Source organism: Macaca mulatta, chromosome 6 (assembly GCF_049350105.2).
Source record: "Macaca mulatta isolate MMU2019108-1 chromosome 6, T2T-MMU8v2.0, whole genome shotgun sequence".
Classification (NCBI taxonomy): domain Eukaryota; kingdom Metazoa; phylum Chordata; class Mammalia; order Primates; family Cercopithecidae; genus Macaca; species Macaca mulatta.
In genome coordinates this window covers 120477538-120621716 of record NC_133411.1, presented here as the reverse complement: position 1 = coordinate 120621716, position 144179 = coordinate 120477538, and the positions used below count along the sequence as shown (strand labels likewise).

Sequence of the window (144179 nt, the reverse complement as noted above, 5' to 3'; positions counted from 1 at the left end):
TTTTTTTTTTGACAGAGTCTTGCTCTTTCACCCAGTGGCATGATCCTGGCTCACTGCAAACTCCACCTCCCGGGTTCAGACCAGTCTCCTGCCTCAACCTCCCAAGTAGCTGGGACTACAGGTGCCCGCCACCACGCCTGGCTAATTTTTTGTATTTTTAGTAGAGACGGGGTTTCACCGTGTTAGCCAGGATCATCTCGATTTCCTGACCTCGTGATCTGCCCGCCTTGGCCTCCCAAAGTGCTGAGATTACAGGCGTGAGCCACTGCGCCCGGCCTCTAATATTTTTTAAAGGAAGAAGAGTTAAAAATCAATTATCTAAAAAATTTAAAGTTAAAAAGCAGTTAGAAATCAATTATCTAAAAAATTTAGAAAACAGCCAAATCATAATAGAAAGGATGTTCTTTAATCTGATTGACAAAATCTTCAGAAATCCTGTAGCGTGCATCAAAATTAATGGTAAAAATTTAAGCTTTCCCACTGGCACTAAGAATGAGAAAAGGAAGCCTATCATCACTACTTCTATTCCAGGATGTGCTGAGGTTCCATTCAGTGTCATAAGACAATAAAATTAATAAAAGATAAAGAGTTGTGAAGGAATAAGTAAAACTGTCATAATTTGTAGGTAACATAATTCTGACTGTAGAAAACAAAAAATGTACAGACAAACTGTTAAAGTAAATTTAGCAAGATAGCTAGATTCTAGGTCAATATACAGAAATCAATTGTGTTTCTAATTAGAGATAAGCACTAATAAAAGGAAAATTTAAATAGTATAATTAAAATATTAAAAAGCACATCAACTAGCTATAGGAATAAATCATTTGGTTCAATATATTCCAAATTTCTATTATAATTTTGTCATAAAGGCTACATTTTTTTCTTATTAGTATAGTTACTTCAACTTTATTTCAGCTAGTGTTTTTACAATTTATCTTTTTCCATCCTTTTACTTTCAAATTTTTGGTTGTTATAGTGAATATTTTATTTTTATACAGTCTGCAGTGTTAGAATATTAATTGGAAATGTTTACACTATTTACATATTATGGAATTGTGATATGTTCAATTTAAATCTATCATCTTACTATTTTTTGTTTGATCAGTTTTTTTCTCTTTTCTTTTGGATGAATTATTTTTATCATTTTATCATTCCATTTCCTTTTCTTATTGATTGTTCATGTTCTATTATGCCCTTAGTATTAGGTATTATGTATATCCTTAGTATACCCTAGGTATTATGTATCCCCTTAGTATACCCTAGGTACTATGAAAAACAAGTAGATTTATTAGAGTCTAAGATAAGTTAGTAATTTTAGTACTTCTCAGACAATACAAGGATTTGATAATACTTTAAATCCTTTTACCAGACTCTCATCTTTCCACAATTGTTGCTATGTACTTTTTGTTTGTATATGTTTTAAACCTCACAAGACATTATTAAGCATTGATTTAAACATCCATATTCATTTATATTTACCTTCTTATTTACTCTTTCTGGAGCTATATATTTTTTCACGCAATATTGTGCCTCTATGTAGGATCATTTTACTGTCAGTAGATAGACCTCTTTGGTATTTCTTTCTATGCGGGCCTCTTGGCAAAGCATTCACTCTGTGTATGTTTGTTAGAAAAGTCTCTATCTCTTATTCAAAAACGTTTGTTGGAAATGTATTTTTAAACCATCAGAAATAGCATTTTTGATTAACATTTTGACTGATTACAGAATTCTTCATTGACATTTAGTTTTCAGCGCCTTAAAGGTGCCATTCGATTACCTTCTGGCTTTCATTAATTTTTTTGAGAAATCAGCTGTTTGTATTACCACTGCTCCCTTTGAAAGCCATATATATCTTTTTTCTTCTGGGTGGTTTTAGATTATTTTCTTTATATTTAATTTTCAGCAGTTTCACTTTGACGTGACTAGATATGGTTTTCTTGGACCTTATCTTACGTGTGGTTTCTCGGATCTGTGAATGGACATGTATTTTCTGGAACTTTTCTTACATGGCGTTTCTTGGACTTGTGCCTTGATTTGTATTTTCTTGGACCTATATCTTACATGGCATTTTTTGGATCTGTGGGTTGATATGTATTTTCCATTCCTTTTCCTTTCTGTGCTTCAGTTTGAATATTTTTTGCTGATCCATCTTCTATGTCCCTAATCATACCTTCAGTTTTGCCGAGTCTTATGCCGAGTCTTATTTTAATTCTTTATATCAGTGATTGTATTTTTCAGTTTTATAGTTTTCATTTGATTTTTTATAGATACTCTCACTGGTGAAAAATTCTTTTTATCCATTTTCTTCAACATATTTATAATAACTAAAAAAAACACAAAAACTTTCTTTGATAATTCAGTCCTTACATGCCTGGTAATTTTTCTTGAATTACAAAGTTTTTAGTAAAATTACATAAGCTATAGATAGTTTTATACCTCATCAGAGAAAATTTACTTTTCTTCTGGAGAGAAATTAGAGTAAAAGAGGATCATTTCAATCCAATCAGTTATGGGGATGGCTCAATACCAAGTTTCAGGCTTGCCAATTTCCAGTTTTCTCTTATTCCTAAGGAATAGTCCTACTGGGTTCTGAACTATCAACTGAAAGCCTGAATATTTATCAGGCATATCCTTTTTGGTGGATCCAGGGCAGAAATTCCTCTTTTAGCCTATGAGACTGTGAAAGTCTATAGTCTAGCAGGTTTCTGTTAGGTTTCCTCCTAACTTTTCCCCACACAGTTGGGGATTTGGCATATGCTTTAAGGGAAAATGTCGGCTCATTGTTGGATTCACTTCTCTAATATTCCTTGCTAGGTTAAAATCCCTTTTTATTTTATCAGTTCCTTTGGTATTCCTTTTTTTTCCCTCTTGGTAACTTATCCCATTATTTTTATTTCTCTTAATATTCTCCATATCCTCTCTTCTGACTTCAATGCCTCCTTATTACTCCTTTCAAACCAAATATTCCTCAGTTCCTACTAACTATTCAACAGCATCGCAATACTACCAGACCAACCAATTTCTTCTCATTACCTCCTAGAGCAATAAGTTTGCATACACTCCCATTCTTTTAGCCTACCCAAGTCTCTGCTTATTTCTTTAAATCTCAGTCTCTCCCAGTTAATAGTGAGGGATTTTTTTTTTTTTAAGCAGCAATACCCCCTAAAAGTCTTCAGCAATAGTCAGTACTCTACCTGGTACATAGTAGTTGCTCAATAAAGATCTGTTCATTGGACAAGTCAATTAATAGTAGACAGTATAAATTTCTAGACCTTGGGAGTACTTTAATCCTACTATTTCTCAAAAAAGGGGCAGATATCAAACAAAAAGAAAGATATGGAGGCAGTGGATGGGAAAATGTTATTTTTCTGCCTTTGCCCTTTCTTTAAGGTTAAGCTCTTTGAATGGCATATAATTATTTTCACTTTATTTTGGCCCACAACATATCCTACTACAAAGATGAATAAGAAATCTCATTTGGATGTTTGCCTGTTCCTTGTATCTTGATTAAACATTTGAAAATTTGTATAAATAAATAGATAAGTCAGAGACTTAACTCTCTTTGCATATTTTTAACTGATCATATCTGCAGGTGTTCAGTGTCCTAAGTAAATATATCAAATAATCTAAGGACATTATATTTGCATAACTGAAACTAGTGCCTTTTGATTTTTGCATAACTACCTGCCCTCAGCAGAATCCTAACCAGACAAATACTTCTGCAACAAAGAAAACTGGCTGAAGGTTAAAACTGTCTTCTTCCTCCAACACTTGTATAGTATAGTTCTATAGCTATAGGACTAAACTATACAAATGTTGGAGAAAGAAGAAAATAATTTTCATAAGAAAATTATGAAATAATAATTTTTCAGAGGTCAGAGCACTTATGTAAATTATTTAAGGGTATGCACACAAAAGGATAGCAGATGCCACTTCTATGAAATCTGCAATATACTAGATATCAAAATAATTAAGAAATAGTGCTTTCCATGCTTATGTATATTAGTTCTTTTTTGCTGAGAGGATGGTAAAATAAGTCAGCTGGGAAATTGTGAATGTAATCGCTCAAAACAAAACTCTACAGCACTTTAAAAGTGAATCTTCTTTCCCCTTCTCTGTTTTCTGTGGTAACCATAACAACCAGTTCCTTTCAGAGAGGTCAGTTACTAAAAATAGTATGATCCATATATTACTTAATATGATCATCTGTAAAGTACACTTTGGACAATATTTTTTAATAAAATTTTTGAAGACTGAAATATCCTCAAATTACTGATTAAAAGAAGAAAAAATCTATCGGAGTATCTGGAAAATCAAATGGAAAGGACGTGTTAGAATATAAGCATGAATGAATATAAGCAGGTTAGAATATAAGACAGGTTAGAATATAAGTCATCACTTTATATGCATGATTACTAACTCACAGGGTTTGGTAAACAATTTATCCTCAAAAGCATGAAGATAGCTAATTTTGGGAAAATGTAAGTGTTATTAAGATTATTTATTGAAACTGTAACAACAAAAGAGAGACTTTTTTGTAGCTCTAACCATATATGCCATATGCCTTGAGGTCATCTGTTAGAAAAGTCGATAGATGAAATCACCATCAAGAAGCCAGCTCTGCCGTGGACCAGCTAAATAACTTTGAGGAAGTCACTAAATATACCTGGACTTCAGAATTTTAATTTATAAAATGGGCATGATAAGGTCTTCTTTATATACTGATACTCAAAGTCAAATGATATACTTACTGCATGGGAACACACTTTAAGGTACCTCTAAGATAAAATCCAGTATAGTTATTAAAAGGTGGCATTTGGGTTAAGGTGGTGTGGATTAAAACCTGACTCAACAACATACTATCTATTGACTATGGCCAAGCTACTTAATTATGGAAATCTTTAGTTTCTGACCTACAAAATGAGAATAAATCATACCCACCTCTTAGGAAATCATGACATGTATGAAGTTCTAGCTAAGATTAATATTATTGTTATTCTAAATTGATGTTTATTCAGTAAGTAGAATACATCATAACTAATGATAACAGTATAGTGACTATAATTACTATATTAGGACTACCACTGAGTTACATAGAAATGGCATCTTTGAGTTGTACAATCTGAGAATGAAGGTGTAGAGAATATTAAGTGTTCCAAATACTTAACATTGGTGTGACTTTTTAGAGGAAGGAGGTAAAAAGCAAAGATGTTTTTGGTAAAATTTAAAAATCTGTTACTTCTAAGTCATTGCTTAAACTGTTGAATACTGTATTGACTATAATGTAGAACTGAATCTTGTTTGTGTTAATAATAATTCCAAAGCAATTTTCCTTCATCCTCTCTTTTTTTAGCTATTAATACATTCCATGAAGTAATTACTGGATACCTACAATCTTAAAATATTTAGTTTTCAAAGATAATACTTCATGATCTTTGCTTAGGTCAAAGTAAATATTAAAATGTCTAAGCCACAGTATCTTACTTTCTTAAAAATTAAAGTTTGATTTTTTGTTTGTTTGAGACAGGTCTCACTCGGCCACACAGGCTGGAGTGCAGTGGCAAGATCTCCCCTCACTGCAACCTCCACCTCCTGGACCCAAGCAATCTTCCCACCTCAGCCTCCCAAGTAGCTGGGACTACAGGTGTGAGCCACCAGGCCCAGCTAATTTTTGTGTTTTTTAGAGATGGGATTTCACCATGTTGCCCAGGCTTGTCTCAAACTCCTGCACTCAGGTGATCCACCTGCCTTGGCTTCCCAAAGTGCTGGGATTACAGGCGTAAAACACTATGCCCAGTCAAGTTTGATATTTTTTGCAGCAAATTTTCAGGGACCAAACTGAGATGAAACAAGTCAAGTCCAATTTCATCCAGTCAGAGAAACATTAGTTTTTAATTTCTTTAAGTTATATTTTCCTTTTGGAAACTGATCTTTGCTTCTCTGGGACTCGGTATCATTGAGGATAAGGCTGAGAAAGGATCAGATCATTTCCACTTATTTATCACTGTAGAAAAAAGCCCTTCGTGATCATTCCAATAATTTGAAACTAAAAAAACTGCAACCACATCTGAGCTTCAGTTTAACAAGAGAAGAATAAATATACCAGAAAAATATTTGTCCTACTCAGAATACTCCCAAAAGCCTTGTGTGAGCAGCATTCCCTTCAGGACTTTATGAGTTTGTGCTTTGATATGTCCCAGCCTCAGAGACTGAACAGAAGGTCAGAGATAGGTTCAAACTTAGGTACCTTGCAGGAGGTGTTATATTTTGAGTGTGTATGTGTGTGTGAAAGGTATAGCAAAGTCTTCGTTGAAAAAGGTGGGACCCGAGTTAGGGGACTCAAAAAGAACAGCTTAATCTTGGTTTCTCTTCTATAGGAATAAGAGTGACAGCTGACCAAGCACATAAAAATGTTTAGCAAGCCAAGGCTGAAGACTGTATGTCTGATACACATATGTTAATACTTGTTTTATTTTCTCAGTGGTATTCAATATTCCAGTAATAGAAGGGGCAAATAGAAGGATTCGTCAGAGGCTGGGTCTTGCAGAACAGTAGAAAGGACAGAGGAACAAAGAAAGTAAGGCTGATGACAAGAGTAGGCCTAAAGGGGGTCATAGGCATAAGAGAGAAGTGATGTTCAGCTCAGGAAAGAAAGGGTAGCCAAGGTTCAGGAGCACAAGCTAAGTGTTTGTTCCACACTATTGTACTGTTTTTCTCAACAATATGTGGTTTTATGCTCTATAATTATTTCATGTAAAGCTCCTCGGTTTTTCTATTCCCAGTGAGCACCAGGAATCAATTGCCTCAATTAATTTGCAGAATATTGACCAGATAAGTCAAGTAATTTTCAATAAGTATGTAGTACTTGTAATGCACTTGAAAGAATTACTTTACTTAACATTCAATCTTACCTGTCAATGTTGAAATGTAATTACAGAGCTCACACAATTCAGTAGCTATTTTGTACCCCCCCCAAAAAAAGACTCAATATGTATGAAACTTAATAGGGAAACCATTTTTTAGCAAGGCAAGATGCTCATTCACTCTTTGCAGTAATGGAACAGCTTATAAAATTTGGGTTCCAGAAACTACATGACACAAGAGGCTATATTGTGGTTCTATAGGTTGAAAGTTGAATGTTATTTCCATTTCATGAGATTACTCCAAAATAAATTGTATTGTACTGCTTTACAAAGGTAAAATGAATCTATGTGAAGATTTTCAGGGTGACAGTAACAGAGATTGACTCAGGATACTTCAAATTGGATATGTGATTATTATGATAGTACAAGTGGAAATAAGGGCGGTTCCAATCTGGGCCATACACTGGGCATTATGGAAACAGAACAAATAGTACAGTTGATTTTGTGGAGACTGGCTCATGGCCCAGGAACTGGAAGGTTATTCATTGTCTCGCTGGCACTGGTGAGCCGGTTACCTCACTGCTCCACAGCAGCAGAGGGTCATTCATTCCTGAGTTTTCTACTGCTGTCAACCATCTCATACTCTATTCTGTATATTTTTCTGCTTCTTCCTCACAGTTTCTGTTGCCTCATGGGCTCTGTACACACAGCTCATTGTCTACTTTTCTCATATGTATCTGCTGTTTCCTCTCTACTCCAACTTATTTTTTACTCCTTGTCTCCCTCCCCCCAACCCCTCTTTCAGTCTAGCTATAACTCTCTCATTATTTATCTGGCTAACTAATATCCCATTTAGTCTTTTTTTATGAGATTAGTCTGATTGGTTCCTGGATCACTACTCTCTATACTTGGCGGAACTTGCATCGCAGGCTACTTCACAGAATCTAGCTAGTCTAGAGATTTGCTGTTATTGTATCAATAACTCCACCATGAATACACACACACACATACACACACATACACACACACACACACACACACACACACAGGCCCAGTCAATGAGGTGGTAAAATTTATGTGTATCAGCATAGTAGCTTTAGTGAAAAATATTCTATCTTTGTCCATTTTGTATTGTTATAACAGAATATCAGAAACGGGGTAATTTATTTAAAAAAAAAAAAAAGTTTATTTAGCTCATGGTTCTGCAGGCAAGGAAGTTCAAGGGCATGGCCTTGGCTTCTGGTGAGGGCTTACTGTGTTGTGTCATAACATGGTGGAGAAGGTCAAAGGGGAAGTGGACACATGCGAAGAGGCAAAACCCAAGGAATATCCTGACTTTATAACAATCTACTTTCACAGAAACTGATCCATTCTCACAAGAACTAATCCAGTCTCACCTGAGACAGAACTCTCTCACTACTGGGAATGGCACTGAGCCATTCATGAGGAATCTGTCCCCATGACCTAATTACCTGCCACTAGCTCCTACCTCTCAATGCTGCCACATTAGGGATTAAATTTCAACATGAATTTTGGAGGAGACACACTCAAACCATAGCTGACTTCTTGAAAGGGAGATTATGGTCAAAACTTTAGAGAAGGGAACTATGGATGGAGTGGGCATTTTTAGCGTTGGACTTAAAGAATCATAGACTCACAAATGAATATATAATTTGGTTCAGAGTCATATAAATCTACAATAAGGTAGTTGGCCTATCTTGAGTGGAAGATACAATGAGAAGTAGAAGGACCAAAGGTGAGACTAGTAGAGGCAAATTTTTAAAAATGCCTTAACATCTAGATACAGAAGTTTATTATGTGGTCATTAAAGTGACATTAAAAAATTTTGAGCAATAAGTTGATGAAGGCAAAATTTAAGAAAGGTCAACCTGGAAGATGTACAAATGATGGAGAGGAGAGCGATAACTTGAAAAGAAGAAGGTCATTTGTAATTATACATAATTATAATAGTGTAATACTAGTCACTCAACAAATATTTCTTAAGTACATACTACATACCAGCATGTACCACATGCTAGAAACACAAAGGTTAGCAATGTGGCATGGTCCCTGCTATGATGGAGCTTACATTCTGGTAGAAGACACAGAAAAGGAATGACAATACTGAACAATAAAAGTTATCATAGGAAAAGTGTAGAGTACTGGAGTGGCACATCAGAGGGATACTCAAACATGGCTGGAAGCATAAGGAAGGCTTCCTTAAATGGAATATTATCGAAACTGAGATCTATGAGCTAAGTAGAAATGATTCCGGCAGAGGATGAGATTGAGGGGGAAAGGGTGAGGGGCTCAGTTCCAGGACAAGGAATAGTTTGCTAAACAAAAAAGAACAATATTATTGCTTATTAGTTATTAAGAAATATTTGAAGGAAAGGATAGGATTGTTATTCTGTAATGATGGAATAACCTGATGGGACTAGATAAAGTTAGCTATTTTTTCCATCTTATAAAAGAGACTACACTAAGCAGTTTTGCCTGATTAACCAGCATAACAGAGAAGACAGGTTTTGGTTTGATTTTAAACATCAAATGTTCAGCATTCTGCTGGAAGCAGGAGATACAGTTCTGCCTGAGATACACACCTCCTCCCCAGCAGAGACTTCCAACACGGTGGGGAAGGCAGACAAGCAATTAGAGTAAGTGTGAGAAATTTCTGAACACCAGAAGGACCTGAGATGGTAACCCATTGGAGGAGAAGCCTACACATTCTTGGGTATAAATTTTTGTGCATTCTTAAAGATAAGCAAAAGTTAGCCAGTTAAAGAAATGAAAGAAGATTATTGCACCAGGCAGAATGAAAACTATGTGTATGTGATCAGATGCAAGAGAATACAGAACTATTGAGAGATTGTAAAGCAGGAGAAAAAGTCATTTCTGTGCTTCTCCCACAGAAAGGAAAACCTCATTTATGCCTTATTTAACTGAATAGAGAGCATTTTGTTGTTGTTGTTGTTGTTGTTGTTGTTGTTGTTGTGATAAAGAAGAGCCTTTTCCTCTTTGAAACACCGTCTTCACATGATTCAGAGCTGGTGGGTTAACGTTCATGAAACTGTTGAGACATTTTCAGTGGAAATTTTATAAATTTATAAATTCTGATATTCAGAGTTGGTGGCTTAATTTCATTCATGGAACTGCTGAGACATTTTCTGTGGAAATTTTATAAATGTATAAAATGTGCATAATAAGGCATATTACAAATGTTTGCAAATTGTCCCTGAAATCTGTTTTTTTTCTAAGTTTCTTTAAAGTTTCTAAGCAAGCAGCTAACTTTCACTCTAGTATCTCAATCCTATCTTATAAAATTGATTTTTATCTTCTACTGTTATTCTAAAAATTATCTTTTAAATCTGCTATCTTAAAAATAGAAATTTTCTTGTTTAAAATGAAAACTTTAAAAATAGAATATATTTCCATAAAGTTTAACAATCATAACATGATGAAATAGGTTGAATTGTCTTAATCAATATCATTTACATAATATTTGGTAACTTCCCAGCAAGATTCCTTAGTGCTTATTAGATTCTTAAGAAACATCTGAAAGAAAGGTTAGGATTGTTATTCTCCAATGATGGAATAACCTGATGGGACATGATAAAGTTAGTTATTTTTTCCATTTTATAAAAGAGACTGCACTAAAATTGGGCTTGAAATAAAGAATCTCTGGCGTTCCAGTTTAACAATGAGTCAACAACTAAGAGGTGTAAGGTTTTATTTGGGGGTTAGTTTTAAGCTGAAGTCAATAGAAACATGAAGTTTTTTTGGGTTGTTTTTTTGTTTTTAAGATAAATTAGGTTTAATTATCTTACATGCAGCCTTGTAAAGACATCAAAATTTGCCAGCCCACATTTTTTTTTTTTAAATAGACTTTCCAAGTTGCAAATTCCCCAGCACAGTCTGTTCCCTTTCCTATAGCCAAGAGCCACATCAAGTCTGGCTCTCCCTGGAGGTCTAGGCAGGATCAAGACAAGTCGCAGGGTTCTGCTCCCAGAAAATGATCTCTGGGAGTCTTATGCCCATACCAGGAACCTGTTAGTAAAGTATACTCACCTACCCCACTCATACACATAAGTTGAGATCAGGCCTGTGACCTAATCCACACTTTAGTTCATTTCCAAGACAAGGCCAGAGGGACCCATTCAAACTCCTAACAGAACTGCATCCTTCCTTTAAAACGAACAAAAGGAAACTTAGACTGGCACCAGAATACCAGAATCTAAACAGTCAGGGCTAGAAAGGACTGAATTCGATGCTTAGTGTCTTTCTAATGTTGGATCAAGAAATCTAGGCTAAATTGCAATCAGATCAGTTTCCAAGGCTGATGGCTGTAACAAATTCACTGAGTAATTCACCTCTCCCCCAGAATACTGGTGAGAAATCATTTTTCTCTTCCATATTCTTCTCCAAAGGCTGCTGATTTACTGTGACAGAATATGAACACACGATTGTAAATCCATTACCCTTTTCTGCAGTAGGCAGAGATGAAAGGATGAAGAGTAAACCCGGGAGGCGGAGCTTGCAGTGAGCCGAGATAGCGCCACTGCACTCCAGCCTGGGCGACAGAGCGAGACTCCGTCTCAAAACAAACAAACAAACAAACAAACAAACAAACAAACCACACCAATCTCCAGTTTTCTGCTTGTGTAGAGATACTCAGGGACAGGGCAGGATGTAGCTAAATTGTTACCAAGGCTGTGCCATCAGAGGCAGCAGTACACATTCACAGGGATAGTTGGGTGTATGTGTTCTTTGACACAAGGGGGCAAGAGGTGGGACGGGGTAGAGATACAGCTATTTCTGTCCCTGATTTATAAGTCTATGCATGTTCTTCTACCCCTAACCCCCAGCTTTTTGTTTTGAAAAATTTCAAACCTACAGAGAGAGGCAAGACTAACACAGTAACACTCATATACCTTTCATCTAGATTTACCAATTATTTTTCTTAATTGACAAATACAAATTATATTTTTAGTGTGCAATACGATGCTCTGACATACATGTACATTGTGGAATGATTACATCAAGCTAATTAACATACCCATTATTTTGTCTACATTTTTGTGATGAGAGCATTTAAAGTATACTCTCAACAGTTTTCAACCATGCCATACATTATTATTGATAACCGCCATGCAGTACAATTGATCTCCTGAATTTATTTATCCTGCTTACTGAAATCTAGATTCACCAATTGTTAACATTTTGCCATACTTGATTAATTTTTCTCTTCTCTATCTCTGTGTAATAAACATATATAATACATATTGATTGATTCATTCATTCAGTCAGTCATGCACTTATTTGCTGAAATATTTGAGAGCTAGTTGCAGGCCTTGTATCTGTTTACCCCCAATTACTTCAGCATAGGATGTATATATATGCACATATATATATATACACATACATGTGCACACATCACGTATACTATTTTGTATCTTGCTTTATTCAATTAACAATGTATTCTGATAATAACTCCATATCAGTTTATACAGGTCTTCCTCAATATTTTTAGCCACTACAAAATACTCCATTATGTGGCTGTATCCTAGTTTATCCAATCTGTCTCCAGTATACGGGCATTTAGGTTGTTTTCAATATTTAGCTACCACAAATATGCAATGAATAACCTTGTACATATTTTTTCTGGGTTGTGGTAGTCTTAACTTTAGGGTGAAATTCTAGATGTGGAATTACTGGTTTGAAGAATGGATGTCTGTGAAGCATTTTTCCCCTTCAGAGCAGTTGTGTAATTTTATGTTCCCACTGGTGATAAATGAGAGAGCCCATAGCCTGTGTGTTGCCACACTTCTGAAGTTTTACCAACTTGACAGGTGAAAAATTATACCTCAATTGAAGCTCTATTTACCTTATCATCAGTGAAGCTGAACATTTTTTTAGGTTTGAGAGCTTTTTGTAGATGTCTTTATGGCTGTTCGTGTCATATGCCTATTTTTCTAATAGTTTTTTTTTGTTTGTTTGTTTTGCTCTTGTTCTCCTCTACTCTAATTAAGAATTTTATTACATAGTAGGGATAGCAGCACATTCCCTGAACTATATATTGCAAACGTGTCTCCCGATTTACATGTGTCCTTGATTTTGGGACAAATGATTTTCTGCATGGAAAATTTTACTGTTGTTTAATGTAGTCCAAATTGTCAATCTTTTCTTTTGTACATATACATACACGCATCTGGATTTTGAATTATAGTTAGAAAGTTTTACCTATGCTTAAGTTATAATGAATTTATCTGTGTTTTCTTCTAGTCCTTTTTTTTTATGGTTTCATTTTATGTTAAGATTTAGATCACTGATGTATTTGCAGCTTATTCTTTTGTAGGATCTGAACTATGGCATCTTTTTCTAATTGGCTTTTCAGTTATTCCAAATCATTTATTTAAAAGTCTGTCTATTCCTCCTGTGTTTTGAGGTGTGACCTTTATCATGTGCTAAATTTTCATATATATATATTCTCTTTCTGAATTTTCTATTTTATTATGGTTCTAACATTCATGTGCTAGTACCACACTATTTTAATTCTGAAGCCTTTTTTACATTTCTAATGGGGCAATCCCTCTTTCATTTCTCTTACCTTTCTCATCTCATCTCACATTCCTCTTTAAACTTTCCCTGACCACTCCAGAAAGAGTTCCATAGCAACCTTGGAATCAACTTGTTAGGTCCAGGGAAAAAAGGGATTACTAGCTTTATTGGGGTTGCATTATAGTTATAAATTAATCTATGGAGAACTGATATGTTCATGATTGTATTCTTCTAATCTGAGAACAAGGAATATCTTTCTATATTTTCAAGTCCATTTTTGTGTCACTGAGGAGGACTTGTACATATCTTGTTTATTGTTATTTCATCTTTTGTACCTACATAATTTTTATCTCCCACCTTCAAAATTTTTGAACTACTCTCTGTAAGGGATATACAACATAAAATGACAATGAAAAGCTTCTATCAGGAAATATAACTGAGAATATTTTAGGTGATAGGACTATCAATTATGCTAAATATTCTTGCTTTGTGACAATAATAAACATTAAGAGACTTTTAAAATGCAACTTTGTCTTTCCTACTTACATTAACACAAATGCTTTGAACAATAAAAGATAAGCTTTTATTGTTCTGCTACAAAGGGAAACCCCCAAATGTTGAAATATCAAAATAAGTGTGTAATTAAAAAGAACCCAATGAAAGGATAAGAAAAAATAATTATTGGAAAGATGTGTACAGAATTCAGACACAGCAATTTGCTGTCTAGTGAATGTGCATTTTAGACAAAAAATTTAGTTGATTCCTGCAACTCTGTATCAAACTAGATTTATTGAAATCTCTATGAATTTTGTCTCCTCTGCCTTTGATAATCACCTCTATTCGTTTTTGCCAAGATCTTCTCTATTTAAAGTTTCTCTTTTGAAGGGTTTACCTACTCTCATAACTTCAAGCATCTTTTATTCAAATTTTATTTTATAAAATAAAATCCCCATTAGCAGACCTTACCTGAGTGATAACTTCTTTCTATGAACTCTGTGTGGCTGCTATCAATGGCACTTGTGAATTTCCATTGACCTGCTCCAACATTATATTAAAATCACCTTATCTAAAACTAAATTTATTCTCTTTTCGGAAATCCCAAGTTTTGTCTTTGGCAACACCATTCTCGCAGTTTTTTTCTTTCATCACTCCTTAGTTATTTGCAGTCAATCAGCCAACAAATTCTATGATTATCTTTTCATATCCTTTCTTGCTTCTGCTCTTTCAACTTCATTCTTTGGGTCATTGCCATAATCCAGTCCAGTTTTGCTCAGTCATCTAAGGAGCTCATAATCCCTTGCAACCCACTAAATATTCTGCAGGCTGTTTTGCATTTTCAGATTTAAAAAAAGTTGTGAAATGATTATTTCCACATACATTTTGTAAAGTTGAACTGTAAAATTATAATTTTCAAAAGAATACATTATGTTTTAAATAATCTTTATCCCTTAACATGTGCTGAAGGACATGTTGATCTGCTTTGGCTAACATTCAGATAATGGGATGCACTTCAGGTGACATTTTTCATGCCATCAGTTTGTTATTTTCACATTTGTTAAATTGCATTTTAAAAAATACAGTGCTGATCTAGGCCTTATTCATCTCCTGCCTGGAGCTCTGCAGCATGTACACTGTGTTGTTCCTGCTTCCTATCTTTCATTTCAACAGTTTCTCCTGCATTAGGTACTAAGTCCATTTCTTAGAAATATTCTGTGCTCCCAAGTGTTTTCAAGACTAGCCTTCCCCCTAAAAGTCTTTAACAATTTGGGGGTCATCTGCCTAATCATTCACCTACTTGTTTTGCCCGAAACAGTCTCCTTGCTATACTTTTTTAACACTGTATTTGACACCTCCTTAACTTTTTTCTTCATTGTGTGCTTAGCTTTAATACCATCACACTTAAACTTTCAACTAAATCTTATTTTTCCTTCATGGCTCTATTAAAATTCTTCGTTAACCCTTTTCTGATCACTTTCAACAGCACAGTCTTCTCCTAACCGTCTGTGGTAGTGGTTCTTAAATAGAGGTATTCAGCTGAAACCTCTATTTTAATTTAAATTTTAAAAGTATAGATGGCTGGGCCCTCTGTCTGGAGGCTGTTATTCTATGGTCCTGAGGTATAGAATCTAGAAGCCTCAGTTTTTTTGTTTTGTTTTGTTTTGTTTTTTTTTTTTTGAGACGGAGTCTCGCTGTGTGGCCCAGGCTGGAGTGCCGAGGCCAGATCTCAGCTCACTGCAAGCTCCGCCTCCCGGGTTGACGCCATTCTCCTGCCTCGAAGCCTCAGTTTTTAAAGCTCCACCAGGGATCAGAGCTGCCTATGTAATTTGCAGAGTCCCATGCACAGCAAAAATGTGTGGCCCCTTGTTCAAAAAGCAGGAGAAAATGCGCCGATAAAAATACAAGAACAGAAAGCTTTTCTTCCTTTCCCATGATCTCTCTTTCTCAACTTGTCATGGTATATTTCACTTGCTATTTAATGCCATTATTATAAGAAGTATATAACTTAAGTTAGAATAAATTTTATTGTTCATCTTTGTATTGTACAATGACAGTTTTCAATGTACCTATAAGCATATTTAACCCATAAGTGGAATTACTGAAATTACATAATTGCTACTTTGTAGCTCAAACTTGTATATATCTATTTTTTCCTTATCAGGACAGTGAAAAACTGCAAAACTAGCTCAACTGTTTTTATTTCATTTCTGGATGTGCACACATTCTGCCAACACTCTGTACCTTCTGCTTTGATGAAAAAGGAGGACTGAAAAGAAAAGGAGCTATGAAAGGCCTCTCTTTTTTCTATGTCACCGTTTTTAACATAAGTGATTGGTGAATACAGATAATGAACACAAGGAAGGAAGGGATAATATGATTCCTTGGTTGTCATTGCCCTCTTTTCGAATTTAAAGCAGGTGTTGGTTTGAATGTAAAGTGTGGACTCTCTGAGCTGTCAGCACCCCCACATACTCAATCGCATTGTAAGGGTAAACACAACTTACTAAGAGGCTTAATTCTCCCTGTTGAAAATAAGAAGTCTCCCCCTTCCCTTTTCTTCCAGCATTTACTTTAAAAATTTGTAATTGTAAATTGTTTCTCTTTCTCTTTGATATGTACGTAAATCTTTTAAAAACTAAATACGTTTTTTTGACAGCTTTATGACCCAGGAATGTCTTTCTCAAAGACAAACCCCTATCTCCAAGTTTCTGTGGGAGTGGAGGAGTCAAACTTCTTCAGGGCATTGCTCCAAAACTACCTCCTGTCATAAATATATGGAAGCTTTTTTTTTTTTTTCCTTTGGCTAAAGCCAATTAGCTAACACAGATGCTCATTCCAGTTACCAAGTGAATTTAGGATGAACTATATGTGACAAATGGTGCTGTCAAGTCCTCTTACTTGAGGACTAATTATTGTTTACCTTGAGAACTTGCATGTAACGGGTTGTATTCACCTGGTTATATAAAAAAAAGAGATTTCTGTTTTTGTAATTTCTCGAGCAGATTGGCTAATAACATATATCACATTCTGATTGAGTGCTTATTCAGTAAGAAAACTTTTTTTCCTCTTCTACCTTTGTGGAGAGATTTTCTGGATAGGGAGGAAATTTCATTTTTAAATCTATCTCCCCAACAATGTGCACGTTGAATCTTGCTGAACTCCCATGAACTCCACTGGAATTCTGGGCTATTGGAGCTTCACGCATGTTCCATACAAATTGGAAAGGCAAGAAATGACTGGACCAGTATGCTACACATGCACTATCATTCCATAGGACTCCACTATAAAACAAATTCAAAGACAAAATGATGAAGAATTTCAAGAAAGCAACAGCAGAGCATTAAACCAAGCACAGGACCCTTCTGTGCAATGGCACAAGTTGCATGCCCATGAAACTGGCCCTGTCAGTGACTCTAACATGAAACCCTGTTAATAATCACTGACGTACAGCAAGTGTTGTCTGAACCTTTGGTCCTGAACCCTAATGAAATTCTTTAAATAATGAAAATTCCAATAAGTTTTCTGCTAGTTTATTCCTTTTAAAATTACATTTCAGGCCAGGTGTGGTGGCTCACACCTATAATCTGAGCACTTTGGGAAGCCAAGGCGGGCAAATTATGAGGGCAGGAGTTTGAGATCAGCCTGGCCAACATGGTGAAACCCCGTCTCTACTAAAAAATACCAAAAAAAAAAAGGAGCCGGCATGGTGGCAGGCGCCTATAGTCCCAGCTACTCGGGAGGCTGAAGCAGGAGAATTGCTTGAACCTGTGTGGTAGAGGTTGCAGTGAGCTGAGATCACACCGCTGCACTCCAGCCTGGGTGACAGAGTAAGACTCTGCCTCAAAAAAAAAAAAAAAAAAAAAAAAAAAATAAACTATATAAGAGATAAATTCGTGTTACTATTCTTTTTTTTTTTTAAATTTATTTATTATTATTATACTTTAAGTTGTAGGGTACATGTGCATAACGTGCAGGTTTGTTACATATGTATACTTGTGCCATGTTGCTGTGCTGCACCCATCAACTCGTCATTTACATCAGGTATAACTCCCAATGCAATCCCTCCCCCCTCCCCCCTCCCCATGATAGGCCCCGGTGTGTCATGTTCCCCTACCTGAGTCCGAGTGATCTCATTGTTCAGTTCCCACCTATGAGTGAGAACATGCGGTGTTTGGTTTTCTGTTCTTGTGATAGTTTGCTAAGAATGATGGATTCCAGCTGCATCCAAGTCCCTACAAAGGACTCAAACTCATCCTTTTTTATGGCTGCATAGTATTCCATGGTGTATATGTGCCACATTTTCTTAATCCAGTCTGTCACTGATGGACATTTGGGTTGATTCCAAGTCTTTGCTATTGTGAATAGTGCTGCAATAAACATACGTGTGCATGTGTCTTTATAGCAGCATAATTTATAATCCTTTGGGTATATACCCAGTAATGGGATGGCTGGGTCATATGGTACATCTAGTTCTAGATCCTTGAGGAATCGCCATACTGTTTTCCACAATGGTTGAACTAGTTTACAATCCCACCAACAGTGTAAAAGTGTTCCTATTTCTCCACATCCTCTCCAGCACCTGTTGTTTCCTGACTTTTTAATGATTGCCATTCTAACTGGTGTGAGATGGTATCTCATTGTGGTTTTGATTTGCATTTCTCTGATGGCCAGTGATGATGAGCATTTTTTCATGTGTCTGTTGGCTGTATGAATGTCTTCTTTTGAGAAATGTCTGTTCATATCCTTTGCCCACTTTTTGATGGGGTTGTTTGTTTTTTTCTTGTAAATTTGTTTGAGTTCTTTGTAGGTTCTGGATATTAGCCCTTTGTCAGATGAGTAGATTGCAAAAATTTTCTCCCATTCTGTAGGTTGCCTGTTCACTCTGATGGTAGTTTCTTTTGCTGTGCAGAAGCTCTTTAGTTTGATGAGATCCCATTTGTCAATTTTGGCTTTTGCTGCTGTTGCTTTTGGTGTTTTAGACATGAAGTCTTTGCCCATGCCTATGTCCTGAATGGTACTACCTAGGTTTTCCTCTAGGATTTTTATGGTATTAGGTCTAACATTTAAGTCTCTAATCCATCTTGAATTAATTTTCGTATAAGGAGTAAGGAAAGGATCCAGTTTCAGCTTTCTACTTATGGCTAGCCAATTTTCTCAGCACCATTTATTAAATAGGGAATCCTTTCCCCATTTCTTGTTTCTCTCAGGTTTGTCAAAGATCAAATGGCTGTAGATGTGTGGTATTATTTCTGAGGACTCTGTTCTGTTCCATTGGTCTATATCTCTGTTTTGGTACCAGTACCATGCTGTTTTGGTTACTGTAGCCTTGTAGTATAGTTTGAAGTCAGGTAGCGTGATGCCTCCAGCTTTGTTCTTTTGACTTAGGATTGTCTTGGAGATGCGGGCTCTTTTTTGGTTCCATATGAACTTTAAAGCAGTTTTTTCCAATTCTGTGAAGAAACTCATTGGTAGCTTGATGGGGATGGCATTGAATCTATAAATTACCTTGGGCAGTATGGCCATTTTCACGATATTGATTCTTCCTATCCATGAGCATGGTATGTTCTTCCATTTGTTTGTGTCCTCTTTTATTTCACTGAGCAGTGGTTTGTAGTTCTCCTTGAAGAGGTCCTTTACATCCCTTGTAAGTTGGATTCCTAGGTATTTTATTCTCTTTGAAGCAATTGTGAATGGAAGTTCATTCCTGATTTGGCTCTCTGTTTGTCTGTTACTGGTGTATAAGAATGCTTGTGATTTTTGCACATTAATTTTGTATCCTGAGACTTTGCTGAAGTTGCTTATCAGCTTAAGGAGATTTTGGGCTGAGACAATGGGGTTTTCTAAATATACAATCATGTCATCTGCAAACAGGGACAATTTGACTTCTTCTTTTCCTAACTGAATACCCTTGATTTCTTTCTCTTGCCTGATTGCCCTAGCCAGAACTTCCAACACTATGTTGAATAGGAGTGGTGAGAGAGGGCATCCCTGTCTTGTGCCAGTTTTCAAAGGGAATTTTTCCAGTTTTTGCCCATTCAGTATGATATTGGCTGTGGGTTTGTCATAAATAGCTCTTATTATTTTGAGGTACGTTCCATCAATACCGAATTTATTGAGTGTTTTTAGCATGAAGGGCTGTTGAATTTTGTCAAAAGCCTTTTCTGCATCAATTGAGATAATCATGTGGTTCTTGTCTTTGGTTCTGTTTATATGCTGGATTATGTTTATTGATTTGCGAATGTTGAACCAGCCTTGCATCCCAGGGATGAAGCCCACTTGATCATGGTGGATAAGCTTTTTGATGTGTTGCTGAATCCGGTTTGCCAGTATTTTATTGAGGATTTTTGCATCGATGTTCATCAGGGATATTGGTCTAAAATTCTCTTTTTTTGTTGTGTCTCTGCCAGGCTTTGGTGTCAGGATGATGTTGGCCTCATAAAATGAGTTAGGGAGGATTCCCTCGTTACTATTCTTATTAATATTCAAATCAAATAAATTACATCTTTAATTCTGAAATCCAGTCATTTTGTCTTTTTGTTTAAGAACCTATTTATGTATAATTACTTTGAAGTAAATTGTTTTGCTAAAAGTTAGCTAATCCTTCTAGGGTTAAATAGGTCAAAAGTAATTAAATAGGTCAAAAGTATATAAAAGACACATATAGCCTATGTTTAAAAACCAATTGAAAACAAAATACAAAGCACAAATACATATTTATTAATATTCAAGCATAGCTAAGTAACCATTTTATGAGGTATGTGCTTTCATTATTCCCATTGTGCAGATAGAAGCACTGATGCAAAGCCAGGTCTTTGAACAGCAAAGCCTGAATTCTTAGCCACTGTATTAGTTTCATATCACTGGTCTAACAAATGATCACAAACTCAAAACCATACAAATCTGTACCTTACAATTCTAGAGGTCAGAAGTCTGAAATGGTTTTTATTGGGCTAAAATCAAGGTGTCAGCAGCTTGCATGCCTTCTGGAGGCTCTGTGTATGGAAGAGCCTTTTTTAGCTTCTAGAAGTCAACTGCATTACTTGGCTGGTGACTCCTTCCTCCCGAGCAGTACAGTAGCTTCAAATTTCTCAGTCTCTTTCCTTTTGTCTCCTGCCTCTCACCTCTAGCTCCTGTCCTCACATGTCCTGCTCTGACTGTTTTGCCTCCTTCTTTCATCTTTTAAGGACCCTCATGGTCATATTGAGCCCAGCCATGATAATCTATGTCAAATTTCTTAGCTTTACCATATGTACAAAGTCTCTTTGCCACGTAAGATAACATCCTCACAGGTTCTGGTGATTAGAATGTGAATATCTTTAGGGGATAATTATCCTACCTATCACAATCACTATATTAATTGGCATCCCAAAGTCTCTAAGCCGAGAAGGCAGAGTTAAGGCAAGTCTAATGTCATCTGCTTATTCGTGCAGTTCTTATTTGCATCATATTGTGAGACAGAGATTACAAGGTTAGTCACAGCAAAAGAAAAATATCTTGAAAAAATGCCTGCTCGAAGCCTACAACAGTATCATAGTCTAGCTCAGTGAATATTTGGCAGTGAATGAGTAACTGCTAATAGATAACTCATTTGACTTAGTCAATCAAACATTCATAATATAATGACCACTATAATTGCCTAATATTTTGGTCAGACCCATAGGTAATACAAAAGGGTCTGTAGCATTTTCACTGTTCTCAAGAAGCTTAAAATCACTTTGGAGAGACAATGTTACTTTGCATGAAACCATTAAGCAAATAAACAAATGCAAACTGGTAAATAAGAACCAAATTGTATTTAACGTTTTGCTGTCCCTGATTTTAAATTTGATAATAAAAGGAAAATCTGAAGAACCAATGGGATCTATACTGCTAAGAAGGAATAGTGGAGTCTTGGGAATGACAAGGTTCACTAAAGAGACAAGAAAACGCAAGTGTCTACTAAGATAAATAGATAGATAGATAGATAGATAGATAGATAGATAGATAGATAGATAGATAGATAGATAGATGGAGATTTCAAACAACATCACTGGTAGCAAATACACATAGACTGTGGTACAGATTAGAGATGAAAATTGAGATTCATCAATTTATCCATTCAACAAATATTTATTTATTTATTTAGTGCCCACTAAGTACTAGGCACTATGCAAGTGTCAAAAAAATTTAAAAGCTTACAGCTTATCCTCATAGTGTGGCATTTTACTTTCTTGCATTTGCATTTTTTGCTTACACTCCAAAATTATGATGGAGGAATACTAGTGCAATTGTTATCTTGTAAGAAGTATTAATACATTTAGGTTTATAGTATATTTAGATACTAGAATCTAGAGAAGAAAAATTTAGAGCAAGTGCACAGACCTTACAAGTACAATGTTCTGCATGATTTGTCTTCCCTTGATTTTATAGAGTTCATCACTTAAATATATACTTTCTTTTACTAAATATAAAGCTGATAATATTGCTGGATCTCTTAGAGTCTCTGCAGCTAAACTGGGAAGGCCAGGAGGGCAGAGCTGCTAGGCTGCAGAGTCTCAGATGTCAAATGAGTACAAAATGGTGCCAGTTTCATCTTCAAATGAAATGAGCCCACTAAACAAGATGATTGAAATGAGAGAGCTGCCAGCCTCAATGAGTCAGAAGAGCCTTCCAACCTCTAAGGCCCCGAAAAGGATGGGATTTTTAGTCTCCTTAGAAAAGTTGGTTTTCTCAGAAAAAGGAAAGTAATAGCATGAGGTAGATTTTAGGCAATTCAATAGAACACATTTATGGAAGAAGGAAAGTAGAGTTTAGGTAAGGGGAGAACAAAGAAATGTATAAAAGTGCAGTAAGTGAAAACTGATAGAAAAACCTCCGAATCTGTAAGAAACAGAGAACTTATTCATTTTGTAGCTCTCAGACATAGTTATTACTGGGGACTTTGCACTAAGCACAGATTACTGGGAATTAATTATTCAGTTTTTTCCCTAAATTTAATGACTTAATTTGGATATTTTGACCTAACTATTATAATGATAGTTGTTATTTGAACAACTTATTATCTTTTTTTTTTTTTTTTTAACAAAGCTGAATTTTGAAAGGCAGGTCAAATTTAATTCTAACAAATAAGATTAAAGTAAATTTCTATTCATATAAGATCATAGAGAAATGGAAAATAAAATCATTTAAGTCCCATTCTAAAAATTAAGTACAAAAATATTTGGAAATTGATTTTTTATAATTTCATAACTTTGAAAATTGATTTTTTATAATTTCATAACTTTGAAAATTGATTTTTTATAATTTCATACCTTTGTCAATAGAGTACACTGTACATATCTTAACATTTCCTGGAACTTTTTTTTAATTAGTTATTTATTTTTTTATTTCAATAGGCGTTTAGGGAACAGGTGGTGTTTGGTTACATGAGTAAGTTCTTTAGTGGTGATTTCTGAGACTTTAGTGCACCCATCACCCGAGCAGTGTACACTGTATTCAAGGTGTAGTCTTTTATTCCTTGTCACCCCCAACTCTTTCCCTCGAGTCCCGCAAATCCAATGTATCATTCTTATGCCTTTGCGTCCTCAGTCCTCATAGTTTAGGACCCACATATGAATGAGAACATACAATGTTTGATTTTCCATTCCTGAGTTACTTCATTTAGAATAATAGTCTTCAATTCCATCCAGGTTGCTGCAAATGACATTATTTCGTTCCTTTTTATGGCTGAGTAGCATTCCATGTTGCGTGTGTGTGTGTGTGTGTGTGTGTCTGTGTGTGTGTGTATGTATGTGTGTATGTGTGTGTGTGTATATATATATCACAGTTTATCCACTCATTGATAAGCATTTGGTCTGGTTCCATATTTTGCAATTGCAAATTGTGCTGCTATACACATGTGTGTGCAAGTATCTTTTTCGTGTAATGACTTCTTTCCTCTAGGTGGATATCTAGTAGTGGGATTGCTGGATCAAATGGTAGGTCTACTTTTAGTTCTTTAAGAAATTGCCATATTATTTTCCATTGTTGTACTAGTTTGCATTCCCACCAACAGTGTAAAAGTGTTTCCTTTTCACTAATACTTGGTTGTATTTGTCTTTATTTCTGGGTTCTCTATTCTGTTCCGTTGGTCTATGTGCCAATTTTTATACCAGTACCATGCTGTTTTGGTGACCATGGCCTTATAGCATAGTTTGAGGCTAGGTAATGTGATGCCTCCAGATTTGTTCTTTTTGCTTTGTCTTGCTTTGACTATGCAGGCTCTTTTTTGGTTCAATACTACTTTTAAGATTTTTTTTCTAGTTCTGTGAAGAATGATGGTGGTATTTTGATGGGAATTGCATTGAATTTGTAGACTGCTTTTAGCAGTATGGTCATTTTCACAATATTGATTCTACCCACCCATGAGCATGGGATGTGTTTGTTTCCTGGAAAAGTTGACATTATCATTGTTAAATCCCATGTGGGGTTGACACATGTTGAAGAAGACTAATTGCCTTAGGATAATTAATCCCAGAATACAATTCCTTCAAATTCTTTCTCTTTTGTTTTCTCCCTTTTTTGCATTCCTATTTCTACTGCCAAAATTTCCTATATGCTTTTAATCTGCTGTTGTATTGCATAAGCAAATGTTTGCATGAAAGTCTGAGATTGGCTTCATATTCCCACTAAGAAATAAAACCTTAGGCTTAATACCAGTTATTTCTGATTTAAGGCTGCCTAGAGGACACAGTTACTTACGGGTACATAAATTCTGAATCAGGCAAAGAGTGTTATTTACTCCAGAAATTATTTGTAGGTAAGACATTTCTAAGGCTTAGCTAATAGTCCACTTGTCTGGAGTAAAGGTAGATATGAAACACAGTGAAAGAGTGTTGTCTTTTCAGAATTTATTGGTAGCAATTTATTTGATAATGAAATTACGTTTCATTAAATATAAAATCACCTAATAGTCTAGGACTTTTTTTAGAGAAAGATACTTAATTTGTCTAAACTATGTAAGAGTTTGCCAAATGAAGGCCAAGTTTCCACTACATTCTGCTTTGCAGTCCTTCCTCGTAAAGCAGAGTCAGCAAAATCATCTTGAAGTTTCCTACAGGAATCACAGTCTGGAGTAGAATATACACCTGAGGCCGGCAGTCCACTTCCTAGCCACTGACATTTTCATTTTATTTATTCTTATGTTTGCATCTAGTAATGATCCATCTATGCTTCCCCATTTATTTGTATGAAGCAGAAAGATTAAAAGAAAACAAAATAGAAACACAGTATGGAAGAATATCAATGTCCCTTTGTATAAGTCATTTTAATGTTACCTGAATCAAAGATACTTAAACTGGTTAACTGTTTTAAGACCAAGGCAATTTATTCACATCACATTTTTCAGGCTTTTTTTTTTTTTTTTTTTTTTTTTTTTTTAGAGCAGCTTTAAATTCACAGCAAAATTAAGAGGCAGTTACAGGGATTTTGTCATATATCCCTGACCCCCATATATGCAAAAGGGCTTCTGTGACCAAAAACAACCAGCAGAGTGATACATTTGTTACAATTGATGAACCTACACTGACACATCATTATCACCAAAAGCCATTGTTTACATTAGGGTTCACTGCTGGTGCTGCACATTCTACGGATATGGACAAATGTGTAATGGCATATATCCTTCATGATAGCTTAATACAGAGTATTTTCACAGCCCTAAATATCCTCTGTACTCACCTATTCATCCCTCTCACCTCTTAGCAAAGCCCTGGCAACCACTGATTTTTTTTTTTATTGTTTCCACAGTTTTGCCTTCTCCAGAATGGCATGTAGTTGAAATCATATTGTATGTACTTGTTTCTAATTGGCTTCTTTCACTTAATAATATTCATGCAAGTTTCCTCCGTGTCTTTTCATGGTTGAAGAACTAATTTCTTATTAGCACTGAATAATATTCCATTGTCTGGATATACCATAGTTTATTTATCTGTGTACATATTGATGGAAGTCTTGGTTGTTTCCAAGTTTTGGCTATTATGAGTAAAGCTGCTGTTAATTGAACATCCTTGTGCAGGTTTTTATGGAGACATAAGTTTTTAACTCCTTTGGGTAAATACCAAGAAGCCCATTTGCTGGACTGTATGGTAAAAGTATGTTTAGTTTTGTAAGAAACTGTCAAACTGTCTTCCCAAGTGACTGCACCATTTGCGTTCTGAACAGCAAAATGAATGAGAGTTCCTGTTGTTCCACATCCTTGCCAGCATTTATGTTGTGAGTGTTTTAGATTTTGGCAATCTGACAGAAGTTTAGTTGTATCTCATTGTTTTAAATTCAATTGAACTTTCATATCGAATTCTGAATGAAAACACTGCATTAACTTTATTTCTTCTCATAGGGTCTCGCTGTGTTACCCAGGCTAAGCATGGTGATAGCTCACTGCAGCCTTGACCTCCTGGCTCCAGGGGTACTCCTACCTCAGCCTCTCAAGTAGCTGGGGACTACAGGCTTATGCCACCACACCTGGCTATAATTTTTTTTTTTTTTTTTTTTAAATAGAGATAGGGTCTTGCTTTGTCACTCATGCTGGTCTTGAACCCCTGACTTCAAGATGTCTTCCTGCCTTGGCCTCCCAAAGTGCTGGAATTACAGACATGAGCCACTGTGCCCAGTCAGAAATTTTTTACAGTAGATATGTGCCATCAACTTTCCTTAGCATTCATTGAGTGTAAAGCATTATGCTAGGGAGTGAGGAGGGCTCCTGTGATGGTTAATTTTATATGTCAACTTAACTGGGCTAAAGTCGGCCCAGTTAGCTGGTAAAGCATTATCTCTGAGTGTGTTTGTGACTGTGTCTCCAGAATAGATTAGCGTTTGAATCAGTAGACTGAGTAAAGAAGGCCCACCCTCACCAATGTGGGTGTACATGATCCAATCTGTTGAGATCCTGAATAGAAGAAAAAGGCAGAGGAAGGGTAAATTCTCTCTCTTCTTGAACTGAGACAATTATCTTCTCCTGCCTTTGCATATTGGAACTCCTGGATCCCAGGCCTTTGGACTCCAGGACTTACACCTTATCGCTCCTCCCCTACCCCTTCAGACTCAGACTGAATTACACTGATGCTTTCCTGGTTCTCCAGCTTGCAGATGGCACGTTGTGGGACTTCTCAGCCTCCATAATCGCATAAGCCAATTTGCATAATAAGTCTCCTCTTATATATCTATATATATCTTATTGGTTCTGTTTCTCTTAAGTAGCCTGACTTACACAGTTCCTAAAACCTAACACTTCTCAAAATGTAAAAAAGACAATACAGTTGGGAAATGCCCGTGTTTCATTTGAGAGTTTACAGCACCTAGTTTACTGGGTGACTTGTGGAGAGTTCTGTCATTTGTCATGCCTGGTTATAATTTTTAATTAGTACGACATGTCCCCTATTCCTTCCAAAGGCCCATCTGTATCCTTTGCATAGTGATGTTCAACTTCCAAGAGCCAGAAAAACTAGAAATAACAAAGAACCACCAAATAAAAAGAAACGTCATCAGAAAAAAATTTTCCCATCCTGATGTGGCTTTAATATGTGCCAATTTAACCAAGTGCCAGCCACATTTGAAATGACACATATAAAGCTAAGTCATGGTTGAATCACCAGCAGAAATAAATTTTGTTTGTTCATTTAATTCAACCAATTTCTTTCTATTTTCTCATCACTCTGTCTTTTCTTCTCTCTTCTTTCTGTTATTTTTGGATGCTCAAAGATTGCCAAAATGATTTTTTTCTACGGATTCTGTCACATCTAGCCATTTTTCTTTTTCGAAGTATGATAGATACTATTTATAAAAGCAAAGTGTCTTGAGAAAACTTCTTCACTCTTTTTGCACATAGGTCCTGCAAAAGGAAAATTCTAGTTGTTATTTGGCTTGTTAAAACCATGTCCTTTTGTAAGAAGTCAAACCATATATTTTTGATTGTGCATCCAAGTTTAAACTACACAATCTTTACAATTATTTTCTTTTAATATGTTGATAACAAAACATATATTAAACCTCTTCCAATCACTTTGTTAGGTGGGTTAATTTGTTCTTAACTATGGCCTGTGTCATTCTATACAGGCTATTTAAGGCAGTGTATCAGAATCTAAATAAGACAACACAAATTTGAAAATAAAAAAAATGTGACTAGTAGAATGAGACTGTCAGGATGTATGCATTCATGCAGGCTACAAGAGCTTATATGATTATAAAACCTGGGCTATAGAATGGGCTCTAAGCTATCAATTATATGTGAATTTCTTATTGTCAGCCGGTCAAAATATACATATTCTAATATAGTTGTTCTTCCAGAGAAACAAATAGTTTCTTCACACCTAGGTCTAAAGCAAATTATTTATGTGATAATAACAACATTGATGATAGTTTATAACTATATACTGTTTCCTTTTTACCAGGTAATTCTAGGGACTTTTTTCATTTAATGCCTATAACAATCCTTTGAAGTGGGAACTATTTTATCCCCATTTTAAAAATCAAATAACAGAGTCTGAGACCTGGCAAACTCAATAAAACAGGCAGTTCGAAACATAGCCCAATTAGACAGATTTTTAAATGGTTAATACAGAGATAATGGTAGTATATCTAAAAGAATGAATAAACAGCACATTTAATTTAAATCACAGGGTGCCATGGCTCATGCCTGTAATCCCAACACTTTGGGAGGTGGAGGCAGGAAGATTGCTTGAGCCCAGGAGTTTGAGACTAGCCTGGGCAATACAGTGAAACCCTGTCTCTACAAAAATTAGCCAGGTGGGCATGGTGGTACACACCTATAGTCCCAGCTACTTGGGAGCCTGAGAAGGAAAGATCGTTGGGCCTAGGAGGTTGAGGCCGCAGTGAATTGACATGTCACACTGCACTCCAGCCTGGGTGACACAGTGAGACCCTGTCTCAAAAAACAAACAAACAAACAAAGTTTGTGTCAAAATGAGGTCATGTTTCTCACAAATGTTGTCAAAATCAAAAAAAAAAAAAAAAAAAAAAAATCAGACTTACAGAAGCAGAGAGTTTATTGATGGTTACCAGGGGAGAAGATGGCGGTGAGGACTGGGGAGGTGTTGGTCAAAGGATATAAAATTCCAGTTAGGAGGAATAAGTCCAAGGAATCTCTTGTATAATGTGTTGATTATTGTTAATAGCAATGCATTGTATACTTGAAAATTGCTGAGAGCAGATTTTACATTTTCTCACCACAAAAAAATGGTAAGTATGTGAAATAATGGATACGTTAATTAGTTTGATTTAATGATTCCACAGTGCATACATGTATCAAAACATCATGTTCCACTCCAAAAATATATAATTTTCCTTTGTCAGTTACAAAAACAATAAACAATTGCTAGAAACAATTTAATAATCTTCTATTACAGTCATCTCTCAGCATACTGGGGCATTGGCTGCAGGACCCTCCCTGACCCTGCACATATACCAAAATATGTGCATACTTAAGTCCCACAATTGGCCCTGCTGAACCTACAGATATGAAAAATTGGCCCTCTGTATATGTGGTTTTGCATCCCATGAATGTTGTATACTGTATTTTCAATCCTCATTTGGTTGAACAAAAATAGGCACATAAGTGGAGCTACACGATTTAAACCTGTGTTGTTCAAGTGTCAATTGTACTTAACAATATATCCTAAATAACTTCCCATGCAATAAATGAATAACTAGATCCTCATTTTAATGACAGCTTTGTGTTTCAATGTATGGCTCTACCATAACTCATTTAGTTACTTTTCTTTATTCTGCACTTAATTTGTTTCCAGCTTGTTATATTTTTAAACATGGATAGGAGAAACATTTTAAAATTATGATTATTTTTGAGGCATAATATTCTGTTGCTCAGGTTGGTCCTGAACTCCTGGACTCAAGTGAACCTTCCACCTTGGCCTCTCAAAATGCTGGGATTACAGGTGTGAGCCACTGTGCCCAGTAGGTAAACATTCCTTAACAAATACTTATGTATAATTGTTCTGATTATTTTCCAAAGACAAATCTCTAGAAGAGGAATTGCAGTACCAAGATGAATACAAAAAAAAATGTTAAGGTTTTTGAAGTATAGGGTGAAAATTCCTCCAGAAAGTTTAGTAAGACTTAAAGACTCACCAGTAGGGTATGGGAGTTCCTGTTTTTTCATATATTTAGGATTGTCTGGATTTTGTAATTCTCTTTTATTTTTGTCAATTCAAAAAAATCTGATATTTGTATATCTTTACAAGAAAAATTCAAAACTTATCATGTGTATTGATTATTTGTAGTTCTGATTTTGTGAATTAACTGTGGTCTTTGCTCATTTTTCTATCAACATGGTCTTTATTTTATTATGTGCTCATAATTGTTCTTTCTATATAAAGAAACTACTTGATTGCTGTCATATATGTTGCAAGTTGTTTACCTAGGATGCAATTTGCCTTTCAATTTTGTTTATATTTTCTCCTCTATATAAATTTATTTTGTTCATGTCAAATCTACAAATCTTGTCCTTTATGTGTTTTGAGTTTTATGTCATTACAAGGAAGCTCTTTCATTGCCTATAGCCCTAAGATCTTATAATTGTTTGCCTATTTTTTCTGTTAGTAATTTCATGTGAGCTCATGTGGTTTGGCTCAAGACTAATTCTTGCCAAAAGATTAATGACAAAGAGGGTCAATAAAAGCTGCTAATAATCTCATATTATTAATAGAGTCCTCCTCAAGGTTAGAAAGAGAATCTACGGCAATACTGAAAGTACAATGAGAGCAACCATGGGGGTCTATGTTCTTTACCCATAGTAGAGAAAGTATAGACCAGTTATTAAATGAATAAGAGCAAACAGTGGCATATCCCTGCCTACAGCCCCCAAGCTTCTCTGATAAAATATGGGCTTAATAAAATCAAGCTAGGAAATTTATCAAAGATAAGTCTATCATAAAATGTACATGCAGCACTAATAATTTTTATTCTGGAGATAAAACATGAATATAGACCTTTACTCTGCCTCTATTTAGGTGGAATAATACACATTAAAAATATGTTTAAGTGGAAACTTCCACATGCATCATTAAATGTGGTAGTTTAATTGAGAAAACAAAGTCAATTTTTTCCACAATGTGTTTAATAACATCTTTTTCTGAAATTTGTCAAGAGAAAGAAGAAAAGCTTCAATTGGGTATGCGTATGATGCTTCCCTAGAGAAATAGAACCAATGTTTTACACACACACACATGCATACACAGGCATACACATATATATGTATATACATGCACACACATACATGTGCATATATGCGTATTTATATACACACACAAAGGGATTTAGAATAAGGAATAGGCTCACACAGTTATGGAGGTAGGCAAGTCCAAAATCTGCCCAGCCAGTGTCCCACTTGGAGTCCGAAGGCTGGAAGCTGCTGTAGAGCCACAAAGAGCTGATGTCAGGCAGGAAGAGCTGAAGATCCAGTTCAAAGACTATTATGCAGAAGAACTCACTCTTAATCAGGAGAGGGTCAGCTTTTTGTTATTTTTAGGCTTTCAACTGATGGGATGAGGCCCACCCACATTAGGGAAGGCAATCTGCTTTAGTCAGTCCACAGATCTAAATGTTAATCTCATACAAAAACATTCTCACAGAAACCACTCAAAATGTTTGACCAAATATCTGGTGCCCCATTGCCCAGTCAAGTGGACACATACAATTAACCATCACCATGTGTGTACTTTTGAAATGTGATTATGTAGCCCAGATATTATCTATGATGCCTGTCCTTTGAGATTCAAATCAAATTTATTCAAATTCCATTCCATGTGAAGTGAACGCCTGGCTGTCTCCCTGGTTTTTCCAGGAATTCTGGGTGCATGTGAGACTGAATTATGTTCTTCCCAGTCAGTTCTGACTTCATGCTCTGGCTTGAATTTTCATTTTCATGGATTTCTCATTGTTCCATGTGTCTTTTGTTTCTATATCACACAATTGTCAGCAAAGACACAGCTCAGCTTCTCTCCCTAATTTCCACATATATATGCACACAAATACACACACACACCCCCCAACACTTCGTCCAAAGTATTTGTATATATGAGAGATTTAATGAAGATATTGAGAATACAGGAAGATTTCCTATACCAGAAATGCAAACAATTTCTATTAGACATTTTTGATCATAAATATTTTGGCCATTTTGGCCCATTGAACCTACGAAAGTAAGGTGAATACACCATCAGGGGTTGCATTACAATCCACTGGGCTCAAGAACACAATATTAGAACTTTTGCTAATATTTCTTTTCTTTTTTCTTTGGATTTTTGTTGTTGTTGAGATAGGGTCTTGCTTTATTACCCAGGCTGGAGGGTAGTGGCGCAATCATGGTTTACAGTAGACTCACCCTCCTGGGCTCAAACAATCTTCCAGCTTCCAAGGTAGCTGGGGCCACAGGTGTGCACCACCATGCCCAGCTAATTCTTTTTATTTTTGTAGAGACAGGGTCTCACAATGTTGCCTAGGCTGGTCTCAAACTCCTGGCCTCAAGCAATCCCCCATCCTCAGTCTTTCAAAGTGCTGGGATTACAGGCATGAGCCACTATGCCTGGCCTGATATTTATTTTTAAAGTAAGAAATAAGTAAGAAATTTAAGCTTTACCGATATCAGATCAGTAAGTATATTTACAAAATTTTAAAAGAAATATACATATATTTGAAGAACATGCTCAAAAATATTTTACTGACTAACGTGCAGAATAAAAAATGCATTTGGAAATTATGGCTTTAACTACATGCCTGGTTTCTTCACCTTTTTTTTCAAGCCCTCCTTTCTTTTCTCTCTCCAATACTTGTTTCCGCCTTCTGTGGCAAAAATAATAATGCTAATGAGAGTCAGTTATGAATATCTCCAACTCTCATCCATTGTAACTGAACTTTCTCCAGTGCTTATGCCCAACTCTATCATGGGCTTGCTTTTGAATTTCCAAAGACGCATTTACTCTAGTTTTCTTCCCAACCCACAAAGCCTGGAGCAAAAGAGCAATAAGATGGTTTACTTTCTCATTGTTGGGAATAACAATTGGAAGGAAGAATTATCCAGCGGTTAGTTTTAATTTTAAACAATAATTCTCTCTTTCAAACTACTGGGCATTGGAGCTGAAGCGTGTGTGGCTTCAGAATGTTTCCCTACTAAGATCACTGGGAAATTCCAGTGTCAGATGAGAAGTGGTTGTGGGGACCTTGAGCAGAGAATACAACCTGTTGGGATGTGGGAGGAAGCACAGGGAGGGGTATCCAGCAGGGTTGAGAATATAGGACAGAGACATTTCCTAAGTTAACAGTTCTAGTGGCTACTGCTAGTTCCTGTTTTTCAATTTATTTGGCCATATCAACCTTTTTCTCAAAGACCATCAACAGTGTAAGCCATCATTGCTCTGCTGGACATAGTTTAAGAAGGGTAGCATACATGTAGGCCAATACCTGACCTTAAATAGGCACTTAATAAATATAACTTTCTTTTCCCTTCCAAGGCAAAAATAATCTGCCCACCAAAGATTCATGCCCTTCTTTACTGTTGTTTTACAGAAAAACAGCTGCCACTTCAATATACAAAATTCCTATCCCAATATACAAAATTCTGATCATTTAACTTCCCCAAGGAAGATTAACATTGATAAATCTCAAAAGATCCTAGTTCCCTGAAAGTGCCGTCTTTAGATGCAACAGCTTTATTACAAATTATACATTTACCATATTTATTTCATACTAAATTTTAAGAAGGACATTGAATACCTGACATATCCAGAGGAAAGTGACAGCAGTGGGAAAGGCTTCTCAAATCTTTATATCTGAGAAACATGTGACAGGCTTGGTGATATTTGGAGAAGAAAAAGAAAAAAATTAGCACATCTGTGCTTACTGTGCTTACTCTCTTTAAATATTTAAGACAGTCTTGTTGAAGACTTTCAGACATCTTTCTGGAGGTCAGGAGACAGAACTAGGCACTGCGGGACATTTTAACTAATATAAGAACCCTGTATTAGTCTGTTCTCACAGTGCTATAAAGAACAGCCCGAGACTGGGTAATTTATAAAGGAAAGAAGTTTATTTGACTCAGTTCCACATGGCTGGGAGACCTCACGAAAGTTAGAAGCCTGGAGGAAAGGGAAGTAAGCACCTTCTTCACAAGGCGGCAAAAGGCAGATGAGTGACGCAGGAAGAGGGAAGAGCCCCATGTAAAACTATTGGATCTTGTGAGAACTCACTCAAACCCTCTAGCAATTAGAGTTGTTTAAAAATTGAATGAGCTACTTTGAGAACTGCCTAAGTTCCCTGTCTTTGGAAGCAAATGATCAGGAGCTGAATGAATATCAATGAAAGATAGAGGCTGTTTTCGAGGAAATCGGACAATGTGGCCTTTAAAGCCTTTTCCTGCTCCACAACTACTTGATAAAAAGAGAGTGACCTCTCTTCATTTTTCTTTCCAGGTCCTGCTATTGTTTCCATGCTCTCTCTGCAACCCTCTTCCCTCTCCTTATCCATCTCCTTGCTACGGTTTGTATATATGAACTATGGGAACTCAGGAAGGCATGGGAGTGCTTCTAGTCTTGCTCCTGCCCCATTGTTGCCTTTCTCATCCTTTCCTCTATGCCATTTTTATTCACTGCTATGGATAATTGATACTTCCCCCAATCTAATAAAACATGCTAAGTATATACAACTTCACGTCCTCTTTCTTGTCCCTTCCATTAACTCACCACTCCTAAAACACTCATACATATAATTTCTGGAGTTACCAAAGTATGCACATATTTTTACCAACAGTAGCTTTCAAAGCTTCCAAAGCTTTAAATAAGAATAGTCATTTTTGGGCCAGGCACAGTGGCTCACACCTGTAATCCCAGCACTTTGGGAGGCCGAGACAGGCAGATCACGAGGCCAGGAGATCAAGACCATCCTGGCTAACATGGTGAAACCCCATCTCTACTAAAAATACAAAAAATTAGTCAGGCATAGTGGCATGCTCCTGTAGTCCCAGCTATTCGGGAGGCTGAGGCAGGAGAATCGCTTGAACCCAGGAGGTGGAGGTTGCAGTGAGCCAAGATCACACCACTGCACTCCAGCCCGGGCAACAGAAGGAGACTTCATCTCAAATAAATAAATAAATAAATAAATAAATAAATAAATAAAAGAGCCATTTTAAGATAGAAATGAATCCTGTCTGAGTAGAATATCTCTGTGTTTAACAAAGCCATGCTTCCCTTAATGAAGAGAGCATGATGGATATTTTATGGTCCAAAGAATATATGCTAAAGGAAGAAATGAAACAGGGATGCTAATGATGGATTGGTGCTTGGAAGACTTCCTCCTCTTTCTCTCCAGGCAAAACAGGATACAGATTCTGGGCTGCAGTTCATATACATCTTTAATGTTCTCCCTAGGCAAGATAGTCAATGCCTCTATAACTCTAGGCCTAAGGATGGCACCACAGGAGCCCTGGAAACATAAGCCTTCCCTTGGCTAGAACAGCTCCCCTCTGCTCAAGCACACCCAGCCTGGCTTTGTAGAAAGTAATTTCTTTCCCAGATAGAATCATCATACTTTCTTTATAAAAATAAGTGGAATGAGTGATGATTGGGAACCTTGAAAAGTATAACTTTTTAATTAAATGCTATTTTTAAATATCCATATTCCTAAAATCTCTCAAACTGAGTCCTATAGTGCTCTAGGTAATTTGCAGCCAAATAAGGTTTGGAAATGCTTTATATTCTGTTCATTCTTGGAGAGTAAAAAATGCATATTAATACACTAAGGACCTTGAGAAGTCCTGAAGAAAAATAAACTTGTTAAAATATGTTTAAAATAATATTTCTTCAACATCTTTGGCCATGCTAACCTACTTCTCAAAAACTATCAATGGTGCAAAACAGTAATGCTCTGCTGGACATAGTTTGAGAAACATGCATTATAACAAATCAAAGAAAGTATAGCGTACATGTAGCCCCTTACCTTAAATGAGTTCCTAATAAATATTGCTTTATTTTCCCCCATATGAGGCAAAGATAACTAACTGCCCGCCAAAGATTCATGCTTCTTTGCTTTACTGTAGTTCTAGAGGAAAAAGGCTGCCCAGCTAGGACTACATTCCCAGCTTTCCTTGCATCTACACAAGCATACCCACAGAATTCTGGCCAGTAAAATATGAGCAAAGCTAAACATACCACTTATGGGCCTAGCCTTAAAAAACAAAATCCAATATCCTTTATACCTCCTGTAAGCCCATTGCTTAGCTGTATTTTCTTGCTGAGGATAACATCAAAAGCCCCGAGCAGAAAATAGCAAACCTTCTATCAGTTTGAGTTTCCAGATTGTTTGTGGAGCAGAGTCTTCTTGCTGAACTATCCACCCACTCTACCCCACGTATATATCAACTGAACTTTATATGATTAAATGAAAAGCAAAAATTTTTTTAAAGTCTTTTCCCAAACTTACGTTTGTCATGCAGATTACCACTTGTCATGCAGATTACAAACTTATGTTTGTCATGCAGATTACTACTACTGAGGTTATCACTACTTGTATAGGAAGGTCTTATAATTAGCAAACAGAAATATAAGGCCACAGATTTTTTATATGCATAGGGTCATTTATTCATTCATTTAACATTTATTATTCATTCATTTAAACACGCCAGGTTTAGGGATAAAATGTGAGTAAGAGAGAGTCTCTTTCTAAAGGTAGACACATATTTACAAAACCAAATTAGCAAATTTCTCAAGCAGTTATATTAATAGAATGAAGGAGAAAAACCACATGATTATTTTAGTAGATGTTTGTATGCTTGACAAAATTCATCACTCATTCAAGCTAAAACATGTTCAGCAAACTAGGAATAGTAGGAAACTTCCTCAAATGGAGAAGGGACATCAATAAAACAGAACAAAATGAAACAACTACAGTTGATATCATGCTTAAATGTTGAAAGGCTGATTGTTTCCTCCTTGAGATCAGGAATAACGCAAAGTTGTTCCCCACAGACATCTTCACTAACTTTCATTTTGTTGCGGTCCACCTGGGTGATAAAGTTAAGCATAACTGACAATTTGAATTGAATACTTGAGCCAAATAATCACCTAGTGTATCTTTTCCCCAACATGTAGAATATATGAGGTAATCTTAGGAAGATTTTTAACCATTTAAGGAAATTAAAATTTCAGATTACAAAATTTGCTACAGCAGGAATTCATACACAACACAAATTACCTCAGGGAGTAAGTACATCATCCCTGCTCCTTTTCTCATGACAAGAGTCCACTCATGACAAGAGTGCCCATAGAGATTTTAAGGGGAGATACTGTGACTATGTAGTTGATAAGTCTCTTGAGAGTGTCACCTATAGTCTGGAGGGTTGCTTCTTATACTGCAGAACAATGAAACATTCTTACCATGAGTTTACTCAGAGCTTGAAAGAAGTCTATTAAAAAATGCCATGTAGGGCCAGGCACAGTGACTCACACCTATAATCCCAGAACTTTGGGAGGCTGAGTCACTACTGTGACTATGTAGTTGATAAGTCTATTGAGAGTGTCACCTATAGTCTGGAGGGTTGCTTCTTTCTGATACCATGGAACAATGAAACGTTCTTACCATGAGTTGACTCAGAGCTTAAAAGAAGTCTATTTAAAAATGCCATGTGGGGCCAGTCACAGTGGCTCACACCTGTAATCCCAGAATTTTGGGAGGCTGAGGCGGGTGGATTACTTGAGGCCAGGAGTTTGAGACCAGCCTGGCCAACATGGCGAAACCCCGTCTCTACTAAAAATACAAAAATTAGCCAGGTGTAGTGGCACATGCCTGTAATCACAGCTACTCAGGAGGCTGAGGCATGAGAATTGCTTGAACCCAGGAGACAGAAGTTGCAGTGAGCCAAGATCATGCCAGTGCACTCCAGCCTGGATGACAGAGCGAGACTGTCAAAAAAAAAAAAAAAAAAAAAAAAAAAGCCATGTGGTTCTTTGTTGTCCTATACCCACTTACTTGAGTTTGCTACTTATTGTGTATTTTATGGGAAAATTCTGGTTTTTCTCTGTTTTACTCATCAAAATATTATATTTAGAGTTAATTTAGAACTATCAGATGCCCAGAGAATCTATTTTCAGCTCTATTTCACAGAAGAGTCAAACGTTTCATATAGTTAAGTATAAATGAAATTAAATACCCAAAATGTAAGAGTCTAATTTGAAACACAGATTCTCCAAGTTATGAATTTGTTCCAAGGTTGGCAGAATATATGATCACATCTTTGAGGTTTGCCATTTATACTCCAACACATGCAGAGATGAATCAATGCCTTTTAAGGCTGATAACTAACAAAGTGCTTTAGGTTAGGACATTTTGAATGGGTTCAATTTTATGATGAATTTATTAGTCACACTGATAAGCTGCCAATTCCATATATTACAGAACTTTTTGTCCTCTACATGTGGATATTCCAGGAACATTAGCCAGGGAATTTAGTGATATGGGTTAATATGTTACAGTAAATATTTGGAGTACTACAGTAATCACAGCTACCATTTATTAAGCTGTTAGCTAGTATTAGGTGCTATGCTAAGTATATTATTAATGACATTTATAGAATGCTTATTTTGTACCAGACACAAAGCTAAAAACTTTACATACATTTTTTCTGTAAATCCTTATCATTATAAACATAATTAGCCTCATTTTGCAAATGAAGAAACTGAGGCAAAAACCAGAGTAAATTTTTAATCACATGGTTAGTAAATAGCTGAATCTAGAGGAATTATTCAGTGTGCCACACCACTTGTTTTCTCATTGGCTATCCTTGAAGTTTGCCTTTTTATTCCTGAAAGATGAACTAACTTCTCCCCCACTTCTTCTTGGCCCTGATAGCCTTTGTCTTTCAGGCTAAAGAACCCTTGAAGTACAAAGAATAGTACTTGAAATCTAAAAAGTGCCATGAAAATGGATATGACCCAAGTCTCTACGCTTTAAATAGAATTAGTCCAAATTTCATCACAAAGTTCTTATTTTTTCCAAAGATCCTGGAAGTGAGGATGTATTATTTATTTATTATAGCATAACAAATTATCCCAAACTGTGGAGGCTTAAAGCAATAATTATTTATCATTTCCCACAGTTTCTTTTGAGTCAGGAATTCAGTCAGGATACTGTAGAGATGGCCGGCCTGTGTTGCCTGATGTATGGCCTCTCAGCTGCAAATCTCCAAGACTGGGAACTAGAATTGTCAGAAGACTTTTGCTTGCCCACATTTTTAGTGGTTAATGCTGGCTGGGGGCCCAGCTGGGGCTGCTGGTCAGAATACAAACACATGGCCTTTCCATGTTGCATGGACTTCCTCACGTAGGGGTGGCACTGTTCCAAGAGCAGGCATCGTGAGAGGAAGCAAGAAAGAGCCAGACAGAAGCCGTGTTGCTTTTTTGACCAAGCCTCAGAAACCATGCAGCCTCACTTATACCCCATTCTATTGGTCAAGGCTCTTACAAAGATCTGCAAGATTCAAACAGACACTAGGGCCTATCAGAAGTGGAGGGTGGGAGGAGGTAGAGGATCAGGAAAAATAACTAATAAGTACTAGGCTTAATACCTGGATGTCAAAATAGTCTATACCACAAACCCCTACGACACAAGTTTACCTATATAGCAATCCCCTGAACTTAAGTTTTCTAAGAAAAGATGTTGTTTGTTAAAAACAGAATAATCTATACAACAAACCCCTATGACACGAGTTTACCTACATTACAAACCTGCATATATACCCCTGAACTTAAAATAAAAGTTAAAAAAATATGTCTGTGGGAAGGAACATAGACTCTATCTCTTGACGGCAATGTCAACTTTACATTGGAAAAAGAGCATATGGGATAGGGGTTATATAGTGGTGTGGCCTTTTTTGCAATGTAAAAATTGCTGCAAAAAGCAATAGTGAGGATTTAAAAGATTTCCAAATCACCTATGACTGTTAGCTCCTGCTTTTTCTGTTATTTTCATTAGTGAATTGTCTAACTGTGCTTCATATTATTTCCCTATTCTCTACCACTCAAAACAAGATTTGAAATCCAGCCTCCTTCCATGATTTACGTACACAATGAAATGCACTCCCCACCAAACATATACTAGCAAATAAAAATACTCCTTCAAGTCAGTTACACTGACTTGACTGATGGTTGCAGCAATGAGTGGGATTTATATTGTAGCCAAATGACAGAATATTGGAAACCCCTAATTTAGAAAACTCTGTGACTCTTTCCTATGTTCCAGAGCTTTCCTCTCTCCCTGTTTCCCTCTATTTTCTTATCTGCCTCTTCTCTCACAGTAGCAAAAACTTTAAATACCTTTCATTTTCTTATGCAAAATAATTCTATTTAGCTCTGCTAAATCTCCATACACCATACTCAGTGCATAGACTCTTTTTAAATCCAAAGTCCCACTAATGTATTCTGCTAAACCAAATGCCATCTAAATCTGAAGGTCACTCTTTCTTCCTACTCTATCTCTTTCTGCAAGAGAAAGGAACAGTGAAAAGATTTATTCCTTCAATTAAATAAATTTTGCCCCATTCCCACCCCCATGTTCTCCATGGGAAGGCAGAAGTTGTTCCGTTCAGTTGTGGTATAAAATGACAATTTCCCCCTCTGGATTGCACTAGCGTGCATTGGATCACGGCCATCACTATCCACTTAAGTTTTCCATCTCTGATTTCCAAAACATTCAGGGAAAGCCTCAGCCTCAGACATTATGAATATGCCTAAAAACAGAACTTCTGAGGCCAAAAAAAAAAAAAAAAAAAAAAATCACCATTTAATCAAGAGAGAGCCCTCAAATACCCATTTAATAGGTAAGCCATGTTCTTTTCCTCTCTCCTACTGTACAACTCAGAGTCTGATTGAGTTGCCTTTCCAAAGCCTATCGTTAAGTCCTATATACTTTCAGAAATGGATTGACCCAGGAGAAGCCTTTGTAGAAACATCTAAATATGAAAGATATATTCTCTGAGTAGTCTGTAGCCAGGTTCTGGAAGAATATTGGTTCTAATGGGGAAGCGATAATACAAATTCCCACTTGTTTCTCCACAGTCATGTTCTCACTACTGCCCTTACCCCTTTCTTGGAGAGTCTGACCTAAGCCTCTCCTCCTGGTTCTCATAGCCCCAGTGAATGGGAGGGCACATGTGACGCCACATACCTGTTTATGGCTACATGAATCATGGTAGATGTTAGGCTTAAACTAATCCAATTAGATTGTTTTCCTGGGACAATGAACTAGGACTAAAAGACAGTAGCTAAAATAGTCTGAGCAGAGCAAAGCAAACCTCCTGGCAGAGACAGAAGCACAAAGCAGGTGCAGAGCTGTGTGACAGGATGCAAACTGGCGTCTAGAGCTGGGAAAAGAAGTGAAGTTCCAGAAAGTCATCTAGTTCCTGCTTCCAACCCCTTAGGAGGTGTGGATGCACCTCTTGCTTTTTGGCTTGCTGAGATAGCCCAACAACAGAGCAAAAAGCTTGTCTTAATGCATCAGCTAGTTTGCAGCCAAGTGAACAGAAATTATTCTACATGGGACGGGAGAAAGAAAAATAGGAATATGTTTTAATTTCTTTTCATTACAGTTTATTTATGTACTCTTTTTTGGGTAGTGAAGATTCATATATCAAGGAGTTTCAATAAAGTATGATTGCAATGTAAAGGTTGCTACAAGACGTTCTTTTATGATATTCCAGGACCATTAAAAAAATAAAACATACTTTAGTACTGAATGAAATGTCATGGTGAACTTCCTACCCTTGGTAACCAAAGAACTTGCTTAAAAAAATCATCATATTCTGTTGAAGTATCTCTGAAGATATTTTGCATGTAGTAACCTCTGTATAGTGAATTTTATTTGAGGGAGCTTCATAGGAGAGCTTTGCAAGATGTTAAAGAATATGCTGTGTGTCAACTTTATGAAGAAATCTCTGCTCTTTAGGGCCTCACAGCCAAACAAACAAACAAAAACAAACTTGTAAAGCAACACTGAAAAATATGTGCCCATTTCAAGAAATGGAGTGAAATACATTAGCAAATTAAGAAATGTAATGGAGTATGGGAAAAGTCTACATCACAATTAAATAAGGAGTTTTACTCCATGCAAAGCTTCATGTATAATTCTTTATATAAGGAATTCATACTACTGACAATTGGCCATGAAATACACAAAAAGGACATGGTTTAGAGGACAGGAAGTAGGCCCTATACTCATGAACTGTTAAGCACACTATTTAAACCCAGTGAGCCTCTGTTTCCTCATTTGTAATGAGGATGACAACATTTACCTCAATGGGATGTTGTGAAGATTTAACACTATAATGCATATAAAACACTTGGCACATGCATTGATGTTCTCAATAAATCTCAGACCACTTGTAGTAGTAATTTTTGTTATCTGCATTATTACAAATGTATCTGGAAATTCTAGGACAATTCTCTTAGCATATGAAGAGTTTAATGTGCTGTGCAACTTGCCTCTGCTTGACAAGACCACTCCCACTTCTGATGTATGCCTGTGTGTGTGCATTAAATCATTCTGTACTAAAGCCTATGATTTCTGCCATCGGGTTTCAGTTTCTTGGGCTTTCTTTAGCTTGTTCTACATACAGGCAAAACAGAGAGGCTGTTGTGATATTTTGCTGTTTAACATTTCAAATTACCGGCAAAACAATGAAATTCCTGGACCTCCCATACCCTATTTATCTCAATCAGCAACCTATTTCATGTGAGCCATCACACAGGCAATCAGAGCACCATTGGACTAGATGGAGAAAGTGATGGGACCCACTGGGAGAATATAACTGGGACCTGGTCATATTTTAGCTATGCCTGTGATACATTTCCCTTGTTTTCTCCACACCTATAATTTCTAGAACTTTGCAAGTCTTAAACCATGCACCATGCCCTAAAAAACATTGCTTTTTCTTCCTTAGATCACTCAAAGTTACATAAATAGCATTTTGGACTTAAAAATTGAGCTCAAAACACTCTTGCTACTGAATATCACAAATGTACACATAATGGTTAATGTGCAACTACATTGAAGCATTGTCAAATTTGCTCCTAGACTTCTCACCTCTCTTACATTCCTGATGTATCATTTAGGGAGAAATTTGTGTGTATTTACATGTACACAGTACACAATTTAAATTGTACTATAGGTCACACACTGAAAAGTGAGCTACCTGGTTTCCTCTCCAGAGACAACTACTGTTAGATTCTCATAATAAATACGTACTTAAAACACACACACACACACACACACACACACACACTGTAGCATACATAAACATTCTCAGTGGGGGTTCCTTGCGAGAATTAAATTCTCATACTCTAAGACAGCCATTGTATGTAATAAATTGGCTTTTCTTCTAGGCATCAGGAATGGTATTAATTATGTACCATCCATAGAGGAGGAATTGAGGAAATAGTCACAAATAATGGTTCTGTGAGCTGTGGTTCAAATGAGGAACTCTAGTTGAGAAATACTTTCACTTAACAGTCTAGCTTGGAGACTACATATATGGGTACATATATAGCTGCTCTCCTCTTCCTTCTCCTCCTCTTCTATCTCCTTCCTCCTCCTCCTCATTCTTTTTCTTATTTTTCCTTCTTTACTTTTTCATTGAGGCATAACCTAAATTAGAAAGTGTATATAGTGCACCAGTCTTAAGTATACCATAAGGTACCACATGACCAATTTTATGTATTTATATACCTATGTAAACACCATTCAGATCATATAGAATATTTCCATCACTTTAGAATGGTCTTCCATGCCCCAGGGCAAATCTCTAGTCTAACTTCTATCACTACAATTTGTTCTGCCTGTTTTGGAGCTTCATATAAATGAAACCATATTTGTACCTTCCTTCCTTTCCTTCAACATGTCAGAATGATTTTCCGTGTTGTAATGTAAACTGATGTTTCCATCAGCTTATTCTTTTTGTTGTTTTCTATTATTTCATTGTATGAATAGACCACTATTTATTCATTCTCCTGTTGATGGACATCCGGAATGTTTCCAGTTAAGGGTTATTTTGAAAAAATCTGCAATGAACAGATTTGTACGTGTCTTTTGGTGGATATATGCATTTATTTTTCATCTACTTAGGAGCAGCTGGGGTCATGCAATAGGTAGGTATATGTTTAGCTTTAGTGAACATTGCTAAACAGTTTTCCAAAATAGTTGTTCCAATTTTGATCATTCTTTTTAACAGCTGCATAGCATTACATTGATGTTCCCATGATGTATTTAAACTAGCCCACTCTTAATAAGAATGAAAGTTATTTTCAAACATTTGCTTGGAACAAAATATCCTCCAAATATTACCCCTTTACATAAATTATCTTGCACATATATAAATTTATCTAGAGGAGAAAGTATAAGACATGAATTTACTTGGCCCAAGGATATGTATATTTTTAATGTGAGTCTTTGTGACCAAATTGCTCTCCAAGTGTTTCAACGGGTACATGCTGCTACTGGCAGTGTTTGAGGCTATTCACCTCATACTTAATGACAGCAAATCATCAAATGTTTTAAACTTGTTAATCCAATAGTTATAAATTACATTTTTATGGCTTTTTATAGTTTTAATTTGAAAGTTTCTTATTATAAGTGATAGTGAATATTTTCATAAGTGGAAAAGCAGTTATCATTCCTTTATTGTGATCTATCTTTTAATATCCTTTACCCCTTATTAGGTTCTTGGCCTTTTATTGGTTTAGAAGAATGCTTTTTAAATTGAAGAAATTAAGTTTTTTCTTTGTGATAGGAGTCACAAATATTTTCCCCCAAATGGTTATTTGTCTTCTGTCTCTGTTGATAGTTGAGAGAATATTTTGGAATATTTTCTTCACATCAAATTTTCAAAGCACATATTACAAAGCCCTAGTCTACCCTTCTTCTGCCACCTGTAAGATGTATCTTAATCATTATTAATGAATTTAAAAATTATGCTCTAAATATACTCTCTGGATTATTACAAATAATCCTGCTCTGATGCATACTCCGGAGAACTGAAAGGAAGACCGCATGTGTAGAAGTAATTGGCAGACACACAGAATATGAGTAGAGCTGCTGTATTGTGAACTTTCTCGAGGAAGCAAAAGGCAGTTTGCATTCTTAGCAAGCTTCTGCATTAGGATCATGTGCTCAGCTTCGAAAAGTATTTATATGTGGTAATTAACTGCCTCCTGCTAGCCTAGGGCAGCCCACAAGTCACAGGGAGATTGCCAGGCACTCACTTCACACTGCTCCCTAAAGATTTGGTCATTTTGGCATATCCCATAAAATGCCCTTAAAATGAGGATTGGTATAGAAAGAGACTTAAGGAATTGCTCTAAATGGTAATATCTCTGTGATGCTTGAAAGAATTAAAGTTAAAGCCTGGTATGGTGGCATGCATCTGTACTCCCAGCTACTTTCGGGGCTAAGGCAGAAGGACTGCTTGAGCCCAGGAGTTAGAAGCCAGCCTGAGCAACATAGCAAAACCCCATCCCTTAAAGAAAAAAACAGAAAACAACAAAATCAAACTATTAGTGTGACTCTTCAGGAAGATTTCTTCTCACATCTTCACAGCATTTACTCACTTTCTCCCCCATTAGAATCTTTGCAGCCAGGGACATTTATTATTTGTGTCAGTTTTCTCTTGCTACCATAACCAATTACCACAAATTTAGCAGTAAAGAGAACACCCATACTTTATCTCATAAATCTGCAGATTAGAAGTCCAGGTCACCATGCTGGTCCTCTGTTTAGAGCCTTACAAGGTAGAAATCAGAGTGTCAGCAGGGCTGCATTCCTTTCTGGAGGCTCTGGCAGTTAATCCACTTCTAAACTCATTCAGGTTGTTGGCAGAATTCAGTTCCTTGCGGTTAAAAGGCCGAGGGCCCCATTTCCTTAGTGGCTGTCAGCCAGGAGCCTCTCTCAGCTCTTTAAGGCCATCTGCACTGCCAGTTATATTGCCCCTCCATCTCCAGACTCACAAAAGGACACTGACTCGTTTACACAGTTTGAAAGGCTGCATTCCCCTTTCTGTGGCCTTTCTCCTTGCTGCAGCTGAAGGGAGGTTCCATGTTTTTAAAGGTCCAAGTGTGATTAGGTGGGCACAACTGGATAATCCAGGATAATCATCCTATTTTAAGGTCTGCAACCTTAATTATATTAGCAAAGTCTCTTTTACCATGTAAGGTAACATATTTGGAGGTTATAGAGATAGAATGTGGACATCTTTGGCAGCCATTATTCTGCCTACCATAATATCATTTGCCTTTTTCCCTTCTTCTCTCCCTCCTTCCCTCCCTTTCTTCCTTCTTTCCTTCCTTTCTCCCTCCCTCCCTTGTTTCCTTTCCCTCTGTCATCTACAGTACCTAGCATAATGCTGGACATGTAATATAAGGAGAACTAAATCAATGCTGATTAGTTCAATGATGTTTCTAGAGTTCTTTGTCCTGAGGCTTCAGTCTAAATTCTGGGAATACATATTGAATCAAGAATTTGTCAAGTGGTTTATAAATTGTCAGATCAGGGTAGAAAACTCTAGGGACAAGCATACTTTGTGTCACCTCCCCCACGGGTAAGAGCCTAGATTGAAGGGTCTTCCTGGTCCTGGAGTGTGGTCTTTTGGTCTAAGCTAAACTCTTGGGGTTGCCCTAAGCACCACAAGATTTCTCTACAAGAAGGGTACCAGGGACAGAACACATCAAACTCTGTGTGCCAGAACCAAATTTGGACTTGACAGTGTTTTTCAAAAAATAAGAAAGAATATTAGGCACTCTATAGAAGGCACATATTTTTGAACAGAGAAATAACCCACTTTAGTAAAGGAAAACTTTAGATGATCTCAAACCTTAGTTTTGGACCTACAGTCTTCCTTGTAGAGAATATAGAGACATTTTTGCATGAAAATTTTAATTATAATGTTCCAAGAGGCAAATTCCTGTAGATCTTTGTTGCACAACTGAAAACAACAGATTTCCAATCCTCTCCAGCAAATTTTATGAAAGATAAATCCTCATTGTTAAATATCGTCAGTAGAATAAATAATCATCTTCTAATTTCTTGAGCAAAGAGATTTTGACTATTACATTAGCTGCTAATTCTTGGTTTATGTGAAATAAAAGCACTGTGCAACCACTATTTTCTTGGGGTGGCCAAGGACCAATTAGTAACCTCCAAATACTATTTATTATTACATCTTGTTTAGAGAAGTAGGTGTTTATTAGTTTTTATGTATGTTTATGATTCTCTCTCCCTCCTAAGGTATATCTTCCCAGAACATATTTTACTGCTGAGCAGATAATAGTTTCTTTTCTTCTCTCATTTTTTGGTTCTCCCTCAGAGAATTGAAGCTCAGTCTCCTGCAAAGATAGTAGTTTAAAATAAATAAATAAATAAAAGCTCAGAGAATTGAATGAAAGTTATATGCACTATAACTTGCACAATCTATTGTATGTTGGGATCACAGCTAGAGACATATAGATGATGTATGAACAAGTATGTTTACATTATAGTAAAATTCTGGAATTATCAATACTGTGCTGACTTTAGTTGAATACAGATAAACAAGGAAACTAAAATAGAACATTTGAATATCATCATTTTGCTATTTAAGAGAAACTAAGCAGCAGTAACCATTAGTAACAAGATAACATTACCTAATCCAAAGCTGTCATGCTATGAAACACAGCATCGTTTATATTAAACTCCTATTATTAATAATACATAATAAAGAAGATTAATGAAAAAAACGCTTCAGGAAAACAACATCTTTCAGGTGCTGAGTCAAAAGTAACTCCAGTTGTGTTCTTCATGGGAAACATGCTGCTTGCCCGGGTTGAAGGCTATGATTGCAGCATCCCTGTTGGTGTCCGGGGGGAGGGGCTGAACGAGAGGACTTGTTGCACATCTCTGAGGCTCCACACCTCACCTGTTCCTTTTAGTAGAGCCAGGCTGAGGATGCTCCTCAGGTGCATAAAGATGTTCCCTCAAACCAAACCATGACTTCCTGATTGCAGCTGAACCTCCAGACTTTCAGAAACCGGAATATTTTTTGGGTCAAAATGTAATCACATTTTTGAAACAAAAGTTTTGTATATTAATGATGAAAATCTCAAAATTGTTTCTATAAATTTAGTGAAACAAGGATGAACAAAAATAACAAAGGAATTATATTTCAAAACTACTGAAGAGTTTTTTTTTAAAAAAAACAAAAAACAAAAAACCTATTCTCTCACCTCTGGTTATTTATCAAGAGTGGAAAAATAATGCTCTTGGCCAAATATACTGTAATTGAGATGATAATTTTACAAGTCACAGCATGAGGGCAACTAAAGAATCACATTTAAGCAGAAAACCTAGCTTGTAAATTTTCACACAGTAATTACATTTCAAGCTCCAGAGTTACAGGGTTTTAGGGTGTTAGTACTGGAAGGAATTTGGAGAACCTTCTAGTCCAACTCCTCTGTTTTACAGATCGTGGAATTCCTAACAATTTCATTTCCTCTAAAAGTTCTCCTAATGAAAGCATCTTATAGTAGCATTTATAACAACTGGTTAGCTAAGTGTTTTTAATGGATTTTTTTAAAAAATCATTCTATAATCACAGTTTTTTTGCTTCAGTTCTCTAGCTAAAATCGAAGTCATATATTTCTTAGGGACTTTGGTGTAACTTTTGGTTTGCATTAGGATAGGGAAATACTAAATATTGATGGCACAATAAAATCTTGCTTCTAAATATTCTATTGATTTTTGGAGTTTTTTTTGAGATGGAGTTTTGCTCTTGTTGCCCAGGCTGGAGTGCAGTGGCACAATCTTGGCTCACCACAAGCTCCGCCTCCCAGGTCAGGTGATTCTCCTGCCTCAGCCTCCCAAGTAGCTGGGATTACAAGCACATGCCACCACGCCCAGCTAATTTTTGTATTTTTTAGTAGAGACGAGGTTTCTCCATGTTGGTCAAGCTGGTCTCGAACTCCTGACCTCAGGCAATCCGCCCGCCTCAGTCTCCCAAAGTGCTGGGATTACAGGCATGAGCCACCGCGCATAAGTGTTGAAGTGTGTGTGTGCGTGTGTGTGTGTGTGTGTAAAAGACTATGAAGTCTTTCACCAGGCAGTTCTGCTTTCAAATCCTGTCTCTGTTATTTATTAACTGTGTGTGATCTCAAGCAGAGTATTTACTCAGTAATCCCAGATCTGTTAAAATGAGTTAAAGAATGCCTAACTCAAAGAATTTGTGAAGTGTAAGAGAGATTTCACAGGTGAATGTGCTTTACATACTACTTCTCAAAATGTACCTCATCAACAGCTGCTCCTTTTATTCTTCCCTTCCATCATTCATGTGTCTTTACCTACTACATGAAGCATTCTACATTATTTTATTATTTCTAAATAAAGTGCCATTGCAGTTCTCCTAATAGCTGTAGGAAAAAAATTACAAAATATTGTTGTGTTCCTCATGAGACAAGAATAACTTTGAACACTTTATTCTTCAGAGGAAAACAAAATTTCTATATCGAATATTTGTTTCCTGGAAGAGAGAAAAGTTCCATGCATGAACTTTAGAAAATGTTTTGAAAGAACTCATTCAAATTAAGCTGGAGCTCTTCCTCTCTTGCTTGCTGAAGAGGAAATTAGAAATAATTCATTAGCTTGGCTTAGTGGTTCACACCTGTAGTCCCAGCACTTTGAAAGGCTGAGGTGGGGGGGATGGCTTGAGCCCAGAAATTAGACACCAGTCTGGACAACATGGTGAGGCCCTGTCTCTACAAAAAATACAAAAATTAGCCAGGTGTGGTGGCGCGTGTGTGTAGTCCAGGGTACTTGGAAGGCTAAAGTCGAAGAATTGCTTCAACCTGGGAGGTGGAGGCTATAGTGAGCCGTGATTGTTTCACTGTACTCCATCCAGCCTGGGTGACACAGTGAGACTCTGTTTCAAAAAATAATAATAATAATTCATTTTTTTTACCAAATAATATTTTTTATTCCTAAACTCTAGTCATGTTAACATCAACTTAATTTCAACTTTGGTACTAAAACAAGCTTGAGCTAGGTATGGTTAAGGATTAGGAAAACTAATTTTAAAACCTCAAATGAATTCTAAAGTTAAAAACTTGCCTTTGCAGCATGGAGAAATTATAGTTTCCTTTTGTAATAATCCACAAATTCTGTGTAACTTTAAAATATTGATTTAATTTACTAAATAGTCGATAAAACCTTAATATCTTGAACCAATTTGGCCACTATAAACTCACTTTTTGAAAGAAAAACATGAATTCTTTTATACTTATATACAGATTCTGTGTCAGACATTAGGGTTATAAAAATTGAAAAATACTCCTGAAGTCTAGTGATAAGCAAAGCCAGCAGAAGGTTTACAATAGACTTGACAAGTGCTAAACTAGAAAGTCTAATTTTCTGATCTTATATTGATTGTTCTTTCCTCTTGCTCACTATAGTCCAGTCACATTATTTCAATCATAGCCTCCCTGTCTCTTGAACATCTTCAGGGATTCATGTGTGAGTACCTTTGCACTTACTTTCTCCCTCTGATAGGAATACTCACTGATATGGTTTGGCGTTTGGCTCTGTGTCCCCACCCAGATCTCAGTCAAATTGTAATTCCCAATGTTATGGAAGAGACCTGGTAGAAGGTGATGGGATCATGGGCGTAGATTTCCCCCTTGCTGTTCTCGTGATAGTGAGTTCTCTCAACATCTGGAGGTTTAAAAGTGTGTAGCACTTCTCCCTTTACTCTCTTTCTCCTGCTCCACCATAGTAAGACGTGTTTGCTTCCTCTTCGCCTTCTGCCATATTGTAAGTTTCCTGAGGCCTCTCAGCCATGCTTCCTGTGCGGCCTGCAGAACTGTGTGCCAATTAAACCTCTTTTCTTCATAATTTTCTCAGTCTCAGGTATGTCTTTATAGCAGTATGAGGACAGATGAATACACCTTACTCCCCCAATATCTTTCAACTTTGGCTTCTTATTCAGGTCCTAGCTCAAGTGCTGCCTCAAAGAGATCTTGTCTAAATACCCCTTTCCTCACCATACCCCCAGGCATTCTTTGCCAAGTCATTTTGTTGTTGTTGTTGTTGTCGTTAATTTCCTTTATCTGAAAATGCCTTGCTTACTAATTTCTTTCTTGTGCCTTGGATTTGTGATTGCAATTATAGAATTAGGTTCCATTAGGACAGTGCGGGGGTCTATCTTGTCCACTGCTCTAACACTGGTGCCTAGCATTTTGCCTTGCAAATAGCAAGCAGATGCTCAATAAATATTTATTGAAGATGAAGGAACAGTGCCGTGGGGAGTAACCATGGCCATCGGGGAAGGTTCACGGTAATTGTTACACCAATGCTTGATGGATCCCATTTAAGATATAGGATTAATATCAAAGAAATGCCAATCAAAACCACAGTGAGATGTCATCTCACACCAGTCAAAATGCCTGTTATTAAAAGTCAAAAAACAAGAGATGTTGGCAAGGCTGCAGAGAAAAGGGAATGCTTTTACACTGTTGATGGGAAAACAAATTAGTGTAGCCACTGTGGAAAGCAGTTTGGAGATTTCTCGAAGAACTTAAAACAGAACTACCATTCAACCCAGCAATCTCGTTATTGGGTATATATCTGAAAGGAAACAAATGGTTCTACAAGACAGATACATATACTTGTATGTTAATTGCAGCGCCATTCACAGTAGAAAGACATGCAACTCAACCTACACACTCATCAACGGTAGACTGAATAAAGAAAACATGGTACATATAAACCACAGAATACTACACAGCCATAAAAAATGAAATCATGTTCTTTGCAGCAACCTAGATGCAGCTGGAGGCCATTATCCTAAGCAAATTAATGCAGTAACAGGGATTCAAATACCACACCTTCTCAGTTATAGGTGGAAACTAAACATTCAGTACTCATGGACATAAAGATGGCAAAAATAGACACTAGGGACTACTAGAGGGGGCAGAGAGAGGGGAGAAAGGGTTGAAAAACTAACTTTAAGGTACTGTGCTCATTACCTGGGTGGCAGGATCATTCATATCTCAAACCTCAATACCATGCAATATAACCAAACCTGCACATGTATCCCCTGAATCTAAATAAAAATTGAAATTATAGTAAGAGCAAACAACAAAAGCCAAACAACAAAAGCAAGTTGTGCTTCCAAAACAAATCAAACAAACCAAAAAGGCACAAAGTAAAATCTATAATCTCCTTCTGCTCCTATTTTCTTGAGGCTACCACTGTTGACCCCCTGGTATGCCATTCCACCTGGTTCTCTACTCTCTCACCAGTTCCACCTCACAGACATACAGAGAGGGGCAGCTTCTTTTTGTTTCTTTGCTTTAAACTGTTGTTAATGCCATCTTACAAAGTCTGATCTGTAATATGCATATTATCCTATAGATTTCTTTTCCCTCTTGACAAAAGGACATCCTTGTGGACATCCTTCAAGACAATAGATATAGTTCTAACTAGAATTTTAAATAGGTACATTATATTTCATATTAAACATGTACCACAGGCTAGGCACCATGGACCACACTTATAATCCCAGCACTTTAGGAGGCCGAGGCAGGAGGATCACTTTAGCCCAGGAGTTGAGACCAGCCCAAGGAAAACAGGGAGACCCATCTTTAAAAAAAATTAAAATATAAGCCAGGCAGGGTGGCACAAGCCTGTGGTTCCATCTACTCAGGAGGCTGAGGTGGGAGGATCACTTGAGACTGGGAGGTGGAGTCTGCCGTGAGCTGTGATTGTGCCACTGCACTCTTGCCTGGGCTACAGAGCAAGACTGTGTCTCAAAACAAAAAACAAACAACCAAAAAGCAGCCATAGTTTTTTTTAAAAACACACAGCATTAGCACAAATTGGGGACAAGTGGAAGAGGGAGTTGAAGGTTTTCACCTTGATGGAGTACATGGGTGTGAGACCATTTGCATAGAGAACAGAAAATAGTCCCAGCTATCCAAGGGAGATGGTAACCAGTTTTGGATTCGCTGAGTTTATGATACCTGTGGGTCCTTCAGGTAGAAATGTGCTGTGGACACTTAGACAAAGGGAAAGATGTCTGTGTTAGAGAGATTTCTGCTGCTGTTAAGCAACTTGGGAGAGCTGCCAGTGAACTACATCTGTGCATAGATTCTTCAGAAACTAAAAATAAGATTTTTTTTTTGGTGGGGAGGGGTAATTTATGGTACGTTTTGTGAAAATCACTGAAAGTGTGCTCAGACTTTAAAACATGAAAGTAAACTTTTAAAAGCTTAAATCCAGTTTATCTCGCTAATTTCTTTCATAAAAATCTTCCTTCATATTCTGTCTAACCTCAGATCAGCCTAACTCAAGTTGAAATCAAAATTTATGACTGCTTAGATTCCTGAAGATGTGTTTATGTGTTACCAGTTGAGGCTTTCTTCACGTGTGCATTCAAATTCTTAGGGTGGGAGGAGTATTAAAGTAAATTGCAGTTTATGAAAAGTAGACAAAAAGAATTCAGGACATTTAAAACTGTATAACTGTACAAAGTAAATTTGTTGACAAAAGGAATGAAGAAGTTTCAGAACTTAACAACCAATGAAGAATTACCACCCATATGATTTATGACCAAGAAAAAATGCTTTCCTTGCCAAGCCCTTCTGAGGGAAATTCACTCACCCACCCTTTCTTGGGACTTTGGCCCTTCTCCCTCACCAGAACCAGAAGGAAACCCAGTTCCATGGAGGAGAAATCAGTGAACTGACTATTTGAACCTGAGGTTATGGGGAGGAAACAGAACTCTAGGGGATGGCAGGAGAAAGAGGGAAGAGACAGAGGGTTAGGATGGCCTATTTGACAAAGGGAGCAGGGGACTCAAGAAGAGAGATTTTTGGCTATCTACCTGAAGTAGACTCGGAATGTGGGAAGCAGCCGAAGGTGGATAAGAGGGAGTAACATTGCCCTTCCCTTCACGCTTGTGTTCTTGGTTCTCTAACCATAAGATTTGTCTCTCTAATGAATAGCAGAGGCCTTTCATTACCCTTTCAACTCTTCAGGGCACAGTTAAGGGATTATAGCTGGAAGTTTTAAGACACTGACACTTTGGTGCAAAATGAGGCAAATCCATGCAAATGGAAACTTGACAATTTTTCTTGGAACTGTCCTGATTTCAACTTTTAATATGAACAGTCTCAGAATTCTCTTAGGTCTTCCCAATAACAGAGTCAAATTCTTACTGTTTTATTATGATACCTTTGAGGATCAACCAAAGTAAAACTTTACAATGTTTTTAAAAAAATGACTAGGACACATTTTGACTCCAGCAAGTTGTGTAATTTAGAATGAAAAGGCTATATACAACCCTGAAATCAAGATGAACTTGAAGTTATGAAGTGCACTTTTAAAAGGAACTGTAATAATATGTAAATAATTATATATGTGTGAAGTGGGGAGAAGGAACCTCAGTTTTTTAGTTCTGTTTTCTAACAATATTTCATTATCAGTATGTGGTGGAGTAAATGGCAAATGGTGTGGTTCAAAACCAGTTGTGAAATAAATTAATCACCTAAAAAAATCACAAGCTGATTTAGGAAGTGTAGGTGCCATTTTTACAAATTGTTCTGCCTGAAGAACCATTTCATACCTGGAAAATGCTAGAATTTAATGGATAGTAAAATGAAGATGAGTCAGCAAAAAAAATCAAGAAGGAGAGGTCAAAGAAGAAACCAAGGGAACCAAGTGAAGCCAAGAAATAAAGAGATATCAAGGATGAAGCCCTAATCATGTCCATTGGATCTGCAAATTTCTAGGCTTCTAGGCACAGCAATGAAGGTGAGCATGACGGTTAATAGACAGAATTCTGGAGCCAAACTTCTCCAGTGGAGCTGGGTTCACATCCCAGCTCCACTGCTTACACTATGTTAAGTAATGGGTTGGCTTAACCTTTCTCCACCTCAGTTTCTCATTTGTGAAGTAAGGATACTAACGATACCTATGTCACAGAACTGACACACGGGCGATATAGTTCTTGAGCTAACAGTGCCTGTACATGGAGGATGACTGCTTTAAATGCAACTTTATGAGAAATGAGGGCTTATGCAGTCTAGTCATGATTTAGACCTGGGGTCTCCAACCCAAAGGTGCAGACTGGTACTGGTCTATGGCTTATTAGGAATCAGGCCATACAGTGGGAAGTAAGTAGTGGGTGAGCAAGCGTTACTGCCTAAGCTCTGCCTCCTGTCAGATTAGTGGTGGCATTAGATTCTCATAGGAGTGCAAACCCTACTGTGAACTGCACAAATGAGGAATCTAGCTTGTGCATTTCTTATGAGAACCAAATGCCTGGTGATCTGGGGTGGAATGGTTTTCTCCCAAAACCATACCCCCAACCTTCCATGGAAAAATTGTCTTCCAGGAAACCAGTCCCTGGTGCCAAAAAGGTTGAAGACTGCTGATTTAGACAGTCCAATCAGTGTTATTAACTAGAGCTGTGATCCTATGTAAATCCCTTCATTTTTTTCTACCTCTGCTTCCTCATCTGTGAAATAGGAATAATAAAATCAGGTTCTCATAGCTTGTGAGATACATATTGAAATATTTTTATAAGTTAGAAAGTGCAACAAACATGAAATTATTATTAAAAGCAAACACCTTCATAATTCCTTGTGTGTGTACTTCTATGAATTCCAGGGGACCATACCATCTAATGTCTGAAGTTTCTGGCAGGGGTTTACCTTCTGGGGTATCATTACAAGAATGAAAATCTTACCTTAACATTTGAAAAGAAAAACCTCATTATTATTTTTTTAAGAGCCTCGTTCTAAAGGGAAACATTTTTTGCCTTTGATATAGTTTGGTTGTGTCCCCATCCAAATCTCATCTTGAATTCCCACATGTTGTGGGAGGGACTTGGTGGGAGGTAATTGAATCATGGGGGCAAGTCTTTCCCGTGCTGTTCTCGTGATAGTGAATAAGTCTCACAAGATCTGATGGTTTCATAAAGTGGAGTTTCCACGCACAAGCTCTCTCTTTGCCTGCTGCCATCCATGTAAGATGCGACTTGCTCCTCCTTGCCTTCTGCCATGATTGTGAGGCCTCCCCAGCCACATGGAACTGTAAGTCCATTAAACCTCTCTTTCTTTTGTAAATTGCCCAGTCTCAGATATGTCTTTATCAGCAGCATGAAAACAGACTAATACAGCCTTCAATCAGCCCTTTCTTTTTGGGCCAACCTCCTCCTTCCATCTCTGCCTCTGAACTGAAGCAACGTCACAACTAGTGGTCAGCTGAAGAAGGTGCCTAAATGGAGTGCCTGAAACCATAACCCTGGATGCTGCAGGCCCTATTGAATCCTAAGATCTGAGGCTAAGGTCAATGGAACAGGATAGTATTTTACTTAGCTGTCAAGATGCTTGAGTTAACTTCAAAATTATATTTAGTATGTATGGAATTTGTTTTAACCATGGCATCATATCAGGGGATATGTAAATCTAGAAGTATTTTTTGTTAATCCACCTCTGGGTTGGTAAGACAAGCACTACCTTGTCTATAACCAAACAGTATATATGTTATCAGCTTCTTAGAGCATGTTTCTGCATTTCCTCAGTGTTACAGAAAATACCCATTTGTAATTGTAAAATTCAAAATTCTTCCGGGGGGAACAAACATTCTACTTTGTTAAAGCAAATTCGTAAATACAAATAAGCATGTGCGTGTGCACACACACACAAACACACACATACACGCACAGACGTACTGGGTTTTTTAAATAATTCTTTTTCTTGTTTTAGAACAGCATTAACTACCAGTATTATTTTTACAGTTTTGTACTGCGATGCAGATCAGTTTTAAGGCAAGCAGAAGGATAATTTTAAAATATGTTTCATATGGTCTGTTTTGCGTGGTAGGATAATCTGGATAAATCTTCCTTTGAGACATTCCTTTCATTTATCTCTTTGTTTCTGCAACAACCTCCTTGTTCTTCACCTCCAGGAGGACAAACTTTACTTTTCCAGGGATTTACAATTATTTCCAGATGTTGAGTAAAATACAAGATTGAGAGCACTATAATTTTCAAACGTTCCTCACCTCTTACATTTGTCCTTTATCTTTTAAATGCACTGTTCATCATATTTTAGAGTTATGTAGGTTGTAAGTCCTCCTGTATTTGCTTTTACATTCATATTTCAGTTTGCTAAGCTTACATCTTTTTTTCCTCCTCTCATTGTCAGCATCCCCGACGTCGATGGCTGAGTGCTTGATATTTTGTGTTCCTCCCTGAGACTTACTGAATTCTCTAATACGAAGGCGCTGAACATACTCTTGGTGTGGGTTTCTCAGTGGTGAAGGGGAGAATCTCTCATCTGTGCTGCCTTCAGCAGCTGTGTAAATACAGCTGGAAACTTGAAAGTGGACAGGGTCAATTGTAAATCGGTTTCCTTTCCCTTATGTGTTTTGGAATGCTGTTCTGAGAAAAACGAGCCGTGAATTTGAATTGAGCCCTCCTGACTTCAACTTTTATACACATATGTAAGCGACCTTCTGGGTTTGGGTAAAGCCCTGGACATATAACTTCCTTAGCTTCAGGCTGTTCCTCAGACTTTGTTTTGTAGAAAACAGAAAATACAGGAAAAGTGCCTATGGGAGGATCAGTGGGTGACACTGAGTTCAATTTATACCTGTTGAGTATATAACCCACATATTCAATGATGTTCCAGTAGCTATCTTTGAGTAACTCTCTTATCACCAGCTCCCATTTCATCATGCTTTCTTCCTGTTATGGGCTGAATTGTGTACCCTCCTCCCACACACCACCCCCAAAATGTACATGCTGAAATCTGAACTCTCAGTACCTCCGACTGTGACTGCATTTGGAGATAGGGTCTTTAAAGAGAGAATTAAGGTAAAATGAAGTCATATCCGAAACCTTATGACAAATGCAAATAGTACAAATCCTTTACTCTTCCACATGTTTGCTGCAAGGGGGGTCTATTAGTTTCCCAGGGTTGCCATAAGAAAGTACCACAGACCGGGGGACTTAAACAACAGGCATTTATTTCTTTACAGTTCTAGAGACTAGAAGTCTGAGATCTAAGGTGTCGCTGGGGTTGGTTTCCTTGGTGTTAGATGTCTTTCTTCCCATGTCTTCATGTGGTCTTCCCTCTGTATGTGTCTGTGTCCTAATCTCTTCTTAGAAAGACACTAGTCACTTCAGATTAGAGCCTGACCATATGACCTCATTTTACCTTAATTATCTCTTTAAAGACCCTATCTCCAAATGCAGTCACAGTCGGAGGTACTGAGAGTTCAGATTTCAGCATGTACATTTTGGGGGTGGTGTGTGGGAGGAGGGTACACAATTCAGCCCATAACAGGAAGAAAGCATGATGAAATGGGAGCTGGTGATAAGAGAGTTACTCAAAGATAGCTACTGGAACATCATTGAATATGTGGGTTATATACTCAACAGGTATAAATTGAACTCAGTGTCACCCACTGATCCTCCCATAGGCACTTTTCTTCCTGTATTTTCTGTTTTAGGAAATCCCATCATCATCCAAGCAGTCACAAAGCCAGAATCTAGAATCATCTTAGATTTTTTTTCTCGAGCTAATCTGCCATGCTTTGTGAACCCATAATGAGTCCTGCAATTCTACCTCCATAATGCAACTTGACTCCTTCCCTCTTTTCCTTTCCCATGGCCTCTATCTTAATTTGGGCCATTCATAATTACTCACTTGAATTGCTCTAATATCCTCCTAAATTGAATTAATTTCCTCAATTCTGCCCCTTCTCTATGCTCAAATCCATCCTCCAAATTACTCTCAGAATAACGTTCCCTGGAAAAAAAAAAATCTTGTCATATCACTTTCAGATTACATTTCTTCAACAGTTTTGTATTACTTTAATAATAGCATTCAAATTTCTTAAGCATGAAGTATAAATCTTTCCCTTCAGTCTGATTGGTTGAACTTAGGTCACCTGCTTATTAGCCCATTATCAGATCTAAGTAATTCAATACACTGATTCACTAAGATAATTAGAATCTACTCCTTGGGGTCACCATCCCTGGATCTAGCAGGCTGTATAGGGATGGATGGAGATGAGGACAAAAATCAAGATTTCGTTAAGGAGAAGGAAAGGGATAATGGATGTTACATATGCGATGAACAATGTATACTGCAATCTGTTCCTTCATGGAATTTATAGTCTAATGGTGAAGACAGAAAAATAAAGTCCAAGTTCAGGTGTAGGGTGATAAGGACAAGTGTAGAGTTCTGTACATGGTGCACTGTGACCACAAAGACTCCTTTCTAAATGAGATTAATAGTTCAAAGAAAGTTTCTTAAAAGGATGGTGATGCCTAAACTGAATTTGAGAAGAAGGAGCAGGAGTTAGTAAATTGAAGAAGTGGGAAAGGGACCTTCCAGCAGGACGAATAGCATGTGGAAAGGCTCAAGGGTTGTGCAACAGTGTAACTCACTGCAGAAGTGCCCTCATTCAGTCTGACCAGAGAGGACAAGAGGTGAGGCCAGAAGGAGAGGCAGGGTCCGTCAGGAAACATCATATAAGTTTTGTTCTATAAAGCAGTCTATAATACCTATTGCTACTGTATATGTAGTGTTAACTTATATGCTAAACACTGTACACAGTTTCACATAACACAACAATTTGGCACTATGGTATAAACTCCTATTGAAAGATGAAGAAACAGACTAAAAGGTTAAATGACTTATCCAAGGCCACATAGAGCTGGCTCTAACCACTTTTCTACTAACCTTTTACCTGGAATTCAAACTCATGGAACTGGTTACACCAAGCAACGACACTGACCAAAAATTGATGAAGTTGCAGGAATATATAGATTTGAGATACATTTAGCTATATTCAGGAAATACTTGAGAATGAAATAGCTGAGGGAGAAGAAAAATCCTATGTCTAAAGTACATCCTCTTCTACTGAGCAAATCCTCTGAGGGACTATGCTTTGACATACTTGCCAGGGACAGAACCCAAGAATCAGGTTCTGACCCAGGGTTTTTATTTTCTTATACCATCTGGATGTCATCAGTCATCAGTCAAATTTCCTAGCTCATGATCTGCCTCTGCCTCTGCTCAGAAGGCCCCTTTTCTCCTTCAACTTGCTGACTCTTTCTCATTCTTCACAAATTCAGTTTAGGCCTCACCTCCCTTAGGAAACTTTCTTCGAACTACTGGTATGATTTAGAAAGGAAATCTTGCAACCACAGCAAACCCTGTGCAGAACTCTACAATCATCCTTATGATACTGCACCTTAACTTTGGCTTTGGCTGTCTCTCTACCCCTTCACCCCAGACGACAAATTCCATAAAGATAAGGACATTGCCTACTTCCCCTTCCTCCTCCCTACGAAAATCCTGATTTGGGTCAGGTCTCTGTCCCTCTTCGAAGGAAGCACACATAACTCAAGGGAGGCTACCTCTTTCCACCTCAGGAAATGGATCTGATTGTTAGAGCCAGTGGTTCTCAATCAAGGATGAGTCTCCCTTACCCCTTAGAACATTTGACAGGGTCTGGATACATATCTGGTTGTGACAACTGGTGTTTCCTACAGGCATCTGATGGGTAGAGGCCAGAGATGTTGTTAAACATCGTACTATGCACAGGACAGCCTCACCCTCCATCCTCACCCTGTTAGAGAACTATCTGGCCCCTAATGTCAATATAACTGAAGGGTTGAGACATCTTAGCTGAAGTCAGTCTTTGTGTGACTTTGCTTCCTGACTGGTAATGGCTTAGGCATAATTATGTGCCCTAAATGATCAATCACAGTGAAGTGAAGGACTGATATTCTATGATTGAGAGATAGATGATAAGGTTAGAAAGTCAGACCGTAGTCACATTATGGCAAAATATGGCCTTTATCCTGTAATGGAGCAGGGGATACCATGATTAAAAAGAAATTTTAGAAGAGTGGGTCTACCGTACCACCTACAGGATAGATGGAAGGGGGCAGAACATGGCAGCTAGGACTGTGAGACAGCTATAGCTACAGTTTGGGTGAGGTGACATGGCATGAGTTTCTTATATATCCTTAAGTGATTAGCACAGCCCCCTACACCTAGAGGAGACTCAAGAATGTTTCTTGGATAGTTGGATGATAACCATTTTCTGGAACACAACAGATAAAGAAGCTATGAATCTGACCCAGTGTTCTTTTTTGTTTGTTTTGTTTTGTTTGTTTGTTTTTGAGACGGAGTCTTGCTCTGGGGTGCAGTGGCACGATCTCAGCTCACTGCAAGCTTTGCCTCCCGGGTCCACGCCATTCTCCTGCCTCAGCCTCCCGAGTAGCTGGGACTACAGGTGCCCACCACTACACCCGGCTAATTTTTTGTATTTTTAGTAGAGACGGGGTTTCACCGTGTTAGCCAGGATGGTCTCGATCTCCTGACCTCGTGATCCACCCGCCTTGGCCTCCCAAAGTGTTGGGATTACAGGCGTGAGCCACCACGCCTGACACAGTGATACTTAAAAATCTGTCACTGAATGTCTATGGTTACAACGAAGAAAAATTGGCCAAGAGAGGTGACTTGTGCCTGTAATCCTAGCACTTTGGAAGGCCGTAGTGAGGACTGCCTGATTCTAGGAGTTTGAGACCAGGCAACATAGGCAACATGGTAACTTGGTGAGACTCCATTTCTTAAAAAAAAAAAAACACAAACAAACAGAAAGGAAAGAAAGAAAGAGAAAAATTAACATTTCTCTGTGTTTTGAAAGAACATCTTAGGGAAGTTTTACATAAACGTTAAAGTCCCTGTATATGTATGCATGTGTATGTATGTTTCCTCCTAGATGCAGCTTTTGAATAAATATTACTGGGATAGATTTTTGGTAGTCTTTGATTTGATGATGTGCCCTTGGGGTTCTTTTCCGGCCTGACCCTGAGGTGAATGCCAAAGATCTCAATGTTGAGGTGCCCTTGAGCAGTGTGTTGGGATTCCAGCCTTGCAGAGCAGCCCCCAGGCCTCTCCCCTCTCCCACCACCCAGCCTATGCCTTACACCTTCCTTCCGGTACTTCCCTGGCTGGTGAACTGACCTGAAGGGGTCAAGGGAATTTGTTGAATTTTATATTTCTTCCCTTTGTTCCTACCTGTGGCTGCCAAATAATCTTATTTTTGCAGGAAAATGACTGTGAAAGTTTTAGATTAATTCAGAGAAGCTTTCAGTATGCTTCTTAAACCTCACACCCAGTGCAGTCTAATAGGCATTTGTTGTAGCAATGGCTTTGTAGTTTTTAAGGCGACCTATAGTCCCAGCAACAAGCATAGAGAATTCAATGCATTCTTTTAGAATTGTTAGTGTAAAGTATTGCTTTTTAAGGTTTGCTATTTCGCTACCCAGTATGTTAAATCCAAAACATCAAGAAATTCTGTAAACACATATTTAAAAATTAAGTTTCGTAAATTTGCCTTATTTTCTTTGTTACAATGGAAAACATTGCTTCAGTGATTGGGGGAAAAGTGGATAGCAAATTTAGAAGACACTATGATCCTTTATATCTCTTTCTTGGCAAGGCAATTTAATTAGGAAATAATCTTCTCCTTTAACATCTGACAGTTACCATAAAATGATATCCTGCTTTGTTGGCAACAGAACCAGTTTATTTGAGTTTGTTGCAAAATTTGAGCTATTACATTACTATGAAAATATAGATTTTAAATAAGAAAGACGAGTTTACAAAAATCAGAAATGGCAAAGCACTTTAGTTTTCAAAGCAATCCTCGATTTTAAAAAACACAATTTCAGAGGGGCAGGCAGTGGGGGAGCATGTAGGGAAGGAGAAGGAAGCCACAGGGGAGTATGTCTTGGGCCGATCATGCCAGGCCGCAGCTCTGGCTGGCTGTGCGCGTGTGACTGTGTGCACGTGTGTGTGTGCACGCGCAGCCACAGGACCTCTGGGCCTGGCCTTCGGGGGCGCTCCCCGCCCCGGGCTTCCCCGCGGAAGGGAGTGGGGCGCGCGTACCCTGCCCAGGGGCAGGGTCCGACCTGGGCCGTGTGCAAATGCATGCTGCGCGGGCTCTTTGTGTGTCTGCGTGCGGCTCCGCGCCGCCGCGGGCACCATTTTCTGCTTCGCTCAGGACAGGCACATAAAAGGAAGGCGGCTGCCGCCCGTCGCCGTCCTCTTTTCCTCAGATGCCCTCTGCTGCAGGTTTATTATTACAGTACGGGCCGCGCCGCCTCTCCCCACGGCCCTGGCGGGCCGCCGGACTGTGCAGCACCCTGGCCGCCTTCACGCCTGGCGCGCCCCCAAACCGCCTCCTCCGCCTCCTTATTTGTCTGAAAAGCAACCGCACGTCGAGGCGGAGAGGCTGGCCGGGGGTGGGGAGGCAGGCCGGGGGTTTGCGCGCGCCCTGCTCCCTGGGCGGGGCCGGAGCGCAGAGCTGCGGGTCCGCTTTGTCTCTCCGGGGCGCCGCGCAGCGCAGTGGGGGCAGTGCGGCGAGCGGGGCGCCTGGGGCGCGGGTGCAGGGTGTCGGGGCGCGCGCGCCTGTTGGCCGCTCGCCGACGGGGCCCCGAGCAGCCGATTCCTGCCGAGTAAGCAGTCTGGCTCCTAGGCGGCTGCACAGTGGCAGCAAGGCTGGGGCGCTGGCTCCGCGCCAGCTCCATCAGAATTAGCTCATTGTTCACTAGCACACTAGCGGGAGAGAGAGGGAAAGGGAGAGAGAGAGACTGTTAGAGAAAGAGAGAGACACACACACTCTTGGAGAGAGAGCGCGAGGCAGGGAGATCATCTCCTCCTCCTTTTTCCAAGGCTGCACTTCTTGGAAGTGAAGCCGGTTTGGGTTTTGTTTCCCTTCCCCCTCCTCCCTCCTCTTCCTCCACCCCTTTCCCCTCCCCCCTCCCTCCCCCAATCCCCCCTCCCCCCCAAGCTGTCTTTCTAGCATGTTGCCCTTTTTCAACCACATTTGTGTTTCAGGTGTAGAGAGGAGAGAGTGAACAGGGAGCGGGGCTTTTGTCTGTAAGTATATGCCATTCCTATCCCCGGCTGGGAGCGCTGCTTTCTCTTTTGTGTCGATTCCTTGCCGTTGCTCTTAGCTGGACCCTTCAACCCTGCAGAGTTCATGCTTCTTCCCTCTAAATTTTAAAGACCTGAAGCGTGTACCTTGGAGAAATTCTGGCATTTTGGTCGTGCTGCATTCAGGCTGGAATTTGACTTGGGTTTTTTTCCTAAAATGCACAAGTTTAGAGGGAGAAATGAATTCTTTTGGGAAGGGGTGGGGTTTTGTGCTTGTTGGTATGGTTAATTTTGTTCTTCTTGCTCATAAAGCATTGTTAGAAACTGTTGTGTTTCTTTGCATTAAATGCACTTTGGTGCATGCAAGCTTTTCCAACCCTTTTATAAAATGAATTTGTGCCCCTCCGTCCTTACACTTGATTACTCTTTCAATGCTGCTGCTTCCGAGGGTCTTCTTAGGCATTCGATCTTGCAGCACTTTTTTCTGCATTTTCTTATAAAGCAGTTGAACTTTGGGGGGGAGGGCCTTAAAAATAAATGACTGTTTTCTTCTTGGTGATGGTAATAATCTGATTTGCATTTATGTGTATCTATAATAACCTTATAGGAAAACTCTAAGAGCGAATGATACCCTTTGTGAGAACTTTTAGTTTCTCCATTCATCTTAATTTTTGTCATAACTGTTAACAAAAGAGCTGCCTTCTGATAACATAAATGTTGAGGGTAAATCACTGCAGCAGTATGTGCATTAATGTTTATTTGGTTTAGGGAGAAGGACAAATGGTGTATATTCCTGACTCCCCCCCACCCCCCCCCCGCCGTGTAGGGTTTTTTTTTTTTTTTTTTTAAACACGGAAGGTTATGTAATGCAGTGCCATTTCCAAAAATATCCACTCTGAGGCATTACACTACACGGTGGAAGGCTGATTCCTATTCTGTCGTCTTGATTGCAAATATACTGCCAGTAGTATGTCTGGGAACAAAGAGCAGCCAGAAAACAATCTATTTTTATCACTTGGTTCTACTTTTAAGTTGCTAAACCTTTTGAACTCATGCAATTTAAAGATGAACTAAACACTAAGAATAGCCCAGGACTCTGCAAAGCCAAGTACCAGGGATTCCTTTGTCCCCTAGTTAAGCCTATAGGCCACTTGGAAAGCTCTTTTAGAAATCCCAGTAGTTAACAATAATTTGCATACAACTTATGTTAACCACAGAAAATGGTTATTCGTCTGTAGCCTCTAAAGAGGCGTTTTTGGTTTGCTGACCTGTGGTGAGGCGATGTGTCTACTGTATTTAAACATATTTTGCAGGTTGGTCTCCCTGGACTGAAGAGAGGGAGAATAGAAGCCCAAGACTAAGATTCTCAAAATGGTAAGACTTGGTCATCAGAGGAGATTCTCAATACTTCTTACCAATCTATTACATATAAATATCAACCACCCATCTTCATCCGCCTCAACCCTTCATTGTTCTACACCCCATCTGACCTTTAAAAGGTTCTATCTCCAGCTCCTGGGAGCGTTGCAGTACAGCAATTTATGTGAATTGGATGTGGCAAATTAGTTCTTTTGACTTGCAGTTATTTTGAATAGAAAACTAAAATTCCTCTTTCAGAAGTGAGGATTTATTTAATTTGAACAACAGAAACTATTCGGTTCTTTAAGAAGAGTGATGTGTTGTGACACGCAAGGAGGTGGTGACAGCAGTAGGGCTCAAACAAAGCTTTGGGTCTTAGAGCTAGTTCGAACTTATCCAAAACTGAGGAGTCTGTCTCCCTGATCAACAGCTACTGCATATGCTATCCTTTAAAGCAATATAGATGAAAAGGATGAATTTTTATATTTATGTACCCCATCTATTTAAATACAATTACTGTTATTTTTCTTGATTTATAACTTCATTTATGAGAGACATGCACTCAATTTTAGAAGTCAAGCATGTTAACCTCTAAATAAAAGTATAACTATTTCTGACAAAGCTTATGATCCACAGAGAATGCAGTTTAATGTTTGATTACTGATTAAAGAAACAGAAGGAATACACATTAAAAGCAGCTGAATAAGTGTATTAATCATCTATGAAAAATTTCCTCTTTGGAAATAAGATGAACTAAAAAAAAATAATAGAAATGTCATAAAACTTTTTAGTGAAGTACAGAGTGTCCTACTGCAGATGTTTATACTCTTTAAAACACCTCTTTGTCACTTAGAATGTGTGATATCCAAATTTAGTTTTAGTTTTTTTTTTCTTTGAAATGAGGGTGGAATTTAATGAATCAAAATTTAATCTGATATCTTTGATGTTTTCTTTGAGAACAACCCAAGTATAAGCTTCCAAGGAGGAAAGTGAATCAGGCAGTGAAATGAGTTCAGTTTGATTTGTATTAACAAGTGTTTTATTTTTTGTGTATGCCTCACTTGCCATTTCAACAAGTGGGTATCAAAGCACCACATGGACCTTGTTGGAAAATGATCAAATTAAGGAACTTGAGGTAGAAAGACGAAAGAAGTGAACATAAAATTAAGCTAATCAATGGATTTTGTGCAAATGGTTCCTAAATTCATATTAAATTCTTAATTAGCTGTTGTCATAGAATAATAGGATGGTAATAAAATCAACTGCTGTAAAGTATTTGTGTTTACTTATTTTTTTTACTGTGACTGGCCACATCACCTTGCCTCCAAGCTCTTTATCTCAGAACCTTACCTACTTTCTGTGACCATAAATAGATCACAAAGGTTCATGTATGTTGCAATATGTCAGGTGACCAGTTTAAACATAAATATGACTACTGACCCTGCCAAAACTAACTCTATAGATCAAGCTCAAAGAGTAAGATATCATGGTTCTGTAGTAGTAAGTAGAATGAGCTTTGTAGAAGGTAAGCATGCCTGCCAAAGCTGAGAGTGGAAGTTGGAACCATTTGAATGCAGAAAAGCAGATGGAAATTATTATTACATGTTAATTTTTTTGCAGTTATCGTTTATGTATGGTGGCAGAATGGAAAATCACAATTTGTTGCTCCGGGAAGGATTTTTACTCATGAAAAAATTCTTACAACTTTTTGGTGATCCTTTCATCAAGATGTCAGTCCCTTTTGGCACAAGCCCATTGCCTGAAATGAAACCACTGACAGTTATTGTCTGTGGGTGATTCCAAGTAACTTTCTAGCAATTCTCTTTTTCCGGAAAGTCTAGATCTTAAAAGTCCTTGCACATATTAATGTAAAAACAAGTTTCACTTTTTTTTTTTTTAAGAAGTGATACTAGAGGTGTCTTGTATCTCCTCTTTCTCCCTTTTGGCAAAATCAAGTTAGTTTTCTTTCCTTTATTAAAACTGGAATTACTTTGTGGACCTCTGTAACTGGCTTACTTAGAGTGAAGACTTAGCCCACATACAATAGAAACTGCTTCCAGTGAAGCAGTAGATTTAACTCCTGACACCTCTAGAAAATACATAAGCATGGCTTTCCTGTTAAACTTGCATTTCCAGTCACATAATTTAAAATGCTAAAGAAGATCTAATTTCAGTATATTTAACCTATTTAGTAAAGGGCTTATTTCAAATACAAATTTATAATCAGCTCATTTTAGCGTAAGAAATTATCTAGTAGATTCTAGAATTCGTAACACAGTGATTCAATATCTAGACTTTTTACATACCTAAAATGATAATGTTTTACAATAATGTGGAGACACTTAAGGATTCTCGAGTGCCTTCTGTATCGTATATATTTATATATATGTATATAAAATCGTGCAGCTCTAGGAGGCACCAATCACATTGTGTTCTGTGTATGGGCCTCCTTGAGCACCACTGCAGGGAGTGCTATTTACATAAAGTTGTACATGGTGGCACCTGGGGTTGTGCAACTCAAGAGTACTGTTAAAAGTGTCAATTTTGAGTATAGTTTGCTGTATCTTAGTTGAACAGAACATTTTTTTCTATAAGTCATTCTCCAACTTTTTGTTTTCTAGTAAATATGCCTCTCCCATACCTCTCCCACCCTCACTTTTTTTTTTAAATTTTTTAATTAGTAGGATATTAAGTCTTCAGCACTTCTTTAATTTACATTTGTCTTTTTGCTAAATTTAAATTGCTATGATTGTATTTTACATGAGTTCTTACTATTTATTTAGGTATTCTATTTTAAAGGTACTTGCTTTGGATAAGTTAATGAGAAGAAAACAATTCAGAATGAGTAGATGATTCTATTGACTAGTTTGAAAAAAAAATTATTTAATCCAATGTCAAGGTTAAGTCCTGGTTTTCAACATGATTGCCTTCTACACAGTAAACTTGCCTCTCAGTGTGTGTGTGCCATGGACTCACAGTGACATAAGCATGGGCTCATTATGTTTTAACAGAGACCTAGAAATTGGAACAATATAAGTTCTCTTTAAGACTGATGCTGAGCTTTTAAAACAGATGAGTTGACTCCATTGTACCATTCATAGAGCTCTGCTTTCTGTACAGTTTGTGAAGTGGCATTCATGGGCTTACAAGAAGACTCTTTCAATAATCTCTCCATTAACATAAGGTTTCCTTGTTTAAAGAAAAAGACAAAGTTTGGGGAGGGATGTGATCCTATTCATAGCTTGGGCTTAGAATGTAAATATACCAATTGCTCGGTGACTCTTGATGGTGGAGATGCTGAGGAGTACCTAAGAGAGTAATTTTATATGGTACTGTCTTTTTCGCCACAGTTTCCAGTGAACAGTGAGGGGGAGAATTGGGAATCGTTTGGGGAATTAGGACAGTAGGGATAGTCTATTTGGGTTAAGCCCAGTCCAGCTTCCTCTTGAGCTATAGAGATAATTCAGGTAGGAAACGGTATTTGAGCAGCAGTCTTAGAATAAACAGCTGTTCCGAGTATCATTCCATTTTAACCTGATAGAGTTCATAAAAGATGTAAATCAGATCATCATAAATACACTGAAGAAATTCACTTTTTAAGTCCTGAGATGAATACTTCTAAAACAGGAAAATATACTTCTAAAATATGAATACTCTGCTAAACCAAATGAGCAATACCCAAATTTATCCTTGGCTATTAATGAATTTTATACTTTGAAGTATTAATTTACCTGGTCAGTTAAAGACCTGATGTGGCATTCAGATACACTGGGCTGACTAGGGATCCTTAGTGTAACTTCCTTGGTCCTTCCTTTTTTAAAAAAATTAATGCTGTTCCTGGATGGAAAGTCTTTTAAGGCCATATCCCCATAGCCAAAGTGAAATGGAGGGTTGAAATAATTATCTGAATAATTATGCTCAAAAAATTGATTTTGTCTGATTCATCTTGGTAATTCAAAATGTTGCTGGAGTGATGTAGGAGTGGGAAGGATTTGCCTGAATTATCTGTATAATTCCTGTGTTATACAAGAAAAAACTAGGGATAAGGAAATCTTAGCAGCAAATCCAATTTGAATATACCAGAGGAAAATGTATTGAATGTACTTGGATTGTGTCATCTTGGTTGATAAAGATATATTACAATGTATCAATTTTAAAGGACTCCTCTACTTTGTACTGGATAGCAGCTTAATCATAAATTCTTAGTCCACATCTGTAGGAATTATGATTGCTAAAAATATTTATTGGGTGTAAATTTATTTGAAATGCATATTTCTAGAACATATTTTGTACCTAGGAAGAGCTTCAAGAATAGTTCATCTCAGTGGTGTAAAAAAATAGCAGTGATCCTGAAATTGATCCATTAGTGCAAAAGTATTAACAGCCTTAATGGTTTGGGACTTATGCATTAACATGGCTTTCAGCTAAATTCTAAATATCAATTCAGTTATTAGTAGTAATATCATGGTATTAACCAGGATGGCATTATTTGTTAGTTGGATCATATGCATTTCTTTCCTTGCTCAACTAAATTATAGGCTCCCAGAGGCTTTATAAACTTCATATCGTGCTTGGTAAAGTATTAAATATATGGTAGAAGCTCAATAAATATTTGGTCTATGCATATTAACGTCTATTAAGTTGGATTTTTAAAATTCATTCTTAATGATTTAATTATGTTTAGTTTTTGTAAACTAGAAGTAATTTGTATCCTTAACCTCTATTTTGAAAGAGGTAGGAAGCCAAAATGAATGCAATTTTAGTTTACACAGAAACTTATTTTCCATTATTAATGAGATAAAACAAAATGCGGTGAAACCATAAGGTGTGGCACTTGCCAAAATTACGTGGCTTGCAATGGCTAACCTTTCCCAGCTTCCAGAGTCACACTCTGGCAATGTGGTGCGATGCCATCTCTCTGGGTTGGATCCAGCTGTGGTATTTAAAGCTCACAGCAGCTTTTCCTGCAGCCTTTCCTGCAGCCTGGACCCAAGAGGAGCTTTACTCCCAGTATTGGAACTTTCTAGCCTTCACTTATTTCAGTAGAATCTATTTCTGTGATTCTGTGAGGTGCAGCATACTTAACAATGTAAAACAATACAATCTAGTGCTAAATGGTATGAGTGATGTTAGTGAGGACTGGGGATTGGGGATAGTGGAAAACTTATATTAAGAAGGTAGAAATTAAGCTGGAGTTAAAAGTTAAAATTAACTTTTATTAAGAAGGTAGAAATTAAGCTGGAGCCAGAAATAGCAAATATATGGCTATCTCCATCACTAACTTTTATACCTGTGGGAGACATTGCTAATCAGCCTTGACACTCATTATTATTCAGCCTGAGTATGATTTCAAAATCCTCAATACAGTGTTCCAGGATGCCATTAACAATTGATTGGAGTTGACACAAAACTTGAAACCTAGAAGTGGACTATTTGCTCCTTGAGAGTAAGTACTATGCTTTATTAAGCTTTTTATTTCCAGGACTTAGGACCAGTCCTTATATTGAGTGAGTGAAGAATTAAGAATATTTGGGTAGATTTAGATGAGAGAGAGGAGTATTCCAGATTAAAGGAGTGCATTAGAGAGTTAGGGTTGCAAGAGAGGATAATACCTTTTTACTGTTATAGGGGAGATCTTCCTCCCTGTTTAGGACCTCTGTGCTGTCAAGGACAGACCTCAAAAACTAGACCTAGAAGTCAAGGACTTGATGTGCTAAGCAATAAGAAGCCACTGAGCAGGCATCTTAGAGATGGCCCAGGGCTCTCACTCAGGTTACCAACCTGTCTCAGGTTCTTTGCCTTTTGATTGTGCCTATCAGGAAAGAACACACACACTCACTCACTTACACTTTCTGGTTAAAGGCACAGCTTACTTTATTGCTCCCTCTCACTCGCCTTAGGCTGGAGTGGAGTGGTGGAGAGAAGAAAGGTCTCTAGCTAGAAGGAACTGGGAAGGGAAAAGGGAGCATGCTTGTCTTCTTTTTCTTGAGAAAGTGGCAGCACTTTCATTGGCATATCCCAGCAAGTTCAGCAGTGTCTGCTTGGCAGAGAGGATGTTGCTGACTTGCAAGCTCCCCGATAGAAGGATCATGCTTCCCTCCTGTGAGACTGACTGGGTGCTGGCATGTGCTAATCAGTTGCACCCCCATGTACCCAGCTGCTTTTCTCTTTCCATTTCTTCTCGATTAACCATACTTATTCAAAATGGAAGCCAACACTTATGTCATCACAATAAAATTGTTTACAATTTGAGGCCTACATGCTGTTACTAATGTAGTCAGTAGTCTGGTGATCAACCAAAGGGAATCTCATCACATGATACATGAAAATCGAGGAAAGCCAAGTCCAAGAAGGACTTTTTTTTTCCCTGCAATCTCATTAACAGCACAGAATGTTACCTTAGAATACATCAGCTGCAAGATTTTCAGCATGAAATGATGTGACTAGCTCTTCTGATGAGGTGGTACTTGTCTGTAAATCTCTCAGTAAAAGTGACATAGGTAAGCATTGCTGCTTAAATTCTTTATGCCTTCTCCACCTCATACCTTACAAGTAATTTTTTTTTTTTTACCTGCTATGTTTAGAACTTCCTAAGTTTTATTTCTGTGGCTTGACAGATATGCCAGGAACTATATTAATTAATCATTTATTTCTAGCTATAGTGGATTATATTTTCTTAGAGGGACCAGGCCACTTATTCTAAACCTGCCCCCAGGATTCCCTCCTTCTGTGCCTTTGCTTAACTTGGTTCTAGAAGGAATGCACCTCCTGACAAAATAAAGCCATCCTTCAAAACTGAATTAGAATGACAACTCCTCTCTGAAACTCACCATAGTACATCCAACAGGAATCTTCTTATGTTCCTCTGTATACTTATCACGCGTTTAACTTTCTTCTTGCGGCTGGCTTATTTCTGCATGTTTTTCTACCCTCCAAGTTTGTATACGTGATACAAGAATATTGACCACTTAATAACTGAGCAACACCTTTCCCTTTTTGGTAGCAGTTAAGACTGTAATGCCTCTTTTTTTTTTCCATTTCCTCTATCAGTGGGATGGTGAATTCAGATGTAGAGATGTTTCATTACTGAGAGAGAACTCTCAGTAGCAAAATCCTAGAGAAATTGGTGTTCTCTTTCTACAAAGTGAAAGGAAACTCTAACTTTCACTGACATTTCCTAATGAGACCTTGGAATAGATCCTACACCATGAACCAGTCTGATCTGTGCTCCCATACCTAACTAGGATCTGGCACATCCTCAGTGATCAACAACTGTCTGTGGAATAAATGAATGAGTCAGTGGTCATGGATACATGACAATCTGCTATTTCTGGGCAGGACCAGGTGGCCCACTTTGGTGTCTACAATGAGTTATGGCCGGACACTGCACTGCTGTGATAGCTCAGTTATAAGGCAGTCCAGGAAATGAAATGAACATATACTGATGAACAATTTCCTACTGAAAAGAGCCTCTCACCGAACATTTTAGAAGGCTCAAATGTTTGGGAAGTAAGGAGGAAGAGTTAAGTGAGATCTAAGCACACTAGAAAAACAACTCCTAAATTCTGTGTTCCTTTCTTTTGCACTCCTTTAGGCAGAGGAGGTCCTGAGAGTCCAGAAAGCTAGGTTGGTATGGTCTGCTGAAAGAGGAATCTCACTTTAGAGTAGTGCCACACATCATATCCAAAATATTGGCTGTGGGGCGCCATTATGCATGAGGGTATTAATGGTGCTTTTCCAGCGGGCAGCACAGTTTGTCTCAGTAGTCTGACTGAGGCAGTCATGACAGTAGAGCAAATCTGCCCTGGTTTCACAGGGTAATGCAATCTTTTAAAGTAAAATTGTTGCCCATTATTGCCTTAGAATGGTTCCTAATCTAAGCTTTTTGCCTTGAAAGTGTTATGATAATCTAGCTGAAGATATTTTAAAATCTCTGATTTTAGACTGCTTGGTTCAATGTTCCTCATTTTCATGGAGCAAATGCAAATATAACATATTCAAGAAGGAGAAGGAGTAAATACATAAGAGAATGTGGCATGAAAGGAAGGTCTGTTTGCCCCTTTTCACTGAAATTTGGGAACCAGAGCCATTGATTGGAAAGGACGGGGGAATAGCCAAGTAGTTGTTGCCAGTAAAAATGCCGAGCCAAAGACTCACCAATAGGTAATTAAAAGAACAGGGAGACTCATAATGTGCACAGAAGTTTTGCTGTGGCTGCCAGCTCCAGCTCTTCTCTCCTCCATCCCAGCTCTTACTCAGATCACCATCACACACCATGTCCTTTGATTACTGGGGCAGGTAACAGCCTTCCTGCTGAATTGAGTTTGATACAATTCCAGCAGGGAAAAGTACTACAGTCCAGTGGCTGAACAAGGAGAAATCTACAAAAGTCGTTTTGTTTAAAATGGGTCCAGGCATTTTGAGGACACTTTTATTGGATAAAGTTGGTGTCTGATATAGAACTTATTCTTGGACAGGAAAGAGTAGAAATTAGGAGAAGATACTGCTTTGCCAGCCAACTTTCAGAGTATCAAGGGAAAGCTAGTCAGTATTTATATGGATAAAACTTGTTGACTAAGGTGCTTATAAACATGACCCAAGTAAGGGTTTGATATTAACTGTTTCCTCCACAAAGTACTGTTTCATGCCTCCCACTCAGTCATCCTAGTGAAAGCCACCCAAAAGGCTCATTGGGACCATTGATGTCAAAGTCTGTTCTTGTGCTCATTTGACAGATATTGTTGAGTGTCAGTAGATGAGTGTGTCCTGTGGGTTAGGCAGCACATGGCTGAACACTTAACCTAGTGCCTTCTGCATTGGAGGAACTCAGTTAATACTAGCTTAAAGAATGATTGCTGTTCAGGGAATGTACCCACTGTTTAAAAGCATGCAATATCGGAATTCCAGTTGTGCTGTTAACAGAATTCGAATTTGAATAGATACATCATATTAACTAGCCCACCCCTTTCCTGAATAGACTTCCCGGGATTTGCAGATCACGAGGTCAGGAGATCGAGACCATCCTGGCTAACACGGTGAAATCCCGTCTCTACTAAAAAATACAAAAAACTAGCCGGGCGAGGTGGCGGGCGCCTGTAGTCCCAGCTACTCGGGAGGCTGAGGCAGGAGAATGGCGTAAACCCGGGAGGCGGAGCTTGCAGTGAACTGGGATCCGGCCACTGCACTCCAGCCTGGGCGACAGAGCGAGACTCCGTCTCAAAAACAAAAAAAGAAGAAAAAATCTTTAAAAAAAAAAAAAATGTATTTTCTTTGTAATTTGGTATTTCCAGCCCAAACTAATGGGACTTACTCTTTGATAAGATGCTAATTGTATAGGATTAAAAACTGCCTATGAAATATTCAATGCCTGCAGAAAATACTTAGTAAATATTTCTTAATTGACCAGATAATTTAGATTATATACCTAGCCAATTTAGTTAATATAGGATCAGAAATTCTGTCCATATCTCTGAGCCCTTATCTTCACAATTTTAGTCCTTTATTATTTAGATTTAACTTTTCCAAAGCCTGGATGCTGTGGACCAGAACTGAGTCTCCATTTCTTACTGCCCTGTGGAGTCTTGAGTCTAATTATATGTCATGAAATGCCCTGGCCTTGCATATTTTTCTCACTTCTTGATAATAGAATCATAAATTGTTCTGATCTTGTTATCAAGGTCTGGTAGACAAGTCTCCACATCTTTTCATTTAATCTTTATTAAGCCTATTTTTCCTTTTTTTTAAAAAAATGAGAACTACTTTTTGAACTTTATTATATGAGGCTTGCCTGTCTACACTGGCACAATCAATTTAATCAGAAATACAATTAAATTTGTTCTTTGCATCATAGAAACAATTCATCTGATAATCATTGTGAATTTTTACTAAATTGATCAGCTATTATGTTGTTTAGATGAAGTCTGAGGGTCACCACATCTTTTACTGTGATTGAATACAGTACTCTACCTGCAATATGAGGATCAAATACAGCATACCTAATTATTTGCTATTTGATACCTTTAGGATGTTAATAATTAGTTTGTTGCCCCATCTCCATCTTTCCATTTGTCCATCTTTAGAACTGTCTGGATTTCTAATACATTAATTAAAGGTTTCCAAGTGGAGTCTGGTTAAATTTATTTTTCTTTCTGAATTTAACCTGTCTCTCTTGTCTGATAAGTGTTTATTTTCTTCCTCAATTGAAAGGAAGAAAAATGCTTCATATTTTTATGCAGTATATGGTTTGTGTGTCTGCAGATCATTGATAAAATATTTTTTAACTAATTAGTTTGTTTTTAAATTGAGTTAACATTTTAAAAAGCAAAGTTATAGTGAACAGGATTTCAAATGCATTTGATGAAAGAATGAATTGATTGTGCCAGTGTAGACAGTCAAGAATTCTATACTGAATTAGATTTTCCATTGGTAGCCATCTGAGAAGAAACTGTTTGAGAGTTCATTTGGGGGTCATATAAAACAACTTGGTTTCTCAGCAAACGCGTTCTGTTATTAGCTGCAGTGATGCTACATATTTATATTGTGCTGGACATTTCCTTCCAGGGAACATTGAAAAAAGAAAAAAACTGATTCCTACTTTGCTTGGGTTTAATTGGATCCAAAGTCTTAATGTAGCCAAGTCAAAGTTGTTACTCTAAGACTGGTCTTTCCTCCACAACTGTAGCAACACATGAACACTGGAGACCTTCGGCAGGTTCCCTGACTTTTCTCCCTCGCTATTGTCATCTGTAAAATGGTGACGATGATGATAATGGTAGCTAACACAGATCTGCTTATGTGCCCGATCCTGTTGCCAGCGCTTTAGATATATATTGGTTTATATATGCGGTACCATTGTGAAGATTAAAAGAGTGCACCTGGAAAACATGCCTAAAGTTAACAAAACATTATAGTGGACTGTATTATGCATTTCTACAGAAAGCTGTGGGTTCCCAAATGTACATGCTCTGTCTCTGTGGGTTCCAACTACTCCTGTTTATTGCTCATAGTTCCCTTCTTTTGGAGAGGTATAGTTGTGGTGTTTGGTTTACAATGGAAGAAAGACTGAGGGGAAAAATATGTGGTTGAGGTCTTCTCTTGTTGTAGAATAGAGTCAGAATTTGGAAAGAAGGCCTGAGCTTCCACTGCTACCTTTTTCATATTAAACTACCGATGATTCTTTTTCTAGGGAACTTAAGCCTCTAGTTTGGCATTCTTTTTGCAGATATTTTCACAACTCTTGAAGCCTGTGTTTCTTTGGTGACAACTAGCCCTGAAACACATCTGTTTGGGTTGGGAGCGCCTCCCTTCAGTCTTCTCTGCCTCACATGGTACTGCCTGACCGAATCCCTCATCAGAGAGAAGCCCTCTACTTAATCAGACTTGGCTCCACCCGGAGGGGTTGAAAACCCAGGTGATGTGCAGGGGCATATCCATTCTATTCCTCTTGTACTTTTAGTTTTCTGACAGTTTTCTTGGAAGCCTCTTAGTGGCCTCTTTTTGTCCTGAGCATTTAAATAGCATGTTGATACAGATCTGGATATATTTTTTCTTCTTTAAAAAAAAGTCAGAATTCTTACCAGATAAGAATTCTGTACCCTGTGATTTACACCAATTTTAATTACATTCTTCTGCAATAGAAACCACTTTCCCTCCAAATTTAGTGATCTGTTACGATGCTATTTGCTATTGAAGAGATACCAGTTTTTAAATGACCAGGACAGTGCGAGACAAGCACTGAACTGTGAAATAACTTTAGTTAAATACTGAAGGGTTTGCAGTTACCAGTAGAAAAGGGTACATTGATGGAAAGAGTGAATAATTTCTTTTGGAATGAGCACTTCGGGAGAAAATGCAGACTTTCTGGAAAGCTCTGTCTTGCACATGTCAACAAGAGGAATGCTTTGAAATATCTTCAGACTCTTCAAAGCAACTAGCTATCTCATCCACCCAGACCAAGAAAAATCCAAAGTCCTACGTCTAAATAAATACTTACCAGCCCTTAACTGAAGGCTTTAACAAAAGAAATCGTATTTTTGAATAATTATTCTTTCATGTTGTTGGGGGAAAATTTTCATGAGATTTAATGGATAGCACAGTAATTTTTGGACAGAAGGAAAGAAAAAATAACATTCTTGCAGACTAGAAATTTAACTTCATATAGTTATTTGAAGGTGAAACTCGGCATAGCATACTTAAAATTATTCAAACCAGCTAATAAAAGCAAGTCTAGATGTTTCCTATTAACCTTGGAATGTGCTTGGAAAAAGCACTGCTACTCCAGATGTCTAGTATTAGAAAGCATATCAACAGCTTTTACTCTCAATTGTGGTGAATAATACCGTTCTAAAATTCACAAGTGCAGTTTGGTGTGTTGGGACATAATATAGAATTAGTATTCAAGTTTTTTCTTTTTTAATTCTTAATGTATCTTAAAAGTAGGAGAAACATCACAAGATGTCATAGTCCTAATTTCTTGGTTACAAATTAAAACTAATTTATATCATGGAATAAGGTGGTCCAGACTTAGAACTCAAGATGTGTTAAGTAAATATTTATTCTGGTTCCACTCCAGGGAGGTAAAAGATTTTATTAACATATTTCTTGAATTAACATATTTCTTGAGGTCACGGGGGCAAAGAAAAGCTTATGCTGTGCTTAAATGCCTGAGGGGACTTTTTGCTGCAAGCTAACAAAGGCTGATTTTTTTTCTTTGCTAAAGAGAGGAACTATCTTGTATTGTGGCCTTTGTTTTCTTATTGTTCACTCACAACTGCGTAATCTCAAACCAAGTTTTAAAAAGGTTGCTTTTTTTTTTTTCACATTGTTTGGAAAGACGCTTCTTAGATATTACAAGATTTGTATCCAAGCTTTATTCTTTTACTTTTTCTCCTGGTTTACTTTGGGCTGTTACCAGCCATTTGCACTTTGTTTTCTCTTCATTGCTGAAAAGAAAAAGTGCCCATTAAAAGTCAAGATTTGAAGTGCTGAACTTAATTCCTTGAGTCCAGTCCACAGTTTGGCTCTGATTACTGTACCAGGCTGACCTCCAGTCCAAGGGAGGGTGCCTTGGCAGAAATCTGAGAATTCCTCGATCAGTGACTCCCTTTTTTGGATTTATGGAGTCTTTAGGTGGATTGCTGTGTGCTAAATGTGCTCTTATTGGAAAGGAATGGGGCTGGAATGAGAGGAACACGATGTTGCACAACATAAATGTTTGCAGCTGACCTCCGTGTTCACTATGCTTGAATTAGCTGGCCGTTGCTGCACCTGGCCTTGAACCATGTACCCTCAAAGCCCAGAAAACTCACATAATGAACGGTTTTAAGTAGTGGTGAAAAAGAAAAGTCGGGTAATTCTGTTCACCTTTGTGGCTGGCTCCTGACTTGATTTTTTGCCCCCCTTGAAAGTCTTTGCTGCTATTCTTAGAAATAAAATTTTAAAAGACTCAGCAGCCAAACAAGCAGAATATTACATTGTGGAACAGAGTGACTGTGAAACTCTTTGTGCTGACGATTAATTTCACATGTAAACACTTTCATTTTGTTGCCAGCAAGGAGATTTCCTTTTCCCTTCTCTGCCTAAAGTCTAGAAATAAAATTCCACAGCTGTCAGGTTCCCACATATTCATCAGTGGCCTCTCAAGATGGCTTCACAATGAGCAGAGTGAATTTAGAGGATTCCACTATTAAAGTCTGCAAAGCTTGTTTCAGGAACCCCAACTCACAAAATCAAGAATCGTAAATCTTTTGCCTTCCTGACGTGTAATGTTGGACAGTAACATAATCTGTGGCATAATATTAATAAAACATGAACATTTTCTGTGCCCGTAGTGGGAATATGCACCCGAAGCAAAGCTAATGCCATTGGGTTTAACCAATTAGTGAGCCATCATTGTCTTCCTTATTGAAACATGTTGCCTCCCCCAACCTCTATTTGTGCGTGTTAAGGACTTACCAGGCAATGAAACTCAAGGAGTGGCAGCAGGAGCCACAAAGGCCTGCCTTTCCTTTCTAGCAGGAGGGCATTTATGACTATAGAGTGCAGTAGTTGGGTGTTCATAATGCATACTCTGTAATTACCCATTGTTACCACAGCCAGCTCCAGTGTATGTGTGTGTGTGTGTTTAAATTAGGTCAGTGCATGTTTCATTTAGCTCTCAAGCCAGAATACTTGCCAACCTAAGCCCCAACACTTTTATTCTGCTTTCCAGAATGTGCAGAGGTTACATACATCATTTGAAGGGCCCAGTGTTCTACAGGTTTATCTTTTTGTCTTCCAGTGGCAACGTGTTTTCCCCGCTGTGTGCTGCTTCTCCAAGCAGCATTCACAAGGTTAGGCAGATTTCTAAGACTACATCTCTAGAGAGACAGCACAGTGCATCATCTTTTGGCACCATCTAATCTTTGATGTAATGTTGTTCAGAGAAAATGATCCTTGCAGCTCATTTATGGTTTCAGTTTACATCTGGCCCTCTCATATGACCAGTAACACCTGGGAGCAGAATGGCTTTTGAGGGAGATTCTTTATAGCACCACTTCAAAGGGTTTTTGCAGAAAGGAAGTGTATGTATATGCACATGAATTCTCCTTGAATTACAGTACTAGGTTTCACAACCTCCTGGCCAATTAGGCAGAATAAAACATGGACACATACAGACACATACTATTTAATTGGCAGAAAGATTATGAAATATACCCCTTTGCTGCAGAAAGGATTGATTATGCAGGTTGGACTCCTGCTGCCCTAGTTGGCTTTCCTAATTGCAGGAGATAGATACCCATCCTGTTAAGTTATAAAGGACCCATGTGTGCATTCTTTAACCCTATAGGACCCCATCAGGGATAAAGAATAATATTACAGCTATGGTCCTTAACAGCCAAACCATGCAACATACTTTCATGGCAGACTTCTGAAAATGTATGTTAACTAATGAAGTAAGCAGCATTTATGTGTGTGGTGTATTTAGCGTCTGCAAAAAGATATAACCCTGCCTTTAAGTATCATTCTCATAGAAAAGTCTCCCCCAAAGAAATATTGATAAAGACAGTAAATGAACAGAGGAAAATACAAACTTAGAAACAGGTAATAAGTAGATATGATTCAAATTTTACCTGCAGTGTAGTAGAAGTGATAGGAAACATGTCAGAGAACTTTTAGATTGATTCTGTATGTGGACCATGCCATTGAAAAATAAATAGCAGATTTTGAAATGAAAAGCTTAAAAAATGTTTGAAAAATAATTTAAGCAATAATCTAGTTTGCTATTTTTTAGGACCTTGGAAGACTGGTCTCTGAATTTTCCTACATTTCATTTTTCTAATTTGGAGCACTAGTTGTCAGCTATTAATAATAGTTTATACTAAGCAATAATTATTGGTAAGCTAATTACTTTATAGCCTTTAAAAAATGCAGTTATTTTTCATGATGCACTGTCCAAAGAGTAAAACAAGCCTCAAAAGAAAGGAAAGAAGGAAGGGAGGAAGGAAGGAAATGAGGGACAAAACCCTGAGTATTTTATTTGCAATTTGTATGCTGTGATAGAATATTGTAACTTACCTATCAGTACATTTAAGAGAATCAGTAAGAAATAGCACATTTAATATTTAAATATATAGTGGGTTTAAGTATATTAATTATACTCGAAAGCATAAAATTGGTTTTTTCTAAGAATTGCTCAAGGATGTCTAAATACATGTCATGATTAGTGTATTTTAAACCACTGTGGTTCTTTATGATGTTCTGTTGTTTTTCAACCTAATTGTCAGTGAGATAAATATAGCATTACAGAAAAAGATGCATTAACCAATATATTCAGTGACAAGTATAAACACTCAAAACTTTCCCAGAATTCAAACAAAACCGTTGCATATTCTCCAAATTAAAGTAACAAAATTTTCCTTCCCCCTGCCTTTTTTTTTTTAACTAGCATTTTGTTTTCTCAACTGTTGAAGGTATGATTTGCTTTTCTGATTTTCTAATTGACTTCTGGAAGAATAGTATTCTAGAGGGTTTTGAGGATTTTATTTGGGCAAAAACAATTGTTTATTGTATACATTGAAAAACCGGTTTTAAAAGAAGACATACTTTTTGTGAAGATTAATGCAAACTTTGGTTTGTTTAATAAAACAACAGTTTGGAGGTATTCCCATACCCAGAACGCTTAAATTTTCGAGATGCAAACCACCGAAACAACAATAGAGAATTCAATGAAGTGTCAAAAAGAAAGTTAATTGGTCTTCATGAAAAACACAAACTTGAATTCAGACAATGAATGAATGGAATGCAGTATCAGCCACGTGCCCATGTTTGGAGTGTCAGTTGATGAGCACCAAGAAGAATGGGCAGCTTTACAGTTCAGCAAGCACAGATGGACTCTAGAAAGATGGATCAGCTTAGCAGTTTTCTGATCCTCATATTATCAGCACTCAAAAGCTTCAGTCATAGGGTCATTGTCAGTTCCTAATATTCTGAACTAGTTAAGAAACTCATGGGTTCATGTGGGTCTTGTTACTGCTGTGGCCCCTGGGAGCTGCAGGGAGACCTCCTGGCCACAGGGCCACCTGCCTGCATGGAGCTCATTATGCACTTATCCCTCACCCTTCTATCTTCCTTGGCTGATTCTGACAGCCATCAAATGCCCTCCCAGATGCACTCACTGCCACCCCCATTTCCTTTGTTGACAGCACTACTGGATATTACGCTAAATGTTGGTTTTGTTTGTTGTTTAGTCTGTTGATACATGTTCCAGCAGCTATTACATTTGACATAACCTATATATTTATTTTTGTTGTTGTTGCCCTTAAAAAGCACATTGTGTTTAGTTTGTGAGGGCTGCCATAACAAAGTGCCACAGACTGGGCAGCTTAAACAACCGAAATTTATTTTCTAACAGTCTGGAGGCTCCAAGTCTGAGATCAAGATGTTGGCAGAGTTGGTTTCTTCTGAGGCCTCCCTCCTTGGCTTGTAGATGGCTGTCTTTTTCCCTGTGTCTTCATATGGTCTTTCCTGTGTGCCTGTGTCCTAATCTCTTCTTAGAACAACATGCATGGGTCACTTCAGATTAGGGCCCACCCTGATGTCCTCATTTTAACTTAATTGCCTCTGTAAAGATCCTGTTTCCAAATACAATCACATTCTGAGGTACTGGTGGTTAGGACTTCCCCATATGAATTTTGAGGTGATACAAGGCAGCCCATAACACACATTTTTAAAAGTAGATTTTTGTGGATTGATCACCCCTGCTGTACCTTCCCTACCCCCAGACTTGAGCATCTAGAAGGCAGGAAGTCTATTTCTCTTGCAATCCCCAGAACCTAACAGTGTCCAGCACTTTGCAGCTATTTCATGAACTGTTGCTGCATACATGCACAAAGGTTGGTAAGAGACATGAAGTTGAAGAGTGGCACTATTTCTGACTGCCAGAAGTAGAACCTGGTGAGTAGACTAGAACATGTTCCGAGAAGAAGCGGCAGAGAAAATACAGTACATTTAAACCGAGACAGCTTTTGACAGAAAGACAAATGATTGTTGCTTTGGACACCCATTCTCCACATCTAGCTCTGGGAAAGGAATGGAAGTTGAGGCCCTTGCGGAATACCAAAGGTCAGGTCTGAATCATTTGAGAGCAAAGGTAATTAATGATTGTCAATCGATCTTTTCTCTTAAGCTCTTCACTTTAGAGTCTGAAAATACTGCAGGTATAAGAAAGAACAATGTTGTAATGCAGATAGATCGTATTTGTTTCCAGTAATTTACCACTGTTTCTTAAAACTAGCTGTGCTTTAAAAAAATGAAAAGTTTAAATATCTCCTTTAGATACTATGTCTAGGGATATGCTGAGTTCTTAGACACCAGCCAAGCAGGTTTTAAGAGTGTAACTGAGACTCCTCTGTCCCTGCCATTTTTGGCTTAAGGTTCTGACTTTGAAGCAGATTGGAAGACTACCACAAGGCCAAAGTAACGTTCATTTTTCTAAAAGTATACAATGATTATGATTCAAATACTAAAAATGCCTAATAGTAAAAAAAATGCCTTCGTCAATGTAACAAATATGAAGTGAGCGATAAAGTTTCCTTAGTCATGTGTGTTTTGCTGTTGGATATTCATGTTCCCAAGTTCTTTGGCAAAAGTTTTTGGCTTTTTTTTTTTTCTTTAAGCAAATGGACAGTTCTTGGAACAACAGATTGTTAAAATAGGTGTAATAATTTCTGAAAGGCAAGCTATTTTTCCCCTACAAATTAGACTTGGGTGCTTTTAGTATTGATGCTTAGAAGTTAAATGTTAAAGCAGTGTCATTTCGTTAAAATGCAATACCCCAGAAAAGCACAAGAACACAGGAATGACAATACTTACCTGACCTTGCTTTTCATTGCTTCCTGTGCCTACAAAGTTCTTATATGTACTTTTATCAAGATTTTTGGTTTCCAGTGTAACTTAATTTCTCACGAATATTTTAAGACTGTACTTAAAATATGATTTTTAAAGTGGCAATATAGAAATGTAATCACTTTATATCCATTTATATGAAGTGAATTTAACAGTAGATTCAAACTTAGGGTCCCCTCAAGTTAAGCCGAAACTGGGCTTTTGTGTGCTGTAACTTTGTTATAAGTCTTGAAAAAAGCTTGTGTATTTGAGATTATTTTGTTTTCTTCACCCATTCCTGGATAAAGGAAATGTCAGAAGTGGCTGCTTGTCCCAAACAAGGCAGATGGTGGAATACTTTCTGAAGGAGCTGGGCAGAGGAGAGGAAATATGTGGAAAAGTAAGGTGGTTGGGGTAGGGGGAACCACGTGGCTCAGAAAGCTAGACCCAGTCCAAAAAGAAAATAGTTCCAGCTCTTGCAGAATGAGCTCTCTTTAAGACCCAAATGTGGGTGGCGGCTGTGGACTGGTGTAATTTTGAGGGAGTGGTGGTAGGCGATTTGCATTCTGGGATAATGTGAGGGCAGCAGGATAGTGGAAGGAACTGAAGTTTAGAATCTGGAAACCTAGTGTGAGTTTCAGTCCTACCCGACACTGCCTGTGTGACTTTGGGCAAATCGTTGACCTTTTTGAGTTTCAATGTCTTCATTTGTTTAATGATAAGACCAATATTATAGGCTTATCATCAGGACAAATTAAGTAATGTATGCAAAATTGGTTTGTAAGCTAGGATGTGCTCTAAATGTCACTGGTGTAGATCAAAGATAGTTACTGTTCAATTATTGCGAAGAGTGAACACTGTTAACCATCCATATTTCCTACCCTAGATCTCCTGACAAAATGGATTGATTGGGGTATACCAAGTATTACAGTCAACTCAATGATTAGGTTACCTCAATTAGGGCTTCCAAACCAAAATCTAAACAGACATCTAAGTCTGTTTGTTAATCTGTTAATGAGGTGTGACTCTTAATTGTTGTTTATTAAATGTGAAGCTTATTTATTGCAGAATGTGGAGAATCAGATCTGGAGGGAATCTTACCTAATTTCACTCTGCTTTCAATCAGGACTGTATTAAATGTGAATTAGCTCTGACAGATGGTTGCTGGATTCTGTTTCTAAATTTTTTAAAGAAGATTTCACAGTTTTTCTCTAATTTCTTTTAGTAATTTAACAATTCTTATGCTGAGTTCTTCCTTAGAGCTGACCCAAATCTTAGTTGTAATTTTAAGTCCTTTCCCCCCTCCTCTCATTACTGAAGATGGAGAACAGCTGGTCGGCAACCTTATGCTAATCATCCTTTGTATATTTAAAGAAGAGTTACTCAGTTCCACTCCCTCGCTCCACCCCCTCCCACCACCAAATTCATCAACTAGTATTCTCTGAATCATTCATGGTGATGACACCTATCTCCCGCCCCTCCCTCAGACACTTGGCTGTTTCAGGCAGCTGGGCAGAATGTGTTGTCACTGGCCACATGGACTTGGAGAGAATCTGGGCTGCTGCTTTCTTTCCTCTTTTATTTTGTTCATAATCTTTGGCCTTCTAATAAATGATCAGAATAACCCTTAACAGTGTTTGATGGAGTTTTGCAAGGATACTTATCATAGAATCCTTTGAAAGTTAGACCTCCCTGGTGACTTAGTGCACTCAGCCAGACATACCATTAAGCTGCTACTTTGCCTGCTAAAAATAACATTGATTGATATCTCTGATTTATTGGACTTAATCTTGGCAGACATTAAGCTGAAACTCTCCTGAGTGTAGTGTATGTTCAGAAGCACACTAAGAGTTTGAAAGAGTTAATGGTTTCCCCAGTGCTCTAAGTTGCAGTTGGGAATAAGTGACCATTGAGGAGAATTGAGCTCATTAAGGTTATCCCATGTAGTTTCAGAGTAGATCCTGTTTTTAATCTGAATGTGTGTGCTTTTGTGTCTCTATAGGTTTATTACCCAGAACGCTTTGTCTGGGTCAGTCAAGAACCATTTCCAAACAAGAACATGGAGGGAAGGCTTCCTAAGGTAAGATCCCTAGATGCCATTTTGTTAACACTATTTTCAATATTGAAACAATTGTTTTAAAATATCAGAGCCTTTTCATTTTAATACCCATTATAGGCTGCTATAAGAATCCATCAATCTGATACTATGATGACCTTGGAAATAATGTGCTTTTAAAAAATATCATAAAGTCCTCTGACTTAAAGTTCACATTATCTTCCTTTCTTCATAAATAAAAAATTTTCATTTAAAACATGGAATTAGTTTGTCAAATGTACAATTTACAAGTTTTAAATCTGTTCCATTCCTGGTTAGACAAACTCAAATACAATGATCAAACTAAAAGATTTCTTAAAAGTGTAAGATGATGACATAATTGCCTGCTAATGAAGTCTGAAGGTCTGATAAGATTATCCATGAAGCAAAAGGGAAGACCAAAAAACTGTTACATGTCTTTCTTCTAATTTTTAAGCCTAAAAACCATTTTTTATAAACATAGTTTCATTGTTCTGACATCTTAGGTATGGCAGTTCTCTGCCTCAAAATTTGTAAAATTTATATTTTAGATTTTAGCATAATTTCTGAAACAAACAACAACTACTTACCAGTTTTTACTGTAGATACTGAACTTTGCCTCTTAGGGTAAATACTTATTTGACCTCAAGCAGGAAGAGTGTACTTTTTAATGACTTACTGATTTTGCAGTTAATAAAGAAAAACAGAATCCACTGAAAATAACATTTCTATTTGAAAGTTTCATAAGTGTAATTGATAATGGTGAGGCCTCCCCCAGCTATTACTGGTATTTCAATGTTTAAGAAATTATTTTATTTACACTCAATAGTCTCAACAATTCCCTATCTTATACTGGCAGGCAGAAACTGAAGAGGTTGTATCAACTGGCAGTTTGCACTGAAAGAAAACAATCTTAAATCACTTTTAATCTTGCAGAGCATTTTTGAAGGTCAAGGTTGAAATCACTGGCAGAAAAGTAGGTGAACAAAATGGTTTGGCCCTGCCTGAACTAGACTTGCACTGATTTGTAGAGCTGGAGTGGAAGAGAGCTAAAATAGTAGCGCTTTCCTTAAAACACACCCACACCCCACCACCTCACCAACAGCACACCAGCGGCAGCAGCAGTATAACCGAAGACATTCATCACTGTGCCAGATCAGGGCATAATTCTCTTAAGGCAGCTGAGGGCAAGATGTGAAAACAAAGCAAAGTATAGCCTTCGCATTAATTCTTGCCTCATTCAGGCATCCAAAGGTCCTCTCTTTGATACTGGTGACATAAACCAGAGGGGCAAGACTAGGCACAGTTCCTTGATGAGCTCAGTGGTGCCTCCCCCTACTCTTAGAAAGCCAGCCCTGGTGTGCTAGGTCTTGTCCTCCACAAAGACGTGCTCCCGGGGTGGGCACAGTGGATCATGGTATTCAGGTCTTCCGCTATCTTCTCTAAATATGTGAATAATATTTTAAGCATAGTGTATTTGTTCTTTTTCCAGAAGTTCCCTTCTGGAAAAGCATATCTTTGCATAATTGTAGGAAAAATAATCTTGACTTACTTGGACCAAAGCACATTATTAACTGGGGATTAATTTCCTAGTAGTCATCCATCGGGAGGGCTGATCCACCCCGAGGCACATTAACTGGCATGACTTCCAGGACGGCGGGGCTGTGGGAGCCACTGGACACATCTGCCCCCCAACCCCTAGCCTCTTGAATTACTCAAGTCCCTCAGTTCTGTTGGCACAAATATGTGCTGGATGATAGAACAACTGTTTTTTCCATGGATGGACTTTTTTTGTGGCTTAAATTCTTATCAGGCCTGACTTCTGGATCTGGAGAAAGAAGACTTCTTTGTGTCCCATCTTCAAAATGCCTCCTCCACTTGTTGCAGAAGCCTAAAATTCCTTTAGTGGGGGCAGAAAGCCTATTATTATTATTATTTGTAAATAGTGGGAGGGTGTGTGGATTGAAATCAGTTGGGGGAAGAGGATTGAAATCTAGTAAATCCAGGACTCTATAGGGAGGATGCATAGAACTCTGTCTCCTCAGGAGCACCTCTCCCCACGGGCATGTTGGGCTCTGGGCCCTCAGGTTGCTGCAGTAGCACACCTCCCTGTGGGCCCTACTACCATGGTCTCGTCAGGGTCCAGTCTGTACACCTCCCTGTGGGCCCTACTGCCATTGCCTCGTCAGGGTCCAGTCTGTATGCCTGTCTTCCACACAGCAAGTTAATGAAGGGTGAGATGGGCAGGGACTGTTTTTGTTTCTGTTTCAATCTCTAAGCTTAAAATCGAATAGAGTACTCCAGCCATAGTAGGCACTCAGAACATGAAAGTGAACAAAGAAATGTTTATTATCTGGCACCTTGAAACAGAAAAAATAGTAAAAAATGGTAAATTCAAATCTGAAATAATCTTCACTTTCTTTTTTTCTGGAAGTGCCTCTTCCCAAATCCCTTGTTCTTCCTTTTGTTTTGTTGTGTATGTTTCATGGAGGTAGAAGATTAGTACCGAGACTAAGATTTAAATAGAGAGATACACTAACGTTCTGTGTATTCACTTTTGAACAGAGTAAGTCTGAACAGGAGCAGTTTTAAGGCAAGCTGTGTGAAGAGTATAATTGTTGAGTTAACATTTATCAACTTTTGGTTTTCCTTCTTTTCTTGCCTGTGACAATTAACAGCCATTGAACTCTTCATTTGTCCAAAACCTATGTTTGTCCTATCCTGAACCATGGTAACTGTTTGACTGTGGGGTGAGATGGGGTTGGGCTGGCAGCATTATTTTAAAGACACTGGTATTACAGTGGATTTCCTTTTTTTTTAATTTTGGGATTGTGTACCAAGATTCCAAGATTGAAATTATTTTCAGAAATGCAAGTAACTACCCAATATTATGCTTTTGGAAATTGAATCTAGACTCCTAAGGGTGTGTGAATGGTGAATTATATTTTTATTTAATTTTCTGGTTTGGTCCCATTGGTATTTAATGATACCAAAACAACCTCTAAAATCACAACCTAAGATTGGAGTATTAAAGTACATAATGGTTATATATGTCCAAAAACTGTTGTATGCTCTCAAAGTCTGAGACTTTTAAGCAAAAAATTGAGGCATACCAGATGTTTAAATATGGAAAATTATACAGTAAGTAAGACTTTTTAAAGTTGAATTATCTGTTGCATTTAGTTCACCCCTGGGTTGCTGAAAATATTTATTCAATTTCAAGTTGTTTGGAAGTTACTGGCTTCTGAATTCTTAAAAAGAAATTTAAATGTGTTAATTTATAGGTCACAAAGTAAGATGATCACTCTAATCCAAGTACTTTACATCTAGTCAAATTGGCTTATTAAAACTGTCTTGTTAGAATATGTGACTTGAGCAGAAAAAAAAAAACAAAAAAAGAAAACCCACACGTCTTTTAAAACCACAAAGGATATTTTTTTTCCAAGAAAATGTCAGCAATTAAAACTCCAGAGTTCAGCTAAAAGAGAGACTATTGTCAAATATTCACTATGTTCATACCTGTACAGGGCATAAAATCCATCTGTTGTAAATTAATACCTTTATTATGCATCATGTGGGCAGGTGGGCCTCACTGTGCTGTGATTCTGCTGTCTGGTTGTGATGGAGAGCTCCTCTCCACTGTTGGTGCTGCAGCAGTGTATCCGGGAAGCCACATGGCGGCAGATCAGCAGTCACACTGAGATTGAGTTATTCTAGTCAGAAACACAAAAACCTTACTCATCAGGATTGTGAGGAGAGACTTAGAATAGCCCCAGTCAGTTCTGGCCTTGGTTTCCCACTAGCCTCCTCTCTCCGGGCACCCTCACATTATTTCTCTCCCAGACACTTCCCATCTTTGGTACCCACTTCTGGCATGTACCGATTGCATGTAGAATAAGCCATACATAGATAAGATTTATGTAAGTTGGATATGTTTTTAAATATTTTTATTACATATTCAAAAATAGATTATTACTCTTCTTCATCACACCCTCTGGACTCTTTTTTTATTATTATTATCGACTGACCCTCCTGTGAGTATCTATCACCCAGTCTAAGGTTGGGCCCCATCTGATACTAGAAACTGTCCCAAGAAACCTGACACTGGGGAATGCTGCCTCACACATGGCTGGCACCACCATGACAGAAGCACTTCATTCTACTGAAGCAAAGGTGGCCAGTGTTTAATTACTTTATTTCCTCACAGACCTAATATTTACATTCAGGTGAACTGTGTTTAATATGTAAACTCTGTTTTGCAAAACAGCAAGAGTTCAAAGGTAAAATGTGGGCTGGGCAGGAAAAGCAAAATTTTAAAAAATGGTTTCAGAAGCATGACTAATTTTGTCTTTTATGTGTGTGTGTCTGTGTGTGGGTCTGCCTGCTTTGCAGGGAAGACTTCCTGTCCCAAAGGAAGTGAACCGCAAGAAGAACGATGAGACAAACGCTGCCTCCCTGACTCCACTGGGCAGCAGTGAACTCCGCTCCCCAAGAATCAGTTACCTCCACTTTTTTTAATCGTAACACCTCCATTTGTATTACATATGGTGTATGGGTATTGATGAGGTCATGGTATCATATATGGGATTTTTTTCTGTGTAAATCATCAAGTATAAGAAGAAACTATGGGACTCTGAGCCTTGCTTTAGAGAATTTACAGTGGACAAATAGGTATCATCAAACCAGTTTTTAATCATTCTGACTCAAGTGAAAACGCTCAGAATTTCACACTGTGAATCCACGTTTACAACCCTTACAGGTGGGCCTTCAGGCCTGGTTCGCTACAACAATGTCTTCCACAACTCAAACTCCCACCGCGCTCACACAACCGGTCCACTCCTGCCTTTTCACTCACACAGCTCCCGACTGCTTCTTGCAGAGGCTGAGAGTCCCCCCTTTTTTTTTCATTTAGATGTAACAAACCTAGTAGTTTATGTTCATCAATTGTCTGTATATCTCTATATTTTATCCATGTACTCTTTTGATGTATAGAAGTAGTTTGAAACTCATTGTTTCCTTGTGGTAAGTGACCGAGATGCTGCCACAGGACCTGAGACACTGATGAATGGTGCTATTTTGGACTTTCAACATGCTCCTTGGCGAGGTAGCTCTGATGGAGTTATTTTTTATTTCCATGTTCTAAGAAGGTGTTGGTACTCTGTTTCCCTGAATGTTGTTCTCTAGACTGGATTGACTTGTATTCCTTGTGTCTTCAGTGTGGCTTTCTTCCTCAGTGTTGTAGGTTGAGCGAATGCTACCAGAGTGTGAGAGACAACTGTCTCGTTGACTGGCACTCACGGACATGCAGTCACGGTAGCGGGAGCAATCACAAAACTGTAATTTACTTACCAAATCTCTTCCTTTCCGTAGCCTCGCCTGCCTGACTTAGAGAAAGAAAAGCAATAATTTTACAGGCATTTTGAGGTGTCTCTTTGGGTTCTTTCTGTTTGAAAGGATACTTGTGGAAAAAAAGAGCAAAACCTTTTTAAATAAATTCCCCCTGAAAAAAAAACCCAAAACACTGGCATCTGAGTAGGAATATGAAAATGACACCTTTTCCAAATATTAAATTGGAAAGCAATGTCTTTACAAAATCATAATGCTTTTTTAAAAGGCAGAGCACTCTTTTTTTGGCAATTTTGATAAGCAAGGTGTAGATTTACATTTTTGTCCTTGCTCCCAACGAAATGGATAAACAAAAATAAAATACCATCTACTCATGGAATGTTGTTGTGTTAGCCAGTCTGAAAGCCCACCTTAATTTTTATATAACTGTCTTTTAGCTCTTCTTTTGACAGGGCAGGCCTTGTTCTGAACTGTTTCGCTTCTGACTGTTAAACACCGATGACGCATGCACTGCACTTCTTCGTTTTCTTCTTGCTCCCCCATTGGCCTGAGTTTCTTGTGCATTCCTCCTCTCCCTCCTTCGTTAGAATAGGTATATCAGCTGTGTAAATAGAGCAAGAAAACAGTATTCTGCATCTGTGGCATTTATGTAGAGTTGCAGTTGTGTACTGCTGAAAATGCAGGCTTTTGTAACAATGTGATCTTTACTGATGCACTCATGACAAGTACCCAATGTATTTTAGCTATTTTAGTAGTATTTGTTCAATAAATATGCAAGCTGTAAGGTAACTGTCTGATTTGGCTCATCATTGAAGAGGCCTAGTTTTGAATGCCTTCTCTGGTTCTTGATAATTCGTGTGTTCCCAGAGTCCCAGAAGTCAGTCAGGCCAGCAAACCCAAGGGCAAATATCAAAAGAGAGAGAATCAGCTCTGCCTTTCATGCGTTTTCCCTTTTGAGGATTTTATGAGATTAGGGGCTAGGCAGTGGCTCATTAAGATGGTATTTGCAGAGCTGCCTCTGGACACAAAGGAGAATTAGACCAAGATCCTTTTATTTCTACACTTTTTCTCCCTTCCAAGGCATTCCCATACACTTCAGAACTTACTCTTTCTCACTCCTTGCCATTAAGACCCACTGTGTGGTATTCTTTATCCCTGCCAAAAGAGATCTGACCTCACTTCTTCATGGACTGTTTGCACTTTTCCTCAGACAAAAAGCTTAAACTTGTAAGAGGATAAAAATTTGAGACAGAATTTAAAGGCATTAAGACTTAATTCATGTGTACCCAGATACCTGGAACCTACCAGATGATAAGGTGATGGTGAGCAGAGCCTTCTAGAGGTCTCATGTGACCCTGAAACCTCGCAGTTCAGGGGATTCATGCACTCTCTGTGCATGAGAAATATCTTCTGGTTTCTCCTCATCCATTCTGGGAGTGAAACTTTTTAACTTGGCTTGTACACAAGTTGCTTATTTGGCTGGTTGGGTTCAGATGACATTAGAGTTTCCCCTCAACAGAGACTAAGGAACAGACCTCTGAGATAAAAGCAGAGAGAGAAAAAACAGCCAAAGGGAACATTTCCCCTGCAGTGGGAGCTCAGCCTCTGGAGAGTGGGCATCAGATTCTCTCTGAGAAATCTTGGGTCTTAATACGTGTGTTATGTCAGGAAGGACTTTTACATTTGGGGGTTACTGAGCTTAATTTGAAATTAATGCACATCTCAGATTTTGGTTAAGTTTCCTATTTACCCTCAACTTTTATTAAGAGAAAGGAGCCTTAGGGCAGAGCCAAATTCTAGCTGCTTACCAGATCGTTAGAATTTGTTCATTCTGAAGGAAAATTCTTAAAAATGACATACCACCACCATTTTGAGTATTAACCTCTGGATATAATAAGGGAAGTTCTCCTTCAATTTAATTACCTTTCTTTTTTAAAAATTTTTTATTTAAAAAAAAAAACCATCATCTGAAGACTCACGTGGGGCTGGAGAATCTGCTCCCAATACAGGTTAGTCCATGGCTGCTGGCAGGATGCCTCAGTTCTTCCACTCATGAGCTTCTCCCTAGTGCTGCTTGAGTGTCTGCATAACTTCTGGCTTCCTGAAGAGCAAGTAATTCAAGAGAAAGCTGAGAGCAAGCTAAAATGCTATGACCTATTCTCAGAAGTCACCATCATCTGTCATATTCTGTTCATTAGAAGCAAGTCGCTAAGTATAGCCCACACTCAAGGATGAAGGAAATTAGTTTCTACCTCCTAAAAGGAGGAATACCAAAGAATTTATGGACATGTTTTTAAATTAGCACATGATCTGAAGTTGAAGAGCTCAGGGTAATTATAGGTCAGAGTCTGGAAGTAAGAAGGGCTGAAACTAGCATCACAGCTACTTCTTTCTATTGAAAATTTTTTACAGTCCTTGGAAACGGCATATGAGGACAGCATCCAGGAACTATAATACTGGGATTGCATAGCCTCCATTGGTTAATCCATGTTCGATTAGACCCAATAATAATATTGAGAGAATGTTATGAGAAGCTGTAAAAACAGGGGAGCTGGAATAAATGATGTTTAAAGTTCCATCCAACTCTATGGATTGTGGGGTTTGCTGATGACAATTCCTCAGCCTCCATAAAGCTTAAAGTAATAATTGACTCTGCACTTTAAACTTGAAAAACTCGTGTGAGGATCCAACAATGTTTTGTGAAGGGTTATAAGAACTGGAGAGATAGCTGGGCTCACTTCAGAAGACCCAAACTTTGATTCAAGACTGCTTTGTTCTCTCACCAGAGGCAAACATATCACTATGTTGCCTTTGGGAGGAGATGGCTAACAACCATTGAGCTGACATAACCTGGAGATTTGTTTTGCAATGTGTTGTATAACAATGTTGATTTAATTGCCTACATTTACAAATCAGGTGATTTTACATGAAAATCCAGGTAGAAAAGTGGAAAATATAGCAACAGTGGGATTGGAGGTGAATAGCTGCCTCCACCTGTGTATGAGGCACATCCTCTCTTTTATCAAACTCTCATCACCTCTTTTCTTATATCCTGTCTGCTTCATTGATTTATATCATCTGCTTGCCTCTGTTGGTATGGCAGTTAGCAACACTAATCTTCTGGTTTGGGGAGGATGGTGCTGCACTTATTTCCACCAACAAAGGCCCAGGGGACCTTTGGCACTCATTGTTTGATAGCAGGAACACTTGCAGGATGATGAACACCAGACTGGAATCAGAGGTTCCTCAATGCTACTCAAAACTTCTCTGCTGCAATTCCAACTCTACCTCTCTGGGCCCTCTTTAGAATCCTTTGATTATCCTCCTCCAGGGATTGAGATCACATGATAATCTTGGATTGGGTCAGGTTAATTTATATACAGGTATGATAAATTCATAATTTTCAAACTGAGATATGTGTACCTAAAGGTATGTGATGGCTTTTCACGGACTGCATGCTCAGGACAGTTTTCAAGAAATTAATTTCCAGATCCTCTATATACACTCTTTCCTTAAATTGATCTGCTGAGAATGAGTCTTTGTTCATACTGTTTCTTTTCCCACATAACAAAAAGATGCAGGGCTATCCATCCCATATCTTAATATAATACATTGCTCTTAATATGACACCAAAAACCTCAGATGTACCAAACAGAGGAAAGGTTTCTTTGATGATTAATCATAAAACCATAGAGCCTCGGGCTTTCACCTCTTATACACATGTTAAAGCTATGATGTTAGATAACATAGAAATTGGGGATTTGGACTCAAAAATAGATTTGCAGAATTCGGATATATGATAAAGTGGAGTAATGGTAACAATGACAATTTTTTTTTATGGCTTTTTTTTTCTTTTCCTGATTCTTGTCAAAGAATTTCTTGGTCTTGAGGGAGAGCCATGGGAGAGTGAAACAAAGAAAATTAGTAGAAGGCACTGAATGCCAAAAAATGTCTTCTTCATATAATTGTAATCAATTATTTCCACTATTGTCAGTATCCTTTGATGATAGGATGTATCTTGACTGGGAAAAAAAGTAACTTGGAAGAGCTAAAGCAGTATAGATTTGCCATGCTGATTATTTTAAATGTAACCAGAATGCCTTCTGGGAATGCCAAATTTTTAGAAGATGCAGTAGATAGAACCCAAGGATAAAAACTTTCACATGGTTCTTTCAGATTTGATGTGCATTTATTAATAAAGTTGTCAGAACCCATTGTATCAAACCATAACATGAAACATTTATTCAATTATATTCTTGTCTTAGTCTGTTTTCTGTTGCTGTAACAAAACACCAGACTGGATAATTTATTTCAAAAAAGAAACATTCAGCTCATGGTTCTGGAGACTGGGAAGTCCAAGAACCTGGCACTGGAATTTGCTCAACATCTGGTGAGGGCCTTCTTGCTGCCTCAAATTGTGATAGAAGGGTGGAAGGGCAAAAAGTGCATTTCAACTCAGGTCTCTCCTCTTCTTATAAAGCCTTGAGTCCCATCATGGGGTCTACCCCGTCAACATATGAATTTGAGGATTAATTTTTCAACATACAAAACTTGGGGAATACATTCAAACTATAGTTGTTTCTACCATTTTATCTTATAACATATTTCTTGTTTAATCATTCTCCAGAGCCAGTCAGCGGCATTCAATTTTACTAGAGATATACCATGCCTTTTATCATTTTCCTACTTTATATGAGAAATAGTATATTGGTCATCTTGTTTTTATAACTTAAACATGGAAAAATCAATTATATTATATCTTTATCTTAATTGTTTTTAGTGATCAGTTTCACAAGATATACTTTTAGTTCTCATTGATTTTTATAATATTCCTCAAAATAGCTATTTGAATTGAAAAATGAAAAACTTTTTCTGACAGAAAGTGTATCTGATTTGGCATACCAGTTTGACAGTGAAGATTGGCCCTGCCAATGAGGTTTTATGACAGATATTTTTCATAAACGAGCTAAATCTGCAACTCCAAATTAGTGGCAATACATTTAAAACAAGAAATAAGATCAAAGCATTTTATCAAAAAGCATTGTTTTGGCAAACATGTAATAAAACTAAAAATTTGTTTTTCCTGCCATTTCTGGTGATATGGCTTTTAAAAGGTGGGCCTAAGTACAAGTGTTACAGCACAATTAACAATAATTTGATAAATATTAGTAAAGCTCTCTTGGTGTACTTCCCAGAAATTGAGAAAGTAAATTATTCAAATTGCTGGAGAACAAATCTCTTTGCTAGTCAGGTGCTTCCTAGTTCACTGTTTAAAAGAAATGAAGAAGGACTTTATCAAATTGTCATGTGACTGAAGATTAAAAATATTTTCTAATAGACCATTATATAAATGTTGACATATAACATAGAAGGAATTCAAAGAACTGAATTACATTGCTGTAATAAAACACTCTCAATTCCTTCAACTTACATCTATAAAAACAAAACAAAAAAGAAATATAATTGATACCCCGTATTTCAGCAGTAAGTAATGTTCATCTACAGATAAATGAACTAACTGAAAAAAGTTTATCATCTCATGAAAGGATGCATTTGCAATATAATCTTACTTTTTGTGTTTAATAATTAAGTTTATGTTTAATCAGTAGTATATTGATACTTGCATAGACTTTTTTAATGTTCAGAGCTTTATGGTAACAAAATAAAAGTAAAAAATTGAATTTAGGCAGATAAATGTGATAGTGCAAGTAGTAGTTTCAAACAAAATCATGTTACATTAAGGTAAAGTTCTTTGGAGGAAATTGAATAAAAATTTAATTTCGAGTAGAAAAAGAAAGTCAAATTTCTAAAAGTTATGGAAGTATTTGTTTTTAAAAATGGAATGATGGTGGGTTATCCATTGTCATGGTGTTTAGATTCAACTGTATACATTATAGGAGAAATTCAACTTTCATTTTAACATGAAAACATTTATAATATGCCCCAAATTACATCCTTTAAAGTGTTTAAATTTATGATGAAAGACATTACTATTCATAAAAGTTACATGACGGTACATACTTTAATACAGTTCTTACAGGGGATATAAAAGCAAAAGAGTTTGAAAACCTCTGAGCTAGGAAAGAAACCTAGGTGCTAGGTTTTGAGGAAGTCACTCCTGGACAGAAATACTTCCCATCTAGTCTCAGTGCCTGAAAATTTCTCCCATTAATTCTTTTTGATAGAAGCCTTGAAGGGCACTGGCTATTAATTTACTATACTGCAGGGACCAAGACCTGAGGAAACAGCACCAGTGAATTTTGATGGGGAAGGGAAAGAAAGATCCAGACTCCCTGTCAGTGGTCAAGCAGGTCAGGCTGGATGGCTTCAAGGCACTGACCACACAGGGGAGTGATCAAAGAGGGTCCCAGAGAAGATGTCTTTCTGGGCTGCAAGTTCAATGAGTGTATAACAGATCAGCAACTCTTCTTGGAGCCTTTACATCATTCCTCCTTGACACAAATCTTTCTACTGCTACTTTTTAAAAATTTCTCCAGATTCTTCATTGTATCTCTATCCAGCATATTCAAAAGGGCTGAGTCAATGATTCCTCCCGTAGGAGAAGGGGGCACAAGTCAGTGAGAGAAGTGGGATTATACCTCAGGTCGCAACCCTGTAGTACTGGAGATCCCAGTACCCCTAAGAAAAGCCTATACAGCAGCAAGCAGCTCATGAATCAGGGCAGAAAAAGAGGGTCATCTTTTCTTTTACTGTATGTCTCCATTAGGCTTCCTTCTGAACATAACTTCATAGAAGGAATATGAAATTAATCTATCCCCTTGCACAGTACATGGTGCCATTAATGCATGGCTTAGCTATAACCAGGAGGTCCATGTGGCTATGTGAAAGCCTCATAGAAAGAGAATTCTAATCGCTTGTAATCTTTTTTGGCTAAGATCAAGTGTAGTGGAGAATTCTAAGAATGCATTAATTTGCTGATTTCAAGTTGAGCAGCTTTATTTATTAGCTGCAACCTTTCTGAGCCCAATGCTGCTATTAATTTCCACCAACACATTGGTCCCAGCTGAGCGCAGGGCTGCACAGAATGAGGCGGCTCTTTCTCCAATGCAACAGCCTTTCACATCCTGCTCCCCTTGTCCTTTTAGCAACCTCAGTTCCTTCAGGCAGTTTTTCTGTGACTGGTTTTCTGGGACTTTCACCACCACTATTGCCCTCTTACACAAACTCTTGTTTGCAACTGACCCAGCTTCCTTTTAAAAATGATAGCTGAGGCCTGGAAGGAATCAATGACAGAGGCATCCACTGGAGGAACACACTGTATGGTGCTGTGGTTGTTAGGGGGGTTCTAAGACATAACTAGGTAGAAGAGAGTTATGAGTCCTATTAATGTCTAAACAGCTGCTGTAGAGTCCCAGGTACTGTGTTCCACCTATCACTTTGGACAGTCCCAATCCTGAGCCAGGTCTCCACTGTTTTCACACTGCTATAAGGAACTACCTGAGATTAGGTAATTTATGAAGAAAAGCATATTAATTGACTCACAGTTCTGCAGGCTTAACAGGAAACATGACTGAGAGGCCTCAGGAAACTTACAATTACGGTAGAAGGCAAAGGGGAAGCAAAGACCTTCTTCACATGGTGACGAGAGAGAAAGAGTGAAGCAGGGGAGTGCCACACACTTTTAAACCATCGGATCTTGTGAGAACTCTATCACGAGACAGCACTAGAAGGATGGTGATGGTGATAAACCATTAAAAATTACCCCCATGATCCAATCATCTCCCACCAGGCTCCACCTTTAACATATTGGGATTACAATTCCACATGAGATTTGAGTGGGGACAAAGAGCCAAACCATATCAGCCCCTAACTATAGTGCTGGTCCCATGGCACCCTGAGAAAAGGGGAGACAGTCACTTATTTTCTCGGGGGCCACAGACCACCTCCTGTTTTCTCTTTTCCCTGGGCTTTGTGACAATGCAACCAGATATCTGGGAGAAGGGAGTGGGCAAGGAGCCTCATCAGGCCTACTTAGGGACTGTCTCACTGGCTCGTTCCTTAAAATCCCAGGGCTAGTTTCTGAAAAGCAAATGTTGCCCACAGAGTGGAGGAGTGCTGCTTTCTAGGACAGAGAGGTAACTGGAACATTCCAATTTGTCATTAATAGCTAGGATTTGCTTTGTCGGATGTGATAATGAGGGGTATTTGATGTGAGTTCTTGAGGAGGACAATTAGCTCAGAGGGACACTTTAAAAAGTGTGATAGCAGCACCCAGGAAGGGTGTGAAAAATAGCTGCTTCCTTTTATTGCATGTGCAGGACACTTGAGGGGTTGTCATATCTATCATTTCACATATGGGCCTTCCACAACACTGTGAGGTCACCATGATTGTCTCAGCTGAGGGATGATTAATTGCTCAGAGTGAAATATCTTATCCAGGATGGCAGAGCTAATCTTCACCTTTTCCATGGTACCATTTAGGAAACCTAACCTTGCCATTCAAACTTCCACTTTTCATGACCTTTCTTATGGTATTAGAAGAAATATTAGAAACTTTAAAAAAGTAGTCTCCAGAAAAACAGATCCAGTAAGATTTATTATACAGTACTAGTATACACAATTACGGAAGATGAGAAGTCCCATGATCTGCCATCTTCAAGCTGGAGACTCAGGAAAGCTAGTGTTGGTGTTTGAAAGCCTGAGAACCAATGTTGTAGATTTCTGTCCAGGTCTGAGGGCCTGAGAACCATGAGTACCAATGACAAAAGATTGATGTCCTAGCTCTGTCAGGTAGAAGGAAGATGATTCCAAAGTCCTCTGCTTTTTTGTTCTAGTCAGCTATCAATGGATAGGATAATGCCACTCACACTGGAGAGGGCTATCTGCTTTATTCAGTTTACCAATTCAAATGCTAATCTCTTCCAGAAACACTCTCACAGACACACCTGAAAAGAATGTTTAATCAGACATCTGGGTCCAGTCAAGTTTACACATAAAGTTAACCACCACACTTCCCTCACATGTAAACTTGCTCTCAAAAAGTATCTGTAATTCTTTCAACATAAGAACTGAAAACACTTGTCTTGGTTTTTATAAATGTATTTGTACAGCAGAAATCCTTAAACCAAAGAATAGGGTGCTAATGGTGAGATTTCAGGCATCAAAGATGGGAATCGAGAAACATGGGGTAGGATTTTCACCCCTACATACATGGCAGAGAAGCTGTGGTCTTCTCTGAGCCTGACTTTCAGTAGAGTGGTGTCAGCCAATTGTTCTTGGGCAGGAGCCTTCATGGCAGAAAAGCTTTTTCCCCTAGATTCCAGACTTCTACGGTGTATTTATGAAGTGGATGTGTGCACCATCTGGTTGGGACATCTGTCACTGTGCTGATCTGCAGGGCTGATTCAACTAATCTGGCTGGTTAGGTGCCTGTCCCCATTCTCCCTCACTACTCCACACAGCTTCCTCCCAAAGTGGGGTGGCAATTTGGCCAAGAAGGCCACTCCCTGGTCAAGGACACCTATCAGCTGCACACAGAGAAACTTCTCTGGCTTGTTTTGTTGAAAAACTAATAGTGGACAAAAACAAATAATCTTTTACTTTTTGAAGGAGGGAATTGAAGTGACAACTTTTTGTTCTTCCATGTCCCATACTATGCCTTTTGTAAGGCATAAAAGGAGAGAGCATTTGTCTCAAAACTGTAGGCATGACAGAAGCAGCTATTATCAAAGCTCACACCTGACTAGATCTCTGATATGGTGTTATGTGGGCTCCATCCTCTCTAGTCAGTCTGTGTCTTCCTTGTTCTTATGGTGAAGTGGGGAGAGGGACTTTGTCCCGCCAGTTAACTTAAGACCTTCTGATACAGGCATCAATGCTACAACTCCCACCTCAGTCATCTTCATAATCTCAGGCCAAGGGGTATTCCTGACACTTCTCTTTCTATTAGTGAAATATCAAGAACAGAAAGCATTATATATAGTGATTCTGAGAATTACCAGTCTTTCATCCATCCATGATTATGTTAAGGAAGTTAACGATGATAACATTGGGCCAGCCAATGATGTTTATGTACAAGGTATCGGATTAGATAAGGCATAAGTCACTACCTGAGCAGAAAAATGGAGACTAATGTGGGAGGGATTTTCTGCTTTCTGCAGTCCCACATGATTTAGCTAGAAGTCAGAAGCAGCATTGGCCCTGCTCTTAACCAGCTGCTCTTTTATCTTGACAAGATTTTTTTCTCATTTGTTGTATAGGAAGAATAATACCTGCCTGTCTATTGGAAACGTGTGCTATGAGAATGGAAGGTGTATTCCCAGAGTGGTGGGTGTGTGGGTTGTGCATTTTTCTTGACCACTAAATGAGAGGTGGAGGAATGAAGGACAGATATGGGAAAGGGTGGCAGGCCTGTGGCAATCATCCAGGTAGACAGCCTAGGAGATTGAATATGGGAAAGGTCAAGATGGTGGAACTGGCAGAGGCAGGAACAGGAAAGAAGGAAGAAAAAACAAAAACAAAAACAAAAAAATTCAAGCAGGTGATATTGTGTGTCAACTGCAGAAAGTACGTTGGCAGATGAGGAGAGGAGAAAATAAAAACAAATCTACAACCTGCATCCAATTTTGTTCTTGTAAGTACATGGAGAAATAGAGATAGAAGCCCAAGAACACAGGCAGCTTCCATGGGCTGGGGGTGTGTGGAGTGAGGAAGTAAATGGCAGGAAGATCTTTCCTATTCCAGAGTAGGTGCATGTCAGTATGATGGCCCACAAAAGTGTGATGTGGAAAGCCTGGCTATTGCACAATTTGATAAGCCCTGGGGGCTCTATTTTGCCATCTTATTCCTATAAACAGAAAATTTGAGGAGGGTCTCACATAAGTAGAAATGCCAAGTTCACTTCGAGCATTAGCAGGAGAAACAGGACCAGAATTTTTGGGAAAACTATGAAAGGAACAACAAACCTATTTAAACCAAAGCTTCAGGAGTGGGATAATGAATGCAGAAAACTTTAATCATCACAGATAAACCATCTTCTTGGGAGATAGTCTTTGGTTAAAAAAAAACAAAAATTCATGCAATTTCAGTCATGAGGAGCCTATTCCAAGTGCTGAAGATCATGGCACAGTAACAGGGCAGCTGGGATGGCTGGCATTTTCAAGAACTTGGCATAAAAGGAGGACTGGAGCTGAGCAGGGTACCTGTACCCAGAATACAAAGAAACTACCTGGGATGATAAAAAAAAAAGCAGAGGCACTAAAAGGATTTATGGGGGAAGGAGATAGATAAGGAGTAAAGGTGATATGTGCAGAAAAATAAACCTCAATAAAGACAGAATATTCACAAGAAGATCAACAATAAATCCATAATTAGAAGGTGGCTCCTGTTAAAGAAAAGAGCTGGGAAATATCAGCCATATCAGGGAGTAAACCAAGCTCTTATTCTGGGAAGAAGCCAACTTGGAATGAGTAGGAAAGGATGAAAGTGCCCTAGCAAAAGTTGCAGCAGGTAGAATATCAGGCAGAGGATGTCAGGAAGAAAAAAGGAAAATGAGAACCTGTGCTTGGCTTTAGAAAGGGCGGAGGAAAAGTTACAGGATCATATTGATCAGTGCAGAAAAATCATTTGATGGAATTCAAAACTCATTCTTAAAAAAAAATTCTAAGAAAAATAGAAATAGAGGTGAATTTTCTCAACTGGATATAAAGCATCTATAAAAAACTACAAAATTATACTTAATAATAAAAGACTGAGGGCATTGTTGGCAAGATGGCCGAATAGGAACAGCTCTGGTCTGCAGCTCCCAGCGAGATCAACATAGAAGGTGGGTGATTTCTGCGTTTCCAGCTGGTACCCCGTTCATCTCATTGGGACTGGTTAGACAGTGGGTACAGGCCATAGAAGGTGAGCAGAAGCAGGGTGGGGTGTCGCCTCACCTGGGAAGCACAAGGGGTTGGGCAACTCCCTCTCCTAGCTAGGGCCCTGGATTTCAAGCACAAAACTGGGTGGCCGTTTGGGCAGACACCAAGCTACCTGCAGGAGTTCTTTTTTTTTTTTTTTTTTTTTTTTCCCCCATACCCCAGTGGCACCTGGAATGCCAGCAAGACAGAATCGTTCATTCCCCTGGAAAGGGGTCTGAAGCCAGGGACCCGAGTGGTCTAACTAGGCAGATCCCACCCCCATGGAGCCCAGTAAGCTAAGATCCACTGCATTGAAATTCTTGCTGTCAACACAGCAGTCTGAAGTTGACCTGGGCTGCTCAAGCTTGGTGTGTGTGGGGCGGGGGGCGGGGGGGGTGGCATCCACTGTTACTGTGGCTTGAGTAGGCGGTTTTACTGCTGGGAAGTTCCAACTGGGCAGAGCCCTCTGAAGTTCAGCAAAGCCACTGTAGCCAGACTGCCTCTCTAGATTCCTCCTCTCTGGGCAGGGCATCTCTGAAAAAAGGCAGAGCCCCAGTCAGGGGCTCATAGATAAAACCCACATCATCCTGGGACAGAGCACCTGGGGGAAGGGATGGCTGTAGGTACAGCTTCAGCAGACTTAAACATCCCTGCCTGACAGCTCTGAAGAGAGCAGCAGATCCCCCAGCACAGCGTTTGAACTCTGCTAAGGGTCAGACTGTCTCTTCAAGTGGATCCCTGACCCCTGTGTCTCCTGACTGGGAGACACATCCCAGCAGGTGCTGACAGACACCTTATAGAGGAGAGCTCTGGCTGGCATCTGGCGGGTGCCCCTCTGGGACAAAGCTTCCAGAGGAAAGAACAGGCAGCAATCTTTGCTGTTCTGCAGCCTCCACTGGTGATACCCAGGCAAACAGGGTCTGGAGTGGACCTCCAGCAAACTCCAGCAGACATGCAGCAGAGGGTCCTGACTATTAGAAGGAAAACTAACAAACAGAAAGCAATAACATCAACATTAACAAAAAGGACATCCACTCAGAGACCCCTTCCGAAGGTCACCAACATCAAAGACTAAAGATAGATAAATCCACGAAGATGGGAAGAAACCAGCACAAAAAGCCTGAAAATTCCAAAAACCAGAATGCCTCTTCTCCAAAGGATCACAACTCCTCACCAGCAAGGGAACAAAATTGGACGGAGAATGAGTTTTATGAATTGACAGAAGTAGACTTCAGAAGGTGGGTAATAACAAACTCCTCCGAGCTAAAGGAGCATCTTATAACCCAATGCAAGGAAGCTAAGAACCTTGAAAAAGGTTAGACAAATTGCTAACTAGAATAACCAGTGTAGAAAAGAATATAAATGACCCGATGGAGCTGAAAAACACAGCACGAGAACTTCGTGAAGCACACACAAGTATCAATAGCCAAATCAATCAAGCAGAAGAAAGGATATCAGAGACTGAAGATCAACTTAATGAAATAAAACATGAAGACAAGGTTAGAGAAAAATGAATGAAAAGGAATGAACAAAGCTTCCAAGAAATATGGGACTATGTGAAAAGACCATATATATATTTGATTGGTGTACCTGAAAGTGATTGGGAGAACGGAACTAAGTTGGAAAACACTTTTCAGGATATTATCCAGAAGAACTTCCCCAACCTAACATGACAGGCCAACATTCAAATTCAGGAAATACAGAGAACACCACAAAGATACTCCTCGAGAAGAGCAACCCCAAGATACATAATCATCAGATTTACCAAGGTTGAAGTGAAGGAATAAATGTTAAGGGCAGCCAGAGAGAAAGGTTGGGTTACCAACAAAGGGAAGACCATCAGACTATCTCAGCAAAAACTCTACAAGCCAGAAGAGAGTGGGGGCCAATATTCAACATTCTTAAAAGAATTTTCAACCAAGAAATTCATATCCAGCCAAACTAGGCTTCATAAGCGAAGAAGAAATAAAATCCTTTACAGACAAGCAAATACTGAGAGATTTTGTCAACATCAGACCTGCCTTACAAGAGCTCCTGAAGGAAGCACTAAACATGGAAAGGAACAACTGGTACGAGCCACTGCAAAAACATACCAAATGGTAAAGATCATTGACACTATGAAGAAACTGCATCAACTAATGGGCAAAATAACCAGCTAGCATCATAATGACAGGATCAAACTCACACATAACAATATTAAATGTAAATGAGCTAAATGCCCCAATTAAAAGACACAGACTGGCAAATTGGATAAAGAGTCAAGACCCATCAGTGTACTGTATTCAGGAGATCCATCTCATGTGCAAAGACACATGTAGGCTGAAAATAAATGGATGGAGGAATATTTACCAAGCAAATGGAAAGCGAAAAAAAAGCTGGGGTTGCAATCCTAGTCTCAGACAAAACATCTCTTAAACCAACAAAGATCAAAAGAGACAAAGAAGGGCATTACATAATGGCAAAGGGATCAATGCAACAAGAAGAGCGAACTATCCTAAATATATATGCACCCAATACAGGAGCACCCAGATTCATAAAGCAAGTTCTTAGAGACCTACCAAGAGACTTAGACTCCCACACAATCACGATGGGTGACTTTAACACCCCACTGTCAACATTAGACAGATCAATGAGACAGAAAATTAACAAGGATATTCAGGACTTGAACTCAGCTCTGGACCAAGTTGACCTAATAAACATCTACAGACCTCTCCACCCCACATCTACAGAAAATACAATCTTCTCAGCACCACCTTGCACTTATTCTAAAATTGACCACATAATTGAAAGTAAAACACTCCTCAGTAAATGCAAAATAATGGAAATCATAATAGTCAGTCTCTCAGACCACAGTGAAATCAAATAAGAACTGAGGATTAAGAAATTCACTCAAAACCACATAACTACATTGAAAACTGGCACAAGACAGGGATGCCCTCTCTCACCAGTCCTATTCAACATTGTATTGGAAGTTCTGGCCAGAGAAATTGGGCAAGAGAAAGAAATAAAGGGTATTCAAATAGGAAAAGAAGAAGTCAAATTGTCTCTTTTTGCAGATGACATGATTGTATATTTAGAAAACCCCAGCGTCTCAGCCCAAAATCTCCTCAAGCTGATAAGCAACTTCAGCAAAATTTCAGGATACGAAATCAATGTGCAAAAATCACAAGCATTCCTATACACCAGTAAGAGACAGAGAGCCAAATCATGAGTGAACTCCCATTCACAATTGCTACTAAGAGAATAAAATACCTAGGAATGCAACTTACAAGGGATGTGAAGGACCTCATCAAGGAGAACTACAAACAACTCTTCAAGGAAATAAGAGAGGACAGAAACAAATGGAAAAACATTCCATACTCATGAATAGGAAGAATCAATATCATGAAAATGGCCATACTGCCCAAAGTAATTTATAGATTCAGTGCTGTCCCCATCAAGCTACCATTGACTTTCTTCACAGAATCAGAAAAAACTGCTTTAAAGTTCATATGGAACCGTAAAAAGAGCCCACATAGCCAAAACGATCCTAAGCAAAAAGAACAAAGCTGGAGGCATCACGCTACCTGACTTCAAACTATATTACAACACTATAGTAACCAAAACAGCATGGTACTGGTACCCAAACAGATATATAGACCAATGGAACAGAACAGAGGCCTCAGAAATAACACCACACATCTGTAACCATCTGACCTTTGACAAACCTGACAAAAACAAGCAATGGGGAAAGGATTCCCTATTTAATAAATGGTGTTGGGAAAACTGGCTATCCATACGCAGAAAACTGAAACTGGACCCCTTCCTTACACCTTCTACAGATATTAACTCAAGATGGAGTAAAGACTTAAATGTAAGACCTAAAACCATAAAAACTGAAGAAGAAAACCTAGGCAATATCATTCACGACATAGGCACGAGGAAAGACTTCATGACTAAAACACCAAAAGCAGTGGCAACACAAGCCAAAATTGACAAATGGGATCTAATTAAACTAAAGAGCTTCTGCACAGCAAAAGAAACTATCATTAGAGTGAACAGGCAACCTACAGAATGTAAGAAAAGTTTTTGCAATCTATCTATCTGACAGAGGCCTAATATCCAGAATCTGCAAAGAACTTAAATGAACTTACAAGAAAAAAACAACTCCATCAAAAAGTGGGCAAAGGATATGAACAGACACTTTTCAAACAAAGACATTTATGCAGCCAACAAACATGAAAAAAAACTCATCATCACTGGTCATTAGAGAAATGCAAATCAAAACGACAATGAAATACCATCTCATGCCAGTTAGAATGGCAATCATTAAAAACTCAGGAAACAACAGATGCTGGAGAGGATGTGGAGAAATACGAACCCTTTTACACTGTTGCTGGGAGTGTAAATTAGTTCAACCATTGTGGAAGACAGTGTGGTGATTCTTCAAGGATGTAGAACTAGAAATACCATTTGACCCAGTGATCCCATTATTGGGTATATGTGCAAAGGATTATATATCATATATATCATGCTACTATAAAGACACATGCATATGTATGTTTATGGTGGCACTGTTCACAATAGCAAAGACTTGGAACCAACCCAAATGCACATCAGTGATAGACTGGATAATGTGGCACATACACACCATGGAATACTGTGCAGCCATAAAAAGGATGAGTTCATGTCCTTTGCAGGGACGTGGATGAAGCTGGAAACCATCATTCTCAGCCAACTAACACAGGAACAGAAAACCAACCACCACATGTTTTCACTCATAAGGGGGAGTTGAACAATGAGCGCACATGGACACAGGGAGGGGAACATCACACACCAGGACCCATCAGTGGGTGAGGAGCTAGGGGAGGATAGCATTAGGAGAAATACCTAATGTAGATGATGGGTTGATGGGTGCAGCAAACCACCATGGCACATGTATATACCTATGTAACAAACCTGCACATTCTGCACATGTACCCCAGAACTTAACATATAATAAAAAATAAAAATAAAATAGTAAAAAACTGAATGCTGTACCCTTAAGATTAGGAACAAAGTAAGGATATCTGCTCTTACTCTTCTAATTCAATGGAGTGCTAGCCGGTGAAATAGGGTAAGAAGATACAATAAAAGGCAGACTGAAAAGGAGGAAATAAAATTGTTCTGATTTGCATATATCACCATGGTCTATGTGGAAAATTCCAAGGAATCTACACAAAAAATTGCTACAGCTAATAAGCAAGTTCAGCAATGCTGACAGATATGAGATAAACAAAATCAATTTTATTTTTATATACCATCAGTGAGTCCATGGACCGAAAATTAAAAATAAAATACCATTTATAATCACCCAAAATAAAAGAAAATATTTTGATGCAAATCTAACAAAATATGTGCAGGACTTGTGTAATGAAAACTACAAAATGCTGATGAAAAAAATCAAAGAATATTATAAACTTAGAGACACACCATTTTCATAGATTGGATGATTCAACATAGTAAAGATGTCAATTCTTTTCAAATTGATATATAGCTTTAACACAACTTCTACCAAAAATAGGCAAATAGTATCAGCAAGACTATTTTTAGATATAGACAAGAGTATCATAAAATTATATGTTAAGGCAAAGGAACTGGAATAGCTAAAACAATTTTGAAAAATAATAAAGAAGGAATGAGGCTCCGAAATTTCACTTATATAACTACAAGACTCTGTAGCATTCACAAGGGGATACATTTGTAGATCAATGAAACAGACTAGAGAACCCCAAAGAGACTTACATATATTTGCCTGGCTGATGTTTGCTAAAGATGGAAAGGCATTTCAATAGACTAGGAAAGACAGCCTTTTCAAGAAAAGGTGCTGAAGCAATTGGACATCCATATGGAAAAAGAATGAAACTCTACCTGTCAGACAACTTATATGTATATTAATTAAAATGGATCACAAACTTAAATGTAAAATACAAAACTAAAAATTTCCAAAAAACACATAGAGGAAATATTCAAAATCTAAGGCTAGGCAGGGAGTTCTAAAACTTGACTATAAAAGCATGGCCCATAAAACGAAAAAATTATAAATTGGATTTCATCAAAATTAAAGTCTTCTGTCAAAGACTCTATTGAGAGGTTGAAAAAATAAGGTATAAACTGAGTAAAAATATTTGCCAACCACATTTGAAAAGAAATAGTATGTGGAATATATAAGGAACTCTAAAAGCTCACCTATACACTCACACAATTGCTGGTAGGAATGTAAAGTGGTGAAATAGCTTTGGTGAGCAGTTTGGCATTTCTCCAAAAATTAAACATAGAGCTATATGACACAGCATTTAACTCCTGAATATATGCCCAACAGAAATGATATATGTGCACACAAAAACTTATATATGAATGTTCATAGCAGCATTATTTATAATAATCCCAAAGTGGAAACTATTTGAATTATCAGTAAACAGATACACTAAATGCGGCGTATCTATACAATGCAACATTATTCAGCAATAAAAAGGAAGGAAGTACCAATACATGCTACATCATGGACAAATCTTGAAAATATAAGCCAGGTAAGAGAAGGTAGTCTCAAAAGGCCACATATTGCATGATCCCATATATATTTAATGCATGGGATAGGCAAATCTATAGAGATAGAACATAGCTTCGACATTGTTCAGGTATGAGGGAGGCAGAAATGGGAAGTGATTGCTCATGGAAATGGAGTTTCTTTTGGAGCTGATCAACTTGTTCTGAAATTATAGAATATGTGATGGTTACACAACCTTCTGAATATGCTAAAACTACTAACTTGTATGTTTTCAAAGGGAGAGTTTTATGATGTACTAATTATATATCAATTTTTAAAAGTTAAACAATAAACAAAGCAAACAATTCAATCCTAAATCAGCAAAATTCAAATGAGATTTCACCAAAGATAATATGCAGATGGCAAATACATACATGAAGATGTTCAACATTATTAGCTATTAGGGAAAAGCAAGTAAAAACCACAATGAGCTATTACTACACACCTATCAGAATAACTAAAATAAGAAATAGTGACAACATCAACTGCCGATGAGGATGAGGAAAAACTGGATCATTCATTCATTGCTGGTGGCAATGTAAAATGGGACAACCCCTCTGGAAAACAGATTGGCAGTTTCTTTTAAAACTAAATGTACAACCAGCCTATGGCCCAGCAGTTGTACTCCTGCTGTTTCATTCATGTAAAAGCCTATACATTAAGCAGCTTGATTCATAATAGCCCGAAACTGGAAACAATCCAGATGTCTTCTAACGGGCTAAATTTGGTACACTTATACCATAGAATACTACTCAGCAATAAAAAGGAATGAACTATTAATACATGCAACAACTTGAATCAATCTCCAGAGAATTCTGCTGAGTGAAAACATGCCAATCTCCAAAGTTATATGCTGTATGATTTCTTATATGCATTTGTCATGTTTTCTTTTATAGTTCTGCAAACTGCTTTTCCAAAAGTATATACCGTGTTAAACTCTTTATCAATAGAGTAGGTATGGATGCCTGTCCCAGAACACCTTCATCAGGTGTGGAGTGCACAACTGGTTTTTAATTTCCGCTAAATTTATAGGTGAAAAATAGTACTCTATTGCCTCTGGGCTTATTTATTATTGATGCTGACAATCTTTAAATGTTTTTAAATCATTTGTATGATTTTATGATTAGTCTATTAGACCAAGGGATTCCTCTGGCTCTTCATGCATGAAGCAGTGGGCACAGGAGACACTATGAGCTGGTTAAAATTGGTTATAATTTGTTAAAGGTTACCATGAAACTAACAAACAGGTTTGAGTGTCAGAGGAATCCTAAGGTGAAATATAACCAAGAAGTCGAAAAGATGAACAGTACACCAACGCAAAGTCAGAGGTGGGGTCCAGACAAGATTTAGGCCTGATGGGGGTGGTCAGGAAATGATTTATTTATAGATAGCAATATTACAGCAGGCATCTTGTAAGCCAAGAGCTGAGTGTAGCCTTTTCTGGTGGAAAGAAGGATCAGGGACGCAGGTAAATATACAAAAATTGTGCAAGAATCAAATAACATAAAAATACAAATGGCAGAAAGCTAAAGAGGCAACCCCAGGGCACAGTTTTAATTCCAGAAACAAGGCTTTAGTGTTTCAGTAGAGATGTAGCCTTTAAAACAAATACGGCAGTAGGGTGGTTGTTTGAAGACATTTGTGATTACGTTGTAGGTTGGGACATGCAAAATGTGAGATTGGTGAATGTGTATGCACTTTCATTGGTGAATAAAAGCAGAGAATTTACACTGCTTAGGAATGAAGGTGCTGAAGAAATGCTGACTGTGCTTAAGAAAAAGGGTATAAAGTTAGAAGAAGAAAAAGTGATTTCTATACACTAAGTTCTCAGTCTATAAAACTGCAAGATTAGAGAGCCCTCCTGTGCATACACATGGATGAACAGGATCTAAATTATACCTACAAGGAATGAAAATAGGCCAGTATCCCAGAATCTCTATGTTGGACAGCAGTAGAGAGATCTCTAATTCTCTGCCCTCAGCATAAATCTCTCCTGAAATATTTGTTTCTGTTAAGACCTTGAATAGCTTCTCCTTATGTTCTACCCTTGATAGAAATTTATTTCAGAAAAGATAACCTAATCTGTTTTGTAATACTATGATTTCCAGAAAATTCTCCCTTTGAATTGACTCATTTCTGTTCTCCTTCATAAATGCTATCAATAGCTCTCCCTCTGGAACCACATGAAACAATGGCAATAATACCTTTATATTTAAAAAGTTCTGACTATGTGACTCTATGTACACTATATTTTTTAGTTCCCACAACATTCAAAATAGGTAGTTTTTATTATCCTTACCTTTCCTGTAAAGAAATGGAAAGCAAAAGACATTGTGCAATATTCCCCAGTCAGTGCATGGTGACAACCAATATTTGAACCAAGACTTGTGTCTGTCTGTGTCTCAGGCTCTTTTCTCTTGAGATTTTGTTAGGTTCTGCTAAACTGCCTTACAAGTCTAATCCTGTATCCTTGCGAGAGTTAAATTTTGGAAGCCAGCTGTTCCATAAGACATAAATTTCTGCCACTGAAATATATTGTCACATCTGGTTCTAGTGATTTCTTTATGAAAAAGTATGGCCAGATTACGTAAAAGAACAGAGAGCTGGGATTTCAGATCGTGTGAACTGTTTGGGGTCTGCTTATCAATAGATGTTTGTTTCATAATCGTCTGGGAGATGTGTGGCAGAATTTGGTGGGAGACCTGCTTTTGTTATAACCTGGTAGGAATTTTGTGAGAGGGTAACTAATATCACTAACCCGCTCACCACGAACTATTACCTACCAAAGTACCTACCATTATCCACAAAAATAAACAAAGAACCTCAGAGTCAGTGAATGATCACGCTGGCTCAGGGCAATTAGCAACAGCTGGTGTTAAAGTCAGGTTTTTCAGGAGTGATCATGATAGACTAAGCGATCAAATTAGTGTAGAATGGAGGCAGGCAATCAGCTTCCTCTCTCTGCACACTCTCCTCTCCTCATAGCCTAAGACTGCAGCAGCTCTTGGCAGGTTCAGCATTCTGTAATCGCCAATGGAGCCTTGAGGACTCGACCTCCATCCAGGCCACTTTCACACTTGTTGAAGTTCCATCCCCACCCTGGGCAAACTGCTGGGAGTTTTTTGTTTCACCCAAAGATAGCTTTTCTATCTAGAAAAGACTATTCAGTCATTTATTTTATTTTGAAAAATTGATATTCACTTTATTAAAGTCACCAATTTTTAATAACCTCATTCTTCCTTAAGCTTTAAGTTCAATTTATAAATCCTGTTATTCCAGTTATGCCTAGCACTTTTAGCAATCACTCTAATTGCCTTTGAACAATACTTGATCCCATTAAAAAACTAGTTAAATACTTTCACATATTTTATACTGCATTTATAAGTTTAATGCATTTTATTTCTCTTTAGAGTAATTCAATTGCCCAATTGGCAAACTTTCCCAAGGACTAAGTAATCTATATAAATCTAATAAATTAAGCTTATAAATATCGTGAACTCTGAGTTCTCTTAAGTGCTACATTATTATATTATACATATAGTTAGTAAGAATTTCACTGCAAGCCAGAAGTCTGAATTAATTACTTAATTAGACATTTTAAATTGAAGTTACAATGCTATCATTCAAATGCAATTTCTAAACATTACAATAAAAATTGAATATTATTTCCATAATTCAAAAGTATTACTATCGCTGGGTTTTAATTTTCTAAAATATTTCTCTACTTAATTTGCAATTCTGAGATTGAAAGATGCTTATCTCTTAAGGAGGGATGGAACCATCCTAAAGTAGGTACTTAATGACCAGAATTTTTGGCTTGGGCCCTAATGGGATGCAATAAATCTCATTTATATTTGATTCCATAAATTCAAGGAAGGTGTGGCACATGGCCTACATCTTTGGATTTAAGCCATATACATTACCTATTTCTTCCTTAGTCTATTCACAGAAATCTACAACTCTCTTGTTCCTGCCAAAATGATCACATGATGGACTTTTTGTCTCTCAATATATGAAATCAATTTCCTGCCCAGGCCTAAAGATCTTTGACCATGGCTAGATCCCTGCATTCTTTTTCATTGATTTTCTAATATTACAAATATTAAAATGAATTTTGGATGTTTCCCACGTGACTGGAAGTCATAGTTGATATGGAAATTTTACTGACAGACTTGTTTTTAACCTAATCTTTGGTTTTTATCTGACTTAGTATGAAATCATTTTGGATCCAAATTCTGCTCTCTTCTCCAGTTTCATGTCATCCTTGAATTTGATAAACTTGTCATTGTTATCTAAGGTAATGATAAGAATGTTGACTGAAACAGAACCCCATATGGCACTTTGGGAAGACTCTCTTCAGTTTGTCTTTGGTCCATAAATCAGCTCCCTTCAGGGATGTCATACCTGCCTGCACATGGAACTTATTTGGACAGCTTACTAAAACTCAACTTTTGGACTTCACTCTTTAGCCTAAAGGGTTGTAGCACAGGCATCTTGAACTATTTAACAACATCCCTAGGTGACTCTTAAGCAGCTGTTTTGGCATTAGTCCAAAGACCAGATTTCAAAGCTGCTACCTCTGTTTCTCTGTCTTGACCAAGGACAGAACTTAGACATTATCCAGTGCTGTAAGTCCAGACTCACTAGGTCTACAGTACCCCCATCCACCTGTTGATTAACTACAGCCTTAGAAGAAATAACAGTCTAGCATTACTTCTCCTTATAGTGCAGACAGATTCTAAAAGATCATCTCCTATCTCACCATGTGGTCAGGAGAATCCCCAGAGATCAACGTTAAACTCATTCACTAGTGTTCAGTCTTCAATATCTGCCTTATTTTCTTATAGAGTTAGGTCATTTCCTCCCTTTGTGCTATCCTCCTCCTCTACCACATCCTCTAGTATTGTCCTTGGTCTTCATGGTTGGTTTCTCAACAATTATCTGTGGTGGATTAGTGATCTTATTGTCAGCTTTCTCTAACCCATGAATGTAAGTTTTCCAGACCTGGGGAAACAAACACCAAATAGTTATATATTTTAAAACTAATAAAGCCATATCAAAGAGAATTCCAGCATAAAGATGCACAAATTAGGCTTCCAATCAATAATACTAGTTGTCTTCAATATGTAAAAAACAATTTGTCTGGTTTTCATCTGAATACTTCATTGACAAAATGATCTTTCTGCACTTATGGTTGATAATGACTCTACTGTGCTCTTTGTGTTCTTATTTTGTTTGGTATTCCCACAAACTTGGCCTTTTTTTTCCCCCACACTGCCTATTCCTGATACCCTCTTTTTCCAATCATTCTAATCTAAACATTCATAATAGAAATGCATTTTATCTTATGAAAAATACTGTCACCAGAATATCACCTCTTAAGAAACTATCTTTGCCCAATCCCCACTTAACTGACCATTCATACATAACTGGCCAGTCCAAGATGTCTGAGCATACACTTCCTGGATTTGGAGGAAGAGTGATCCAGGAGACCTAAGGGCTAGAGGGTCTGCACCAAAATTGGCCAGGGATCATGGAAGTTTCAGTCTTAGATAGTATGTGTCCAAGGGCCAGCAGAGGAATCAAGATAGTTCTTGCAGCTCTCCCCAAGTCGAGGTGCAGGAACTCCTGTGCACCTTGCCTCACATTTGTCCAGTGCATGCTGGCAATGTGAAATGAGGTTCCCTTTCACATACAGCCTGGTAGTTGACAGACAAGGACTTTACTTTCACTTCACTGCTAGGATCTTCAGCAGTTTCCTCTTTTGAGATTTCGGTTAAGCCAAGCAGACATTTTCCAGGTGTCAGGTTTTTCTTGTAAACATAGCCTTCTACTACTAGAGTAGGTGAGAGCTACATGCCCTCTTTGAATAATTCTCTACCTATGTCTATATTATAATAAATAAAATTAAAATGTATTATAGTGACTTAGTCTCAGACTCAGTGCTCCCTCACTTACAAATCTTTGTAAGCAAAGAAGTACCAAAAGAGTAAGACAATTCATTATCTAAACTTGCTAAAGTCCTCACTCTTCATTCTTTCTGGTTTCTTAACACACACTATACAAGAAAGGTTTGTGCTGGGTCAAAAGTAACAATGTTGATGAGGCTCAGCTAGCCTTCAGGTAGAATCAGGCAAGGGAATCATTTTCTAAGTGTCCAGGGAACACAGGACCAAACAGCATTCCAGATCAAGGGCACCATCCCCAAAGATGTTAGGCTGCTAGGTTTCCTATAACTCATTCATGCAGGGGAAAAACATCTGCCTAAATCTTCTTGACCAAACATCTATCTTGAAAAATCTCTAATTCCAATATAGAAAAAGTATTTGCTAATATGCTTTGCCCTAATTAAAAACTCTCTGGTGCATATTTAGATAGCAGTATTTGGAGCTATTGCTCATATGTGGATTTCTGATTAGGGTGTTTCATATGCTAATTAACACCCCTAGAGTATATATTAAGGTTAATTTGCAAACATACACATGGAGCTGTATAGACTGACATATTTTACAAAAACAACAGAAATGATTATCTCTTGGCGGGGTGTGGTGGCTCACGCCTGTAATCCCAGCACTTTGGGAGGCCGATGCGGCTGGATCACGAGGTCAGGAGATCGAGTCCATCCTGGCTAACACGGTGAAACCCCGTCTCTACTAAAAATACAAAAAATTAGCCGGGTGTGGTGGTGGGCGCCTGTAGTCCCAGCTATTCAGAAGGCTGAGGCAGGAGAATGGCGTGAACCCGGGAGGCAAAGCTTGCAGTGAGCCGAGATTGCACCACTGCACTCCAGCCTGGGCGACAGAGAAAGACTCCATCTCAAAAAAAAAAAAAAAGAAAGAAAAAGAAAAAGAAATGATTACCTCTTTACAGAGGTCCTTCTCAAGGTCTCCTGCCTGGTTATCCCTTGATGATTGCACTGCTCCTGGTAGATCCTCCACCTCATTCAGGGTTCCCTTCTCCCCTCCCTTCCTTTTCTTTCCAGCCTCCCTAACTTTACTCCAACTTCTGCTTTATCCAAAAGCTCAATCTTCTTTATTTTCTCTCACAAAAGACCTTAATGGCCCAGTAAGAGACTTGACTATGTTTAAACAGGAGCCTAAATCTTCAGCATCAAAAAAACTGGCCTTACTTCACCAATGTATGGAGGTCTTAGTCCTCAGAAACATAATCACTCAATCCATTTGATGTCTGGGATGAACAGGGGATGTTTACATTCTACCCCGAGGAAGGTCCCTTTATATCTTAGAATGTGCCAAGAGGTAGTGAGTTGAGATTTTATCCCCAGAACAGCTTAATTCATATCCTGAATCATCTGCAATCAGCTCACCTTTATAGGTGAGTGGACAGGTGGTAAGAGGGTGACTAGGGTAGGAGGTGGGAAGGTTCATGAGAAAGGAGGGTACATGGGTGGAAGGTGAGAGGGTATGGGGGTAGGAGGTGGGAATTTGGGTAGTACTGTGGAAGGCTGGGCCTGCCTAGGGCCAGGGAGATATCTGTAGCACTCCAAATCTATTAGAATTCTCTGGTCCATTATATCTTATAATCCAACTGTTTAAATCCCTTCTTTCTTTTTCTCCCTTAAGCTTGGAGTCTTTGTTTAGCATGCTGATAAGACTTCTATGATTCTGGAGAAAAGGAAGCCATTTTAAGTAGAAGTAAATGGAACAAAGTTTTTGTAAATTCTTTCTATGAGAATTGTGTGAGGTACTGAAATTCTTGCCTCATTATAGAAGACATTGTATGCAGAGAAGATGGCCAGTGACAGAAATGAGACTCAGAGAAAAGAAAACAAACCAGCAGTGTTTCTGAATGTTGAATTAAATTGAAATTCTGAATAAACAGGTAATAGGATTTATCATTCTGTAATAGAAGCATCATATTGCCAGGTAAACTAAAAAAGTATAATTTTGTGGTTCTCATTCCTGTGGGAGTATTATTGACTCAAGTAAATGAAACTATGTTCACTGAAAAAGTATCCATAAAACCTATCAATTAGAAAATTATTGTTGAGAGTCCACTGACTGCATCTTCTTGGTCTCCTGGAATATTTGATTTTTAGCTACCTTCAGGAAGACAGTGGGGTTGGTGTCCGCCATCCATCACCCACACACGTATGTGAGCCACCTAACTTCATAGCACCGGAACTACCCATAAGGCTTGATTTCAAATTCAGGGAGATGTTTTTCTCATTAAAAAAATTCGAGAGTTTCTGCATATATTTGCATGTTGACTTTTAAACATATGAAATCATATGTACAAAAACAAGTTTGATTGCATCTTACTATTTTGTAGGCCAAACTCAATTGAAAGAATTGGCATGTGTGAAGAATTCTAAATTGATTAGGTTCTGAAGTATAGAAAAACAAAAAATGGGATACAGGGACTTAAAGAGAAAAGAGAAGTCATTTTAAAACCTTCCTAAATTCAGAAATAGAACCATCTAAAAAGAAATTTAAACCATAAACAAGCTAATTAAATCCAAACTTTCAAAATATCCTTTTGTTTAATATGACTGTATTCCTGTATCCATTTCAATAACAGAAAGACTTTTCTTTCTCCTCACCCTGGGAATTATAGGAGATTTCCTTAAGTTTATTGTCAAACTGCAGAAGCATCTGAAAAGAGTAGACACAGACTGCAGTGGAGTCTTGACATTCTAACGTCATTGAGAAACATTTCTATGTGACTGCTGTCACTTTGTGGAAATGAAAATAAATATAAAGCAGTTGATTATAATAAGATTAACAAAAGGGTGCTCGCTCCTTCTTGGTTTTAAATTTCCTCTGAAAGAAGAATGCCTTGTGTTTTGGTTTCTTACCAAATACCTATGATTGACCTCCCTTATTTTCAGAATTTACATAGCATCTGTTACTATATTTTTCACAAGTAAATTTGTTTTTCCCTTTTTTTCCAACTATAAAGACAAAACATAACTGAGAAAATAAGTTCAAATGTTTTAAGAAGGTGAAACCATCCCCAAATTACATAGCCAAGAGACCTCTTTATTTTCCAGATCTCTCTGCTTACATATATAACTTATTATACATATCTCATGATTTTGATTTCAAAAGTCAAATTCTTTTAGCTATACTGCAGGCAACTTGCTTTTTTTTTTTTTAACTGAACAACATGTTGTGAACATTTTTTCATGCCAGTTTATGCACCTCTCTCTTGTTTTGAATGTCTGCTTAGTATTCTGGGTTTTTTTCCCCTATATCATAATTTAATCAACTAGTACCATATTGAGAGACTTTTAAGTAATTTCAACTCACTCATTATTATAGACAATTCTGCAATGAAAATAATTGCGTAAATTATCTTTGTGACCATGTGTAGGCATTGCAGTAGCGAGGCAAGGAAACGGATTCTCCTCTAGACCCTCCAGAAGTAAAATTGTAAGGAAAAAGAATAGGCAAAATTAAAGTTTTCAAACCTTTTACCAAACTACCCCCATAAAGATTGTACTAATTTATACAACCACTAAAAGCAAATTTGAGGGCTCCAGTATATTTTAAGCTTCCTGTGTATAGGTGCATTGTGCTAAGCCATTACAGATGGCATGATGCCATATCATGAGTACCTATGCCATATGCAGCTACAACCTGGCCCTGCAGAGTTCACAGGGCCACATGTGCAGCCCCACTGCTCCGGAGCACAATTCAGTCAGCTACTGCAAGGAAAGCAAACATTTCTATGGCTTGGCCTTCAAATCAATGAAGCCCTTCTTTGCAGTGGAGCTGAAGTTTGGGGCTCTGACTCAGAGCCACTGGACCCATTTACAAGTTATCAGTGAAATACCAAGCCTGAAACCTCAGAAAGCTGATGTTTCTAAAATGGAAGGGAGCCAGGATGGAGAGGGTTGTGGTTTACTTAAGCCAACCAGAAACTTAAGTTCTACTCCTAATTTCATTGTTGAACCTTACTGAGGAGGAACAAAAAAGAAGTGTAGCTTTAATGGCTTTCAAACTTCAAATACTCTGAAATACACACACATACTCACCTACACACAAACATACACATACATATCCCCCAAAGAACACATACATACCCACACACATACCCACAAACATATACAGATACATACAGAGCATAGAAAGTACATTTATTCATTCATTAATTCCCATTCACCCAACACTTACTAAGCTGCTATATGCCAGGCATTGTACTAGATAAATAGAGAAGGAGGAACTGGTGGGGAACAAGGCTTGTGGCCAAACTGATGCTGTGAACCCATCTCTAGTGGCCACTAAATGTGTTAATTATTCAGAACCACTTTTCTCTACAGAGTAGAAATTTTTCTTCAGAGGGTAAAGGGCATGACTGTTGAGCAAGGCCTGGGAAAAAGAATGTGGGTCTTGGAGTTTCAAGCATAGTTGGGTGAAGAAGTGGGAGGGGCACTCTGTATGCAAGCAGACAAGTACACAGCAACAAGAAAGAACAAGTTAAGGAACAACTGTGGAGAAAGCAAGCAGGGAGGTTTAGGGCAGGCTAAGGAACATCTCTAACATGGGGCCGTGGTGTTTGAACTTTTGTAGGGAAACAATGAAGGAGTTTGAGGAGGCCAGCAACATCATGTGCCATCTGTATTCCTACGTTCTCTGCAGAATTAATGTGCGAAGCTGCCAAGTGCCATTTAGCTTCTCCAGGGGCTGGCTGGTAAAGGACATGGACAATTCCTGATACAGAAAGACAAGTGCACCCTCGGGCTTTTTGGATGCACAGCTCATGTGTTTGGACCTGTTATTTTGGCATGCAGAGAGCTGACTTGCATGGTTTTCAGACTAGGGTGGCATAATGGGTTGGATAGAATGGTGAAGAAGTACTAGAGGAACATAGAGTATAACGTAATGAACACTGGACTGGAAGTCAGGGGACTTGAGTTCTACACACAACTTCCCAGCAATGAGCTCTACCATGCAAACTTGAGCAAATTAATACCATATGTTTCTGGGACTCAGTTTTCCCACCTGTGAAATAAGGGTCTGAGGTGGGCCATGTTTGGCAGGGGTCGGGTAAGAGGTTCAACTGTGCTGATGACACCTGAAGCACTTTCACTGTGACTTTAGGCCTGGAAACCCTGGGTTTCTGGGCTAAGAACGATGCTTATAACAGACAACACTGTACAGCTCAAGTTTCTCTTTACCCACTCATCACTAAGTGATCACATGCCTTAGTTTATTTGTTTGCAAACAACAGGTCACTGAGCAAACCTTACTGGCTATTTGGTCCAACAGCACAAGCCAGGAGTTCAGAGCCAGGACTGATGGATACCATTGCTGAGTTGCTAGATGGGAGGCAGGGGGCACTGTTGGGTGGATGGTGTTCTTGAGAACATGGATCTTTGCTGAAGACTGAGTGGGAGAAAGCAGAAAGGGAGACCACAGAAAGAGGGGAATACAGCAACGTGTGTTTGATCACCTATGCAGAGACACAGTAAATTAAGAAGCAAACAGCTTAAAATAAGCAGCTAAGTTTCTTACAGGTTATAAGAAAAACTGGGCTTCAAAAAATCAGAGTATTCCCCAGAAATTCACATTTATGACAAACATTAATTTCCCGATTTCAAGGAGACTGACCATATGAGTCATCCATTAAGCAAGGATTTCTGAAGCAGCCCTAGGCTAAGGGCTCTTCTAGCTGTGTAAATTGGAAATCAAGATTTCACAGGTAACCCAGGGTCAATGTTGAGAGTTCAGTTTGTGTATTTTGTTGGAAAATACTAGAATACCAGGCTTTCTTCCTGAGACTGGATGTGGGGTAGGGAATTTGGCAAGATATAGAGTTAATTCAAGTTCAGACACTGGCAGGAGAGCAACTTTGACACAGGAAAACCTTTTTGACGGCTAAATATACAGACAACACTGCCTTTCTTCCCTGGAAAACTTTGATGGTTGTGCCTCACTGAAGCCTTCCAGGGAGATTTAAGAGAACAATTTCTTGTGGTTCTGTCTAGCTTTTATGATTTGATGAATTAAATAGGTCTCCCTAGATGTCATTCTCAACCAAGGAGACTAAAGGAGAACCCGGGGTAATGCCAGGTCATGTTACAGTATAAGAATAAAAGCCACGGGAGACAACTCAGTAGAAAAATCATCATGTTTTTAACTTTGTTTTTTGCTGTTTTGATGCAAGAGAATCAGTGAATTAGAGAAATAAGCCTGGGCCAACTAAGCCTATTACTACAGGGCCTTTGGCTATTACTTGCTGACAGATTGCTTCTGACTCAAAAATTCAGAACTTGCTCACCATTAACTGCATACTTGATGCTTATGCCAATAATATTCTTTGTTCCAGAAAGTAAAATTCGGAAAACTCTGAGGGGACTTTGAAGTAAACTGTGAAGCAAGTGGCACATCAACATCCTGGATGCTTTGTGTAATTTTCTCTGTCACCATTAACGAAAAGAATGAAGTACTGGCAACCTGCCAGAGAAATGTTCAACGACGGTTTGAGTGCTTCGCTTTGAGTGCATTTGAATGAAGTATTGGATGCCTCCAGAGGTATTTGGTAAGTCGAGTGTAGGAAGCACAACTTGTTGTCTCGTAACCATGCTCCTACATGCTGGGCCTAGAGGCAGGAGCTTCCTTCCTTTCCTGATTTTACCCCTGCAGTCCTTTCCATCCTCCCACTCCTGTGACCTCTATTAAAATCTTCTAGAGAGTTAGCATCTAGAAGACAGCCTAGGGTTTCCAGAAAGGCAGTCAGTTAAAGATGATGCCACACTTTGCAGTGGGTTACGGAGAGTATCAGAGTAAGGAGGAAAGAGGCTGTTACCCTGACGTCGACGCCCATCATGTCATTGTATTTTTCAACACTTCAGGGCTGAAATATGAATGCATTTTAACATCTGTATGAACACCTGTTATGGGCTGAATTGTGCCCTCTACCCTCCCCCAAATTCATATGTTGAAGCCCTAGTCCCCAGTACTGTGGCTGTATCTGAAGATAAGGTTTTTAAAGAGGTGGTTATAACGCCATCAGGAGGGGCCCTAATCTCATATACCTGGAGTTCTTATGAAGACAAAGAGACACCAGACACCAGGGATGCACATGAACAAAGGAAAAGCCCTGTGTGAGGAGACAGTGAGAAGACGGCCCTCTGCAAGCCAAAGGGAGAGGCCTCAGGTCAAGCCTGCCAGCACCTTGATCTTGAACCCCTGGGCCTCCAGAACTGTAAGAAAATAAGTGTCTGTTGTTTAAGCCACCCAGACTGTGATATTTGTTATGGTGGCCCTAGCAAGTTAATTCAACTTTAATGCCGGCAAACTCTCCCACTTTCTGGGTAATTTTTCCTTTTAATTCAAACAATGATGACAACAAACAAACATAATAATAGTCCGATTCTGTGCAATGTGGAGATGTGGTCATATAATATTCTTCTCTACCCTCCTTTACCTTACCACCTTTAAGTAAATTTTTGAGAATTCTCTTAGGAATGCTTTTATGTTCCATTAAACTATTCAGTCATCTCTGGAATCCCCAGCCAGCTTTTTTGCTCTGGACTGGGATTTCTTTTCTTCCAGTCATTCATCTTTTACTATCTCATAACTTGCTTCCTCCTTAGGTATGGACATTAGATTCTCTCATATGGGCATTGGTAATTCCTTGAAGTACCAGCTAAGACCATGCAACAATGTTTACCAAAGGATTGTTGTAGTACTGGGCATAAGAGGAGACAATTAAAATGCAAAAAGAGAACATTAAAAACTAGCTTCTAGAGAGGATATCTCCTAGGAGCTCCTCCTAGGGTTTTTCACAGGCTGTCTCATTTCTTAGGCTTCCTGCATTTTGTCACGAAGGGCCCACCTAACCTGTATGCACTGAAGGACTGACCTTGTCTTTTAGCCATTACTGAGGCCTCCAAACTCATCTCAGTCCCAAGAAAAAAGAAATGTTTTCTTTTATAAAGATAGGATCAAGCTGCTATGGCTTATTTTCTGCCCTAGATAGAAAGTTGACAAAGGAGATTTCTCCTCCCTTCAGAAGACATCCTCACATCCACTCACAGTGTGCGTACTTGCCCACAGCAAGGGAATCCCAGGATTCTGTGTTTCATTTTCAAAGTTTTGCCCACAGTTGTGTAACTAATGGAAATAGTAACACATGACAAGTCACTCAAAATAAGCTGTTCTATTACATTGGCTAATTAAAAATTAATTTTAACAAAATTGCAAAATGTCTTTGGCACATGAGAGATGACATTTCTTGACTTAGTAGAGAGCAAAAGAATCATATCTCAGCGTATCGCTTTCCCAAAGATTCTCTTATTGGTGGTTGAAAGTTGTAAACTAATAAGAAAAAATCCCCACGAAAGAAGAACATTTGGGGATAAGAAGACATGTTACTCAAGAGTACATACTTTTCTCACATTCTTTCCAACTTTAATCTTCTAATATCCTCACTGTAGTGATGACAACCACAACATAGATTTTCTGACCTATATTGGTAACAGCACTCTGCTGTAAAAATAACAGCAGCAGCAACAATAACAGTAATAATTTAGATACCATGTATTTGGGTCATCAAATGTGAGAGGCACTATGTTACTGCTTTACAAATGTTATCTTAAGTAATCTTCATCATAACCTACTCTGCAGTAGGTAACATTACTCCTATTTTAGAGATTAATAAATTAGATGTAGAAAAGTGAAGTAATTTGCCCCTTAATCCCACTTCTCAGAAAGTTTTTGTGTTTACCGTTACTCTCTTTTCTTTTCCTAAATTGATTCTAGGGATATTCTTTTGTGTAAGAGAACATGATGCTGACAATATTTTATTTAATTCAGTACTGGCATTCCTCTTAGCCAGAGTAATAATAATGTCAGATCTCCCCTCCCACCCCACCTCCCAGGAAAACCTAATATCCTGAATTGATCTTGGAAACATAAAATGGTCTTAAAGTTAGCTTCTTTCAGATTGGTAATTTAATTCAACTGGGCCAGGATTCAATGAGGGGCTAGAAAGGCCACAATGTATACTATGCTACGAGAATACAAGGTTGAGCAAGAGACTGTCCCTGCTTCACAGAGCTTGCATTAGTATTGTCACCAAAGCCTCCTCTTTAGGGACAGGTTACATGGTACATGCTTTCTGTAAATGCTTCAGGTACAATTCTATGAGGCGCTAAGCTTATCCTTTGCTCTCTGAGAATAGGAATCAAATTCAGCCACAGGATCCATTTGAAACATCGTCTAGAAATAGTAAAGGACCAGTGACTCTTCATAAGTGATAATCCTGGCATTTGGTGGTCAAATGTTTGCAGATAAGAAAAACCTCTTCCTTTCTAATCACAAATGGAAATACAGTAATTGCTAGCTGGATTCCTGCCTAAAGAACCTTTAGGGGAAGGGCTGAGGTGAAAGGCTGCAAACTAGTCAGCTAATGAGAAAGCACAACGCTGGGGCAGTCACTGGTCTGAGTAATACTCAACTTACTGGCAAAACATTGAGTAAAGAAATTAGCAGATTGGGCAATGATAAACCATGGGCAGGCAAAGGTTGTGAAGCTACTAAGATTTCTTGGGTTGGAAAACAATGTCAAGAAATTTAATATTGCAAAATAGCATCTTATTTCAATGGGAAAAAATATCCTGGTACTGCATTCAGAAAAACTAATAAATACTAACGGCTACTTCTAGGGAGTGATAGCCATCCAGTGAGCCCAAGGCTGGGATGTTTTTACTGATCCTAAACCTAAGAGGGGCAGTATTGGTCCTGTTTTTAAGATGAAGAAACAGAGACGATAGAGGTCTAGGGTTGGGTCATTCCAGCTCATGACAACCAATTGTTAAATTTTCAAATTTTCAAGAATTTTTTTTTCTTTTTTCTTTTTTTTTTTTTTTTTGTTTTTGGAGATGGAGTCTTGCTCTGTCCCCCAGGCTGGAGTGCAATGGCGCAATCTCGGCTCACTGCAACCTCTGCCTCCTGGGTCCAAGTGATTCTCCTGCCTCAGCCTCTCGAGTAGCTGAGATTACAGGCAAATTTTCAAGCATTTTGAAAGCTGATTATTAAACTGTTGGTAGTTTGAAATCAACCATGGTTGGAGTCTTTATACTGAGGAAAGAAGCAAACACTACAAATTAAGCCTGTTGTTTTCTTGTGGAGAGCTGGTTTTCCAGCCCACTGCTATTCAGAGAGTTTAGTTATTTGTTCAAAGTCACTCTATTCTATAGTCAATCCAAAACCTGAGTTTTAATTTGCTATGCTATATTGATTTATTCCCACTGTAAGAGGAGAGATATAGCTTAAGCTATCCAAATGCCTGATAATAGAAATTTAAAGCCAATCATTAGGTATCCTTCCATGTACCAGGAATTCGTAACATTTCACATTTTCCAACTTTGCCATAGTTTTCATACTCTTTCTTAATTTCTGTTTTTAAGTCTTCATCCGACTCTTCTGCATGAGCCATGTTCTTAGCGACACATTATAGTAAAGCACTTAAGAATTTCTGCAAATTAACTGGAAACAGATATTTTGGAGGCATCTATGTAGTGTTGCTAACATTGACCTTTCCTCCTGGCTTGCTAGTCTTACCTATGACAACTTGGAACTCCATCCTTGTTCTTGTTTCCCAAGGCTTGGCCCTCTCAAACACCATAGTTCTGTGTGTTTTTATGCATTACCATTTCACCCTTGTCATCAAAGGAGGAGTTTCCAGGCCACTAGAGATCTTCCCAGTGAGGGAGGAAGGGCAGCTTTAGAAGATCATGAACGAGGTTTGAGTGTTCTTTATATGCAAACTCCTGTGTAACTCTTTTCCTTTCTCTGGGGTAGAGGTCGGTGGGGCAATGGCAGTTCTGACCCTCCTTCTTTCCTCCTTTCTTGCTCATAAATTTTCAACTTCATCAGCACTTGTATCCAGTGATCTTGAAAATCTGTAACTGCCTCTTTCATCTTTCTTCCTTTTTTTTAATGTCTTTCTAGAGCTTGATGTCTTTTTATTTCCTCCCTTTGGCATTTTTCTTCTTTCTCAAAATCATTCACAAAATATGGGATTATAGTCTTAACTAGTGCAATCAAAACTTCTTCTGAAATCTCACCATGTACAGGGTTATCTAGCGTGGGTGCCAGGTGGTGGGTGTAGCTACAAGCACCAGTCATCTGATGAGCTGCTCCCTTTTAGGCTCCTAGGTTACTGGGGTAAAGATTATACTTTGTTTTGTCCTCTGGCTTTTTGCTTAAGTGAGATAACTGCTTTCTTCACATGTTAATAAGAAGTGTAGTCAAATTGGTTGGGCGCGGTGGCTCATAAGTGTAATCTCAGCACTTTGGGAGGCCAAGGCAGGCAGATCACCTGAGGTCAGGAGTTTGAAACCAGCCTAACTGACATGGAGAAGCCCCGTCTCTACTAAAAATACAAAAATTAAGCGGGTGTGGTGGCACACGCCTGTAATCCCAGCTACTCGGGAGGCCAAGGCAGGAGAATTGCTTGAACCCAGCGGGGCGGAGGTTGCGGTGAGCCAAGATCGTGCCATTGTACTTCAGCTTGGGCAACAAGAGCAAAACTCTATCTCAAAAAAAAAAAAAGTGTCAAATTTATATAAATGGAAGAAATAGGAATATCACAAAAAAATAGGAATTCTCTAAAAGACAATAAATTCTTATCATGTAAGGTATATTTGGCTTAAAATATTTTAAAGGAAATGGAACCGCAGTTCAGAATGGAAGTCTCCTTCCAATCATTCTTCTTTCCTACCCGTTGGGCCAGAGATGACCCCAGCCAAGTCAGCAGACACTGAGTCAGGAGCTCTCCACCATTCCTGTAGCCAAACCAGCAAGAACCATAGTGGAAACAAAAAGCCAGAAACTGCAAACATTGCAGGATGAGAAAAGGAAATCTCATCTCTGTAGTGAGAAGTAGTATGTTCCTGGGAATGCAAGTGGTGAAGAATAAAGGATGGAGAGGAAGGTAGTAGAGAAAGAAAGTAAAAGTAAACATAAATAAAGAGACCTAGGGAATCAGGAAAACTACAAAGGTCACACCCAAAGGCCTCACAGTGAGAACTCCCTCCCTGACGCTATCAGGTGATGATACCAGATGACATGAGCAGGGGAAACATTCAGGACACAGCCAGTCCCATAGCAACTTCATTACAGACTATGAAGCCACAAGGAACCTAGTGGAGACCTGGAGTCAGTGGCCCAGTCAGAGAGAGACTATGATGTCAGTATCTTGTAATGTACACCAAAGGAGAGAAGAGGCAGGGATCTAATGGGTAATTTTACCCATTAGATGTCACAGATCTAATGGGTAATTTTTATGTAGTGTATACACCTTAGCTCAGCTTCCAAAGAATGCCAGTTACACACCCAGTTTCAGGGTGTTAAAGGCATGTACAAGGCACTAAATAAAGACCATTGAAAACCTGGCTCCTTATATGTACCCAATTTCTGAGTAAGGGCCCCACTGAGTATGATTGTTTTCTGGGTGCCGATATCCAAATTACAGGGATGAAATCATATCACACCACTTTGGGTAGAAAATATGAATTGCCAATCCAGTATCTATTACCCCTCCACTTTTTAAAACAGTTTTACTGAAGTATAAACAACATAAAATAAACTGCACATATTTAAAGTATACCATTTGATAAGTTTGGGTATTGAATTATACCCATGAAACCATCACCATAATCAGGAGAGTGAACATATCCATCATTCCCTAATTTATCCCCCTGCCCCTTTGTAATTCCTCCCTTCCACCCAACTCTCTCTGTAGGCAACACTGACTTACTTTCAGTCATTAGGGATAAGTTTGCATTGTCTAGAGTTTTACATAAATGGGATCACAGGGCATGTAGTTTGAACTCTTTCTCTCAGCATAACTATTTTGAGATTTGTCTAGCTTTCTTATATATCAACGATTCACTCCTTTTCATTACAGAGTAGTATTTCATTGTTAGGATGAACCACATTTATTTATCAGTTCCCCAAAAGATGGACATTTGGGTTGTTTCCAGTTTTGATCTATCACAAATATAGCTATGAAGATTCACTTTATTTTTACCAAAAATAAAGCAAACAATCACATCCCTGACTTTGTTCTAAACATCGACATTACCAGTTGGGGCTGCATGATAACTCCATAGTTCTTAGGTGCTTTTGCCATCATGGGACCCTTCCTCCATTTAAATAATAAAATTAAAATTATATTTTACACTGTTAAACACAATCCTGACAATTTATTATTGTATACTCATATTTACCGTATTCACTTTTTCTTCTGATTTTAAAAGAAATTAAATGAAAAACATTTTTGTAAGTCCCTAAAAGTATGGCGAGCTCTAGGTGCCTGCTATGCCTAATGGATAAGTTGACCCTGTGCCCAGCTAAAAGTACTTTTTTTTTTTTGAAACGGAGTCTCACTCTGTTGCCAGGCTGGAGTGCAGTGGCGCGATCTCGGCTCACTGCAACCTCCATCTCCCAGGTTCAAGCGATTCTTCTGCCTCAGCCACCTGAGTAGCTGGGACTACAGGCACGTACCACCACGCCCAGTTAATTTTTGTATTTTTAGTAGAGACAAGGTTTCACAATGTTGGCCACGATGGTCTCGATCTCTTGACCTTGTGATCCACCTGCCTCGGCCTCCCAAAGTGCTGGGATAACAGGCCTGAGCCACCATGCCCGGCCCTAAAAGTGCTCTTTACCAGACTCTCTTGTGCAAAGGGTAGCCTGCAACATCATCTCAGAGTTCCTAAGAATTCTGGAAGGGATGATTCTTCACTCTTCTTTATTCTTTCTGCCTAGATTTAAGGATGTGAAATTCATAGATTCAGCAGCTATCTTGCAACCATGAAGTGACGATGTCTTCTTACTAAGGATGGTAGAGCAGAATAAAGAAAAAGATTTTTCCTAATGGTATTTTGGGCTGCAACATTACACCAGTATCTTGTTAGATGAGAAAAAAAAAATCCTACTTGTTTAAGCTAATGGGGGTTTGGTTTTCTGTTATGAGCAAGTAGCTTCTCTCCTAAGTCATTCATCACTGCAGGACCTCAGCACTGTTTTGTGGGTTAGACACAACGTTAGCACATCATACAAATCAGTCCTAAACGTCAGGGAGCAGCCTAAGGACCTGGAAACTTATGTAGTAACCACAGCACAGAGGGTGAGTGTAAGACTTAATAATTCTCCAAGAATAAATGCAATGTGGAACTTCTGCTCAACCTCCCAGGTGTGTCTGTAAAGCAGGAGGACTGGCAGCAGCCACGCTGGCTGTCACAAGGACATGGAAGTGCTCACTCTATAATGAGACAAAACCTTGAGATCCAGGCGTTTGCTGCATACACTTGGCCAATCCTGCACTGTTTACAGCTGCTGGGAAATCCTGAGGGGAAGAGTATAATAAGAAAGAGAATTGACTCAATCTTTTCAGGGATATGTAGTTCCGGGATAGACCCTTCAGAGACGGGGTAACAGGCCACCTTCTATTGCTCCAGGTTCATGCAGGATGAACCTCCTGTGGAAGAGGGCCAGGGCACAAGCTTGAGGTAGTCCCTAATCTTGCTGTACTGGAATTCTAGTGGGTGGCAGGCAGGTGTCCCTGGATCCCTGGGCTGTGCTGAATTCCTTAGTAATCCTAGAGTAGCAAAAGAAAACTCAACCATGCAAAATAAAAACCGAAACAGAAAAGTTTCTTGATGGCACTTGTAGGGCAAAGATGAAAAGGTTGAATGTGTAAAGAACAGCAGTCTCTACAAGTCTAATATGAATAAGTCAGACAAGTTATTTTTGGTAAAAGGCTTTATGAGAGGCCCTACTCTACTGGGACTGATGATGAGGGTAATATCTTTTACATATTCATTTTCATTTTTGTTTATTTTTAATTTTTTACATATTCAGCAAACACCTATTAAGTACTAGGTTTGTAAAACACCATGAGAACGTCAGTGACCTGGAAGCACAAATTAGACAAAACCAAAGACAAAATAGGCCAACAAACTAATAATAGCCATAATGAAAACATAATGAGGCATGGGAGGCACTGTGAGTATTTAGATTCCTAAACTTGTCTGCATATTGAAATCTCCTGAAAATCTTTTAAAAATTCAACCACAATCTCTGGGAGGGGACCAGCAGGTTTTGAAGCTCCCCAGGGGATTTTAGTGTGCAGACAGGTTTGGGAACCACTGATAGAAGAAGGGAGCTCTTGTTTATCCAAAAACAATTCAGGAATATTTTGAGCTGAGCCTTGAAATCATGCTACTCGAAGTGGGGTCCCTGGGAGCTTGTTAGAAAAGTAGAAACTTGGGACCCACCCCTGAGCTATTCATTCAGGCCTGCATTTAAAACAAGATCCCCGGCTGATTGTGGATGCAGTAAAGTTTGAGAAGCACTGCAAAGGAAAACTCAGACAGGCTATGCTAGGAAAGCAGGTATTACCTGAGTATACAGTATATGTAGAGGAGAAGAGGGAGGAAAGATTGGGGAAGTACACCAGGGCCAGGCAGTTGAAGGCCTCGGATCCTCTTCCAAAATATACCTCTAAGATGATATGTATATTCTAGCAACACTGCCAGAGAAGAAATGCTTTAGACCTTTCTCTATAAGTTTGACCTCAAAAAAATTAAGAAAATCCAATCCATTGCCCTTTATCAAAATGTTTTGGAACCCTATACGGGTTATTCACATTATCCAACTTAGTCATTCTCTTTATTCTTTGAATATACAACTGTTTTCAGACATTCAATTAACTCCTAAAGAATAAATATTTACTATAACTAGAGATATTCAGAGAAAGGTACTAAGGGCTCTACTGACAATCTGAAAAAAACATTTGCAGCATTAGTGGAGTGTATAGCTTTGCTAGGTAACTACTGTAAAGAACACAACTATTGTAAAAAACACGGCCAGGTGCCGTGGCTCAAGTCTGTAATCCCAGCACTTTGGGAGGCTGAGGCGGGCGGATCACGAGTTCAGGAGATCAAGACCATCCTGGCTGACATGGTGAAACCCTGTCTCTACTAAAAATACAAAAAAATTAGCCGGGTGTGGTGGCGGGCGCCTGTAGTCCCAGCTACTAGGGAGGCTGAGGCAGGAGAATGGCGTGAACCTGGGAGGCAGAGCTTGCAGTGAGCAGAGATCTCGCCACTGCACTCCAGCCTGGGCGACAGAGCAAGACTCCGTCTCAAAAAAAGTAATTTAAAAAAAAAAAAAAAAGATAGACCAGAAGCCGAGACCTTAGTTCTCTTTCCCATCTTGCAAGATGGCGGGTGAAAAAGTCGAGAAGCCAGATACTAAAGAGAAGAAACCCAAAGCCGAGAAGGCTGATGCTGGTGGCAAGGTGAAAAAGGGTAACATCAAGGCTAAGAAGCCCAAGAAGGGGAAGCCCCATTGCAGCTGCAACCCTGTCCTTGTCAGAGGAATTGGCAGGTATTCCCGATCTGCCATGTATTCCAGAAAGGCCATGTACAAGAGGAAGCACTCAGCCACTAAATCCAAGGTTGAAAAGAAAAAGGAGAAAGTTCTTGCAACTCTTACAAAACCAGTTGGTGGTGACAAGAACGGCGGTACCCGGGTGGTTAAACTTCGCAAAATGCCTAGATATTATCCTACTGAAGATGTGCCTCGAAGCTGTTGAGCCACGGCAAAAAACCCTTCAGTCCGCATGTGAGAAAACTGCGAGCCAGCATTCCCCCCGGGGACCATTCTGATCGTCCTCACTGGACGCCACAGGGGCAAGAGGGTGGTTTTCCTGAAGCAGCTGGCTAGTGGCTTGTTACTTGTGACTGGACTTCTGGTCCTCAATCGAGTTCCTCTACGAAGAACACACCAGAAATTTGTCATTGCCACCTCAACCAAAATCGATATCAGCAATGTCAAAATCCCAAAACATCTTACTGATGCTTACTTCAAGAAGCAGCAGCTGCGGAAGCCCAGACACCAGGAAGGTGAGATCTTCGACACAGAAACAGAAATATGAGATTACAGAGCAGCGCAAGATTGATCAGAAAGCTGTGGACTGACAAATTCTACCAAAAATCAAAGCTGTTCCTCAGCTCCAGGGCTACCTGCAATCTGTGTTTGCCATGACAAATGGAATTTATCCTCACAAATTGGTGTTCTAAATGTCTTAAGAATCTCATTAAATAGCTAACTACAAAAATAAAAAATAAAAAAAAATTTAAAAAACCACAACATTTATCTGTATGTCAAGGCTCGGGTGTGTATACAGTCATGCCCCCATATCCATGAGGAATTTCTTCCAGGACCCCTGTGAATACCAAATCTGAAGATGCTCAAGTCCTTGATATAAAATGGATTAATATTTGCATATAACATATGCACATCCTCCCATATACTTTAAATCATCTCTAGACTATAATACACAATACAATGTAAATGCTAGGTATATAGTTGTTGTATCATTTTTTATTCATATCATTTTTATTGTAGTGTTGTTTTTTTTTTCCAAATATTTCTAATTTGCACTTGCTTGAATCCACAGATATGGAACTCATGGATATGGAGGGTTTATTGTACACAAAAGTCGGGTTCCTTAGTTAAGATAAATTTACTCTAGTACTTCCTGATTAAAGGATGTAATCCAATTCTATATGGTTAATTGTTCTGAAAGGCATTATTTTTAGAAGGGCTTTGGTCTATGTATAGTATGAAAATACATATGCAAACATAAATGTGTTTATGTGTGTGTTTCAGTAATATGAAAATGTTAGTAGTTTTCTCTGGTACAAGATTAGATTATGGGTAATTTTTTACTAGAGCACATCTATGTTTTCTATAGTAGGCATGTGTAACTTGTATAATAAAATGTTATTTTCTTTCAAGAAGAAAATGGTGTTAAAAGCAAATACAATAAACTTCCATTTTACATAAGAAAACAAAACCAACAGAGGTTCTGAGCAAGGAGCTCCCAGCACTGAAGAGGGCCTCCATGTCATCCCACCCTGCCCCAGGGCTTCCTTGTGCTCCAAGTCTATGACTGGCCTGTTGCTCTGAGATGCTTTAAGGCACTGCAGAGCATAGAGAAAAGATGAGCGAGTCTGGAATCAAGTGGCATACACCCCTGTTCTCCCCCTTCCTAGCTTTGTTTCCTTAGACAAGAAACTATTTTGCCTCTTTGCCTTCACCTGTAAAATGGTAATACCTACAGCTCTCATAAGATTTTGTGAATCTCAAACCAGTGCCAGTCATCAAACATTATTCAAATGGGAATTCCTATCATTAATTTTTAGGAGCAAAAACTAGAAGCAATAAGTTATCAACTCATCACTATTTTTACATTCAAATGATTGAGACTGTAAACTCCTGGAAGGCAGAGACCACACATTTATATAGCAGCTAGACAGACATCATATGCAGATATGTGCTTAATTCAAGTTTAGATGATGATAAAGGAATAGTATTCTAATTTTTAAAAATTAGCTCAGGGCTGGGCACTGTGGCTCATGCCTGTAATCCCATCACTTTGGGAGGCCAAAGTGGCAGGATCACCAGAAGCCAGGAGTTCAAGACCAGCCTGGGCAACATAGGGAGATCCCATCTCTAAGAAAAAATTTAAAAAGTAGCTGGGCATGGTGGTGCATGCCTGTAGTTCCAGCTACTCAGGAGACTGAGCTAGGAGGACTGCCTGAGCCTGGGAGGTCGAAGCTGCAGTGGGCTATGACAGTGCCACTGCACTCCAACCCAGGCAACAGAGTGAGACCATGCCTCAAAACAACAACAACAACAACAACAACAAATAGCTTAAAATGTTCTCATTTGTTGCATATTAAATATATCTTCCAGAAATAGGGTTGCCAGATAAAATACAGGATGCCTGGTTAAATTTGAATTTCAGATCAACAATGGATACTTTTTTTGGTATAAGTATGTCCCATGCAAATCATGTGTTGTTTATCTGAAATTCAAATTTAACTCGACATTCTGTAGTTTTCTTTGTTAAACCTGACAACCTTATGCAGAAAAGGAGTTGATAGAATTTTGTTTTAGAATTGAACACTAACATTTTCTTGGATGACGAATATTTAATATATACCATGTGGAAATATCATATTTAGGAATTCTAATGGTTAATATAATTGGCATTAAAAATGATTTACTTAAAAAGCTGATGGGCCTAAATATGTGTGTTAACCTTACTAGTTTCGTGTGTAAAATAAGGATAATAGTATTTAATATGGGAGGGGAGGTTGAGATTTACCTGAGATTACATGTGAGAATGTTCTTTGTAAATAGATCCAAAAAAGAATCTCAGTGGAGCATGGGCTCTACTGTCTGACACACCTGCATTTGCATTCCGGTGTTGCCATTTACTAGTGGAATGACTTTGGAAAGGCTGCTTAACCTAATTATCTCATCCATAATGAAGAAGTAGTAATGCAGCTGATAACATACAATTTTTATGAGGAGCAGAAAAGAAAATACACGTATAGTGCATAGTGCACAATAAAGCATTTCCTAAATGTTAGATTGTATTAAAAATCTAGAAAAAAAAGTCCCTTTCTAGAAAATCACTAACATATGGTAACAGGAAATTATGGCCCTAACTGCAAGTATAATAAACTCTTCCTTTGTCTAAGTGTTTCTTACAATAGGGGATGTTTTGCACCTGTGCTGTTAGATGCTCACAAGATGTTGTTGAAGGAATGAATTAATGCAAGAGTGAAACTCTTACTCCATACCAAAAATGGTCACTGTCTTTGTATCCTGAACATGTCGTTACAGACTTTCATGTAAAAGGAGAAATTCTCTGAATGTTTAAATCAGTTGAGATCCTTCTTGTTTTAATTTCATGGAGAACATTAATATTGTCATTAGAAAAATTATAGATGCTTTCATTTTAGAAATCAGCCTGGCAGGGCAATACTGGTAGATATGTAGCCACAATCCCTACTAATACAGAGCCCTCTGTGTATTCCTTCTACTGAAAGAAACCTAAATAAATTATTAAGCATGAGTGATTCAACTGTTAGGTCAGGATTTCAGACCCATGGGCTGAGCTCATTGAGATGTTAGGAACTGTAATGGGCTTGTTCATCTCTGAAGGGGATTCACGGGTCAGGTTCAAAAGCAAAGATTATCTACCGAAAGGCCACACGCCCTTGTTTATTTCCAGTGAATCAGAACAGCCCATTGTCATTGCTCTTACTATACTGGAAGGTTCTACGTTCATCAGTGGCTGATGAGTATGTATGTTAAAGGCAACATAAGGAGAGTCAAACAGCCCGGGCAAGATCAGGAGACCCTGTCTTTACAAAAAAAATTTTAAAAATTAGCTGAGAGTAGTGGCACAGGCCTGTAGTCCCAGATACATAGGAGACTGAGGCAGGAGGATGACTTGAGCCCAGGAGTTTGAGGTTACAGTGAGCACCATAGGACTCCATCCAGCCTGGGCGACAGAGTGAGACTTCATCTCAGGAAACATAATAAATAAATAAATAAAGACAACACCCATGAATATATGCACTCAAATTTCTTCCTTGGAATTATGTAGGTTTTTCTGTTGCTTTATGTAGACAAGGAGTGTCTTAGATCACAGGCCACCTATTTTTCTCCCAAGGTTCAAATTTATTTGATTAAGAAGGCAATCAGTGGCCATTTGTTCCAGTAATTGTGTTGCCACTTCTTAACCCTATCATCTTAAATCTCGTTTTTTACAAAGTAAATTTTACCAGTTAGACATAGAGTTGTGCTTTACTAAAATTGCCAAGTCTTGGGGTTTTTTTTTTTTTTGGAGCTTTTTAGTTCAGATGGAAGAGAGAGTTATGGTCTCTAACTCCCTGTCTATGGCCAGCTTTGCCATGGATGGCACTATGCCCTCTTAAATTCCCATTTTCTCCATCCACTCACGTGTTGCTGAACAGCTTTGCCAGGATTTCATACAGGGAAGCCTTTATGCCATACATACAGCCTTTTCAGATGTCACCTCGAAATCATCTTCATCAGCCTTGAATACTTGGATCCCTAGAGGGGTTCCTGGCACCCCAAACAGCAGAGGCCCTGTGTGTGAGCTTGAGGCATGAAGCCACAGAGACAACAGTACCCTCTGGTTGAAATGGGTTTTCAATAACGCGTGTGTCACTGAGCTGCTGCTTCTCCACTCCGTTCAGTGAAGGGAAACTTCAAAATATTTGGGGCATACAGGATTCAAAATGCATGTTGAACAGAGGGACTCATGCATCATTTAGAGTTTTCCTGTGCTTAAGGAGACATATGGCGGTCGTGTTTTCTAATGTAAATATCAGAACCCTTGGCTACATTTGTCGAAGCACAAGGACATAATATTTGAAATCAAAATGATCTTAGAAAAGCCTGTGTATATGGTACGCACATCTCTCAGGAGTTTCCAGACCAGCAATCTTTCTTTGCTTCGGGATCCCCTTGGAAGTCAGTTCTCTCTGCCCTTTTTCCCAAAACACTCTCAGTTTTTCTAGTCTCTTTTCAGTGTATGATGTTGACAGAAGTTATTTCTTTACTGAATTATTTGCCTATTACCCAGGTCACAGGCAAAACCATCAAAACATTACTTTCTTTCATGCCCCCGGAAACCTCACTAGTTGAAAACCTTGTATGGTTCCTAAACATAAATGTGGCTAAAGTGCCATCTAACTCTAGAATTAGCTGTCTGCCCCTCACTCAGTGCTGACTCTCTACTTCCACCCCAAACTTATTTCTGCTGAGGAATGGTAATAGCAATGACGATAACGATAACTGACATTTAGCCAGGGCTTCCTAAATCTCAAGGCCTTATTACTCATTTACATACCCACATAACTTCCTTTAACCCTCACCTTGGAATTTTGAGAGCTTCCCTGAGGATAACATTTAAAAGTTAAAATGAAACCTTGTTTTAATATTAAAAGCAATACTTAGGATATATCAGACCACTAACATCAGAAAACATGGATAGCCAAAACGAAAGAAAGTGATAAAAGCACCCACGGTACGATCACAAGACAGCCTGGGTGTTCTTGGAAATTCTGCCGTTTAACAGGATTTCAACAACAACAAGCACAGCGTTATGAGGCAGGATCTTGCACCCCAGCGAAGGTCCAAGGGAAGTGGGACCTTTGTTCCTCCAGGACAGAGATGTGAGGAGGTGCCTTCCCATGCAGGGTGAGTTTGAGGCACCAGTCAGTCTTCCACTGCCCAGCCTTCCTCACTGAAACCAAACATTCTAGCCCTTTGCCTCAGCCCTCCATCCCCTGCCCTCTTCCCTGCCCCCCATAAATACCTGGGAAGTTGGGGAGAAGGAGTGGCTCCCAAATAGCTACTTAAGAGGGATCTAGGTTTGGCAGACAAATGCAGCTCTGGTCGCTGGGGGACATGTCTGGAAACCACATTCACATAGAAAGCATACTGCTTTTACTTAGAGAGAGTATGTTTAAATAAACATACACAGCAGATGTTGGATGCTGATGGAGACTGCGGTGGGGCAAAAATCCTCCTAAGATAACCCTTGACATTGGACTGTGGTTGATCTTACCAAGGAGAGAAACTTTGTATCAGATTGTGCCCCAATAGAGTGCGCCTGCCTAGAAAGAAAGGGCAGCCTTGGGTGGGCAGGGGGCTGGAGACAGAAGGGGCAGAACAAGGGGCCCCTGACAGTGGCTCTAGGTTATCCATTTGCCTGGGCTGGTTCTCTCAGGACCCAGGCTGCAGCAAACAGCTTGCTTTCTTTGTCCTCATTGAATTAGAAGGAAGTCAAGGAAGCCTGCATGACTGTAAGTCAGGGAAATGTGAGCCACTTTTAAAAGCTTGCAACATCGAACTTTCCCATTGGAATAGAGCCAAGCCAGGGCAGATGTGTCAAAGTCTGCTTTTGGCTCCCTTGCTTGCTCACTCCAGGAAGGGGGAGGATGAAAGCAGAGACGGGAGAGCAGAAAGGTGTACATATAGTCAGTAAAGCTGCATTTGGTCCTAGGAAGGGAGAAGTACAGGTCAAAGGTCCCACTTATTGGCCATCACAGTCTGTGAAAACAAAAAGCAAAAACTGAAAAGCAAACAGCTCTCTGCACAGGAATAAAAGAGGAGGGAGGAGGACTTAGTGGAAAGTCAGGGCTGCCTAGAGGCATAACAAATAATCACAGGCTGGAAAAGTACAGTGGAGGGGAAAAGGAGGGCTAGGCAGATTCCTCAGCAGGGCTTTGGGCTATTTTCTTTGGCACCCTATCAATTATGTTACTGTGGCCTCTTTGAATTTGGTCATCTAATGCTCTAAATAAATACACTGTCCACAGTTTTACAGTCTTGGACTGGGGAGAATGTTCTAAGTCTAACAGGAGGCCCAGAGTCCATAAAGGAAAGGTTGACAGATTGGAATGATTAAAAAGTCAAAACTTCTTTTTGGCAAAAACCAGCTCACAAGAACAAATTTAAAAGTCAAATGAGGACTGTGGGAAAATATTTGCAACACTGATAAAAGACAAAGAGTTAACATCCATTATACCTAAAATACTCCTATAAAACAATATTAAAAGACCAAAGTCAGAAGGAGGGAGATTAAAATGAACAAATATGAAGAGGCATTTTAGAGAGAAAATTACAAATGATCAATAATATTTGAAAAATGCTCAAACTAACAATTATGTAATCCATAATACAGAAAAGTTTTTTTTTATTAAATTGGCAAAATTTAATAAAATCTTGATGACATATAGTGTTTTTAAGTGGATAAGGAGGTAAACCCCTTCATATTTTGTTAATGTGTAATTTCTGTAATGTGTAAATTGGTATGACATTTTTGAAAGACAGTTTGGCAGAATTTTTCAAATTTAAAATAAAAACATTCTACAGCCCAGAAGTACTACTTACAGAATTTATTTTAGAAAAGTACTGGGTCTACTGGGAAAGGGACATGTGTGTGTGTGTGTGTGTGTGTGTGTGTGTGTGTGTACACTGTAACACTGTTATAACAGCAAAAAATTGGAGACAATGCAAATACCATCAACAGGAAAATGGATCAATCATTTATGTAACATCCATACTAGGGACTAAAACAAAATGACCAAAAAAATGAGATGTATCTACATGCACTGATGTGGTGCTATGTTAAATGAATAAAAAGCTGTAACACCCCTTGGGGCTCTGCGGTTGCTGGCATCTCTGAGTTTTTGGGCACTGCCACATCCCCCCTTGTCCAGATGCCAGTGCCCAAGAAGGAAGCCTGTCACGGCATGCCCGGACCAGCTACTGAGTGCAGAGCATGGTAGGCACAGGATCTGGGCCAGTAGTGTGAGCTGAGAGCAGCCTGCTGGGTTGAGTGAGCGGAGTGAGCCCAGTGGGCCTGAGTGAAGTCCGGACAGAGGCGCTGATGGCTACGGAGATTTCTGGCTGGCTAAGTGGCACCAAAAGGATCCTGTGCCACATAGGTACATATAGCATATATATGCATATAGGTAAGCATGTATAGCATATCCTATTTTTACAAAAATTAAAACAAATATCTATATATGTACACTTGTATCTACACTGAGAAAAGTATATACAAAGAAAACCTACACACACACTCAAACTGTTTGACGTGGTTAAATGTAAGGGGATGAGGCAACTGACTAACCAAAAATCATTTTTCATTTGTTATATTTCTTTCTTGTTTGAATTTGTTATAGCGTATATCACTCTTACAGTTAAAAAGCACAATAAAAAGACGTAAACCGACATGCATACATTCATATTATTCTCCTACTGTAAGCAGCAAAGAAATTGTAGCATAAGAGTGTGGTGCACAGAACAACACCCTTTCCTACTCCTTCAAGATTACTGACTGGTGATCACGTAATTTTGGAGACAGCTCTAAACTGACAGCCAAAGGACTTGGACTGTAATACTCTTGGGGCTGTAATACTGAGTATTTCAGTAGAATCTATGAAGCAATATTCACCATTCTCCTACCTCAGTATTTATAAAACAAAAGAGTCACTTTCTTTAGAATTCCTACTCATTAGAGTCATTATGAGGATTAAATGAGTTATCATTAGAGTGTTTGTAAAGTGGTTGGCACACAGCAAGTGCTATGTTGGTTTTATTATTATTAAAGTAGTAAGTGTCCCTTTCTCTCCCACCTCTATTGTGAGAGGAGGTAAAAGTCAACTGATTTCCTGACTTTCCAAAGGCGGAGGTCTTTAAGGACTTCTCTAGTGAAATGTGGGCACATGGCAGATGGTACAAAGGGAAGACTGGCATCTCCTTCCTCCTGGAGGGTTGCAGGGGCCTGTGGCCCCACCATGGGGTTCCTGGAGCAGAGAGAAGGGTCTGGGGGAAAGTCAAGGAAGGGTATTGAATGTCCAAAGGGCAAGGATCACTCTCCTGGTTTCTCATGGAATCAAGTCAAGGGTGGCAGAGACTCTTGGGATTCCCATGAACCTAGACCTGACTGTAGAAGGAAAAAACACAAGGGCCTGCTGGCCATTCCATGGGATTGCCAATTGAAGCAACAAATAGTTGGGCAGGAAGGTACAAGGGAAGAAGTAAACAATGGCACTGACCACTGGGCTTCCCAATATGGTGAGCACAAGCTGGACATCTGTCCATGATGGAGTTACCTCTGGCTACCCTGTGTGAGAGCCTGGCAGACGATGACATGAGCTACGGGAGACCCTGGTTTGACCAAGGGATCATCATTCTAATAAGCTTCTTTCCAAGCTCTGCAGGAAAGGGTTAAAACTAGAGGGTGGAGATAGGGAAAGATCCTTGAGATAAGGACGCTCTGGGGTTAAAATGATAAACTAGAGTTTATAAAAACTCAATTGAACTAAAAATATCACTGTCCTAGACTAAGTTTATACTGGAATGAGAAAGAAGATAAGGTATCTGTTCCAGAAAGATTGTATAGTGTGTGTATGTGTGTGATAGGAAAAAGGCATGAAGAAGAAGAGGGAAAAGACCAGGAAAGGTTACGTAGTATGAAAATAATGCAGGCTCTATGCTTGCACAGATTTCCCATCTGCTGTACATTGTCTTTCCTCTCTTTGTTCCTCAGGAAACTTTCCTGTCCCCTTTCATGGAGTTATAATGATGGAAGAGGTTCAGGAGAAAGGAATCAGCTCCTTGCAAGGTAAAAAGAGTTGAGAGTTTTTTGTTGTTGTCACTGTTTGCTTTTAAATACTTTAATTTTAAAACAATATACTGGGAAGAACATTGCAAATGGAATTCAGGAGATCAAAGAAACCTGGGATAAATATCGCAAATTCTCTCAGGCTCAATTTCCTACTCTATAAAGTCTGGTATTTGGTAGCATTAGATGACCTCTAAGATTTCCTCCATTTTACTTACAATGTAATTTCTGCTCTACTTAATGAACTGGAAGGTACCTTAGGATCCGTCAAAACCCTGAATCAATATAAGAACATTCTCTGGGACAATTCACAAAGTGTGTTACATTTTATGAATAAATGTTTTTAATGCCTTAGTATAAATTGGTACTTTTTTTAATATAAAGGAATTGTGGACCAAAAGAGTGGTTTTCTTTGGCATGTTACTAAAATTGAGTTCCATCAGTTTTGTGTGCGAGTACATTATTTATCCACCGAAAAACTCCAAACTGGGGCCACAAGCAGAGTTTCTCAGAAGTTCCTTGTAGAGAAGTGTAAGGGCTAAGCCATTGCTACACCTTTGCCAGGTGATGTTCAAGGATAAACCAGGGATGTTCAAGGATAAATGCTATTAGGGTTGGGGGGTTATGCTAGTGGCAACAATAGAGACACCCTTAAACTGCAGGGGCTCAATAACTGCAAAATTTTGTTTCTTGCTCATGTGAAGTCATGTGGGTCAGCAGAGCTCTCTACTATCCAGTGACTCAGGGGTCAAGGCTCTCTTCATCTTGTCTGCCAGCACCTCAACATGTGACTTCAAGTTCTTCTGATCAGGAGGAAGAAGGATAAGGGAGACACAACAACAGTTAGGAACCTAGGACCAGAAGTGCCATATCACTTCTGCTCTCATTCCTATCTGCCAGAACTCTGTCACATGGTCCCAACCCAGCTGAAAGGACCTGGAAAATGCAGGAAAGCACATGTCTATTCAGTGGGCATGAGTTGTCTCTGGATGAACTGATGCAATCAGGGACATAAAGCCACCAAGTGAGAGCAATTCTCTACCTTGTGTGTTTGGAATAAATGACCAAAAGCCTTGGTTTTTAATCTGTGGCTTCTTTAAACTCTTTTCATTCTAAAAAACATTTAGTTTTGAAAAACTGAGGGAACTTTGCTAGGAAATGGGTCTTCTAAACTCTTCTTCATCACATCTGGAGAGGGGGTTGCCTTTAAATGGCTGCATCACACTGTTGATTCATCATAAACTTTAAGCCAACAAAAATCCTGATTTAATTGTTGGGAGAAATTCCTGCCAAGCCAGGCCTTCAGATCCTGTAACTGCACCATTCATTTTGTTTTAAACCTAAATGCAAGACTTTATATTTATTCTAAGTGTCATCCTGTTATTTTCAGACAATTGCTTCAGCCTTCTGAATTTTTAATTCTGTCATCTATTGTAATATTTGTTTCTTCAATATTTGCATCATACACCAATTTGATGAGCATATCTTCTGTGTCTACATCCAAGTTCTTGAAAAAATAGGCCAAGGGCAGAGCCCTCCAGTAGAACCCAGAGACCTCCCTTGAGAGGCATCACAATCCATTAATAAACACAGTGGGTTTATTTGTTCCACTAGCTTCAAATCCTCCTTACCTTATTATCAACCAGTTCACATTTCTCCAATTTCTCCAGGACTTTTAAGGTTTCATAGCACATCTAGACGAAAACCGAACTCGTTATCTCCCTTCCTAAGTCCCCTCCTTCTCCTGAATTATCTACCCGTTAATGGCACCACCATTCAGTCTACTGTGCCAGCAATCTGGGAGCAATCCCACAATCTCTCTCCTTTCTCTCCCTGAGAAGTGAACTTGAGTCAGTCCTGACACTTCTCAACTGGGGCTGCCATCCCCTCAAGTCTGTACCACTGCTTCCAAGCTTTTCTATGGGTCTCTGGGCATTCCTCCTCCAGTCTATCCTCTTAATCTTCACTCAGTGATCTTTCAAAACACAAGTCACATCATATTACACCCCCTGATGAAAACCCATCGAAACTCTACAGTGTAAGGAAAATGTTAAAAATATTAACATGTAGTTTGGCATAGGCAATGACCAAACAGAAGGCCAGCAGGGCTACTCCAGATGGAAAGCAGGGCACCTTCTATTCTCAGATCCTAAATGTTTCTAGGTGGCACCCTTCCATCTCCTCAGCTTCCACGCAGAGGTTTCAGCAGACCCCACATTTGCATCTCAACACTTTAGCTCTGCTTTCTCAACTTTCTCAAAGCTCCTCCCTCAATGCAGAAAGGCTCTTTCTCCTCTGAGGCAGGAAAGCATTTTATACGTTCAACCTCATGCCCTGGTTTTTGGTAGAAATTGGTCAGTCTTTCGGGGTTTATTCTATTGAGGCAGAGCCAAGGTTTTAGAATTTGAAAATAAATGAAATAAATAAAATAAATGAAGTAAAATAAATAAAACAAAAGATAAGCTCCACTCCCTCTCCCCCAAAGGCCAGGCGCTTAGAAAGTAAAGCTTTCCAGGCTTTCTTTTTATAGTCTCAGCCAGTAATTTGACTCTGTTCTGGCTGGATTCTTTCGTGTCTTTTCTTCTCTGAGGCAATCAGCCTAAGTTTCTCTGCCCGGTTAAATGGTGAAAAGACCACAAAGTAAAAAGATTTTTCGAG

General features: G+C 38.5%; 1 protein-coding gene and 1 pseudogene across 7 annotated transcripts; both read left to right on the top strand.

Annotated features, from left to right (window-relative positions):
• Nucleotides 1-62857: 62857 nt before the first annotated feature.
• Nucleotides 62858-91870, top strand: NREP (neuronal regeneration related protein). 7 transcript variants are annotated; one of them, XM_015140565.3, is made up of 5 exons: nt 62858-63130; nt 63896-63937; nt 65248-65308; nt 85659-85736; nt 90123-91865. In XM_015140565.3, exons 3-5 carry the CDS (start codon nt 65306-65308, stop codon nt 90246-90248), a joined length of 207 nt encoding a protein of 68 aa, XP_014996051.1. In that variant the 5' UTR covers nt 62858-63130; nt 63896-63937; nt 65248-65305; the 3' UTR covers nt 90249-91865.
• A 39819-nt stretch (nt 91871-131689) lies between these two features.
• Nucleotides 131690-132588, top strand: LOC706754 (large ribosomal subunit protein eL6 pseudogene; annotated as a pseudogene).
• The last annotated feature ends 11591 nt before the right edge of the window (nt 132589-144179 follow it).

Coding starts and splice junctions, on each gene's coding strand:
- NREP (XM_015140565.3), top strand. Junction 85,737..90,122: donor TGGAGGGAAGGCTTCCTAAG/GTAAGATCCCTA, acceptor CCTGCTTTGCAG/GGAAGACTTCCTGTCCCAAA.